This window comes from Mercenaria mercenaria, chromosome 2 (genome assembly GCF_021730395.1).
Source record: "Mercenaria mercenaria strain notata chromosome 2, MADL_Memer_1, whole genome shotgun sequence".
Lineage (NCBI taxonomy): Eukaryota > Metazoa > Mollusca > Bivalvia > Venerida > Veneridae > Mercenaria > Mercenaria mercenaria.
The window spans coordinates 118,249,038-118,393,216 of NC_069362.1; the positions used below are offsets into that span (position 1 = coordinate 118,249,038).

Genomic DNA, 144,179 nt, shown 5'->3' on the forward strand with positions numbered 1-144,179 from the left:
AGGCAGTCCCCATTACAGGAGTGGTTTCCGGATATAACTATTTATGTATACATAGATCCTTGTATGTATCTATAACTAGCATGAATGATGTTTGCTATGCTACTTTCGATGTGAATAAATGTGATGCTTGACTGTAATACTGCCTTGCCTCCTACTTTGCCCTATCCTGACTACAATACCTCCTACAACTACCTACATTGCGTGATAATGAGAAATGGTACAACAAAGAAGAGCTATGTTACTCAACTAAAGTGTACTACTTGTTCCCGGGGACTGGCTGGCACTCCCTGCCGGCGTAACAACTGGTGTCAGAATTGCAGATGACAGTGACTTCAGAGAATACTATCATTTTGAAGAGGTCCTCTATGATGACCTACCCAGATAGTCTCAGTGTAAAGATACATCTCGAGAAACCTTCATATGCTGTATCCCGGAAAATCTCCATATTGACAAATGCATCGGAATCTTATTAGTATTGCATGACCAGAAGTGGATATTTTGATACATAATTCACAGTAGCCCGATATTAAAACAGGCTTGTAATGCGTTTTGCATGCGGTTCCTACCTGCGTCGAGTCGCATACGGATGCCTTTTGTGAAAGCTGAAAAAAAAAACAACACAAAAACAAAAAACAATAGTGAAATATATCTTTAATATGCAACCTGTAGCAAAATTTGCTCTGTAAATATCAGTTTGTTACTTCAAATTGACTTCGCCATCCTCCCCTTAACCCTTAAACCGATTCGGTAGTAAAGCCCTCAAATGGTAGATCCAGATCTTAATACACACATACATGTTTTCACGGCCAGATAAGGACAAAGACTTAGCCCATAGTAGCCCGAATTACTAACGCGTGTAACATCGTTTGAGGTCCTCATTTGCGTTGAGTCCTATACGGATGAGTTCTGTGAAAGCTGGAAGAAATTATCCAGTACCATATATTTTTCCTATGCATGCAACGTATAATAACATTTGCTCTGTAAATATTAAATTTTATTCAAATTAATACCGTCACCCTGCCCTAACCAATGAACCGGATCGATGATGAAACCCCTCAAATTGTAGATCACAATCTTAATTTTAAAGATACATCTTTAATAATGGAAAGGGACAAACACATAAGTCACATCAGCCCGAGATTAAAACAGGCATGTAATGCGATTTGCACGCGGTTTCTACCTGCGTTGAGTCGTATACGGATGCGTATTGTAAAAGCTGAAAGAAAAAATAACAACACTAGTTTAATATAATTTTCATATGCAACCTATAGTAACATTTGCTCTGTAAATATCAATTTGTTACTTCAAATTGATTTCGCCATCCTCTCCTAAACCCTTAAACCGATCGGCAGTAAAGCCCTACAAATGGTAGATCCAAAGCTTAATACACACATATATGTTTTCAAGGCCAGAAAAGGACAAAGACTTAGGTCATTGTAGCCCGAATTACTAATGCTTGTAACACCGTTTGAGGTCCTCGGTTGCGTTGAGTCCTACACGGATGAGTTTTTGAACCTGGAAGAAATAACCCAGTACCATTTATTTTTCCTATGCATGCAACGTATAATAACATTTGTGCTGCAAATATTTCATGTCCTATTGTTTCCCCAAAGGTTACTGAAGTATAACTCTGTATAGAAAACTCAACAACAGATACTGAATTGAATAAAGGATATTTATTATTAAAATATCATACAAGTAAAAGAGACTAAAAATCAGTGATAGTTTTCTATATCCGGGCGACCTTAAACCGCCGACCCGTATGTAAAACACAGTATAATGAAAATTTAGTTATAAAACCAGATTTTACAAATGTAAAAGGCTTCAAATTTCAAGCAATTTAGTAAACGGAACATTACAACGTTTTTAAAATGAAGAGCCAAGGAGAATCTTGAACCAACTTTGGACTGATTGTCTTGACGAATCCAGATGTTCAAGAAATTCTAAACTACTAATTTAACAAAAAAAAAAAGAAAAAAGAAAAAAAGGACGTGGCTGGGGAGGTGGAGGTTTTTACGAAATTAAATCACATCTAGCAGTTTCCGCAACTAAACGAAAACTAACTACTCAGCTAGCGACTGGTTCATATAACCATGTGACATAAAGGAATGATTCTCATTGGCTCTTATTTATGATAAGATTAACATAACCCCTTCGTTGATCTATGAGTCATAGTTGAAACATATATACAGAACAGAATAAGAAGCAAGTACATAAAATATTTTATACATATATAAAATATATTTATGTCCTATTGTTTTTCCTAAGGTTACTGAAGTATCACTCTGTACTGAAAACTCAACAACAGATATTAAATTGAATAAAGGGTATTTATTATTAAAATACCATAAAAGTAAAAGAGACTAAAAATCAGTGATAGTTTTCTATATCCGGGCGGCCAGAAACCGCCAAACAGCGCCCAGGATGACACGAAAGGAATCTATGGGGAAACATTACATGACACAAATTATATACATTGTATAACCTGATGTTCACCTGACTCATGAATAAAAACAACAACAGAAAAACAACAATCAATTCAAGTATTATGTATGCTGCTATTACATTATTGCTTAAAACCTTTGGTAGAATTGACCTAACCGGTCATACAATCACAATTAAATTCAAGTGTAACAAAATGATTTTTTTTCAAAAATCTAATAGCTACTTAAATTCTTATATAATCACGCATTTTGAATTATTCGAAAATAACTGAAACGGGAACTAGATCTTATTGGTTACTGCTGCACAATGCCCTCAGTAAAAGAATGCAAAAACATTTGTTTGCAACTAACATACTTAAGGTAGTTGTGCACGTTTGGATCGAAATTTTTCTACAATGTAGAACTTGATTAAACTCCGATTTTTCAAAACTTCAGAATATATCTAGAAATTCAGCAAATAAAAAAGATAGGGTCGTGTGCTTGAAATTTTGCTTGACTGATTTGAAAAATTTGAACCTCACGCAATATTCCATAATGGGAGTCTATGGGAAAATCATAACTTTCATAACATTTTCGCGAATAGAATTTTTTCTACAATTAGATTTTTATGAAACTTCTCACAGTCATAAATAAACACATGACCTATAATGTGGTGAAATAAAATGTATAGGTCCGTGTGCTTATTTTTGAGATATTTCACCATGATTAAAATGGACCGGATATTTCACGCTAATTTTAAGACATTATTTTGAATTGTTTAATGTGTCATATGTTTTAATATCATATTTTGACTTTAGAAATATAGCAACAGTGCCATTGTAATAAATTTACCCACAGGTTTTGATTAATTCATAAAATGATTTTCATTTCCTAACGCCGAATCCAGACTTTATTCTACGTTTTCCGGATAAATGACGTTACGCCATCACTTCTGGTTTACCAAACGTGCAGAGCTACCTTAACAGCCAATAACAAATTGATTCGTCCTTTAAAAACCAGTGAACCTACATGATACAGATCTCATGTCTTCATAACACAATTTGCTACGAGCTATTATCATGAAGATCAACAGCGCGACAACCATACGAGCCCCGCTACCATTTGTGCGCATTATTTAACTTCTGTGTTTTGATAAGAATAATACGTAAAAATTGCTTCCTTTCCAAGATTTATGAATGAAAATATCTAATAATCTTGTACAGTCATAGGTATAACGTTAGCAATTTTAACTCTGTTCTACGTAATACTCCAACTTTCGAGGAACTCTATTTATAGTTTATTACGTCAAAAATCATACGATCGGGCGATATTGCCTGAAAATAAAACAGTAATGTTTGACATTTTTTTGCTGCATTTTACGGGCCGGTACGATCATATATCATTTTTTTGGTACTTTTATTCAAATTAAATCGTGCAATAAATCTTGTTTGCTTCTATGTCTACGAAGTGTATGCAATATCGGTCATACAGATAACACTTGGTTATAAATATAACCGCGAGCGTGCAGTCTTGAGGTGCATTTCGGGCGGTATAATTTTGTTTGTTCTTTAAATGCATGATTTGTTTTAGATTAAGTATAGATTTGAAATTCTACAGTGTTCTAGCAGCTAAGTTTTCGATCGTTTTTTTTTTCGGAACATAACTCAACAATGAAATTTCTTAATGTACACTTGGCCTGGCCCTTTTATAACTATTTTAATCAAAATGTTAGAACATTGTGAAACTATGTTTGTCTGGCTTTTCTATTCGCACTTTTCAAGTTCACCGTCACTGGCGTATTAATACTTATATGATCATCGATTAAAAAGGGAATAAAAGGAAAGCAACGCTTTTTCCAAAAGCACTACACGGATCCCATTATCCCGCATCTTCCCATTGGTATGTATTTGTTAGTGTCAGGCTACTTCAATAACCTTCATCAATGTCACATCTTATTTCAAATATCATGTCACATTTACCTCGAGTTCTACATTGTAAAAATGGAATCGACTAATGTGTTTTGATGAAAATGTCATACTGGTATTTTGGAACAAATGAACAACAAAATTACATTATAGGCACTAGCCTTCAGATCCTATGACAACAAAAAAAGAGAAAGAAGTAAAGGTATCAGGAAATTAATGTCATGTTTACTATTTTTTACACTGAAAATTGAAAAGCGTTTGTAACGCTTTACTCAAGGTAAACTGCCTTAAATATAAAAGCTTGATTATAGATATTCCTCCATAGTCAGTTTAGTGAAGGCAGCTACCAAGGCGGTCCGGGTTCGATTCCCGACTCGAGCATGTTTTCTTAATTTTGGCATTTTTAAGATAGTTTAGAAACAAAATACTTGTAGCAAATTCTATTGTTCATAATATGACCAAACTTCAATTTTAAAGAAAGATCATATTAGGCAAAATCCGGTGGTCAGTGCCTTTAAATAAAATAATAACTTGATTTTATCCCGCCGTGTTATATTCCATTCCACTATTCTTGTTTCTGTTAAAACACGGTACGCGAAAATGACGTTAACGTGCGATGACGTCAATGTTTTTGTTGCGACCAAGAAAGAGTGCTACTATATTTTATCTGCTGTTTTAGATTAAGGGCATATTAGAATCGAAATAATGTATAGCAAAATCGTGTTTTACCTAAATTAATTCAACATCGGTTATACGTCGTCAGAATAATTCACTCGGGTTATGCCCTCATGAAATTATTCCGCGGAAGTATGACCTCTTTTCGTGTATAATGGTTAAACACGATACCCGATTTTACTATACATTTATTCTTAAGTAACAGACTAAATTAAATTCAGGCGCGTAGCTACCGCCAGTACACCCGTGAATCCACATAATTTTGCCATTGTTTTACATCTTTATCCTAGATCTAGACCGGATGTGTTCCAAATCGTAATTAGTGTATTACATATTATAAAAAGGAGCCTTAATTCAAAGCCCGGATGTTAATTTTAGAACAGGTCTGGTTATTGGTGGTGGTATTATTGTTTTCTTTTTTTAATGTTTTAGGTGTTACTTCCGGATCAAATGTGTCAAGAGTTTAAATAGATGTTACAAAACTTTTTAATACTGTTTAATGCAAGTGATTAATTTACGAATTCAAGGATACCCGCGGCTTCCCTTCCTGACTTGCACACAAAACATCCAAGGGGACAACTGCCACGGCTATAGACTGTCTATACCGCGCTAAAACCCGAGCTTCGTTCGATAACTAAGTATGTATACAATGCAGCTTTATGTTATTTAACAGAAATTTATTATGACAACACTGTTTACTGTTTTAAAAATGCTGCCGTTTTTTTTTTTTAGCTGGTAAAGATTTTTCAATTATGTTTTTGATATCTTTTGACCGAAAGTCTGAATTCTATGCCCGTAGTATTTTACATTTATTTACGATAAAAAAGAAATAGCTATTTACGATCGCGCTGTATGAAATTTTACAGGTAATTATATAAAAAAAATCGGTTGTTTCTATATATTTTCGCTTAACATTCTGTTATTTTATTTTATTGTCGCTTCTGACTATTGACAATAAATAACAAATGCTGATTGAATGGGATAAGGCCTTGACCCTTTTATTATTATAGTATCATTACAGAAAATTAATGAAATATTATGGAATATTGCGTGAGATAGAAGTATCATGAAATGAAGCATGAAATGATATATTTGTAGACAAAATGCATAAAAACAAAATAGACAACGTTATGATGCTAAAGCTCTATTTATGATAAGCACACATGTACTAGACAATGCAAGGAGAATACATTGTGCTAGCAAATTCAGCTTACGAAAATCCGAGGCCAAGATGCCCAACGAATTCTCAAAATAATAATGATAGATTTTGCTCTGATTGCCTAAAGTATGCTAATGAGTATGTTTACAATATGCCATACCGAAATGCACAAAGTGTGTTGAGGCCACCAAATATTTTATGAAATAAAATTTGCCCATAAAATGGTACATGAATTTCATATCTAATTACTTAATAGCCACATGCAAACATTCATTTCTTTAACAATATTAGATTTTCAGGTTTATTTACTTTCAAAGATGACAATATAAGCTATATTCAGCTGTATTTGACCATTATTACCCTTGATTTTACCTCAACACTATGCAGCAGCTACTCTTTCCTAACAAATGTGTTGGATCTAACCCGAAATAGATCGTCAGGCAGTAATCTTGATAAGACACGTACTTAATAATCACGTACTTAATAATCCAGCAATTATTCAAGTATGTAAATACGTTTATTTAAATAGATCAATAGTTTTACTTAATAGTTTTTTTTTTGCTTACCAGGTTAGCAAAGTTTCCACTTGTTTTCACCAGTCTAAGGTGAAAGAACTCTACCGAGGTCATTCCACCCTGCCACTCCCATTGTATATTTAGATTTGACAAAGTCTCTCATGCAATCCGCCGATTGGTTCGACAGTGCTCACATGCCACCCTTCTATTCCCAGTGTACTGTTTGAATCGACAGTGCTTCTTCCTTTGCTCCGGTATAATGGCATATATCAACAGCACACCGCCTATGACAAAAGGATGTAGAAGCTGCATACACAAGCATCTAAATAAAAGTAAACTAAATATCAAATTTATTTATTTTGTTGGGTTTAACATCTAAAGAACAGAAATACATGTACTATACAGTTATAAGTTATTGATGAATGATTTCGTTATAACGATAATGTCACAAATCACAGTCCTAGTTTTGGCACTGTGGACGAAATATTAACTAGATGGCGGGAGTAAGATATCATACTGATGCAATACTCAAAAATTAATGTTACTGCATTTCCTGCGCGACTAAGTCATTGGCAGTTTAATATAGAATATTTTCTTACGTAATGCATGCATGCACAGGAAACACATTCAGAGTCGCAATTCGAAAGCAAATTTTGCATGATATATGCCTTTCAATTCGGTTCGATCAATTTAACATCCGATTTTACAAAGCCACAGCAAAACAGTTTAATAATAAGCGTTAACATAGATATTACGGACATAAACCAATGTATAGTCCGTATCATATATGATAGAACAAAACGGGCCAACAACACGTTTCAATAACACTTAAATTTTATCTTCCGCTTTTACAACAACCACAGCAAAATAGTTTTAATAACAAGCGTTAACATAAATAATGTGGTCACACACCGATATATATGGTAGAACAAAAGGGACCAAAGACAACAGTTTAGTAACATTTAGCTTTTACCTGACTACTTACCTTCAGGTATAGCTACCAAATAACATATTTTAACTACTTTACCCAATATCAGCATAAATTTTATTGTCCACATGCGTGTTTTTCTTTACCCATGGCCCAAAAGAAATTTCCATTCAATACCTGCTTAAAAATTAAACAAAACAAAAAATTGTACTGCTGTATACTGAACAAAGTGTGACACAATCTTATGCTTAATGCATGATTAACTTTTAAACAATTTCCCATTTCGAAATGTGTACATAGTATTGCTGTATGCTGTAATAATCACCCAATGTACAGTAAAATGCATAGTCTAATTATCATTATGATAACCACCACCACCACCACCATCATCATCATCATCATCACCATATTTTACTTTTGCGTTTAAAAGTATGATTAATAGCTCTTCGTTGTCATCACCACCATCATCATGAGGATACTATCAAAATGATGAAATAGAACAATTAGTAAATAGCAACACTATTATATTTCCTAAATAACAACGTTAGTAATAAAAATGATAATCATTGTGATCATTATCAAAATCGTCCTTTCCAACATCATCATAAGAATCGACTTGATTACTAGTCGTGTCTATCAACATCGTCCTTTTCTGTACATAATCTACTAACTCCGCTCTAGCATACTTTGTATCATCACGATCTGCAATGACAGCAACATGATCATAATGGACAGCATGATAAAGTATCACGCTTTCAAAGTATTCAACTGATGGTAACAACAACCATAGAAAGATGCATTCATTCATTCTTGAATTTTCAATCAGTTTTTAATTTTTGCATTTCATTTATTATAGAGTGTATATCTAAGTCAGTAGTGAAACAAATAAAATGCTGTTGATAATGCTGTAATAAAATATGCACGCATTGAGACCTTCGGTACTAAAATGTTCGAAGACAATTCATTTATTCACTTAGGATAATCGTTCAGGTTTGACTGTATAAGCAGTATGAAAATTTGGGTTTTCATCCTAAATTATTAGAATTTTGCGACGTGTCAAAGCTAGGACATGAACAATGGAAAACCGTCATCCAATATCCAGAACACAATGTCTCAACAAAATGGTAGCAAACAAAGAATAACGATTGTTGCTACTTTTCAATAGAAAGGGGGGTTTTCATCGAAAAGAACCCAGTTTTTGATATCATAAATAACCAATGATTTTTAGACATAAATAACGCATGAACTAGTATTTGAAATAACAATGTATTCATGAGTTTTAGTGACCAATAATTGTATCTATGCATTCATCTTTAATTTAAGGAAATACACGATAAAGTAAAAAGACAATTTGTTCGAATCTTATCTGCATTTTGCTTGCATCCTCTCTGTGGCAACAATTCTGGAAAACGTTAGCTCTTCGAACATGTGATGAATATATTTTTGTACATGAAGTGTCGACTTGCCTGTTTAGTTATTTGTGAAAGAATGAACCGGTTTGAAATATAAAACAAGAGCTGTCGGAGGACAGCAACGCTCGACTATTCAACAGCCTTGTCAATTGAATGAATACAAAAGTTGAAAAAGGGGCATACTTTTGTAAAATGCAAAGTAGAGGTATTGAACCTCTGTACTGCATGTCATATGACAGTGAACAAGTGTGTGAAGTTTCAATCCTTTCCAATCAGTGGATACTGAGATACCAGCTTACATACAAAAACTTAACCAAACACTGCTAAGACGAAAAAGGGGCATAATTTTGTAAAAATGCAAAGTAGAGTTATGGGACCTTCACAGTGCATGTTAGATCATGACAGTGAACAAGTGTGTGAAGTTTCAATCCATTCCAATTAGTGGATACTGAGATATCAGATTACATACTAAAATTTAACCAAAACCTGCTAAGTCGAAAAAGGGGAATAATTTTGAAAAAAAAGAGTAAAGTTATTGGACTTGCTTAGTGCATGTCAGATCATGACAATGAACAAGTATGTGAAGTTTCAATCCATTCCCACAAGTGGTTACTGAGATACCAGCTTACATACAAAACCTTAACCAAAAATTTCTTAGTCGAAAAAGGGGCATAATTTTGTAAAAAAGCAAAATAGAGTTATGGAACCTATGCAATGTAAGTCAGTTTATCACAGTGAATAAGTGTGTGAAGTTTCAATCCATTCCCACAAGTGGTTACTGAGATACCAGCTTACATACAAAACCTTAACCAAATCGGGACGCGGACGCAGACGACGACGCGGACGCGGACGCGGACGCCGACGCACGGGCGAGTCCAATAGCTCTACTATTCTATGAATAGTCGAGCTAATGACCAAAATGACCACACCCGTGAACTGCTCGTGCGTGAAAATGATTAATCGAGGCACGTTATATTGTATGGACTGGATTGAAATAACAGAAGCAGAAATTATAGCTCTTGTGTGCCTACTGAAAAATAACATAGATTTATTTCTCAAGAGAATATAAATTCCTCTATAACCTTATCAAAATTGCCATAGAGTTCGAGCTATGTTTATTTTCTAGCGGTGCTGAAAGTTTCAGGTGATAATATCAAATAATAAATGCACTACAGGCGTTTATTGTCACATGATATTGTCACAGTTATGGCTGTTTTTGTACTTAGAAATTCTGAACTGTTACTCTTTTCTTACATACTGTCCAGCACTTGCAGACGAAAGATTGTACCCTTAGGCGGTGCTCTTGTTTAATGATTGTCATGGTGTAAACTTGGTCTTGTTAATGAAGAATATGAAGGAAAAAGCTCTAGCCTTGAAAAGAAGGGTCATAGGTCTGACACGGTCAGCTTTTAACGAGAATTCTCTCCCATAATTATTGACTGTGTTAAAGCAATACCCTTCAAATTGGATTGTCTCCCTTACATTAGCTAAAGTCGTGTCATTCATGACCCGAGTCAATAATTCTTTGTCATGGATTTTGCATTGATCTTAATATTTTGCTTTGGGCAATACACGGAAATTAAGCTCGCATATTACTCCATAGGAAGCAACAAAACATATAGCCAGTTTTTGATATAAACCATGTTGTTTTATAGATTCATATAGAAATATTATTCTTGTAAAGATATAAAACATTTCTGTAAAAACAAAGAGAACAACATTATGTTAGCTTATGATATTGCAAAATTCGGGTTGTTATGTAACAGAAAATGAAAACATCTAAATAAATTTCTTTTCATTGAAACTTTGAATCCCGCCAGAAAATGACGGCTAAACATTGAAATCAGAGAATCATTTTATAAACGAGCTTTCCTACAAAAACATATATAATAATTTTCCTCGAGAAAAACGAGACTTGTGTGAAGATAAATGTATTCCCATTTTGTTTGAATGTCCTTGTCCATATAACAGTACTTTGTTCAAATTTACATGCCTAGAAGTTTGCTCTTTAAAATATGATAAAATAAAGTAATAAACTAAGCAACAGTGTATTTGACAGGCAATGACAAAACAACCGAGCAATGTTACTCCAAATTAAAAACTTAGGTCATAGCATTTCGAATTACTAAGGCTTGTAACATCGTAATATGAAGTCCTCATTTCCGTTGAGTCCTACACGGATGAGTTTTGTGAAAGGTGAAAGAAATCACCATGTACCATATATTTTTCATATGCATGCAACGTACGTGTAATAATATTTGCTCTGTAAATATCAATTATATAGGACTCAACGGAAATGAGGACCTCATATTACGATGTTACAAGCCTTAGTAATTCGAACTACTATGACCTACGTTTCTGTCCTTATCTGGCCTTGAAAACATATCTGTGTGAATTAAGCTTTTGATCTACCATTTGAGGGGCTTTACTGCCGAATCGGTAATAAGTGTTTAGGGGAGGATGGCGCAGTCAATTTCGAGTAACAAGTTGATATTTGCATAGGAAATGTTACTGTAGGTTGCATATGAAATGAATATATCTCTAGTTGTTTGTTTTTTTCATAGGTATACCGGTATGAATCAACGCAGGTAGGAACCGGGTGCAAATCGTATTACAATCCTGTTTTAATATCGGGCTACTGTGACTTATGTGATTGTACCTCTCTATTATCGAATACCTACTTTGAAATAAATATTGTGATCTACAATTTGAGGGTTTTCTCCGCTGATTCGGTTAATTGGTTAGGGCAGGGTGAAGGTTTCAATTTGAGTAAAATTTAATATTTACAGAGCAAAAAGTAGGAAACCGCGTGCAAATCGCATTACAAGACTGTTTTATTCCCGGGCAACTGTGACTTATGTATTTCTCCCTCTCTATTATAGAAGATATATCTTTAAAATTAATATTGCAATCTATAATTTGAGGGGTTTCATCGCTGATTCAGTTCATTGGTCAGGGCAGGGTGATGGTTTTAATTTGAGAACAAATTGATATTTACAGAGCAAATATAATGATACGTACGTTGCATGCATATGAAAAATATATGGTACATGGATATTTCTTTCAGATTTCACATAACTCATCCGTATAGGACTCAACAGAAATGAGGACCATATATTACGATGTTACAAGCCTTAGTTATTCGGACTACTATGACCAAAGTTTTTGTCCTTATCTGGCCTTGAAAACATATCTGTGCGAATTAAGCTTTTGATCTACCATTTGAGGGGTTTTACCGTCGAATCGGTTTAGTGTTTAGGGGAGGATGGCGAAGTCAATTTGGAGTAACAAATTGATATTTGCATAGCAAATGCTACTATAGGTTGCATATGAAATGAATATATCTCTAGTTGTTTTTTCTTTTTCATACGTATATCGGTATGACTCAACGCAGGTAGGAACCGGGTGCAAATCGCATTACAAGCCTGTTTTAATATCAGGCTGCTGTAACTTATGTGATTGTAACTCTCTATTATCGAAGACATATCTTTGAAATAAATATTGTGATTTACAACTTGAGGGTTTTCTGCGCCGTTTCGAATAATTGGTTAGGGCAGGGTGACGGTTTCATTTTGCGTAAAATTTAATATTTACAGAGCAAACAGTAGGAAACCGCGTGCAAATCGCATTACAAGCCTGTTTTAATCCCGGGCTACTGTGACTTACGTGTTTGTCCCTTTCTGTTATTGAAGATATAGCTTTGGAACTAATATTGTGATCTACAATTTGAGGGGTTTAATCGCCGATTCGGTTCATTGGTTAGGGCAGGGTGACGGTTTCAATTTGATGCGTTTTTATGAATTTCAAAGCTGTAAAAATAAAATTAAAAAAAGTTCAAATAGTAGATTAGAATCTTATATTTAAAGTTTCAATAATAGAGAGGGACAATCACATAAGTCACAGTAGCCAGAGATAAACGTTTACCTTGCTAAACTTCTATAATGAACTTGTCCATCTTTTAATTTGGACAGAACCATTAACTTTGAAAAGGGGTGCTTAGCGAAAAGATACTGACTTAATAGTAGAAAGTGCAGATCATGATCAGATTGCAAGGATGTGCAGGCTGATCCTGATCTATATTTGTCGCAACGGCAGAATCAGAATTGTGTGGCATGATAAGGGTTAAAACAGGCTTGTCATGCGATTTGTACGCAGTTCTATATGTCTTTTATATGTACCCTATAGAAATATTCAAAAGTCAATTGTAGTTTTTTGAATTCCTTGGTTTCATTTCATTGATGTCTAGTCTAATAAGAAACGCTACAAAAAGCGGGAAATAGGCAGAAACAAGAGCTGTCACTATTGGTGACAAATGCTTCCGAAGTAGGCCCAAGAATGCCACAGTTGTATGCGCAAAAAATCACATATCATTTTGTGACCTTGACCTTGACCTTAGAGGCCTGGGTCATAAGCGTGGCACATCTTCTCAATATGGTTAACATTTGTATCAAATTATTTTCAAATCCCTTGATAAATGGCAGAGTTATGGACCAGACAACAAACACCTTTGACTTCTAAGTGTGACCTTGACCTTGAATCTAGGGGTCTGGGTCTTGCGGACGACACTTTATCTCATTATAGGGAACATTTATGCCAAGTAATTTCAAAATCCCTTCATCAATGGCAGAGATATGGACCGGACAAGAAACAGACCATGTGAACCTTTGACCTCTAAGTGCGACCTAGACCTCGGAGCTAGGGGTCTGCGTCTTGCTCATGACAAGTCGTCTCATTATGAGGAACATTTATGCCAAGTAATTTCAAAATCTCTAAATGAATGGCAGAGTTATGGACCGGACACGAAACAAACCCTGTTAACCTATGACTTCTAAGTGTGACCTTGACCTTGGAGCTAGGGGTTTGGGTCTTGCGCATGACATATCGTATCATTATAGTGAACATTTATTAAATCTTTTTATGAATGGAAGAGTTACAGCCCGGACAAGAATTTACCGGACGCACACACGGATGTCCGGCCGAAATGAAAGAGGGGGGCTTTTTCTTTTGTTACTTTCTTTTATTTGAATTGGGGGCCCTGCCCCGCTTTATTCTATTGTTAACGGATGGAAGATATTGTTCTCTTTTGTTCTCTTTACTGTTAGATGACCCTCTCTTTCATTTCTTTCGCCCGGACGCACGGACGGACGGACGGACAGTGCGATTTTAATATGCCCACCTTCGGGGGCATAAAAATGCGTTAAAGTGTTACAAATCATATCCAAACCACTACGGGTTTCAGCATTTTCAGTAACTTTATACCTAAAATTGGACTTTCATGTTCAAAATTGGTTTTTATTGAGCTCTCTACCATAAATATTTAAACGTCAGTATTACGTTTTAAGTCGTTTGTTTTAATAATAGAAAGATCTTAAATAGTGGTAAAAAGTCTTAAAATTAAGTGATATTTAGGCACTGAATATATTGAACAGCGGCACAACTCTTGCTGGCCTTGCTTTGCATCGCTGATTGTATTGTCTGCCTTTACAAAGCGAGGAATGAACGGGATCTAATTAAAATATGATAAAACATTATAAAGTTTGACGTTGAAGTTGATCGGTTTTTGCAAATTTAACAAAATACATTTAAGCGAAGAATTCATCATACAGAGAGACATGAGCGATTCTTAGTGTTGTATAAATAGATAGATAGACAACAACAATAATTACAAAAAAAATTTCACAAAATAGTTAGTGGCAAGTGGCAGTATATTTGAAAATTCCGCAAAACTGCGTTGATACCAGTGCAAGGGAAGTCATACAAATCGAATTTTGGGAAATGCCAGGGAGGTGTAGAGCGGATGTATTGCATATATATATATACTTAGTACATCATCATGCAACTTTCCCGTTGTTTGTATGATAAAATAGATCATAGTAAAATAACTCATTTCCCATAGACCCACACTGTAATATTTTGTACATGTGTTATGGGCCTTTCCTAACCTACTCAGGATGGAAGAACTATCCAATACCTATCATAAAACTGCAAGACCAGTTGACCATCACTTTTGGGCACTTTTTCTCTCTGAACTCGGTTACCCTAGTCTGGTGTAGATGTTTTATTATTTTTCATGAAAATGCTCAACCAGAAAACCATGCATATCTATCACCCAAAATGCATCATTCCATACAATTTTAGACAGAAATCTTGGATTATAATTTAATTTATGAAATTAGATATTTTTCAAACACATTCAACACATATAAGACCAATGGGAGACCACTTTGCAACGAAACAAATACTGGGAAATTCCTACATTTCGAACCAGTCAGAAGTCCTGTGACATTACTTCATTCTGACCTACAATGAGTAAAACTTCGGTTTCAGGACACTAAATTTTGAGGTAAAAATAGCCCCAAATGCACATCTTGCCTTACCTGTAACGTATTATCTTCAAGTGACTGACCTAAAACAAGTGTACATTTTTAAAGCATGAGACCAGACAAAAATAATGGTGGGAAGAAGTTTGCCTCATAACCGTTTACCATTTTCACAAATTTGAGCTGAATCTGGATGGATGGAAGACCGTTTCCATATCGTCTGAAATCTGTTATCGTAGGGTAAGGTTTTAGACTCAGCGGTCTACACGGAGCTAGGAAAATTTATTCACGCATATATTTGTTTTAAATAATAATTACTCGTACGCAAGAATCCTTAGTTCTATCAATATCATAAATAACCAGTTGAATATAAATTCCTTTAAAGTACATCTACTTATTTTATTCAAAAAACGTACCCGGCCCAGAATACGAAACTAGCCCGTGCCACTTCAGGATATGCCAGAAAATATTTAGTCTGAATTACCTGCCCCTTAACTGCTACACATAGTACAATTAGTACACGACGGGAACCAGGCTAGAAAAATATTCTGTTTTTGTGGAAAATGTAATTTTCGGATAGGAAATGTAATTTCAGTTTCTGATTAAATGCGTAGCCTGTTGAAATCACAATATATATACGAACGAAAATGAACAAAAACGCAAAAATGTTACCGAGTAAGCATATATAACATTAGTATCAGAAAAACAACTGCTAAATAAATAACTTAATATTGCAAGGTATTCATTGTAAATTGTCCAAAACGCAGCGACAGAATATCCCTTTTTAAACAGCAATGAATACATATCATCGGTACAATTAAGTAAGTGTGACACATGTTTAAATGTTTTTTTTCAAAATGCATTTGTTTTTGCACGATTATTCATTAAATTCATTAGTCTCTTTTTTCTCGTTTCTAGAAGTTTATTTCGTCATTGAGTTGGTCAATTTATTGTTATGAAAATTTTCAAATCTTCAAATATATTCTTGATTCATTTGTTTCTCTTTGAGTATTTGTTTGCTATTATTTCTTAATGCTGATTGTTATAACATTTGTGCATACCTTCAGACAAACTCCATATGCATTGCAAGAACTATAGGTAAAGAAAAATTCTTCTTTAACGTGGATAGACGACGAAAGTCCCCGCCCGAATGGGCGGAACAACTTATTTCCAGGCGAGCTCACGTCAGGCGTAATATTTACCTCCCCAGCATCCAGTTTGGGCCGATACTATTGTAAACAGTCCCAATTTAAGTAAATCATCCAGCATTGAACACTAGTCATGATATCAGACGCGGTCGTAAACTGAACCCGGACCACTGGCGTTGTAGTCCAACCTGCTAACCACTGCGCTAATGACTCCCGTGTTGTTCCTCTTGTAATGACATTAACTGTAGTTTTGGGTAAAAAAAACTCCCAATGATACAATTTGTTCAAACGTTGTATATGAACACAGTGTCATGTAAGAAACATAATTATGAAAATAATTGATGCTTATTCAGGAGTTGTCTGCCTTTGAACATGCAAAATTTGAAGAAAAATCCGGTGTTAAGGGCAGATAACTCCTAAACAAGCACGGTCAACTATGGTTGATTTTGCATTTTTTTCTACCAGGACACTGTTTTCTTAGAAAAAGTTTGAACAAATCATTTTACTGGAAAATTTTTGCCCCCTATATCATACAAGAAACTGCAGCAAGTGTCTTTAAATAGCTGATTTTCTTAAATAGATGAGGAACTTTCCACGGCTGCAGCACAAACCAGAACCTATTTAAATGTCTTTCACTTGCATGATATTTGAGGAACCTTGCAAGTTCTGAATTAAACTCGAAAGAAAAGTGGAACTCCTGTTTGATGCAAGAAAATAATTTTCACTGAAACACCGTGAAATCAGATAAAAGAATGTGACCACAAATTGTAATGGTTGTGTACAACCCAGATTTCCATAACAAATTCTGTTAAGATATCATTTCATGATGAAAATGCTATTTATATGTGAAGCATAAATCTGCAAAATCTAAGGGTAGTGATTTAATCGTCTACTGTACGACTACCTTTCTCATATTTAGTGTCTGTATACCTTAACATTGAATTTGCTTTTATCCTCTCCGCCGTTGTATGAATAGGATAAATTGCTTTGTCCGTCCATCCGTCTGTCGCACGTTTTTCAGTTTTGAGACAGAGTTTGGAGTATTTAAAATAATTATGGTAGAAGTATTTATTGCAAGTAGGAACACTGCAAGTTTCAGTCATTTATCTAATGACTTAGAATATCTATATAAAGTACGAATTAGAGCTTTTATTCCAAATTCGTTACCTAAGATATGGCTTAGACTATTTAAAGATATATGGCAGAAATGTTAACTGTGGTTGGGAAATGTGATCCTCAAGTTTCAGTCTGACAAAGACAAGAGTCAATGCCCCTTGTTCATACTTATGTTTTATTGTCTTATTATTCATCTGGAGTCATGCTTAAGACACTGTTACGAGTATTTTACTAAAACTTGGTAATAATTTTAACTGTAAAAAATGTTGCCCTTAGCACTTGTGTAATGTTTACTACATATGACAATATTAAGATTTCTTAAAGACTGAAGTGCGCGTTGAACGTGTGCCTTGTAAGTTATTCGATGAATCCGAGTGCATTTTAGCTAGCTTGGGTCGAGGTCACTTTCCTAAAGAATATGCCAAGGATTCAGTCAAAAATCAGAAGCCTTGAAATCTACATTTTAAATCCTCAATACTCGATTTTCAATACACCAGTGTTGAGTCGTATGTCTTAGAGTGAATATATATAACACGAGTGAAAAATACGGCAGGGTATATAAAAAATAGCACGCGCATGAAACGTATATTATACATTATATCTGACGTACACGTTGGACCTGGGTTTTCATATAAACACATTTTGTTTAAGTTTGGGGAAGATCGGATGGGAAAGTTCGACTTTGAGTGCGGACAAGATTTGTAATAGATAGAAAGACACAAAGACAGGAGTAAATCAATACGTCTCCCACACCACACCACGTGGACCAAATTTCTTTGCTGTAAATTCAAAAACAAGAAAGTAGGTCAGTAGGTCATGATAAAGACTTAAATCTGCATCAAACATTAACATTAAACCGGTGGTTCAAATTTCTTTGCTGTAACTTCCAAAATAAGAAAGTAGGTCAGAAGGTCAGGGGTTAAGAATATTGAAGGTAAGGATTAAAATCTCTGTCCAAAGTTATAAATATTGTCCAAATTTCCATGCTGTAACTTCAAAAGCAAGAAAGTAGGTCAGTAGGTTATGATAAAAACTATTCAAGATGAACATTCAAAGTTGTATAAAAATATAGATGTGGTCCAAACTTCAAAGCTGAAATTTTAACAAGAGCTGTCGGAGGACAGCAGCGCTCGACTATTCAACAGCCTAGTCAATTGAATGAATATTAAAGTCGAAAAAGGGGTATAAATCTGTAAAATTGCATCACAGGGCTATGAAACTTGTAAAATGCATATCAGCTAATGACAACGGACTATTGTGTTAAGTTTAAAACGTTTTCCTTTAGTGGGTACAGAAATATCAGCTTAAATACAAAAACTTAAAAATGAAACTGCGATAGCTCTGTCCGTAAAGGAGAATAGTTGACCTAAACGCAAAACTTAATCAAGAAATCTGATATTTTCTAAGTCTAAAAGGGGCCATGATTCTTGCAAAAAGCAAGATGGAGTTATGTTTCTTGCTGTATAGAGTCAGCATTTAATGTTGAACAAGTGTTGCAAGTTTCAAAGCAGTAGCTTGAATAGTTTAGGAGAGAAGTTGACCTAAACATAGAACTGAACCAAGAAATCAGATATTTTCTAAGTCCAAAAAGGACAATAATTCTTGCAAAAAAGGATGGAGTTATGCTTCTTGCTGTACAGAGTCAGCTAATGATGATGAACAAGTTTGAAAGCAATAGCTTTGATAGTTTAGGAAAAAAGCTGACCTAAACATAAAATTTATCCAGGCAACGCCGACGTCGACCAAGTGATCACAATAACTCATCAATTTTTTTTCTCCCAAAACACAGATGAGCTAAAAAGAAGAAATTAAATGGGGTAATATTCAAATATTCACCAACTCAAATTACGCCTCCCACTCAGAAAATGTTTCTAAATGCAATTATTAAACATGGATCATTAACCAAAGAAATAAGTAGTGGTAACAGATCTCTAGATCAGGTCTCGCGTCCAGAAGTCTGGTAAACAGATCTCTTGAGGTCCGTGCTGTAACTGATACGTGCACGGGATACTATATACAAGAGATGATTTCAAAAACAATGTCCCATTTACATTTCTTGTCAATCTAAGGACAAAAGGATTAAACAATAACATAATGCCAATTATCCTTGCACTTGCATTGCTCTCATAAATTTCTGAATTTGCCTAACTTCAGAGTAAAGGACGACTCAGAGAAATTAATTTTTATCATTAAATTTCACTTGAACCAGTGTGTGCTGTCAAAATATTTACAAAAATGTAAGCAATAACTGCAACTTTATTAAAACTATTTTTCCCCAGCAATTACAGTATACTCTGTTAATACGGTAATAAAATACTGTATACGATGTATCTTGGTGCATGCTAATAAGGATTGGGCTGGAACTGATATAAATCAATTTCTCTTTCATTTTAAGATTATCTAGTTAAACATAAGTTTTAGATATTCCTTTGTAAGACCCTATTTTTTTTTTCACCAGCTTATACATTTTAATATGTTACATTTTAAATTTACGCTGGCTGGGATTAACAGTACATTGAAATAATACGAACTAATGTGTAAAGTACCAAAACAATTTAAATTACAAAAATACACCCTGTGTATTATGTACTCTTTAGAAATAATGGAAATAACGGCAAGTATATGCTTTAAAAAGAATCATAAAAAATAAACTTCTATAGTCATTCAAATGCAACAACCATTCTGCTCTTAAATATCACTATCAGATCATATTGTATTAAATTCAGTTGTCATTCACACAGCAAATTCTGCTGATAGTGTTCCTGCACAATGGGCAGGTGTTGTTATTAACCTGTAATTGCAGCCCACATGGATAACACAGGGAATGTCTACAGAGAGAGTACGGCATCTTTAGAACGATCCATACAAATCGGGTAGTGGTTTTGTGGAATCTGGAGCTGAACCTGAAAAACAAGTTAAAAAGACATGCATGCAAACACTGATATGATTAAGTCTTTTCCATATTCCAGAATTTTAACCTAAAATTGAGATATTTTTTTTTCAGATTGTCCCGTCACAATTATAAAAAAAAGTCTGAACGTCGATTTATTTTGACTACAGTACCGCCCCCCCACCCTAGCCACTGCCTAAAAGAACGTTTCAGTCTGTTATGTTGCTTCTACTGCATACTTAAATATATCATATTCATCGTTTTCTAGTGCTTCAGAACTTAGACACATTTTAAAACCTATATTTGGACAAGTGTTCAGCCGTCCGGTAACCGGCCGCCTAGCCTGCGTTCTAGCCGTCCGGTTACTGGACGGCTAGCAAGTCCTCAGTGGATTTTCTAGCCGTCCGGTAATTGATTTCCTAATGAATAAATAAGTAATGATACCTGTTATTTACTAAAGATATCGATACTCAAAAACAAAATTCTGTGTGAAAAGATGCTAAAGATTTACTTCTAATCGTCTTGTATTAATTAGTAGATCTATATGCCTACTGTAGGCCGCTTCTTAAGGATCTTGTCAACTCTTTTGAAACCACCCCTCGGGTGAATTTTTGTTTTAGATTTTTACTCCACATATACCTGTATTCCTTGGTTTATCATACGCAATATACCAAACTATTCATAATTAGTAGAAGAAACTTTCAAGACAGGTTTTACTTCATTGAACAGCACATTTTGTCCGATATCACATGTGCTTAGACTGTTCATGTTCTGTTTTGTAGAAGATATCAAGCTTCTTTTTCAAAAGTATTTTGTAATTACTTTTATGATTATTTTGTGTCTAACATATTTCTCCAGGTACTCCGGGACTTAAAGTGTTACAAACAATGTACATTAAAAAAAATACAAAAGTTGCAAAGTGCCAGAATATTTTTGCGAGAAAAAATAAAGATTCAGAGATCTCCCCTTAATTTTCTGCACTTGTGAAAACCTTTTCTCACAACTGAAGGCCCTTTGAAGCTTCTGTAGTTTTTCATGAAAATTTGTCCATTTTCGCGAAACTTATCTGGTTTTCTTATGCAGAAGGGGGCACTAACACAAAATTTTCAACTTAACATTTGCAGTTCTTTTCGTAAAAGCTTTTATATTTTCCGATATTGCAAAGAATATAATTCACTTTCGCTATAAAAAAAAAAATCAAAAAAATCGGTTGTTGGTATCGATAAAAAATAAAATGTCAAACCATGTAATATTAACAATTATTAGAGTGACATGCAATGTCTGAGATATAGTGGTTCTGCACTTTGTTCATGGACTTGGGGAAATGATTTGGTGAAAATGACGTAATAGCTAATGACAGGAGATATTTATCACAATGCATTTGGCAAGAATTTATTGAAACTTATGGATGTTGCGTAAGGATCCAGAATTTTTCAAGAATATACGCAGAATTCTATGAAAGTGCATCGTATATTCTCTATGATCTTTCAGCTGAACTGAGCTTTTAAACAGGGGCACTTTCTTGCAGCAAATACACCGCCATGAATTGATATAGAAATAAGTATAGGTAAAGACGGGCCTTGGCTTACCGTAGTAACTTTTACCAACAGCCAAACAACCGTCCTTGATCACATTGCCTAAAAAGAAAAATTGTGCGTTTTTAAACGCAGGAAATTTAAAGCACGCAGACGCACTTATCTCATCACTGTTAATCATATAGGACTTCTGTTTTCATATTAGAGATGCATTTTTAACAAACAACTTTTAATGTTGAATATAGTTCTATCTGTAGATTATTATTATTCATAACTATTTCTGCGTAATTTGTAACGTTTTTGTCAGAATGAGAATCTTAGACGGACCAACATTGCGGCTAAGTGTCCTTATTTACCAGCTGGCCAGAGTTGCAGGGAAATTTCGGACGATTTGAAAATCTCAATTTTTTTTCAATATTATTTTGACATAATACCATCAAACCTGTCTCATACAGTCGTTTATATGCAAATATTTAAAGAATTTAAAGATTCAAGTTTGATTGGGCTGATGAGAAATATGTCAACTAAAAGATTTCAAATGAGCATTTTGTAAAAATTGTACCATGGTTTTGTTTTCAGATGATATCGCTTCACGCTATGCAGATATTACATTTCATAGTTCCTTGTTAAAAGTGTGACACACAAAATAATTTTACTGCCTGATATCATATTACATATTATCACATTCTTTCTATTATCCGATATCAATTCTATGTGGAGTGTTAGAAAAGTTTGAACTACAATTCTCAAGTGGACGAATTTTAAATATATATGTGTGTAATATAGCATCAAAGTTATCGCTTATCTAATAAATCATCACAATGTGAACTTCGTTCAAAATAGTATGGTAGAATAATAATCATTAAAACAGATAACAAAATATTCATGATTTGAATAATAAACATTAAAACAGATAACAAAATATTCATGATTTGAATAATAATCATTAAAACAGATAACAAAATTTTCATGATTTGGATATTACAGCATATAATTTACATTATAACAACAAACTTCCCTCAAAGTCCGGTAAGCTTTTCCTGACTGCTTTAAACTTGTCAATGAGCATAATGTTTTCTTTAGGCTAAAATATTATGATCCTGTATTATTGTTGCTTGTTTCAAGCTAAACACTAAAATAACAAAAAAGCTTTCACATAATTATGATTAATCGTTCACCTTTAAAATCTCAGTATGAGAAAAATGACAAGCCACATTTGAAACTTAAGCACATTTAACGTATTAATTTCAAATAAAAAACTGGATGTTATTGTTAGTATTATATATGATTATTATTGCTAATACTACATTTGCATGCAACCATGAGTTTGGTCATTTGTGTTAAATTGAGTGGATATCATGAGATTGGCTAATTGCGCCTTTATACACCTGTAAAAAATGTTACTGTTAGTGTCAAGGCGATGTCCTTATGCTCATCCGTTTCGTTTAATGTCTTCGTTGTGTTTTCTCCACCCCCCATCAAACACTTATACATTTGTCTCACTGTAACAATGCACTATATCTATTTTTCCATCACGGTATAAACACGTGGGTGCCTCGATCAAAGGTGTGTGCTCTACTTTTACTTTAACTTTGAAGTATATGAAACTTAATATAAGATGGTTCAATTTCCTTTATGAAATAAAGTTGATATGAACATTTTGATCTACCCTCTAAAACGGTTTATTTTCAAGTATATATAACTTTTGTAGATGTTTTACTACAGTTAGTAATACTTAACGATAAGTTATTCATTTAATTGTTGAAATGTAAGAGTCACAGTAACAGCTGTTAAATTCTGGTATTTTAAGTCGTTTATATTTATTCATGTTTTTAACAAATAATTAAAATTTATTTCCATTTAGAAACAAACTTATGGATTAGATAGTTTTTTTTATATCATTTATACAAATGCTGAAACTTGTTACGTACTTCGTTAATAGAAAATATACTACCTTTAAATACGTTGTTGATACAAAACAAGGACTACATACCATTTCACATGTTGTTACAGAAAATCAGGATACCGCGGCTAGCACTATCTATATGAAGAGATTTTGACAAAGGAAAGCCGGTAAGAACACATAATTTGTTTAAAAAAAAAATTACACAATAATAAGTATTAAAGGCATCATAGAAGAAATTATACAGTCATTACTTTACTAAATATTATAATTTATTTTATGCTTTTCAATAAAATACTGAAATTTATCGGTGAAATAAAATTGATATTTCCACTGTTTCAAGCAGTGAAAATATCATTTTTATTTTTCACTGGTAGGGAACTACACTTGAATGCGAAAGAATATGAATTATAAATAATGGAAAATTTCATGAAAAATATACTTCAGTAAAGACATAGATATACATTAATATTTACAGGATCATTAAGATATACGTTCCATAATTAAACAATCTAAAAGAAGTCAGGAAACGTCATAGGACTATTTGACAGTTATACGCTATAGATATCGTGACGTCATGAAATTATGACGTCATGGTGCGATGCACGTGACGCTACGCGGGTAAAATTGACATAATTTGTTTAAAACCATTGAAAATACATAAAATAAAAAGAAAATTTGTTTGTTTCAATGTAAGATTGAAATATATTTCACTCGTGAACACAATAATTTACATTTTCACTCGTGGCTACGCCACTCGTGAAAATATTTTATTATAGTGTTCACTCGGTGAAATATATTTCGATCTTACACTGAAACAAACAAATATCCTCTATATATTCTGATTTCAAATCTGAGTTAATGTCGTTTGTTGTTTTAAAGTAGTGTTTTAATGTACGTTCACTTCTATTAATTTTTGGCTGAATATTATGAAAAATACAAATCCTCCAACTTAACTATATACAGACAGCTCACTAATCGTAATACATTCTCATTCATCAGATGTTCGACATGGTATCCGAGACGAACTCTACCGTGGAACCATGGTAGACCTCTGGTATGCGAGAATGATTATAATATTACCTCGTATGAATTCACAAATTCCCAGCACGCAAACATACATGGGACCCATGTGGGACCCATATGGTTTCCCATATGGGACCTATATGGGCTACCCACATGGGACCCAGATGGGTTTTGCAAACCATTTTGGCATGGGTCCCATATGGGATATATTATATGGGACCAATGTGGGTCCCTTATGGGTCCCAAATCTTATAACCGATGTGGGACCTTTCTGGGTCCCATGTCGTATATATAGTATCGGCCGTTTAGGGGCGTTCTGGAATTGTAGGGGTCTTATTGATTTATTGGTATTGTCAACTGTCCGAAACACTGTAACTGCCTATGTAGTTTTTTTTTCCGGATCACTATGGACTGTTCTTTTTCTTCTCTAAGACTTGATCTATTGCATTTCCAAATCACTTCCTCACAGATTCTTTGTAAAGGCATCCTGTAAAGTAGAAACAATAATGTCAGTCTGAGCACATGTCCATCAAAGTCATAACTTTTTGCAAAATGTCATGACATATTTGTAAGCCTTTTACATGCTTTTTAAGAAAATAAATGACAAATACAACTATAACCAAGCACGCATCTAGAAGACAGATTTGTACAGAACAAGAAAAAGTGTATTAACATATCATGATGCGTGTTATACTTTGAACATAGATATGTGATCGTATTTTATCTTAGTAAAATATATTGAGTCCAATAAGTAATCCAATAAGTGAGATGTAATGTAACAGCTTTAATAGCTTACTTCTCAAAATCTTCATCACGGCAAAACCACTGGACCTGGTATCACCTGAAATATATTAAATTCGAGTGTTTTATAATTATCATTCATCATTTTCCCGTAAATAAAATAAAAATGCAAAAACACTTTTGATAAATAAAGTACTGATAAAACAGTTAATGGAAGCATTTACACTGATTAAAACTATTATCAACATTCTCTGAGATATCCTCTCAGACTTTGAATTTTATGAGATATTTTTAAGAGAAATGCGGGTTAAAAAAAGCTAATGATGTTAAAATAGGTATTTTATGAATACGTCAGTGATGAATGATTATTATGTTATAATAATGTTTAAAATACTGTACTCACTTTTTCTGCATCACCCTTCTGTATATAATGAATAAACTTGTTCTGTGTTGCAGCTTAAACGCCTATCAAATGAACTGAATGGTGTGTAAACCATTGGCGTAACTAATAGATAACATGTGTAGAGAGAGACGGACCCTTAGTTACCATGGTTACAAACATGTATTATAAATGTTCCCAATGAATTCCAGTATCGCTATCATGAATAATTTAAAATGAATGAATTTTATTATTAAAAGAAATTACACAATTTTGAAAATAGCTTGACAACAGTCCAGTTTTAATAATTATGAATACATTTACTCATTCATTTTAGTCTATTTTCATGCTTTTGTAACCCTAGTAAATACATTTTATTTTCAAAATACAATAAAAATGCTATACCCGTCCGTTCCATTATAAAGTAAGGAAATTATCGAACTTTCGATCCAACATACCGGTATGTCTAAAATCACAGTTTTTTCTATCAGTTTATGTTTTAATGTTATTGCAGCTAAGAAGAACGAAAACTTGCGTTTTCTCATAGACAGAGACGTTTTTATGTCGGCTTTAATTTTGTAGGTAAAACAACATAAAAAGACGTCTTTTTCTGGTCACAGATGTCGCTGGGATGGGACCTATATGGGACCCTTCTGGGAAACATATTTTTGATACCAGAGAAATGTATTAGAATTCAAAGAAATTATAGGAAAAAGGATTGTTGTACTAGTGACAACAATTATAGTCTTAAAATCAAGAAGTTGATGTATCACTTCACTGAGACATTGTACATGGGTCCCATATGGGTCCGATGTGGGCAAATACTTACAATATGGGACCCAGATGGGACCCTTCTTGGAAACATTGATACCTAAAAACTGTACAAATATTAGAAGAAAACTTAAAATATGAATATCTTTACTTGTGACACCACTTATAAACTTAAAATGAATGCATTTGTAATTCACATCGCTGAGACATTGTATATGGGTCCCATATGGGTCCGATGTGGGCCAATATTTACAATAAGGGTCCCATGTGGGACCCATATGGTACATTTGCCCAGATATAGCCCATATGGGCCCCATATAGGCTTGCGTGCTGGGAATTGAACATCTCGGTTTTACTTATGTTAGCTATTGTGAATATTTTCATTGTTTAAGAAACGTATTCGCGACCAGTTTATGCGGGATTGGTCTGCATCTAAATAATCTATACCTAAATTACAGTATAATTGTAAGTTTCAAAAACAGTTTAGCTTTGAAAATTATCTTACTATTGTTGATAATGGTGATCTTAGAAAACACTTAAGCTGTTTAAGATTGAGTTCACATAACTTAGAAATTGAAACCGGTCAGTTAGTCTGGCTACCGACTAGACAATCTTTTCTTTTAGAAAAAATAATTATTTTATATATACTGACTTCATCAATCTTGACTGTGATTATTTATGTATGTTTTGAGAAGAAAAGGGACATAGTTATACAAAATTTGAATAGCCTCAGGAGTTATCTCCTGTGAAAAAATATAGGGTCTGAACACAGACTACCGGCCAGTATAACGGCATGGATAGGTAAATTAACCAAAATGTGGTTGAAACTGAATTTCATTTTATGATGTACTAAATATAGAAGTCTTAGAAATAAACACCGTTGCTATACAAATTGGCCTTGTATGAATATGATATGTAATTGTTTTATGTCAATTCAGAACAAGAAAAGGTTATGCAACTCAGCAAAATATTTTAAAGTTGCCTTTAATTTAAGAAACAATACCCTCGAAAAAATGACTGTTTCTTGAAATTTCCATTATAATGTCATTTTAACTACTTTTGTATTTTTTTATAATTATGTTGATGTTTTATGTATGTATGTCTTTACAATAAATGCTTTGTTTGTACATGACCAAAAGCATATATCATGCTGATTGTCATTAAATGAGCAGTACCATGAGGAAACCAACATAGTGCGTTTGTGACCAGCATGGATCCAGACCAACCTGCCCATCCGCGCAGTCTGGTCAGGATCCGTGCTGTTCTCTAACGGTTTCTCTAATTGCAATAGGCTTTGAAAGCGAACAGCATGGATCCTGACCAGACAACGCGGATGCTGGTCGCAAATGCACTATGTTGGTTTTCTCATGGTGCGGCTCAAATTTGTTACTTGAAACTTGATTAAAACGGTGACTAAATATCTATAAAAATATCTAGTTAATTTGATTCATACGATGAAAAACTAACGACATATTGGGACACAAAGTTAATTTTCGAACTGCAACATATCAAGCAGTTATTTTTTAAGTAATTTATAAATATATTGGATGCTATATATAACATTATCTGTTTACAAAAATTCCAAAGGTTTTAACAAAAAAAAAAAAAAAAAAAAAAAAAAAAAATAAGCAAATCGGATATAACTCAGGTATGGGTATATCAGTACTTCCTATGACCCCAGTAACAGCACAAAACCTCTACGACATTGGGACAACATATATCAACGAGTGTTGAAAAGCACAGAACTTTGCTTCAAGTGTACAAAACATTGGTGACTATGGTAGGAATTTAATTCAATATACGGTATATGCTATGTCGGTGTTCGGGCAACTCAGAAACTTAGAAAACCACAGAATTAACATCGACATGGATATAAATATTATATTTCTCTAGATATCATTAAAACATGTGAAATGCTATTATCTGCATCATTAAAACTGGATCAAAAGTCAGTTGATTGACTAAGCCTTTTGTATCGATAATTATACCATTGGTTAACGCTACTATCAATATCTGTTATACATGTATATGATAAAACTATAAATGAACGTGCCAGATTTTCTATAGCGCCCTTTGCATGAAAAGGCCTAAAAAATAATTCTTTGTTTCCGGTAACATGTTCAAAAAAATTAGGGTGGGTAGGTCAGATTTTTTTTGAACTTTTTTTTTTATTAAGGGAGACTTTTCAGAAATTATTTTTGTGTCAAAAAATGAATACAAGTAAGGGGGTTATGTCTCAAGAGCATCAGTAAGTTGATTTCTAACATCACTGACCATGTTTAAAGCATAAAAATTGCAGTTTTGCATTGAACAAATTTTTCTCTAAGGCCATAAAAACATTTAGGGTCGGGGCAAAAATTAAGGGTAGGTCGGGATACCGGAAACAAACACTTTTTTAAAGCCTAAACACGTAAAAAAGGCGCCCGTGGGTATGCACATTTGGTGAGCCAACGATTGCTTGATGGCATCTGCAGAGCATTCAGCATTTAATACTATTATGAGTTATATTGAAAATTGAAAAATGTTGATTGTCATGTTTTGCTTGCAAAAATACCCTTATTTACATTAACTGATAATGTTATCAAATCAGGAGGAGGTATATTATTTTACACGATAACAATGTTATAACTAAGATCATTGTGTATTTATATATATATATATATATATATATAATGAAAATCAATGTAGGCAAATTATAAACCTGCATACTCACTGACAATTATGACCAGATATGTCGTTCAGTTAATGATTTTTAGTTTTAGACCTCAGACATGTCGGTGTATATTATTGCTGCGGATGATGCTAAAGCACTTGCGAATAAATTGAGAACGTCGTTGCAGTCCACTGCGCAACATATTGAAACGATACCTGTTGCCGGCTTTCTTAAACCAAAGTCAACACGGAAGGAAAAGTCAGTGAATGTGATATTTCTCACAACTCTGACTTGGCAAGAAATACAGAGACAAAGGGGCGATGTTAAAAGGCTATTTTCAAAATCGCTGGATACTGTTGTGCTGTCATCATGCGCAGAATCAGTAACGTCAGCAGCTGTAGAAATGTTCTCTAAGAAAGTCGTCGACTGGGAGTCGGTTAGATTATTTGAAGCTTCCGGGGAAGAGTGGTACAAAGCGGAAGCTAGAATAAAGTATCGACTATCGGAACTCGAGAGCGGGGAATTTCATATACCATGTGCAAGTAGATATATTTTCAAGCCAGATTCAGTTTCAACACTGTCAGAGGTAAGCAGGTATTAATACCACTATTTTTTAAATGTTTACTTTTACAATAAAATATTTAACAATTAGGAAGTTACGACGGAGAAAGTTTTTATTAAAGCTTTTAATTGGCTAATTTTTAAACCTTACGTTGACAACCGTTTAAAAAAGCGATAACACTTCTGTAATTGTATACAAACTAATTATTATTAATTCACCTTCATTGAAATTTAAAAAAAAATGAAATAAACAACAACGCTTTCATACATTTTACTGATCTTTATAAAAGTTATAGTTTTGAAAATTTTCTCATTCTAATTGACCAAAGTTGCGAAATACAGCTTTTGCACTAGCTATACTTGCACAAACAAATATGTTCAGTTAGATACATATATCTGATTACGTTTTGTTATCAGTCGTACACTTTAGCTAAAACTCGGACACTAATTAAGATGTTAACGAAACCAATAAATGAATAGTGATTGATTTCTTTTTTCAGTCGAAGTCGGAAGTACTGATTATTTTGTTCGGTGATGGAACTGCTGAATATCCTACTGATGTGAAAAAAGTCGAGGTCAAAACTGCTGGGGAAAACCTTATTGAAGCGAAGAAGATCCAGTCAAACGTTTGGTCATTCAGTGCATTAGGTAATTTAAATACATTGTAAGGTAGTAGAACATCTTTTGAAGAAAAGACACCATCATCATCAGGAGACGAATCAATGTTGATACGCTAGTTTTCTCATGTATTACCATGACCATTCGTGCTTTAATGCTGTTTCATAAAGGTAAATGTTTAAGTTACTCTACTTACTGAAACCTGGTTTGTACTTTTTTGTAACTAACAACAATCAAACAACTAACAATCAACCTGATGTACGTAGATACTTAAACATTAGCCATACCCATCCAGGGGACAAATACATTCAGTTTTAGTTTAGATACTTCAACATTAGCCATGACCACCCAGAGGACAAGTACATTCAGTTTTAGTATCTAACTTTTTTTCTGAAATAACTTGATTTCTGATGAATTATTTTCGAAACAGATTTAGCACCTGGAGACCACGAGGTCAGAGTATTGGTAGATAGCATAGATATTGGAACAAACATACTACATGTTCAAAATCAGCATCTCATAGTTAGAGAATTACTAGCCAACTTCAAACGGGAGGATCCGGAGGGATTTCTGGCTGAACTTCTTAGGGTTAACAAAGAAGACTTCGACCATGACTTGTTAGATACTATCGGTGGATCAAGCCGCGTCTCTCTTGTAGAAACGCTTCTGAAATATGGAGATGAAAACGGTAATGAATAAATACATTGACGAGTTAAGAATGTAGGACCTTTGTTATGTGAAATTCTTCCTAATCAATTGTCTTACCTTTAGTGGCCTTTGATTATTTTACATAAAGAATTAAAACTATTTTAAGGTATTAGGCCCATAATAGAGTATCTTCTTTTTGAAGAGTATTCAATTTTTATCATAAACCTACTTTGACTGCAATTTTCAGGTTCAAGCCCCACTGGGACCAATTTTTTTTTTCCTTTTTTTTCTTTTTTTTCTTTTTTTCTAGTAAATTTTTACTTCTTTCAAGACTTGTTATTGATTTATTGTAAAAAGGTGGAAACTATTCATTTGATAAGCGATTTCTTGCTGTTTAAAGTGAATATACCTCTGAAATAGAAGGGGTAGAGTTAGACATCTTTAAAAATACTGAGTTACGTGCGGTAAAAGTTCTCTATTTTGTCTTCGTTCTTTAGATTACATATTGTGGAAGAAATGTAGGTAGGTTTTACTTCTGCCCCACAATTATTTTGAATGAAGTAAGCAAAATTCAAAACAGACCCGCAGGATTCGACCTTAATTTTTCAATGTTGGAGATAGAATTCTGTCTCATTAAATCCGTTTACTTGAGGCACCCTAGAAAAAAATGATATTGACACTTCTATTTTTTAGTTTTATAATTGTTTACCAATAGTTTGATGATTCTTTCATTAAAAATAATGGTATAATGAATTCCCTGCAAACGTTTTGGATAAAGGCTGCCACTTTGAAATTTGTCTCTACTTGAGCTTGATGAAATAACATAAATTACACAAAATTTATAAAAAACGGCACGGTAAAAGTTTTTAAAAATTTGCAACAAAGTGCGAAGCACGGTCAACTGTAAGAATATACTAAGCAAATGCCATTTTTTAAACATTACTATTAGGGGCCTAATATCTTAAAGGTAAACTGTTAGTCACAAGTTATAATGGCATGATGCACATTATTAAATTTGTACACGTTTTTAAGTTCAATGGTAAAGTTACGGATTGTTTTTCGTTCCTTTTCAATTTTCGCCGTATCTCATGATTGAATGTGTTATCACTTTACTTTTTATACGACAGTGTATTATTGTTGTTGCGCCATGAACCTTCTCATATTCATAATTCTTTTATATGGATCACTTTATCAAATTTCAACACTCTCCCCCCTCCCACCCCCCTGTTAAGTCGGCATTAAATCTTCCGGATTGAGTGCATGTACGCCTTGAATGTATACTATTAAACCTATGTCAAACCTAAGCCTAACCTTTAGTCTGTAATCCAATATGCGATTTAATGTCACTGTTATCGCATGCGGGTTATGATTATATAACTGTGTTAAGGAAAGGATATATTGTACTTGTATTCTTTTCTGTTCCGATCTATTAGCTTCATGTCCGCTCGTTTAGCTCAGTAGGGAGAGTGCAGATCTACGGATCGAGGAGTCGTGATTAAAAACACTGTGTCTAAAATCATTCAACCTACACCTCTTATTCATGTGAGGAAGTTGGCAGGTATTTGCGGAGAACCGGTTAGTACACATTCAGAATCCAGAAACATTGGTTAGGTGAACTGCTCGCCTTTACATGACTGAAATATTGTTGAAAAACGGCTCTAAGCCTAGGAAAAGCGAAAGGAAGTGAGGAAGAATTTATCATACGTGTATTCTTTTCCATTAGGGTCTATTTTCTTTTTGAGTTCATACTTTAATTTATTACATGATTTCAGTGAATTATCGGAATATTAGAGTGAAATATATCTGGTATTTTCAAAAGATATATTTTTTACTGGTGAGAAACTAAAACATGTGCAAATTTAGTCTAAACATGATATAAAAATAAAATGTGTTTGTTTTACAAGTAAGAACAAAATATCTTTCACTCATGAACATCATATCTCATGAATATATTGCATCTGGTATTCACTCGTGAAAGATATTTCGATCTAACACTGAAACAAATAAATATAACATTAAAGAAGGTATAAATATGTTTTTAGGTTACGAGTATCCAAACTTCCTACATTTCTGTGCCAAGTACGGGTATAAAGCGTGTGTAGACTGGTGCCAAAAACTTCCTGACTTTAAAGAAGCATGCATGGTTCAGAACAGATATGGAAAAACACCTGAACAAGTTGCAACTGAAGCACAACAAAACCAATCGGTAACATATACACTTTGATATACATGTATTAAACAAGAAATAACTGTATAAAAAAAACTAGGACTAGAGTCCAACAGGAAAAGTCACTTTCGTGTAGCGTCAGTATAATGAAAACTTCAGGCGAACAATAACAGCATTGTGCTAAAAACTACTTTTTATACAGTAATTTAAGTAAAATGTGCACATATTGCCAATAGAACCATTTGAATAACTTAATCAAAACTATTGAAATTTAAAACACAATTAAGAAAACATTTTGTTAGTAACACATTTACAGCAGAAAAGAATAACGCAGTCGCATGATTTTATTTATCTTGAAATCTCAAATTATTTTGAAAAATACAAACTTATAATAACGATATTGCATTTATTTAGGTCACTCACAATTTTATGGTAAATTGGAGATATCTAATTATAAATCATTTTTCAAAGTGCATTTTTGAAAGTGTCTCGCGAGCTAATTAGATCTATTCCAACATGAACTTCTGTGATTTGAACACGTTAAGGTCAAAATACTACTTCGGGAGTGGATTTAGGAAGAAGGGTAACCCATCCATAGACACTTTTGAATGGATAAATAAAATGAACATTTGCTTACATTAATGACAAATATATTTATGGCGGGATTTTACATCTTTTATTATTTTTCAATGCAAGATATATACTGCCCGCATAAAAGTACGAATATATGAATATGTATGAACAGTAAGTGTGAGTAGCCATGGTGGACTAAAGTTTATTAAATGAACACAACAGTATAGATACTTAATTTTCTTAAAAAGACATGCTCAATTTGTTCATTTTTCTTTATAGCTTTGACAAAACAGTGGTGTTATTGTGTTTTATGACATTTTTATGACCTTTTGTGCAAAAAAAAAAGACAATTACGAATTTTCTTTAGACTCACAATGTCTTGAATATTTTTTTATTTAAAATTACTTTATGACATATTCATAAATACGCTTCATGTAGCGCTTAAGTAGCTAGTAAAATTTGTTGCGTTAGAAGATATGTAAATATTGGTAAAACTGCATTTTTCCCTTTTAGGAGTCGAGTGGTCTGTTGAAACATGATTTAGTGTTAGATATGACCAGTTTTAGACTGGTCATTTTAACTTTTGGGGTTGGACTAATTCCAACATAAACGTTTTGGTGTGGAATAAGTCGTATGTAAGGAAACAAAACACAGACAATATGAATAAAAATCATATTAACATTTTGTTTAATTGATTTTATTGTAGATAAATTTGCCATACTTTGTGAAATTACAACCTAAAGGAAGCTGCCCTTAAATATCACCTAATTTTCAGAGTTTGGGTTGGGTTTCTTTTGAGGACTTTTTTCCCTGTATTGTATACTTAACTAAAGATTATAAATCAACAATAGAACATCATGCTGGAAATAGTTTGAGGTTCGGACATTTTGTCTAGTAATATAACCGGCCTAAATACAGCTTATCACATTAGTTTCTTACATTGCAGTTGATTCAGACAACTGATTTGCAGTTGATTCAGACAGACAACTGATTGCATCAGTTTCCTAAAATGCTGTTGATTCAGGCAATAATCATATTACTTTCTTAATTCATAACTGATTCAGACGACTGATTACATTATTTCTTTTACATTGCAGTTGATTCAGACTCTGCAAACGAATGATGCAGGAGATGAAGGTGAATGTATGTGTTCTATATTTGTTTGTAAATAAACTATAGATAATAAATTCACTTCAAAGGAAATATCTGTTGACAAATATCATATTTGTTTTGAGGTGGAAATACACATTATTCTTATCCGATACAGTAACCGGTAAGATAAGTAAACAATGAAAATACATCCTAGAAATCATTTCTAACTAGATAAATACTAGCATAGTTTCGGCTTATTAATTACGAAATACTCGTTGTTTGATATCATGTAACTGCAAACATCGCTTTAATCAGCTTGCATATTTAATTCCATTATTCCTATTTCATAACTGCAATCAGCATATTTGTTTCTTCTTCAACATTATTTGTTTGTGAAAATAATTCCATGTCATTCGTATTTGACTCTGAAAATTATTCCAATTCGTCCTATTTTCTGACTGTTACCATGTTTCTGTCATCAGCTGCAAAACTGTAACTAAAAATCGTTTGTTACAGATCTGCCAACAATTGGGTCTCCCTTCAAACCCGGTGAGTGCTAATTTCAGACAGAGTATGCATTTCATATTTTCTGTGTTTTTTTTATTGTTTTAAATAAACAAATAGCAAAGAAATAACGCTATTTAATTAAATTGTTAGATACAAAGGTTTGTGCGTTATACACGCATCGAATGGCTGACTTCATAACATGATAGGAGTACCTCTATGTAAATAAATATTTGATGAGAGAGAACTAAATGTATTGTACGTAGCATCATTTCAGTTGCTAGTGGGAACATTAAAGGATTTGCTAACTGCTGTCCTTAAAAACTCATCTAATAAAGTATTCAAAATGCAGAACGCTTTATTTTTGGAACCACGCGAAGAAATCATTCTTGTCCGGAAATGACAATGCAGAATTGTAAGTATTCAAAATTGTTACCCTGCAACCTTTCTTTAAGAAAGATATCCAGTATTCCCTTGTTGATATGGTATATAATATAGTTAGAGCAACATCCAAGAACGATACTTTGCCATTCAAATGTTACGCAGTATTGTGTCAATATTGCGTTTTTCATCTAGACTTAATTAAAGATTACTAAGGTTTAGTGTAAGTAAAGAATCTAAGATTGTATGTAAAAGTGATCAATTTGTACTGTATATGAGGCTTAATTTTATCTACTAAAGGTTCAAATATATATTCTGTATTTTCAATGATCAAGCCTTGTAAAGAAAACTGAAATTGCGAACCACGTAAAAAAACATATTGTCATTTGATAGACGTACGTGCACTGGTTAATTCATATAATGATACGCACTATGTAGACATTATATATCGCTTGACACATATAATGACAGTACTGCACTATTTATCTATCATATCATTATAAATTAAACAATTATAGATACCAAAGTATATACAGGATATTACATGAGTGTCTTTTCATATTGAATTTATTAAACGAGTTGAATAAAATAATAAAATGCGAGGCTCTGTCGAGCATTTTATCAATTTTATTCAACGAGTTTAATAAATTCAATGAGGAAAGTCACAAATGTAATATTCTTTTTATCACATGTTAGCTTTTCTTGTCGAAACATCAAAAATTCTACCTTTTTTACTATATAAACAAGTCAATTTGACCAACGTCTCCTATACTATAAACGACGTCGACGTCAAAGTTTTATTACACTAGTGTATTATCATTTTTATGTAATGGCTTTATTACACTCCTGCGACGTCAAACATGTAATAAAATATTATATTACAAGAACATTAATATGATGCTTACTAACGTTCGTGTCTTTAGTTGTAATGCTTTTACCATTATGTTTCGTATGCCTATTGCATTAAACGGATATGCAAACATATGACAAAAGCAAAAGCAACGTAAAAAATTTAAAATGCACATTAAAAACGTGACTTACTGAATACAAAAAAGTATACTATTACGCATAGGCGTGTTCTATGCCTCCAAACGAGTTTCATTTAAATTGAATTAACCATCACCACAACAGTCTTAATCAATATTGGCCATTCTCACCTGTAAAACACATATTCAGTCATTCCTTGAATGCATAGAATGTAATCAAGCAAAATGAGGCGGATTTGATTTGACCGAGTTTGTTCATACGCCGTAATGAACTGTGCAACACCCCTCAGCCTCCTAGTATCGGCTTGAGCAAAACCCTATTATACATATACAGTGAACGGATTCCAAAACAAGTCTGATATTAATTTGTTTGGTTGCGTTTGCCATTTCATCTTTTGTGTTTGATTGCTTATATACTAGTGACCATTTCAACTTCACTCTGCTTAAATATGAATACAGCCTAACCATTATTTAGCACCTCTGCATCTTTCCTTGTACATTTATATTTTGAAATCTATATACGTATCGTTTTGCAGAGAAAGAAAAGTGCCTTTTAGATTAACAATTGAACTTGCATTGTGATTTTATATATAAGCATAACAATAATCTTTTACTTTTGAAACAGGCAGAGACAGTGGATGGTCTTCGCAAAGGCAGTTCGGTAAGCTTTTACCAATTTAGAAATAGATTGGAGAAGAAAGAATGGTTTAATTCAGTCACAAACAAAACTCTGTTATTAACAGTATCACATAGACATAGACATAAAATATAAAATAATCACACAGGATAGTGCACTATATAAGTGACTATCTAACATTCTTTTCTTCTGTTTGTTTCTACATTGTACACGAAAACTACCATGTCACCCGTTACATCAACTATTTTCCGCTCAGGTCAAAAAGTAAACATTCAATGATGCATTGTCTCTCTTTTTGCAATAGCTTGTATGTGGATTGTGTTCATGTATGTTATTGTATTGTACAATTCACATAGACGTTGTTTTTATCATTATGTAAGTTACATCGTATAAACTTCTCTTATAAATCAGAAATACGATAACACTACATAAAATGTGTGTGAAAGAACAGTGTTATGGCCAAAATTACTTGAGTTACGAGCAAAAATATTTGCATTTATGTTCGGTCGAGGTCACAAATTAACATATCCCAAGGGCGTCTGCAGATGTTAACACACAAAGCAAACGTGTATTGTCGCTATTCTTGAATATCAAAACATGACACGAAGATTAAATGCATCGTTTTCATATGTGATGTCTTTACGATTCCGGTACAGTTTTTAATTCCCATTCTGTTCTTTTGAGATATCCAGTACCGGACCAAAACATCAACAACACTACCAAAAGCATGTATTGAAGGTTTTCGAGCGAAATGTTTTCATTTCTCGTTATTACAAACATGATATTACCAAATATTTTGCATAGTACTTAAACATTCGGAAAGCAGTGACACTATTTCAAGAATAATAATTTTACATTCGAGTTATTTTGAGTACGAACACTTATTTGGTATGCAGAGGTCTATATGAATTCTGTGAAAAATTGAATAAAAACTTACCGACCGATACTTTAACAAAACCATTGCATTGCTATGATTCCTAAAAACAATCAATCTCACAAGTTACACGCAACTCAATACATTCACGGTTATCTACAAAAATTGAACCGAAGCCGAGTTCAAAAGGAAGTAAGCCAGTAACACATTGGTGACTCTGTAGGCGAAAGGACAGTGAGTTTTTGGTTGGTAACTGATACAGCATAACATACCATAAATTAGATCGCATCATTTATTTTACAAGAAGGTTAGTATGGAAGAAACAAGACGCAGATACCCTCTAAAATATGCAACATATTTTTTTTTTGATATTTCCAAATGATATTTTGGTATGAACTTTCGTTGTTTTCTTTTCATTATACGCGTTTTGTGACACCATAGACATTACTTCTTACTCAACCCTCGTATGTATGACAGAGAATTCAGGCTTCTAAGTTAACCATTGAATTTCGAAAAATTCCAAAAGTTCCTACGCCAAAACTTGGCGATTTTAAGGTGTTTATTCCTTCATAATTATTTTACGTCAGCAAATTTCTGTGGTAAACACGCGATACAAGACATAATTAAAGAACAAGACCACCACCAACAACAATTTTTTTAATGCATACATGTAAAAGAATAGTTTATAATATAGGACACAGACTTCACTGAAAGTGCTGTTTGTACATTCAGCTAGTTGCTTTACCTGTTTTGTGAAGCTGTTAAATCATTAAAGCCCTGATAATTTCAAAAGTTAGCTTTTTATTTTTTTGCAGAATTCTTCAATGACAATTCCAGAACATTCCGCGAGTACTGGTAATAGTCCTCGGTATCAGTATGTTGATTTTATTAACTTACTCATGCATAAACTTGATTGGAAATATATTTAAGCGGGATTTAAAAGTATTCCGGTATTTTCAAGCTAATATTTATAAAATGTTTTTTAAGTCACTTGTTTCAAAGAGCATGAAGCATTATGATAAATAACTTCTACAGATAGTGTTCATGTTTTTACTTTACATTTTACATATAAATAGTACTATTATTTAAAGAATTAGCCGGAAGCCTCGTCCATACAATACAATAGGAGACGAAGATGACAAAAATGATCCATACAATCGTCCGTGGGAAGGTAGAACCATGCTTGCAAATCGTTCCGCTCAGGCACTGTCGGCGGGCACACTGTCGGGGAGTGTACGTGAGGGTGAAAAGGAAAAGAAAAAGGGACTGAGCCGGTCAAATACAGCGGGAAGCAGAGGTACTAAATTGTAAACCAAATGTCGCACATGCACAGAAGACAATATTGTATTATTAGGACAACGATGCACATAGCTGCTCAACATTTGTAAAGACTTTAATTCTATTTACACCACACAGGAGACTTACTTTTAAAAATAGTTTTGTTTTGAAAGGAGCAAATCTACTGCAAACTGTTATGTTGATCTTATTCATCTTTTATTTCTGTATTTGATCTGTTTTGTAAATTATCATAACTGAATGTAAACCTAGCAAATTTTTCAATGTTTATGAACGCTTTGATATATACATGTATATTGCTGTTGTCATATAATTAACAATAATGGTACATCTATTATAAAAGATTTCGTTATGGGCAAGTCACAAAATATCTTACATGAATTTAAAAAAAGAGGCTCACATTGGCAGCAACAAAATCGCTTCATGTTTTAAAATTGCATTTTCTCAAACAGATCTTTGGAATAGAATTTATTTTTTTTCAAAGTACACACACGTGACTAATTACAAATGCCATTTTTTGTCAGATTTGAAAATGCCACAACACCCTTAAATCATAAACAAATTCAACGTTAGATATACATGTATGTATGTTTTACTTTGGGTATTTGCACAAGTTTATTATTTTATTTTCGGTTTTTAGTCCTCTATAACATTTAATGTAATCTTATTTGAGGTTATTACTAGATTATTCTGTTGCCTTTATACCAAGTCAGAGATGAAGGCGGTGGCAGGTTCAAACCAGATGAACACTGCAATGTCATATACTCGCTTTTGTTCATTTAACATGTCACTTAGGAAGTTAAGACATAACGCTAAACGTATCGAAAACATTTTTGACACTGATAAGGTTACTTACTTTAAAGTAAAAATTATATATGTAAGTCCATACGAATAAATAATTTATAGGTAATCTGATATTGACTACTGTATATTCGAAGGAGAATGACGCTAGGTTTTTACTTCTGTGACTCTTAGGCCCACAAATATCACAGGCAAAGTTTTTAAACAGGGTCCATTATACCACAATGTTTTGTCAAAGATGTTATGATGATTTGAAAAAGAAACGGAAGTACTTAGATATTTTCGATCAAACCATTAAACACAGAATAATTTGGCAGTTATAATTTAACACATATGCATGTACCTGAACATATTCACATTACATGGTGTAATATGTTTAGCTAAAATTCTGTCATATTTCATAATTATGTAAACATTATGTTATAACTGTTATTTCTATGATTACAATATAAATATATCTTACATCACATACTTATATGAATACACAAAATCAACAGGAGTTTTTCATTGTCATTTGCCTTAATTATTTGTATCACACAAATCGTAATCAAGCTTTTGTTCCGTCATAATTATTGTTTGTCATTGTTATCAAATTGAACTGCATATTGTGTTATTATCTTGTTTTAATTTTATGATATGATAAATAAGTAATACATTTGTGTATACTGTAATTATGAGTTAACGTTTGAATAAACTGATGATATTCTACATAGATATATCAGACTTATGAGCCAATGACTATGCATATTTTGTGCTTACTACATTTTCTCATTTACCGCTACACGAACCCACTGGCACCAGATCAGAAAGAAAATGCCTCCGTACGTGTTATACCCTACCCCTAGGTATTCTATAAGAACCATGGTCGTGAACGGAAAAATATACTAACCCGTTTCAATCGCGCATTTCATACCTTAAACACGCAGTGGGGTAAATGTGTACTATGGATATCAAACAAGTGGTAATTTATCTTCCATTGTATACCGGTCACATTTTTTCAATACATTTTATCTTAGAAAAACAACGCGTAGTTTATAGTAATTTCAACATTACACAAAAAACCTGCTTGAACTTCCCTGGTGAAGTTCCGTTCTAGATTATAAAACGATTCTGATTGGCTGTTGTAAAAATGTATGTCAATCGTCATTTTACTACACGTGTTCGCTAAAATGTGAAAATGCAGCAAAATGTGCAAAATGAATAAAATCTACAGAGCAGATGCAGACCAATGTACGATTTCAAATTAAAGATCATATACAAGATGAATTTCATTCATCATTTCGAGTTTTAGTGTAAAATTGTGATTTTTGAAAAATCTGTTTTTGTTTGTTTACGTTTCGCCAAACATGTGCGCACAGCCGTGACCTCTAGACCGGATGTTCATTAGGGAAGTTCAAGCAAGTTTTTTCTGTAACGTTGACGAAAGCATAAAATAGTTTTATAATCTCAGCAATATGGAATATTGAGACAATGTGACTGGTGCACGATGGAAGATAAATTATCGCTTGTTCAATATACTAGGTACCCATTCACCGAACTGCGCGTTTAAGTTGAGAAATGTACGATTGAAACGGGTTAGTGCACTTTCCCGTTCATGACCATGGTTCTTATAGAATACCTAGGGGTAGGGTATAACACGTACGGAGGCATTTTCTTTCTGATCTGGTGCCAGTGCACGAACCTAATGTTTTCATGCCTTCACAATAGTGACCACTACACTAACTTATGACACTAACTTAAGCCCGCGCGCTTAGTTCAATGTTATCGTAAATCTATGGATCGCGGGGGCGTATGCTCTCCGTGACGATATGATAAAAAACATTGTACCTGAAAATAATTCTTCTTCCGCCTCTGATTCATGTGAGGAAGTTTTATTTGAAGGATTTATGTAAAAAAATCTGATTTAAAAAGTTAAATTTTTTTTTTATAAAGTGTGGATATTACTTTTGAACTGTGTGAAACATTGTGGAATATAATCTGGCTGGATTTAAATTTGACCTGGACAGGATTTGGACTATTTTACATATGAGATTGGATTTTACGACTCTTTGTCATTTTTAAAGGTATTTGTATTTTTACTTAAATTCATGAATAAAATTTTGTTATTGTTAATAGTTGCTGGTTTGTCTTTCTGTTACTTTTATTTACAGTAACAATTGTTACCCTCTAACGTAACAACACAAAGACAACAATGTCTAAAATAAAGAAACGCAGTGCAGAAAATAACACTCAATCCAGCCAGTATGTTCAAAACGAATGTATATAACAACACTGAAAAAATGCATGCGGAGCTATGTTCAAGAAAACTTTCAGGGCCCTGGTAAAACAGATCAGAAGACAAACATTAAAGCGGCTCAGTCCAAACAGGCAGACGTTCCCCTGAACAAAGAGGCATATAGGTTCCTATATGTTTTACAAAATCTACCAATAGCTAGTTGCTAACAGTTTCCCAACTTACATTCAAAAGCCAGTACGATAAATTTGCCAAATGCATCCATTTAGCTTGAGACAAGTACAAGTCACCTCCTAATGTAATAGAACTTTCCTCAGTTGTATAATGGAAGTACCTGCCCGGCCCTATAGTGATCATCCTTAACCTTGATGCTTTCATTCATTTAGCTTTAGACCAGAAACCAATAGTTTATCATTTAAGATAATTTTTTTTCAATTTTTCTTTCTCTTCACCTTTTAACAAACTAACACGTCCTTATCTTTGTTTTACATTATCACTTTAGCAGACGTTGGACTGATAAGTACTTCAACGCATCAATAATAAATATAAAGAATCGAAACAAATGCAAAGAGAATACTAGATTGATTTCCTACTATATCACATGGAAAGGTCAAATCGCCGCCTTACAATTCTAGTCTAACCAAAATAGAAAGTTTCATCTTGTCACCAAACACACACATAGTTTAACCTACGCAAGTTGGAAATGGTCGAGCGGCGTAGAATTTGATAGATCAAAAATGACTCTTCCCGCTACACTAGTGTTACACAATTATAAAACGTCTTCACGGATTGTAAACGCGCAGTCTAATTTCCGACGGGAATTCGCTTTAAATGGGGCGCGTAAGAAAAGACGAAATCGAGGTAGGTGAATTACGATTCGTCCCTACTTTCAAAAAGGTTTGAAATCAACAAAAGTGTCAATTTCTGATCTCATGTGCCTAGTTTGAGAACATGTGACGATTCTGATTATAAACCAACTGTAATACCGTAACGAATATTAAAATCCATTTCAGATCCTGCTTATGGTGAAAGAATCGACATTACATCATCGGAAATGGAGTTGCGACCCTGGGACAGGAGTTGCTCGTATACATCATATAGTCAATAGTCAAATCGTCCTGTTTTAATCTGAATAGTTTTATCATTTTTCTGCAAAAAACGTTTGAAGCCAGCGTCCTTGATCTGGGATGCTGTATTCGACTCGAGTGGACTTTTGCCAGATCGAAATTAATGAGGGGTGCAAGTGTCGAGTGTAATGCAACCTAGTAAAATACACGAGAGCCCAATACAAACATAAAATCAAACGCAGACACTAGTTTGATGTTCACAGAGAGGTTAAATTATACGTAACATTTGCCACAAGGAATTTGACTTCAGATGGTTTTAATCTACACAAGTACAGAACACATAAAAAAATAGGCAGAGAAACTTTCCTAGCAGCACTGTGTAAACTATGGTCGCTATGTTCATTGCTTAGATCAGATGACGAAATGTATATATGAGCCGCGCAATGAGAAAATCAACATAGTGAGTTTGCGACCGCATGGATCCAGACCCGATTGCGCATCCACGCAGTCTGGTCAGGATCCATGTTGTATGCTTTCAAAACCTATTGCAATAAGAGAAACCGTTAGCGAACAGCATGGACCCTGACCAATGCTGGTCGCAAACCCACTATGTTGGTTTTCCAATGGCGTGGCGCATTGCGGAGATGTATTTTATTACGAAGGCAAACTTTATGTAAAATGCTCAAGAGAGATATCGTATACACAAACGGATGGAATGTATGAGTCAAAGATATATGATTTATTCGGGACTTCTTTTTAATATTTCCTATAATACATGTATAGCATGTGTTTGGAACGTACAGTCCGTAAACTTTAAGAAAACATTCTGGTGTGCTTTCCACACGTCGATTCGAAATTTACTAAACTTTCTATTTTAGAAAAGACATTACACCTTTCTAGAGGCAACGCAATAATCGAAGATAATATAGGACCTTTAATGTCTTACTGATTTTGCAATCGAAAATATTATAACATGTTATGTTCCTATTCTTATTTCAAGTCTGACATCGAAGTTCCGATTTCATGCTGTTTAAGATGACCGCGCGGTTAGCTTACTAGGGGTTTATTTATCACTTTACGTTCAATTCTTAGAAGAAAAGCAAGGCAGTTGTATATCTGCAAAGATTATTAAAAGTATTTCATACTGATATGTTTCTTTGTCCTGTATTGATAATTTTATTACCTAGTGATCATGAATCTGCAGCGGCGCTTTTACAATTGCATTTAAGAAAGCTTAAGTTGTCTTTGTTCTATGTTTCCACGATAAGCTATAATTGCAACTAGGTATTTTCATGATATTTTCCCGACAAGGGTAATACCCTTTAGGATTGATGTTGTGATTTGGCACCTGAGCCACGGACTACAGCACATTTCTTTAGGCGGAAACGTATGCTCCATTTCCTCTCCCACAGTGCCAAAGTAAAGTGAGGTATTCCTGTAAAAGCTGTTGGTTTGACTAGACTTTATTTGACCATACAAGATGCACTTGTGCAAGGGAGCACAATTTGGGCCATAAATTAAATTGATACCATCACCCTGCCCTAACCAATGAACCGAATCGGCGGAAAACCCCTCAAATTGTAGATCAAAATCTTAGTTTTAAAGATATATCTTCAATAATAGAGAGGGACAAACACAAAAGTCACAGCAGCCCGAGATAAAAAAAAAAAGCTTGAAATGCGATTTGCACGCGGTTCCTACCTGCGTTGAGTCGTTCAAGGATGCGGTTCGTGAAAGCTGGAAAAAAAAACAACAACAAGTGAAAAACATGCATACCTTTCATATGCAACACATAGTAACATTTGCTCTGAAAATATCATTTTATTACTCCAAATTGATTTCGCCATCCTACCCGAAACACTTAACCGATTTGGCAGTAAAGCCCCCCAAATGGTAGATCAAAACTTAATACACACAGATATGTTTTCAAGGCCAGATAAGGACAAAAACTTAGGTCAACGCAGCCCGAATTACTAAGGCTTGTAACATTGTATGAGGCATCATTTGCGACGAGTCCTAGACGGATGAGTTTTGTGAAAAGCAAACGAAATCACACAGTACCATATGAATATTATATACATGCAACGTATAATAGTGCTCTGTAAATATTAAATTTTACTCAAATTTATACTGTCACCCAGCCCTAACCAATGAACCGAATCGGCGATAAAACCCCTCAAATTGTAGATCACAATATTAATTTCAAAGATATTTCTTCAGTAATAGAGAGGGACAAACATATAAGTCACAGTAGCCCGGGATTAAAACAGGTTTGTAATGCGATTTTCACGCAGTCTCCTACTATTTGCTCTGTAAATATTAAGTTTTACTCAAATTGAAACCGTCACCCTGCCCTAACCAATGAACCGAATCGGCGATGAAACCCCTCAAATTGTAGATCACAATATTAATTTCAAAGATATTTCTTCAGTAATAGAGAGGGACAAACATATAAATCACAGTAGCCCAGGATTAAAACAGGTTTGTAACGGGATTTGCACGCAGTCTCTTACTATTTGCTCTGTAAATATTAAGTTTTACTCAAATTGAAACCGTCACCCTGTCTAACCAATGAAACGAATCGGCAGTGAAACCCTTCAAATTTTAGATCACAATATTTATTTCAAAGATATGTTTTCAATAATAGAGAGGTACAATGACATAAGTCACAGTAGCCAGGGACTAAAGCAGGCTTGTTATGCGATTTCCACGCGGTTGAGTCGTATACGTATATGCGTCTTGTCAAAGCTGAAAAAAAAACAACTAAAGATATATTCATTTCATACGCAACTTATAGTAACGTTTGCTATGTATCAATTTGTTACACTAAATTGACTTTGCCATCCTCCTCTAAACACTAAACCGATTCGGCAGTAAAGCCCCTCAAATGGTAGATCAAAAGCTTATAATTCACAAAGATATGATTTCAAGGCCAGATAAGGACAAAAACTTAGGTCATAGTAGCCCGAATTACTAATGCTTGCGACATCGTAATATGAGGTCCTCATTTGTGTTGAGTCCTATACGGATGAGTTTTGCGAAAGCTGAAAGAAATCACCACGTACCATATATTTTACAACGTACGTAAAATAATACTTTGCAACGTACGTATAATAATATTTGCTCTGTAAATATTAATTTTTTCTCAAATTGAAACCGGCACCCGGCCAAACCAATGAACCGAAACGGCGATGAAACCCCTCAAATTGTAGATCACAATATTAGTTTTAAAGATATATCTCCAATAATAGAGAGGGACAAACAGATGTCACAGCAGCCCGGGATTAAAACAGGGTTGTTATGCGATTTGCACCCGGTTCCTACCTGCGTTGAGTGAAAGCTGAAAGAAATCACCCTATATAATATGCTTTTCATGTATATGCAACGTAAGTATAATAGTATTTGCTCTGTAAATATTAATTATTTCTCAAATTCAAAACCGTCACGCTGCCCTGAAAAGCCTCAAATTGTAGATCCCAATATTAGTTTCAAAGATATATCCTCAATAATAGAGAGGGTCAAACACATAAGTCACAGTAGCCCGGGATTAAAACAGGCTTGTAATGCGATTTGCAAATGGTTTCCTACTATTTGCTCTGTAAATATTAAGTTTAACTCAAATTGAAACCGTCACCCTGCCCTAACCAATGAACCGAATAGGCGGAGAAAACCCTCATATTGTAGATCAAAATATTTATTTCAAAGGTATGTCTTCAATAATAGATAGGTACAATTACATAAGTCACAGTAGTCCGATATTAAAATAGGCTTGTAATACGATTTGCACCCGGTTCCTACCTGCGTTGAGTCGTACCGGTATACGTATGAAAAAACCCAAACAACTAGAGATATATTCATTTCATGTGCCACCTATAGTAACATTTGCTATGTAAATATCAATTTGTTACTCCAAATTGACTTCGCCAACCTCCTCTAAACACTAAACCGATTCGGGAGAAATGCCCTTCAAATGGCAGATCAAAAGCTTAATTCCCACAGATATGTTTTCAAGGCCAGATAAGGACAAAAACTTAGGTCATAGTAGTCAGGTATACGTGTGAAAAAAACCCAAACAACTAGAGATATATTCATTTCATATGCAACCTACAGTAACATTTGCTATGTAAATATCAATTTGTTACTCTAAATTGACTTCGCAATCCTACCCTAAACACTAAACAGATGATTCGGCAGTAAAGACCCTCAAATAGTAGATCAAAAGCTTAATTCACATAGATATGTTTTCAAGGCCAGATAAGGACAAAAACTTAGGTCATAGTAGTCCAAATTACTAAAAACAAAGACAAATATCAAACAGGGAATGCCACGAAACAAAATCGCAGCCTCCCTCAAACGAAACCTACAGCGTGCAGACGTGCACACCACAAACACAAACACAAAGCCAACACACGAGGACGGCTTGTAACATCGTAATATGAGGTCCTCATTTCCGTTGAGTCCTATACAGATGAAATTTGTGAAAGCTGAAAGAAATCACCATGTACTATATATTTTTCATATGCATGCAACGTACGTATAATAATATTTGCTCTGCAAATATTAATTTTTTTCTCAAATATGAAATGGCACCCTGCCCTAACCAATGAACCGAATCAACAATGAAACTCCTCAAATTGTAGATCACAACACTAGTTTCAAAGATATATCTTCAATAATAGAGAAGGACAAACACATAAGTTACAGTAGCCCATGATTAAAACAGGCTTGTAATGCGATTTGCACGCGGTTTCCTACTGTTTGCTCTGTAAATATTAAATTTTACTCAAATTGAAACCGTCACCCTGCCCTAACCAATGAACCGAATCGGCGGAGAAAACCCTCGAATTGTAGATCACAATATTTATTTCAAAGATATGTCTTCAATAATAGAAAGGTACAATCACGTAAGTCACAGTAGCCCGATATTGAAACAGGCTTGTAATGCGATTTGCACCCTGTTCCTACCTGCGTTGAGTCGTACCGGTATACGTATGAAAAACCCAAACAACTAGAGATATATTCATTTCATATGCAACCTACAGTAACATTTGCTATGTAAATATCAATTTATTACTCCAAATTGACTTCGCCATCCTACCCTAAACACTAAACCGATGATTCGGCAGTAAAGACCCTCACATGGTAGATCAAAAGCTTAATTTACACAGATATGTTTTCAAAGCCAGATAAGGACAAAAACTTAGGTCATAGTAGTCCGAATATCTAAGGCTTGTAACATCGTAATATGAGGTCCTCATTTCCGTTGAGTCCTATACAGATGAAATTTGTGAAAGCTGAAAGAAATCACCATGTACCATATATTTTTCATATGCATGCAATGTACGGATAATAATATTTGCTCTGTAAATATTAAATTTTACTCAAATTGAAACCGTCACCCAGCCCTAACCAATGAACCGAATCGGCGGAGAAACCCCTCAAATTATAGATCATAATATTTATTTCAAAGATATGTCTTCAATAATAGAGAGGTACAATCACGTAAGTCACAGTAGCCCGATATTAAAACAGCCTTGTAATGCGATTTGCTCCCGGTTCCTACCTGCGTTGAGCCGATCCGGTATACGTATGAAAAAACCCAAACAACTAGAGATATATTCATTTCATATGCAACCTATAGTAACATTTGCTATGTAAATATCAACTTATTACTCCAAACTGACTTCGCCATCGTACCCTAAACACTAAACCGTTGATTCGGCAGTAAAGACCCTCAAATGGTAGACCAAAAGCTTTATTCACACAGATATGTTTTCAAGGCCAGATAAGGACAAAAAGTTAGGTCATAGTAGTCCGAATTACAAAGGCTTGTAACATCGTAATATGGGATCCTCATTTCCGTTGAGTCCTATACAGATGAAATTTGTGAAAGATGAAAGAAATCACCATGTACCATATATTTTTCATATGCATGCAATGTACGTATAATAATATTTGCTCTGTAAATATTAATCTTTTTCTCAAATTGAAACCGTCACCCAGCCGTAACCAATGAACCGAATCGGCGATGAAACCCCTCAAATTGTAGATCGCAACACTAGTTTCAAAGTTATATCTTCAATAATAGAGAGGGACAAACACATAAGTCACAGTAGCCCGGGATTAAAACAGGCTTGTAATGCGATTTGAACGCGTTTCCTACTGTTTGCTCTGTAAATTATACTCAAATTAAAATCGTCACCCTGCCCTAACCAATGAACCGAATCGGCGGAGAAAACGCTCAAATTGTAGATCACAATATTTATTTCAAAGATATGTCTTCAATAATAGAGAGGTACAATCCCGTAAGTCACTGTAACCCGATATTAAAACAGGCTTGTAATGCGATTTGCACCCGGTTCCTACCTGCGTTGAGTCGTACCGGTATACGTATGAAAAACCCCAAACAACTAGAGATATATTCATTTCATATGCAACCTACAGTAACATTTGCTATGTAAATATCAATTTGTTACTCCAAATTGACTTCGCCATCCTACCGTAAAGACTAAACCGATGATTCGGCAGTAAAGATCCTCAAATGGTAGATCAAAAGCTTAATTCACACAGATATGTTTTCAAAGCCAGATGAGGACAAAAACTTAGGTCAAAGCAGTCCGAATTACTAAGGCGTGAAACATCGTAATATGAGATCCTCGTTTCCGTTAAGTCCTATACAGATGAAATTTGTGAAAGCTGGAAGAAATCAGCATGTACCATATATTTTTCATATGCATGCAACGTACGTATAATAATATTTGCTCTGTAAGTATTAATTTTTTTCTCAAATTGAAACCGTCACCCTGCCCTAACCAATGAACCAAACCGGCGATAAACCCACTCAAATTGTAGATCACAATATTAGTTTCAAAGATATATCTTCAATAATAGGGAGTGACAAACAAATAAGTCACAGTAGCCCATGATTAAAACAGGCTTGTAATGCGATTTGCACGCGTTTCCTACTGATTGCTCTGTCAATATTAAATTTTACTCAAATTGAAACCGTCACCCTGCTTTAACCAATGAACCGAATCAGCAAAGAAAACCCTCGAATTGTAGATCACAATATTTATTTCAAAGATATGTCTTCAATAATAGAGAGGTACAATCACGTAAGTCACAGTAGCCCGATATTAAAACAGCCTTGTAATGCGATTTGCACCCGGTTCCTACCTGCGTTGAGTCGTACCGGTATACGTATGAAAAAACCCAAACAACTAGAGATATATTCATTTCATATGCAACCTACAGTAACATTTGCTATGTAAATATCAATTTGTTACTCCAAATTGACTTCGCCATCCTACCCTAAACACTAAACCGATGATTCGGCAGTAAAGACCCTTAAATGGTAGATCAAAAGCTTAATTCACACAGATATGTTTTCAAGGCGAGATAAGGACAAAAACTTAGGTCATAGTTGTCCGAATTACTAAGGCGTGAAACATCGTAATATGAGGTCCTCATTTTCGTTGAGTCCTATACAGATGAAATTTGTGGAAGCTGAAAGAAATCACCATGTACCATATATTTTTCATATGCATGCAACGTACGTATAATAATATTTGCTCTGTAAATATTTTTTTTCTCAAATTGAAACCGTCACCCAGCCCTAACCAATGAACCGAATCAGCGATGAAACCCCTCAAATTGTAGATTACAATATTAGTTTCAAAGATAGATCTTCAATAGTAGAGAGGGACAAACATAAGTCACAGTAGCCCGGAATTAAAACAGCCTTGTAATGCGATTTGCACGTGTTTCCTATCTGCGTTGAGTCGTATACGGATGCGTTTTGTGAATTTCAAAACTGTAAAAATAAAAGAAAAAAAACTCAAATAGTAGATTACAATCTTAGTTTTAAAGTATCAGTAATAGAGAGGGACAAACACATAAGTCTCAGTGGCCAGAGATTAACCTTTACCCTGCTAACTTCTATAATGAACTTGTCCATCTTTTAATTTGGACAGTGCCATTAACTTTGAAATGGGATGCTTTCCAAAAAGATACTGACTTAATGGTCGAAAGTGCAGATCATGATTTGATTGCAAGGATGTGGAGGCTGATCCTGATCTACAATTGTCGCAAAGGCAGAATCAGAATTGTGTAACATGATAAGGGCAAAAACAGGCTTGTAATGCGATTTGCACGCGGTTCTATATATCTTTCATATGTACCCTATAGTAAAATTTGATATGCATAGGAAATTGACCCCCAATTTTCAGAAATATTCAAAAGTCAATGGTAGATTTTTAAATGCTTTGGATTCATTTCATTGATGTCTAGTCTAATAACAAACGTTACAAAAAGCGGGAAACAGGCAGAAAAAAATGCGTTAAAGTCTTACAAATCATATCCAAACCACTACGGGTTTCAGCATTTTCAGTAACTTTATACCTAAAATCGGACTTTCATGTTCAAAATTGGTTTTTATTCAGCTCTCCACCATAAAATATTTAAACGTCAGTATTACGCTATAAGTTGTTTGTTTTAATAATAGAAAGATCTTAAGGGGACGCATATTGCTACATTCACAGTTCATACAGAAATGCGGAAGGGGTGCATATTCAAGAAATCGATGGTGGGAAAATAAAAAACATATTCCTAAACTGATATAATACTGATGGACACCTGTAATATTCAGTATTTTGTGGATAAGGATGTGGTACTATGAATGTAATAGGAAAACAGAGGTCTTTGTGAAAGTACATTCAACACAAAATATTAAGCTTTTGTATAAGGAAAAAACAGGTTTTTTACAATAACAATGTTCCAAATAATGTTGAAGGGATGAGATTTTCTTTCTAACACACCAGGTTTGCTTAAACATGTAAAAATTTAACGCCACGTCATTTCAGCTCGGGATGGACGCCATATTTCTCATTGATAAAAATGTAAACAAAAAAATCAAGAGTGGGATTAGCATTGCAAGGGCATAACATGACATTCTACAAAATGAATACCTTAGAACAGATATTTCAGATGCTACACAGGTCAGGCGGGTTAAATGCATAATGGCGATCACTTGAAATTCATCTTGAAAAGGTGGTTAATTTTAGTTTATTTACATGGTTTTTAATTTTCCCACGACTTCTCGGCGATTCACTGCAAATGTATTACTACGCCGGACGAAAGGTAACTCTAATAAACAACGGGAGACAACTTAGGTGTCAGCACGTGTACGATTTTTAAAAAAACATGTCGATGATTATAATTTCTTATCAAATAATGAATCCTATTCAGATATTCGTCTTTAATATTAGAAAATTATTAATTTCTGTGGACATTTGTCAAAAAATATTACTTACATTGGACTACTTTGCGCATCAAACTGGTTTCCGCTTCAGTTGTGAGGCACTTCCGTTATACTTTTTGACAACAATAACAAGACACAAAATGAATCAATAAAGTCACTTATAAACCGACTGCTACTTAAATCAGTGTAAGTAAAGTTGTTGTTACAACATTATACATGTTCGTTATGTTATGAGATAAAGTTTTTCTTGAACTGCATAATCCATTAATTACGTTTAGATGATATTGCATTTACAACTTATTTGACCCCATTTTTTACGTGAATGACAGCATTCTCGTGCAACTCGTGCAAACAGAGTTATGAAAAGTATGGTGGAGAATTCAAGGACAAATTATAAATGACATTAAAGTGAGGATAACTGTATATTCGTCCAGTTTTGATCATTGACATGCCTGCTGTGTATTAGTAACTTTTGTGAACAAGATTAGAATGTTACTTTTGCACATATACACATTGATTGGACCTCTCAACCAAATTTCATACCTTATTTTAGGGATTTTTAAGACAATACATTTTCAAAAGTTTGTTGAATGTGTTTTGATATTTAAGTGCATTGTAGTTCATGAATACCAAGATAAAAATTAATAATGTCAACATTTCTAGGCCCTTATTGTAAGCCACTAGACTTCTGTAACGATAAATGTTTAATGTATTAAGGGGAATATACTCTTTTAGTTTTGGAATGTGGCATTCCTTGACCACCGTATCTTTTCTTATGCACTACTTTGTAAACAAACTAAATAATGTGTTTTAGCTTACATATGCGAAATGAAAAGCAAGACAGTGACCATATTTCACATTCTTTCTTTAAATTAGAATCTGTAGGACATTGATAAATGTTTGGACAAGGTGAAGCACTATTATTTTCGCACCAAAAAGTCTTAATTGTTGACTTTGAATGTACACAATAAGTCTTATGTAATTCAACAATAACTTTCTTGTTTCAGTTTTCTCATTTTTATTTTAGTGAGCAATCCTTTGTGTACTTATAACAGTTGAAACAGTATCCATTTCATGTACCAAAACCTTGTACTTTTTTGCAGGTAAATTTTATCATACCCCACCCACTTTTTTCTAATTTCAAAGTATGCGTCCCCTTAAAGAGTGGTAAGAATTCTTAAAAATAAGTGATTTTTAGGCACTGAATATATTGAACAGCGGCACAACTGTTGCTGGCGTTGCTTTGCATCGCTGATTGTATTGTCTGCCTTTACAAAGCGAGGAAAGAATGGGATCTAATTGAAATATGGTAAAACTTTATAAAGTTTGACGTTGAAGTTGATCGATGTTTGCAAATTTAACAAAATACATTTAAGCAAAGAATTCATCATACAGAGAGACATGAGCGATTCTTAGTGTTGTATAAATAGATAGATAGACAACAACAATAATTACAAAAAATGTCACAAAATAGTGGCAAGTGACAGTATATTTGAAAAATCCACAAAACTGTGTTGATACCAGTGCAAGGGAAATCATACAAATCGAATTTTGGAAATTCCAGGGACGTGTAGAGCGGATGTATTTCATTAATATATTTAGTACTTCATCATGCAACTTTTCCGTTGTTTGTATGATAAAATAGATCATAGTAAAATACATGTGTTACGGGCCTTTCCTAACCTACTCAGGATGGAATAACTATCCAATATCTATCATAAAACTGCAAGACCTGTTGACCATCACTTTTAGGCACTTTTTCTCTTTGAACTCGGTTACCCTAGTCTGGTGTTCATCATCATTAGGTGACTGTTAAATTCAAGAACCATAACTCTGACCTGCATGTTGTCAGAGTTATGGCCGTTTTTGTAACTCTGAACTGTAACTCTTTTTACATACTGTTCTGTACTTGCAGACGAAAGATGGCACCCTTAGGCGGTGCTCTTGTTTAATGATTGTCATGGTATAAACATAGTCATTACAATTATAAAACCGTGATAATCACATCTTGGAATACCAGGCTATTAAAAATCTGTGAAGTTGGCTCGTAAATTGTAGATCGACAAAAATTCTACTTTGTTCACCTGGTTCGTAGCTCGTAAATCGTAGATTGCTAAAAATTCTACTTTGTTCACCTGGTTCGTAGATTGTAAATCAACCATCTAAATTACATTGAAAATAGGAAGACCTGGCTCGTAGATTGTAGATCAACCACCTGAAATTCGTTCAGAATTGGTTGACCTGGGTTGTAGATCGCAGATCAAGCATCTGAACTACGTTATAAATTGGTTGACCTAGCTCAAAGATCGTAGATCAACAATCTGAAATGTGTTCAGAATAGGTTGACCTGTGTCGTAGACCGTAGATCAACCATCTGAAATTCGATCAGAATTGGTTGACCTGGGTCGTAGATCGTAGTTCAACCATCTATAAAACATTGAAAATTTGTTGGCCTAAGTCGTAGATGGTAGATCAACCATCTAAAATGCGTTCACAATTTGTTGACCTGGATCCTAGATTGTAGATCAAGCATCTTAATTACATTGAAAACTAGTCGACCTGATTCGTAGATCTACGATCAACCATATAAATTACATTCAAAATTGGTTTACCTGGTTCGTAAATCAACCATCAGAAATGCGTTCAGCATTAGTTAACCAGTGTCGTAGATCGTAGATCAACCATAACAATTACATTGAACTTTGGTTGACCTGTCTCGTAGATTTTGCGTTCAGCTTTGGTTGACCTGGGGGCTCAACCATAGAAATTACACTAAAAATTGGTTGACTTAGCTCGTAGATCATAGATCAACCTGATATGTGTTCAGCATTGATTGACCTGGGTCGTAGATCGGAGATCAACCATAAAAATTACATTGAAAATTGGATAACCTGGATCATGGATTGCAGATCAATTATATAAATTACATTGAAAACTGGTTACCTTGGCTCGTAGAACATAGATCAACCATATAAATTACACTGAAAATTGGTTGACCTGTGTCGTAGATATTAAAACAACCATCTGAAATGCTTTCAGAATTGGTTGACCTGGGTCGTAGATCCTCGATCAACCATATAAAATTACATTCAAAACTGGTTGACTTGATGCGTAGATCAAACATCTGAAATGCGTTCAGCATTGGTTGGCCTGGGTCGTAGATCGTAGATCAACATGTATAAATTATATTGAAATTTGGTAGACCTGACGCGTAGATTTTGCGTTCAGCTTTGGTTGACCTGGATTGTAGATCACAGATCAACCGTAAAAAATACATTGAAAATTGGTTGACTTGGCTCGTAGATCATTGATCAACCATCTGATATGTGTTTAGCATTGGCTGACTTGGGTCGTACATCGTAGATCAACCATAAAAATAACATTGAAAATTGGATAACCTGGATCGTAGATTGTATATCAGCCATATAAATTACATTGAAAATCTAAATAGCAGGTCAACCAATTCGGAACCCATTTCAGATGGTTGATCTACGATCAACGACCCAGATCAACCAATTTTCAATGTAATTTAACTGGTTGATTTACAACCTACGACCCAGGTCAACCGATTGTGAACGCATTTCATATGGTTGATCTACGATCTACGACCCAGGTCAACCAATTTTTAATGTAATTTAGATGGTTGATGTACGATCTACGACCCAGGTCAACCAATTTTCAAAGTAATTTAGATGTAAGAAAACAATATATTCATTTATTATATCAATCTTCATATAAAGTTTACGATGAACATTATTAATCTTTGATATTTGTACTAACTTTGATATGAATCTTCTGAGTGTAATTCTGATTGATTTCTGCCGTATTTCATAAAAATTTTCGTACTGGCTTAATTTGTTGTACCAGCGTGTTGTTGAGCCTGAACGTGATAGCATAAATCAACCTCCATTTAAGTATTACTTACAGCTAGCAATGCAGTACAAACCACAAACCCGCCCGCTTAGCTCAATAGGGAGAGCGTCGGTCTACGGATCGCGGGGTCGTGAGTTCGATCCTCGGGCGGGGCGTATGTTCTCCGTGACGATTTGATAAAAGACATTGTGTCTGAAATCATTCGTCCCCCACCTCTGATTCATGTGGGGAAGTTGGCAGTTACTTGCGGAGAACAGGTTTGTACTGGTAAAGAATCCAGGAACGTTAAATTGAAAAACGGCGTTAAACCCAAAACAACAAACAAACAAACAAACAAACCACAAACATTTTCATTTTCATCTCCTCTTTCGTCAAAAACGGTTCCTTTCCTTTTGTATTTGCGAACAGCATGGATCCTGACCAGACTGCGATCAGGCTAGAAACTGATAAGAGATTCAATTAATGCATCGGGCTACAAACTGATAGGAGATTCAGTTGATGCCTGGTCATTCATTGTTAGAGAGGAGTGTAGTGGTTGTAGGTATATAAGGCCACTTTTAACAGCCTTGCTGTTGGGTTAACCCGTAAGTAACGCGGTTAGAGTGTCCGCCTACAGATCACGAGGTCCGAGATTCGATCCTCTATAGACTGTGGTATTTTACTACACATTTAATAATGTTAACACTCGTTCACAATAGATTATTTTGCATGTTTGATTAATAAAATCCGTGTCAAGTAGCCTTCGGTTTCAGGTCACCTATGTATGATAAAGAACATGGAGTTAAGTTGACCTGTAATAATCAATTACGTGACCTAATTGCGAAATTCTCTCCGTCCTCTTGGACGACTGCTTAACAAATTAAAGCTCTACTTTAATATGCTGCAATATCTATTTACTTTGGTTCAGTTTCTTCTTTAACTGATACGTGTGTAAAGAAGACCATCTCATCTGTATTGTCAATCAACGGTTAAACCCTATTTGGCATCCGATTCTCACTATTGATATCTTAGGCATTTCGAAGCTCTTTCCCAATGAATCATTCTTTCTTACTACCATTTTCGCCAACTTTTTCAGTGACGGAAACTATCTTTTCTTTGTACTTTTTGTTTGAAATATAGGTCAAATTCGACGTGGGCACTTTTTGGAGCAGCGTTTTTATTTTATTATTTATCTTTGTTTCGTTCAGTGAGCCGAGTCTTATGTAAAACCAGTTTTCATTTTAATTTCATAAACCTCGTTTGGCACTAACAAGTCACAATATAATTTTAACGGCAGATTCTTCTGCGTGACGCCTGATTATATTTTGAAACTAGTTCATTGCCCTCATGACGCATAAAATAATGGACGAACGTCGTCGATAATTGCAAAATGACGTAAAATGAACGATGTCGCGACGTTCGGAAAACGTCACGGAATCTATGATGCCGTGGTTTGTGAAAATATCATTAAATCGCTTAATTCAAGGAATTTGATTGCTTTAGCCAATAGCACGATGAACCCCTTGTTTATCATTTGAGCTGCGCCATGAGAAAACCAACAGAGTGCATTTGCGACCAGCATGGATCCAGACCAGCCTGCGCATCCGGCGGCTCATTTTTGTATTCAAGCGGAAATTTAGTGATTTTGATAGTTAGAGCATTTCCTATCCGATGATTATAGCTTTGATTCAACAATTGATCTGATCATAGTTCTGATTCAACAAATAATTTTCAAAGTTTGGTGCGGACAGCAATATCATTAAAACTAGAAGTCCGAACGGAAACCCGATTATTTGGGATTATAAAGATCTTATTTGTTCTTATATTCATATTTATGCCTTTTAATGCAGACATTTAACATATTAAGCCACTCGCCTTTTTTCCGGTGTATCACTACGAGTCATTTTGATTATATTCCGTGACAGAGAAACTAAAGAGTTTATGCTTATCCAATGTTTTTGTTTTGTTTTGTTGGGTTTAATCACGGGCGGGCATCTGGGTACAACCAACGACCTTCCGAAAGCCAGCTGGATCGCTTTCTCACATGAAGAATTCAATGCCCCGAGTGAGGCTCGAACCCACATCGATGAGGGACAAGTGGTTTGAAGACAACCATAACCACTCGGCCTCGGAGGCCACTTTTCCTATGGTTACATAGATACTTTTTAGTAACAGTAAACATTTTCAAATATGAAATTTGGCCATTAAATGTCATTAACCGAAATTTCGCCATTTTTGGAAGATGAAACCTTTGTTGAAATGTAAGATTTATGCCAACACTAACAAAGCCGAAGATTTAAGTGAATTTTCAAATTATGCTTTGTTTTTAGACTCGAACCTAACCAAAATATGATCACCGTTAAAAATGCGTGCCAATGTGCTGCTAACCAAACGGATGAAAGTTGTTTCATTTCAGTAGCGTCCGTTCCATAACATTTTGTTTCTCACAAGCAGAAGTTCCTAATTTTGGCATAAAATGCATGAAAGGTAAAGATGCGCAACAAAAAAAAACTGTTAGTATTCTTATATATCCATGATGTTAATTATACATGATTTGCATAAAAAATTGAGAAGTACAAGTATCTAGCTAACAAGTATACTGTGACATATATAAGGCCAAGACAATGTGTTTTATGTCTAAACATTGTACATGTATTGGGTGAATGTAGCATTAATTACGAAATAATTCATAGTGTTTTAAAGTTATTAATACACGGAAAGAGGTTATAAGTTGGCGGAATAATTATTCTGGCGACGTATAACCGATTCTGAGTGTATTAATTTAGGTAAATCACGATTTTGCTAACAGTAAATAAAATATAGATACGCTGTTTCTTGGTCGCAACAAAAACATTGACGTCATCGCACGTTAACGTGACGCCATTTTAGGGTAAGCGTGTTTTAACAGAAACAAGCATATTAGAATAATGAATAATGAATAATGAATAGGAAAAGCGACGCCATGGCGTTCCAAAGACGTCGTGATATCGGAGCTGCGACGATAATCAATGCTGAGCCCGTATTCATCAACATTTAAAGTCTACAACTTTAGAATCTAATAGGGGTGTTTATGGACGTTATGGTGTGAAATATGGGCAACAAACTCAAGCTTAGATGCCTGACTAAATGAAGGGTGGACAAGGAGACATTTTTATTATAGATAATATTTCAATACATACAATAGGATCGAGCCTATATACACTCTAAAAACAGAGCAAATTGACCGATCATTTGAACAAAGTAAATGGTCTCGTCTTCTTAAAAAACGCAGACTTTTGTCATAACCTCAAAATAATTTGACACAGACATATCGAGGGGAGATATCGAAAATGTTCTCAGTAGGCCGTATTTCTTTATTTATATTCACTCAGATTACTTTCGCCCTGACCCCTCGCCCTGACCCTTCGAATTAAGATTGTATCATTTTGAATAAAACCGTATTCGCTATGTACCACTGAACCAAAGCAGACACAGGGATGTTTGGAATGTTTATTTTTTTTCCAACCGTTTTTATTTACTTAAACATAATTAGTCTGCAATATTTTCTTATCGAAAACATAACACCTTTGAAAAGTCAGAATTTTAATTTTCAGCAAGAACTGGAAATCGTAAAACAATCATATTTATTGCCTTATCAAATTATCAGAATTTTTGCTTATAAATGTTCACTTTCATGATGATAAGTCTACAATAACCGCGTCGTTGTTTTTCAGTAGTTCGGAAATGTCTATGCATCGTTTAATGGTTTGATCAGATTTCTACATACGTTCTTTGCAGATTTGCAGACTTGTTGCCATGTCCTGTTGCATATATTGATGTTATTTCATTTCAGTCTATTGATTTGTTCAAATTTAAGATTTATGGCTATTAGGTATATAATATAATTTTTAACAACACGAATTTAATGTAGGCCTACTCCTGCTCGCGTTAACACAAAGCCAGATGGTTGACATTACAGCCCAGACGCATGCCTTCGTATGGCGCACAGTCCTGCAAAAAACCCTTGACCACGGAATACATACAAAGACAAAACTGTGACGAATATATTTATATGAAAATCCTGAAACATTTAGACATTTTAACTATGAGTTGCGTGCAACATCCTCCGTTTTAATGATATAGGTTCGTTACTGTAACGAAATAGATACAATGCTTCAGATATGTTAATTGTGCATGCTTTCCAGATTCTAGCCAGATTTTCATTATAGTAAAGGCCTTTTATGAAAATAGGGGAAAAAACTCGCGAAGTATTGATTTTTGGTGTAAGCATTCTAAAAGACGTATGTAACAACATACTAAAAGTATAGAAAAGTATCATGGTGCAAAATGCATTTTTTGGGGTAAAACGTTAGAAAATATAATTGAAACTATGAATTTCTGGAATCGACCCATAATAATTTCATTGTTTTTATTAAGAAAGCGAAATTTTGCATGTTAGTAGAGAATTATAACACAAAAAAAATTAAGCTCAAGATTATTTAAAAAAAATCAAGATGGCCACCAAAATCCAAGATGGCCGCCATTAAATTTTCATTATACGGGAAAACCGTTTTAAGTATTTCAAAAACTTCAAATAGTGTGAAAAATGACTAGCATCATAGAACATACATACATTTTATTTCAAAACGCACAAACTTTAGTCTTAAACAAATTCAAGATGGCTTCCCGATTCCAAAATGGCCTCCAGAGATCATTTAGGAATACATACACTGAATAGGAAAATGGCTCTAAAATGGTTTGACTGAAAATATTTTTCTTGCATCAAACATGATCCCCGCTTTTCTTCCTATTTTTATTCAGGACTGAGGATATTCTTCAAGAAAATGTAAGTTACAGACACTTAAAGTAGGTCCAGATGTGTTCTGCAGCCATTGGAAATATGACAATTTTATCTAGAATAAAGATGAACAGCAGCTATTTAGTGTGCTGTAACATACAAGGGCACATTGGTAAAAAATAAAAAATCTGGCCACATGGGAAAGGTTTTCTTTGACTAGAATTGATAGAAAATGACAGAATTATTGCAATTTTGCTTAAATATTGATACAACTCAAAAAATATCACATTTCTAATGTTTTGATTGTACAGTATTGTTTCTCAAAAACTGCACATTGGTATCCTAAATATTACTGATTTCTAGTAGTCAGAGGTAAAACAACATATTTAACAGTTACTGCTTAAATGTGTAATTTGTATACAGATCCGAGTAGAAAATTACAAAACAGGGCAAAAGTAGGCTACAGTTATGATAACTGATTGAAAATTATGTTGTGACAGCTATTTTTTGCCAAAATTTGACGAGTTGTCATACGTTACTGAAATTACCATAAAACCTTAGACCCTGTTGGTATCAGACTATAACCTTGTGTTTTTATATGCATCTGGGTTGTTTGTACATTTCAAATGAAACTTGCACAATGTTAGAGAAACAAGTTTATCTTATAGGCATAAAGACACTAAATAGGCAAATGGCGCGAAAAATGGTAGTCGCATAATGGCGGATTCATATAGTCCTCGATTTTATTTTTTGCTCTGTAGAACTATTTTCCTTATTTTCTTTTCAATTCTTGCTGAAATCACATGACAAATCTATGCTTGACATGTTGGTAGCATTTTCATAATGTATACTTAGACCATACACCACCCTCTACAATTTAAGGGTCTCATTCTTTAACTGATTTAAAAATTTGTGTTTGACTGAAAATATTTTTTCTGCATCAAACATGACTCATGCTTTTTTCTTTTTCTTTATATTTAGTATTTGACAATATTCTGCAAAACAATGTGAGTTATAAAAATTTAAAATAGGTCCTGATGTGTGCTACAGTCATTGGAAATATATAAATTTTGTAAAGAATAAAGAAGATCGGCTATGAAGTGTGTTATAACCTTTACCAAGAACATAAATTGATAACATTTTACAAAAATATGCTTTGCAAAAGCAGAAGAACCTATATCATAACAACACTTCCACCTAGCATATATATATCAATATTATGTATGTCAAATGTGAGTTATATGACCCAGGAGAGTGCCTATGCCTTTAGTGTCTTAAACATTGTAACAGACTAACTGAAAAACTATGTAGGATGTCCTTTGTTAAAACACGTAGAGCTAGTGAAACCATATACCTCATATATATTTTTTTCTCTTACTATTTCGCCTAAATGATTTGTGTTCCAATATTTCATGAAGAATTGCAGTTATCAGGGATACAAACTAGCTATTTTTATTTAGGGACCCAGACTGTCAAAAATAAATATTTAACATTAGGTATATAGGCATTTTCTCAAACAATTTAGGGGCCCAGCCCAATATCTATATAGCCATGGGCTACTGGGCCCCTGCTAATTTGTATCCCTGGTTATGAGCTAGAATATTTCAGGGATCAGGCAAAAATCACTCAATGTTTCAAACTAACAACCTTCAACTAATGATAGTCAGCTCAAACTTCTATAGGCTGGGGATGCTATATTTGACAGGTCTTTTTGTTGAAGTTCCCGTCAGACAATGTCTTTGAATGGACAACATACAAAAATAGAAAAAAATGGAAACTCCACAGGTTGCTCAACACAACAAACACGAAAATGTTGCAGGCTCGGTTTGATTGAGCCTGTTCATGGACGGTAGTGAAAATGCATGCTACCATCCACGCCCTCTAGCCCCGGGTTGAGCAGAACTCAACATCTGCACATGCTAAAAGTACAAAAAAATAATTCAGAGACATCCATAGACTGATCTGTTTTCACATAGATGTTCAGCCGATGTTCTCTTACTTGAAGTTGCAACTCAGTATGATTGCCCTGACTCTTGGATGCTCAGTGTTTATATGCTATAACATATAGCATTAAACCACCATATTGGTATGAATGTTGAACCCCGTCTGTGAGCTGGAACTCTCTTACTGACTCACCAAACCAAACGTCTCTGTCTCAACTTTCCAATGCTCAGCCTGTATTTGCTATCGTCTATCCCGTAAAGGTTTAATTTCTATGTGCTGGCCCTAAAGCTCGAAACCTAGTTACAATACTGCAACTCTTTTTTTAGTCTCAAATCTTCTTTTATGTAATTTATCTGCCATTTCAGGTTAGCTGCAATTAATAGCTCATTTAAGGTACTTGGATAAATTATAAGTTGAATCCTCAATGTGTTTACATCAATCGCTGGATAGAAAATGATTTCATTGTAATCTGTCTTATTAACTTACCAAGCAGAGGTGTATTTCTAATAAATTGTTGGTTCCCTTATACTATTGTATATAACATCATGTGTGATGATGAAATCAAGTTGTCACTGTAATTAACCACATACAACACACTAAATAGTTGTTTTTCTTTATTCTATATAAAATTCACGTATTTGCAATGGCCGCAGCACACACCAGGACCAATTTAAAATGTAAAATGTCTGCAACTTACATTTTCTTAAAGAATATTGTCAGTTCTGAATTAAGATATATAAAAAGTCGGGGTCATGTTTGATGCAGGAAAATATTTTCAGTCAAACACTCAAACTACAAAATTAGCTAACAATGATCGAGACTCCTGATCAAGCATAGATCTGTCATGTGATTTCAGCAAGAATTGAAAAGAAAATAAAGAAACAAAACCTGAGGACTATTTGAATCCGCCATTATGCAACTATCATCTATTTCGCGCCATTTTTCTATTTAGTGAAAACAGAACTGTAAACAATTTCAATGTAATTTTTCTCAAAAACATGATTATCAGATAGGAAATGATCCTACTAAGAAAGATGGGAAATGATCCTACTAAGAAAACAAATAATTGTACTCATACATGTTTTGTTAATTAATAAGGAAGTTTTGTAACCGCTGCTTAACGACAATTTCTACTGCTGAATGACTCAAAAAGTTTGTCTGTATACTTCACTATTGCCCCGTATTGAATCTTCTGGCAGTATGTTATCCATCTTAAGCTGCATATAACAATAATCAACTTATTGCATGTAAAAGCAATGATATGAGACAATTTGACATAAAATCAATGATAATTCTGGTTTAAATGTCGATTTTTATGGCGGCCTTATTGGATTTAGGACGCCATCTTGCTTTTTACAAAATTTCTAATTAATTTATATTTTGTACAATATAGTAATCTAATGTTGTGCCAAATTTGGATCTCTTAAGATGCATAATTCTGGTGCTATTGGTCGATTCCAGAAATCCACAGTTTCATTTATTTTTTTAACATTTTTACCCCAAAATAGACATTTTGCATCATGATACTTTCCTATACTTTTAATATGTTGTTACATACATCCTGTAAAATCCTTACACAAAAAATCAATTCTTTGCGAGTTTTTTCTTTTATTTGGCATTTCGGCATTTAAATGTTATGGGATGAGATTCCCGATTAATGCAGTGCCTTATTTCAAATTATTGATATAGCGAAAAGTTGTTTCCCCTTAATTATTGCCGCCATTTTTTTGCAGTTTAGTTCGTCGGTTTACAGCGACACGCAAATTGATGAGAAAGGAATTTTCTTCCACAATTAAACTGATACTAGGTACACTGTATACTTTATTTGGTAAGTTAGCTATTAAAGTAAAATTACTGACGGTCCACGAGAGTTAAATTACGGGATTTTTGTGTCAAACTTTTTTTTTCCTGGCGCGGGAATTTTGTTTGAATGTTTGGCGATGTTATGCATGGTAGTTAATCCCTCGTTGTGCGTATCTTGCGGTATCAATGCCGTTTAGCTCACCTGAACACAAAAGCGCTGAACGTGAGCTTAAAGCCTTTCGATCGCACTGTGCCCGTTGTCGATGTTGAGGGGAGATAATTCTTACTGATATTTGTTTTTGTGAATGTGTCACTTTATGTACCAGACACTTTATGTACCAGCACTTTATGTACCACTTTGGACACCTTATGTACCACATATATGATATATATTGGATGATCATTTTTGTTTTGATTTGATGAAAATGTTATATTTTATGTCTACTTGAAATGTTTTTTTTTACTAAATTTAGATGTTAATTGTCATAATTAATAAGGTAAAATTATATGCACATAGAAATGTTTACAACATTCTATGGACTTAAGCTGATTAAATCAGAGTTGTTTTCACAGGTAATTATCACATATTGACAGTGCTACACAATGAGATAAAATTCCTATATAATATATAGGTGGTACACTAAGTGTCAAAGTGGTACATAAAGTGTCTGGTACATAAAGTGACTGGTACATAAGGTGTCGCACCCGTTTTTGTCATAAAATAAAGGTTTTTTTTTTAAAATGTATTTTTTAAGAATGTTTCAGTTCAGTAAAAGTCTTCCACAGGAAATACTTTAGCTCTTATGCTTTATTTATTTATAAATCTATCTATCTATCTATCTATTAAAGCATAAATATCAGAATAGTGTCTAGCGCATGTGTTAGTCCAACTATAATTTGACGCAATCCTGCATGATTTATGTTTGAAAATTTATGTACATTTTGATAGTGTATACGAGTAGAAAAGCACCATCGATGCTTTTCCTAACCTTTCTGGTGAAATTAATTATTATGAAAGAAGTTTGACGATTCATGTGTTTAATTCTTAAGGCTTCTGTTACAGTAAAACAACTCGATACTGTGCTGTCATTTTACATTAAATTAAATTCTTACCTGATAAGCTAGGTGAGCTGGTAACCGGGCAATCAATATCTCAGACAATTTATATACATTGTATATACACGTGTTCTATGTAAGGGATACAACCGTCACTTCGCATAGCACACCACATGTGTACCAGCTACCTCCCTTGAATAAGAAAATTTGGCAGGGGTTCGCTTAAATGTTGACATTTCATTAGTGTTGTAAAATCGGTTTCAAAACAAAATCGATAATCGAATCGAATCTGAACAGCTATTTCGATTCACAATCGATTATATAATCGAAAGTAAAAGCATTCAGACTTACCTATAATTATACTCTTATTATAGATTCCACTTAGGCAATACATTTATAATTTCATAAAACAAAAATATACTATGCTTTTATCATTACTTGGGACTAGGGATGTTCATTAAAATTGTACTCGTAAATACTTTTCTTGATAAGTAAATTAAACCAATAACAAGTGTCAAGTGATCATGATGAATACATTTAATGTATTTAGGGAATGCATTTTTACTTTTAACTATAAATTTCTATAAGTATAAAATTGATTAATTTAATCTCAATCTCGTTGGCTTGATAAGATAAATATAAAACAAGACAGTTCAAGACTATTTCAAAATAAGGTTGACAAATTGACAGACACAGAGAGGTACATTGGGATCATTGTTTAATAATTCACAAAGTCCATACAAATTACGAAGGGTTTGAATAGTTTGGGTACGAAAACATTCCTTTTTTCACATATATGATTTTCGGCAGAGTTTGCAAATAACAGATTGCATGTTGAGGTTTTCTTTAATAGGTGGTCCTTGTTTTGTTTTTTCGAAGCCAAAATAAGCCCACACAGTCCACCGAACTTTTCCTGGACACTTCTTTCTGCCATTTTAATGTGTGAGAGTGACGTTCCTTGTGGTTTAATTAACGAAATGTATGAAAATAACGGATATATGGAATGAATGGAAAGGGATCAATTGCGCTAAAAGCGCTAGCGACATCGATTTCAGAACTCCAACATCGATAGTCGGCGACCTGCGGCTGCCGGCGACGATTATTCGATAAATTTAACTCGATCGTCGTTTCATCACTACATTTCATCAATATTTTTTATAGAGCGGGTTCGGGGTTATTCGGCCGTTTAATTAATTCAATACCATATGGGGAACATTCTAGTTTCGATTTCGTATTCTAGTGAGTCTAAATATAGATCAGACTGTCCCGCACATTTTCAGGGGTTAATTGCGGTAAAACATTGTAAGAATTGATAACCAGCCAATGCAAGAACTGTCTAGTATCGTCGGCTCATGTCGGCCGTTTTCGATGCTGGTCGGCCACACAGTCGGGTTTCATCGGCCGTGACAAAGTTTTTTAAAAAGACAATGCTGTTTTGATAGAAAACGTAATAATTGTTTAATGAATTAATTCAAGCACTCAAAATTCATTTTAAACATATCTACGACATAAATTCGCAGGAACAAACATGTAGAATATGTCACATGCTGTAAATCCTTTAAAAATTAATGCCGAATCAATTTCAGAATTTAAGAATGTAGACAAAGTAACAGAAGTAGCATGGTCAGTAACCTTAATCATTTAAGATAGTGACCATGCTCTATGTGAAACTTCTGTTACTTTGTCTACATTACTAAAATCTGAAAAATCTAATCAACAATTATAGACACACACAAATAATGTTACGTGTTCGTCATCATCAATTTCAACACACCTTCACACAGTAAACTCTGGAACACCGGATTGTTGGGTTAAACGAACGTCACACTGACACAATGGCGACTTGCCTGCTTTTGATAGTGGAAAAGGCCCCCGGGCAACTGGGTGAAGGGCAAGTGGTTCTGTGTCAGCGACCTCAACCACTCGGCCACGGAGGCCCGTGGCCGGCCTTTTGCACACTGAATACTACCTAAATGCCGACTCGTATATAAAAGACAGAAAAATAATGAAATATTTTTTTTATAGAATCAGAGTTGTTCCAAAGATTAATGCGATCGGCCCTCAATGCCCACAAACGTGTTATTAGGCTGAATCTAGGCATCTCATTTGTGTACATTTACAAATTAAAATGCACAAAGTAGAAGTTATAATCTTTTCATATCTGGACAAATATGTAGATCTATATTAGATCTAGTCATAAGAAAAAAAATGCAGCAGTTTGGGGTTCGCAACAAGATCGCCAAAATAACAAACAACACTGCTCTTGAAAAGCATGTGAATCCAGTCTGAAAATTTCTAGCTTTTTTTCTACCTGCAAATTGACAAGTTGATAATCGACAAATGAATTATAAATTCGATGGATGCCAATTAAAACTAATTAGAGCAAATTAAGTGGGATCTTTAATGCGTGATTTCTTCTTATTAAAACAATTATTTATACATGTATATCGGTATATAACAATTTATTATAGATATCATAATAATATTTAAAGTACTTTTTTTCTCTTAAATGATTTTTTGTGCAAGTGTCCGAGTTGACAAGAATTGTAAAAATTTTGTTGGCCTTCCTCGGCCACTCTAAAAATAGATTTGAAACATCTTCAACCTCCACCAAGCGTTTACGAACATAGATTATACGATATTGATTGATAAGATTGTAAACTCGATTCCTCGAAACTACATTTTGTTTGACCTTGAAATTTTAACAAATTATAATAATACATGTCAAATGTTAAATATAGATAAGTTACTGCTGCTAAAATTAAATCTGTCCCTAAAATACTGAAAACGTACTGAATATCATTGATTTTCAAATTTTAAAAAATGGCGGACTGAAAACTTCCGTATTTGCGCAAATTGACTCAACAACGGCATAAATAAAGAGTGTTTCTGCCCAGTGGCCGGTTACTGCCGACGGCCAGCCAGACCCGAACCCGCTCATATTTGTTTTTGCTTTCTATGTGAAAAAAATCAAAATTTATTGCCGATGCACATAAATGTCTCATTTTTGACATTATTATGTATTTTTGATAAGTGATCTGGTTTTGACCGCCAAGGGGAGAAACTTAATTGGGGAAGAAGTAGTTCTCCTTTGCGTATTAGCTGCATGTGAAATCCCCCATGTACGGAATTATGTAAACAATTAAACAATTGTGGAATGAACAATTCAAGTTTTCTCGGGAAGTTTTTACCTTTTGTTGCAAAAACTTCACAAAGCTCTGTTTTGCAGGAAAGCGTTACGAAAACAATCGAGACTTCATAAAGTGACGCGTTATCAGATACTACTAGCTGACGGATACTGCTTCGATACCAGTGTATCTAAATAAATTCTGTAAAGAATTTGGCTGGTATTTCACAAGTGAATATGAACAGGCAGAAAAAAATTCCATATAAAATTCTGTATTGTACCTTTTGAGCTCACCAGAGCATGAAGTGCTCAAGGTGAGCTAATGTGACAGGTCATTGTCCGGTGTTCGTCATCCGTTGTCCGTAGTGTGCATCCGTCGTCCATCAACATTAATTTGCCTTGCAAACACTCTAGAGGCCACATTTGTGACCCAATCTTTATGAAACTTGGTCAGAATGTTAGTCTTGATGATTTCTAGGTCAAGTTTGAAACTGGGTCATGTGGGGTCAAAAAACTAGGTCAGTAGGCCAGATAAAAGGAAAAGCTTGTGAACACTAGAGCCCACAGTTGTGACCCAATATTTATGAAACTTGGTCAGAATGTTTGTCTTGATGATTTCTAGGTCAGTTTGAACCTGGGTCAGGTGGGGTCAAAAACTAGGTCACCTGGGCAAATCAAAGGGAAAAACTTGTGAACACTTTAGAGGTCACAGTTGTGACTCAATCTTATGAAACTTTGTCAGAATGTTTGTCTTGATGATTTCTAGGTTTGAAACTGAGTCATGTGGGGTCAAAAACTAGGTCGCTCAGTCAAATCAAAGGAAAAGCTTGTGAACACTCTAGAGGCCACAGTTGTGACCCAATATTTATGAAACTTGGCCTTATGTTTGTCTTGATGATATCTAGGTCAAGGTCGAAACTGGGTTATGTGGGGTCAAAAACTAGGTCAGTAGGCCAGATCAAAGGAAAAACATGTGAACACTAAAGAGGCCACAGTTATGGCTCAATCTTCATGAAACTGGGTCAGAATGTTTGTCTTGATGACTTTCAGGTCAAGTTTGAATCTGGGTCATGTGGGGTCAAAAACTAGGTCAGTACGCCAGATCAAAGGAAAAGCTTGTGAACACTCTAGAGGCCACAGTTGTGACCCAATATTTATGAAACTTTGTCAGAATGTTTGCCTTGATGATCTCTAGGTCAATTTTGAAACTGGGTCATGTGGGGTCAAAAACTAGGTCAGTAGGCCAGATCAAAGGAAAAGCTTGTGAACACTCCAGAGGCCACAGTTGTGAACCAATATTTATGAATCTTGGTCAGAATATTTTTCTTGATGATCAAGTTTGAATCTTGGTCATGTGTGCATGTGTCTTTATCATGATATCAGCTTGCACACCTGCTATTATTCGTCTGGCTCCACCCCCTATTTCCAAAGTGATGGCCCCTGTAATAGTCAAAAATGCACATTTTTACCTAATGACGAGCCTAGCTCAAAAACTATTTGTTGTAAATTCATAAAACCTTGCATGACCCTTTATCATGATATGACTATGCACACTTGGCATTCTTCTTGAGATTTTAATGCTAATTACAAAATTATGGCCCTTGAAATAGCCAAAATAGTGGATTTTTGGTTTGTGATGCTAATACATGTAGCTCAAAAGGTATATGGCCTAGAATAATGAATCTTTGTTTATATAAAATATTTGTTGAGGCTGTACCACCTTATGACTGCAAACATTTGAATTATTGCCCTTTATTTGTAACAAATGTATGAGTGGGGCACCCCCTGTGTCCTACAGACACATTCTAGTTCTTTTTCTAGGTCAATTACCAACCTCACTGGGTCAAGTCCTATAACTCTGAAATGTATTTTGGCCAAATTATGCCCCCTTTTGGACTTTGAAAGTCCTGGTTAAAGTTTTGCATGCAATTAAGTTACTATTTCCAAAACTAAACCAGATACTGAATTGAAACTTCACATGTGTCTTTAGAGTTATAAAACTAGTTGATAGCATGAAGTCCCATAACTCTGAGATGCATTTTGGCCAAGTTATGCCCCCCTTTTGAAATTAAAAAGTCCTGGTTAAAGTTTTGCATGCAAGTACATATAGCTATTACTTAAAGACATAGCTTTGAAACTTAGTTTTTCTTTTTCTAGGTCAATTACCATTTTCACTGGGTCAAGTCCCATAACTCTTGACATGTATTTTTTGCCAAATTATGCCCCCTTTTGGACTTATAAAATCCTGGTTAAAGTTTTGCGTGTAAGTTACTATCTCCAGTAAATACAGATATTGCATTGAAACTTCAATTGTGTCTTTGGGGTTATAAAACTAGGTGATAGCATCAAGTCCCAATACTCTGACATGCATTTTGACCAAGTTATGCCCCTTTTGGACTTCGAAAGTTCTGTTTTGTTCATATGGGGTGTTTGCCACTTTTAAGGGCCACTTAGAGGTAAAAGTAGAAATACCTTTAAACAACTTCTTTTCATGAATGGTTTGATGGATTTTCACCAAACTTGTTCTGTAGAATCACTGTAAGGTCCTCATCAGAACTTGTTTAAATAGGGGCAACTGGCCATCATTAGGGGTCACTAGAGCTAAATGTAGAAATACCATTTAACAACTTCTTTATACAGATTACAGCCATTATAAAGAGATCTTCCAAAACACCCTCTGCTTTTTAAGCATCCTTGAATATACACTGACTATGATCATACCAGTTATATAATTTGGGGATAGTTCTTGATAAGTATTTATATTTAAAAAAAGCCTGTTTATAACTTTATATTGGCGAAATATTACATCCAAAAAGAACCATATTTGCTTATTGTTATCTATTGGATGCATATATATGAGCTTAGACTGGCATCAGTCATTAGAGTCATTAAATGTAAAGCACTTGGCCATAAAATCAATCCTCTCTAATAGCACTTTCTGAAAAAAAATCTCTTACTCTATCTTTTACCTCTGTTGAGATGAGCCTAGAGAGAAAATGGTTTTCTGAGAAAATATCAGTGTCAGAAAGAAGAAAGAAATTAATATTATTACAGATTATTTGATCTCAACAGACTTTGTAAGTCTAATATGATCTTAAACCTGTTTTTCCACCAAAGTGTCCCTAATTGTAGCTTTTAAAGCTACGATGTATGAATTTCTTTCCAGTTTATCACGATTTTGCTTAAGGTAGTTCTGCACGTTTGGATCAATTTTTTTTCTACAATGTAGAATTTGATTAAACCTTGATTTTTTTGAGACTTCAGAATGTACTTAGAAAATTAGGCAAATAAAAAAGCTAGGGTCTTGTGCTCAATTTCTTTGCTAAATTGAACTGAAAAACTTGGACTTCACACAAGTTTTCTTAATTGGCCAGTCTATGTGAAAATCACAATTTTGATGACATTTTCGCGAACAGAAACTTTTCTACAATGCAGATTCTAATGAAACTTCTCACAGTTATAAAGTAACATATGATTTTTAATATGGTGAAATAAAATGTATAGGTACATGTGTTTGGTTTTACGATATTTGCCCATGATACAAGATATCCTCACATTTCAAGCTGATTTTGAGACTTCATTTGGAATTATTTAACGTGTAAAACTATTGAATATTGTATTTTTCCTCTAGACATGCTAGAAGGAAAGTAATTTTGCCGTTTAAACAATTTTACTCACAGATTGCCATTGATTCATAAAATTATTTTTGTTTCCGTATGTTGAGTCCAGGCTTTATTCTAAGTTACCTGGATAAATGATGTTGAGCCATTACTTCCGGTTTATCAGACATGCAGTCAATTACCTTAACAGTAGAAACTGCTAATGACTGCAACAGCTGAGCTATAAGCGTGACAAGCAGGTGTAATGAAGCTAGTGTAAAAAGCTTAAGCTGTCAAAGAAAAAATCACACAGGTTAAAATTGTTTGTGAAAATTAAAAACATGAAACATTGACAGTATTTTTTTACGAAAATAATTTATAAAGCAATTAATAGAAGAAAAGACCATTTTTTTTGATAGATTTAAGAATGTATTGGAGTCTTTAGTTAGAAATAAATAGTAAATATGGGATATAATAATATAAAATGTATACTGGAATGAGTGTCTCTATTATAAAAATGTCATCCGTCTTTCAGGATGACCATAATTTGGGTGGTAGACAGTTATGCAATATTGCCAGAATGGAATGATTCAGACCTGTGAATTGTGTTCAAAAGTTAGGGTTACTCATTTTAATTATGTCTCCCACACCACTGTGTAGTGGGAGACATAATTATTGATTTACTCCTGTGTGTGTGTTTGTGTTTCCATCTGTCACAAATCTTCGTTGTCCGCACTCTAAGTCGAACATTTCTCATCCGATCAAACTTGAACAAAATGTGTTTGCCAATAAGTCCTCGGCCATGTTCGATAACTAGCCAAATCAGCTCAGGCACTTCGGAATTATGGCCCTTGAATTACCGATAGGCCGCTTACTCCAACACTTATCCGATAGGCCGCTTACTTCAACACTTACTCCAAAACTATTAAAGGTATATTTTCTGTGAGTAAACAGTATATAAAGACAGACTTCCTTTTAGGCATTTGTGGGAGACATGCGCTTTTCTCAAAAACAGCCCTAGTTCCACAGCATCATTTTGAAAGTATTTAAGGTAGTTGGCTGGTAATGACAATATGCAAATTATGTATAATTACCTACTCTCGTTTAAGGCATTTTGGCATTATTAGGATGTAAATAAGGTATATTGTGCACTTGGCTTTCCATAAAAACTGGAGAATGCTAAAATTGCATATGGAGAATGCATAATTAGCGGATTCCTATTAGTGGTCTACTACCTTAAGGTTAAAGGGCAAGTAATAAATGATACAGTTAGCATATATACAGATCACAGTCCTTTTAGATATGATTACCTTTCCTACTAAACCCTATATAAAAGGTTTTCAAAACAAAATACTGATAAACTGCTTTTATTTACAGATCATGCCGAGGTCGTACGTTGATAACGCAATGAACAGGTCTCTTGGCCGTGTTGGTATGACAGTAGGGAGTATGCCAGTGTCAAAAGGTTCCAGTTCAAGTTACAGTAGTGGTGGAAATGGCTATAGAAGTTCTAGCAGAAACGACTACGGCTGTTCCAAATCATCGTATAGTTCCAACACATACGTTGACAATGCCATGAACAGGTCACTTGGTCGTGTTGGTATGGCAGTAGGAAGTATGCCGGTCTCTAAAGGTTCCGGTTACAGTTATAGCAGAGAAAGTTATAGCAGTTCAAGCAGGAATGACTCATCTTCATACAGTTCTGACACATACTCAAACAAATCAAGATATTCCGGTGGAAGTGGAGGGGGTGATAGAAATGACAGTGTAAATGACTCTGTCTTCTCAAGCACAAGGCACGAACATGATTCTTACGTTGACAATGCAATGAACAGAAAGCTAGATCGGGTTGGGAAGCCATTAGGAAGTATGAAGGTATCACGAAAATCTGGTCATTATAGTCACAGTGGAGATGATGGTTTCAATTTGGACGACTCTGTTTTCACCAGCAACTCGCCAGGTACTTCAGATACATATGTGGACAATGCTATGAATAGGAAGTACGGTCGAGTCGGGATACCGTTAGGGAGTATGCCTGTGTCGAGAGGTTCTAGCTATGGTAGTGGAAATGGAGATGAACGGGTCAGCAGGAAAGACTCTGGATTCTCATCATGCAGTTCAGATACATACTATGACAAAGATTATAACAGAAAGATAGGAAGAGAAGACCTACAAAGAAGGTCAACAACATCGGTTGATGATATAAAGTCAAAGGCTCTTGATACACCCTCTAAGGTTAAAGCATATGTTGATAATACTTACAACAGAAAGTATGAGAGAGTTGGTTTGCCAGTTGGATCAAAAGTAATATCAAAACAGTCTGAGAGTACTACTCCAAGATCAGACACTCATCTTTCGTCAGATTCTGACACTAAAGTATGTAAAGACAACCCTATGAACAGAAAAGTCGGTCGCGTTGGTAAACCACTGGGAAGCGCTGTGTTTTCACCTAAGGAAAAAAGTACAGAAGAAAAGGTATATATGGATACAAAGATGAACAGGAACCTCGGACGTGTTGGAAAACCCCTTGGCAGCATGCCTATAGGAAAAAAGAGTTACACAACTAAGAAAGCAAGAGATGTGATTGGAAAGATGAACAGAAAAGAGGTAAGATACTTGATTGTTTTTAGCTTGACTATGTGAAGTATATTGAGCGATATCCTACTTGACCTGGGGTAGGCATCCATTCAGCGTCCACTCCTTGTTTTAAAGTTTTAACGCAGCTCTGCTATTACTCGATAGATTTGCTTAAAACTTAAAATAGTTATTTCTTATCATTTCCCATACCATATGACAGAAAAGCTATTACTCTTGCACGATATTTCATGAATTATCCTCTTATTAGCTCGACTTTTTGAAGAAAATGTAGAGCTATTGCACTCGCCCCAGCGTCCACGTTGGTTAAAGTTTTTGATAATGTCAAATATCTCGGTTACTATCAGAGATATTGACTTGAACCTTGAAATAGTTGTTTAATATCACAGTCTACACCAGGAGAAACAATCCCCATAACTCTGATTTGAATTTTGACAGATTTATGCCCCTTTTAACTCAGAATGTTTTGGTTAAAGTTTTTGATAGTCAAGTATCTCTGTTACTATCAAAGCTTTTGTCTTGAAACTTAAAATAGTTATTTACTATCACAGTCTACACCAGAAGAAACAATCCCCTTAACTCTGATTGAATTTTGACAGATTTATGCCCCTTTTTAACTTAGAATATTTTGGTTAAAGTTTTTGATAAAGTCAAATATCTCTGTTACTTTCGAAGCTTTTGACTTGAAACTTAAAATATTTATTTACTGTCACAGTCTACACCAGAAGAAACAATCCTCTTAACTCTGATTTGAATTTTGACAGAGTTATGCCCCTTTTTAACTTAGATTTTTATGCCCCCACTTTTGAGATGGAGAGTCTTATGTTAACCCCAGGTTCCTATCTTAAAGGTCAAGGTCACAAGTAGGGGTCAAAAGTCATTTTAGAGCTTGTCTGGGCCATAACTTAAATGAGTATGGAGCAATCTGTTTAGCTCACATGTCACAAAGTGACAGTGTGAGCTTTTGTGATCGCGCAGCGTCCGTCGTCCGTGCGTAAACTTTTGCTTGTGACCACCCTAGAGGTCACATTTTTCATGGGATCTTTATGAAAGTTGGTCAGAATATTCATCTTGATGATATCTAGGACAGTTAAGGTCAAGTTCGAAACTGGGTCAACTGCGGTCAAAAACTAGGTCAGTAGGTCTAAAAATAGAAAAACCTTGTGACCTCTCTAGAGGTCATATTTTTCAATGGATCTTCATGAAAGTTAGAATGTTCACCTTGATGATATCTAGGACAAGTTTGAAACTGGGTCACGTGCCATCAAAAACTATGTCAGTAGGTCAAATAATAGAAAAGCTTGTGACCTCTCTAGAGGCCATATTTTTCATGGGATCTGTATGAAAGTTGGTGTGAATGTTCGTCTTGATGATATCTAGGTCAAGTTCGAAACTGGGTTACGTGCTGTTTAAAACTAGGTCAGTAGGTCTTAAAATAGAAAAACCTTGTGACCTCTCTAGAGGCCATATTTTTCAACGGATCTTCATGAAAATTGGTCAGAATGTTCATCTTGATAATATCTAGGACATTTTCGAAAGTGGGTCACGTGCGGTCAAAAACTAGGTCAGTAGGTCTAAAAATAGGAAAACCTTGTGACCTCCCTAGAGGCCATATTTTTCAATGGATCTTAATGAAAATTGGTCAGAATGTTCATCTTGATGATATCTAGGCTATGTTCGAAAGTGGGTCACGTGCGGACAAAAACTAGGTCAGTAGGTCTAAAAATAGGAAAACCTTGTGACCTCCCTAGAGGCCATATTTTTAAATGGATATTCATGAAAATTAGTCAGAATGTTCATCTTGATGATATCTAGATCAAGTTCGAAACTGGGTTACGTGCTTTCAAAAACTAGGTCAGTAGGTCTAAAAATAGAAAAACATTGTGACCTCTCTAGAGGCCTTATTTTTTCATGGATCTTCATGAAAATTGATCAGAATGTTCATCTTGATGATATCTAGGTCAAGTTCGAAACTGGGTCACGTGCGGTCAAAAACTAGGTCAGTAGGTATAAAAATAGAAAAACCTTGTGACCTCTCTAGAGGCCATATTTCTCAATGGATCTTCATGAAAATTAGTGAGAGTGTTCAGCTTGATGATATCTAGATCAAGTTCGAAACTGGGTCATGTGCGGTCAAAAACTAGGTCAGTAGGTCGAAAAATAGAAAAACCTTGTGACCACTCGAGAGGCCATATTTTTCATGAGATCTTCATGAAAATTGTTGAGAATGTTCACCTTGATGATATCTAGGTCAGGTTCAAAAGTTGGTCACGTGCCTTCAAAAACTAGGTCATTAGGTCAAATAATAGAAAAACCTTGTGACCTCTAGAGGTCATATTTTTCAATGGATCTTCATGAAAATTGGTCAGAATTTTTAATCTTGATGATATCTGGGTCACCTGTGCTCAAATACTAGGTCACTATGTCAAATAATAGAAATAACGACGTCATACTCAGTTGAACACTGGGTCATGTGGGGATAGGTGAGCGATTCAGGACCATCATGGTCCTCTTGTTTCTTTTGTCTGAATATCTGTGTTAATATTTTGACCCCATTCTTCAATCAATTGTTCGAATAGTCGAGCGTGCTGTCATCAGACAGCTTTTGTTTTTATGCCATATGACACAGAAACCAATCACCCTAGCATTCATGGAGGGAAATATTCTGACCAAGTTTCATGAAGAGTGAGCTAAAATTGTGATCTTTAGAGTGTTAACAGTCTAAACACGACATACCACGACGCAAGATAGACACAGGTGATCACAGTACCTCACCTTGAGCTTTTGTGCTCAGGTGAGCTAAAAGTCTTTAAACAATTCCTTGACATGATCCGCTTGATATATCGTCACTGAACTTGTGGGAAATGATTGAAACTTCACACACTTGTTTTCTTCGACAATATGCTATGCAGTGTACATATTTCGTATTTTTTTTTACTTTTTAATCCCCCGCCACGAGTGATAGTGGTTAGAGGAATGGTCTCCGTCTGTAACATTTCGTGTCTGCATTGTATCTCTTAAACCCCTTGAAGGATTTTCGTGAAACCAAGGTCAAATGATCACCTCATCAAGACGATGTGCAGAACCCACGAGTCAGCCATGTCGGCTCAGGGTCAAGGTCACAACTCAAGGTCAAAGGTTTGAGCCTTCCATTTTGTGTCCGCTTTGTATCTCCTTAACCCCTTAAAGGATAATCATGAACCTTGGGTCAAATGATTACCTCATAAAGACGATGTGCTAGACTCATGAGTCAGCCATTTGGCTAAAGGTCAAGGTCACAACTCAAGGTCAGAGTTTGAGCCTTCAGTTTTGTGTCTACTTTATAACTCCTTGACCCATCGAAGGATTTTCATGAAACTTGGGTCAAATGATCACGTCATCAAGATGATTTGCATGAGTGAGCCATGTTGGCTCAAAGTCAATGTCACATATCTGGGTCAAATGTTTGAGCCTTCAGTTTTGTGTCAGCTCTGTATCTCGTAAACCCCTTGAAGGAATTTAAAGAAACTTGGGTTAAATGATCACCTCATCAAGACAATGTGCAGAACTTACGAGTCAGCCATGTCGGCTTAAGGTCAAGGTCACAGCTCGGGATCAAATGTTTGAGCCTTCCATTATGTGTCCGCTCTGTATTTCCTAAACCCCTGGAAGGAATTTCAATAAACTTTGGTCAGTTGATCACCTCATCAAGACGATTCGCAGAACTAGTGAGTCAGCCATATTGGCTCAAGGTCAAAGTCACTCGAGGTCAGGTTTGAGCCTTCCATTTTATGTCTGCTCTGCATCTCCTAAACCCCTTTAAGGATTCTAATATGACATGGCTATAATATTACCCTTATCAAGACAATGTGCAAAATTCAAAATTCACCCATGTCAGCTTAAGGTCAAGGTCACAACTCGAATGTTTAATAGTTGCACCCAGTCCATAAACCCCTTCACTATCCATAATAGATGCGGAGGATGAAGCTGTCTTTCAGACTAACTTGTTCAAAAAGTGAGAACTTTTCTAGTGACAAAGCTTTTGAATATTTAGGCGTTTACGTGCTCTGGGAGCTCTTGTTATTTAAACAGCTTTGGATGTGCAACTGCTTGTCAGAATTACATCATGAGATGGACCTCTCTAAAGTTATTAGTTCCTGACAGGTTGAAAACCAGTTTACGGGACTGTAGGATTGCGCTTTTCCGTCCGTCATTGTCTGCAATTTCATGTCAGTTTCTTAACTCATGTCATTCATTAAAGGATTTTAATATTACTTGGCACAATTTTTCCCCATGATGAGACGAAATTTCATGGACCCATAGCACAAAGGTCAAGGTCACACTTGGAGGTCAAAGGTCATCAGGTTTTTTTTCCTGTCTGGTCGATAATAAGGCGATGTGTTATGCACAACTTTCAGTCCCTTGGCTTAAAGGTGAATGTCACACTTGGCAGTCAAATGTAAACATGGCACGAACAAGGTCTGTCTCCTGTCCGGTACAGAATATTACTTAAAATTAATGTTCCACGTAATCGCAAAACCCAGAATCCTAGCTCGGTGGTCAAGGTCACACTTGGAGACCAAAGGTCTGAATAGGACTATTTTCCTGTCCGGTCCATAATTCGTCATACAAAATAGGATTTAAATTTTAGTTGGCACAAATAATCTCTTTGATAAGACAACTTGTCATGCGCAAAACCCGGTCATCTTGCTCAAAGGTCAGAGTCACACTTGGAGGTCAAAGGTCAACAGGTTTTTTTCCCTGTCCTGTCTGTAATTCGACAATCCGTAAATGGTTTTCAATATTACTTGGCACCAATGTTTCCCATAATAAGATGATGTGTTATGCACAAATTCCAGACCCCTATCTCAAAGGTCAAGTTCACACTTAAAAGTTAAAGGTCTATAGGCTTTTTTTCATCACCAAACTGTCAATGACTAACATATTTTTCGTTCGTCGCAGCAAAACATAGGGAAAAAACGTTAAAAAAATAGCATTTATTAATGGTTTAGAAAGGCCCCAGATGCCCGTCCGTATTCCCCGTGTTACTGCATCCAGAAGTCACTTGGGTTAGCCACCACGTTCATTGAATTTAATGAAATATGCAAATCTCTAGAACCCTGGACTCAAAACAAATGAAGACAGAAATCTAATTGGAGGAACGCAGCTGAAAATGAATGCAAGTCTACAGTACTCTGTATATGGACACTTACACAGTCTATTTGAACAGGAATATATTTAGACATGTGAAACAAATAAACGGGACAAAACAAACACACAAACATAATTGTGCATCATCTTGGTATTATCAGTTGCCAAAACTTTACTTGGTAGTTTAAACAGGCTAATGATTTACCACAGTTCACTTCTTGCAAGACAAGGTTTGTTTGGGTGAGGAGTATGTACATGTGTATCAGCCTCACTCATTTGTCCATCTTCCCAGATATTTTCATATCTGATATCTTTTGTCGTTATGATTAATCATTTTCTAATTATATAATTGATTTAATTTGTATTTCTACATTGTAGGTACAAGATTGGGTTTATGACAACCAGTACACAGACTATGATGTATACAAACAGCAAGGAGATGATTTGAGAGACGCAATGCTAGAAGCATTGTATCATTTTAATCGCTTCTTTGAAGAAATGACTTGGAAAATACAGACAAGCTCTACGGAGCCACCAAAGACATCGTCACAAGTGCACGAAGATTACAGGGGTAGAAAGATTCCTTATGTAGAGTTGAAGTTAGCTTCTAAAATAGGATGTGGAGGCTTTGGCGAAGTGTATTTTGCAAAGTGGAAAGAAACTGTTGTCGCTGTTAAAAAACTGAAAGCAGAGTCGGTTTCAAAAAGAAGGCTGGATGATTTTGCACGAGAGATGATGTTGTACTGCCAGCTTGACCATACAAATATAGTCAGATTCATCGGAGCTTGTGTCGAGAGGCCAAATCTTTGCATCGTCATGGAGTATATGCAGATGAGCTTATTTGAAGCCATTCATATTAGGGAAGATATAGATTTCTCCGAGATTGATCGACTAAACATCATTCGAAGCACCTGCAGCGGTTTGAAATATCTTCACTCTCTGGACATTGCCCATAGAGACTTGAAAACAACAAATGTTCTGGTGAATTACTTGGACGGAGAGTTGGAAGTGAAGATTACAGACTTCGGTCTGAGCAGCATGAAAGGCAATACACAAACGTCATCTTCATACAAAGGAGAAATAATCGGAACTCCTCGGTATTCTGCACCTGAGATTCTTCTTGGTACCAGAAGGCTCACTGTTGAAGATTATAAGAAAGCTGACATCTATTCTCTTTCACTCATTATATTTGAAGTCGTTTTTGAGGAAGAGCCATTTTATGATTTTGACATTCAACAACTGGTCAGATATGTTGGGAGGTTCGGTATATCACCAGAGATACCCAAGGATATCAAACCGACAAAATGTGTTCATAGAATAATGGAATTTGCTTGGTGTAGTAAGCCTGAGGACCGACCTGATATCAACTATGTATATGACGTGTTCCTTCTTCAAAAGAAAATATATGAAGTTTGAACTGGTAACAATGCTACTGGATTGATGTGTACAGAAATTAGTTTGCAATCTTACAGATAGTTTTTGACGTTTGAAAGGATTTGGATGACGAATAGCATTAAATATTTAGTAATTGTTGAAAGATCTGTATATGAGAAGGACAAGAAACATCTTTCGTTCATGCAAGTAATGCAGTGGTCTTTAGTATTAAGTAGTATCATAGAAATTTGTTAAATGCTCAGGACAAAGGAACGTTAAATTTGTGTTCAAACAGCTAGTGTGCGTACATTACCGTAAAATGTGTTTACTGACCAAAAAGATAAAATCATGGACACAATACCGGTCGGAGATAATATATATTTGTTCCTTTTACTTGAAACAGTTTACAGTTCTAAATGTAAGCGGAGATTGTTTTTCACTATCAAAGAACACTAAAGGTTGAAATATAGTAGATATCATGTACCCATTTGTGTGCATTTTGACATACAACTTACATTTTGCTGATTTTGCTGAAGCTCCGTTGGTACTTAATGTAGATGTAATATACTCAGCATATATGTACAACGGCCATGTTTCCTATTTTGAACCAACAGATTCATGTAACTCTTAGTGGTCTGCAGTCAATCAAATACAGCCATCCTACTTTACAGTTAAGACATTTTCCTAACTTCCGTTAGCGAAAACAAATTTATAAGCAATTTCATACATTTCCATTTACTATTTACAGGTATCATCTTACGTTTTGTTTACAGTTTGATTATTTTTTGTTCCTTATTTCAATTATTTAGTTTGTTGTTTGCAGTTCATGCACTAGAAAACTTCACATTTTGCACATGTTGAGAATAAAGTTTTTTGGTAAAGCTCGATATAATTATTATTTCTGATTTTCTTTCACGAAATATGCACTGAAGCTTTTTTATATTATAAAGTTCCAAAATTGATTCGAATTATGACATAACTTAAGATGTGCACCGCTCAGATGGATGATGATTTACATTTACAAGTCTAACAGAACGCTACTAAGGATCGATTTTACTAGAGCAATTATCTCCCAGATGTTTAAAAAGCATTTTGTGAACGTGACGTTTGGTTTAAGTTTCTAGTAAATGCATGTTTCAAATTATTCCTGTAAATTTCAAATCCATGCATCAGCGATTTTGAATTACTGTCAGTGCTGATCAGGAATCAAACCTTGGACCTCTCTCACTTAAGACAGACACTCGCGTCGTCACAAAAGCAAGTGAAATGGAGCACACTTATACTCTACCCTTCTACAAGTATCATGCTTAACCTTTAGCCTGCTGTTGGCAAGTGATTTTGCCTTTGCGACCAGTGCAGACCAAGATCAGCCTGCACATCCGTGCAGTCTGATCAGGGTCTGCACTTTTCGCTATTCAGTCAGTTAATTTTCAGTAAACACTCCTTCGAAGAATAAATGGTATTGCCCAAATTGAATGATGGACCAATCCATTTTAGAAATTTAGCAGGCTAACGGTTAAGATTTGGTTATGTCTTGTCATTAGAGTACAAACTGTGAAAGAGATTGATAGTCAGAAAAATAAGATATATAGACTTAGTGAAATTTCAAGCCAGACTTACTGTTCGTTATAAATATGGTCTAAACTGTATAAAGTATCCTTGTAATCGAGCATTTTGCGATTTGTTCAGACATAAGTAACACAACAGCAGGTGTATGTCAATGTAAGAATGAAAATTTGTAAACGAAAATTCCAATAGATATATGATTGTAACCAGTGACATTTTTTTCTTATGTCACAGACTACACAGTAGTGTATGTATAATGTCCATGCTATTAAGAGAAGGGGATAAAGTGCAGTCTGCCCAGTATGTAGGTTCGTTTGTAGAATATCGTGCCCAGAACCTGCCGTGCACGGTTGGATTTCGGAATAAATTACACAAATTACCAACTTAACAAGACCTGTATCTCAAAATCTAGACCCGTACCGCAAGGGTTACTGTAAAAGCACATATTTTCGCGAGGTCAAAATTTGGAATTTTGACTATGTACGCGGGGTTTAATATTCGCAAAATTGTAAAAATGGTATCCTACTTGAATTAGCATTATATACTAATGGTAAATATTTACGCGAGGATTAATTTTCGCGAATATAGCGAAAATTAAACTCTCGAAAATTTCTGCTTTTACAGTATAGTCGCACTGGTCAAAGATGTTCAAAGACAAAGCTATTAAGTACCTGTTAAAGCTAAATTATAACGTATCACTTATCACGCTAAAATGTCAATAAAATCTATATTGCTGCACTTGAAAAATTCCCGTCGCAGCAAAACTTTTGCGTGTACCTTAGCAACGACCTGGGGCCTGTTTCACAAAACGTCTTTGTACGAAGCTCGCAAGATACTTCGTACGCAAAACGTACGGAAATTTGCGAAGTTCGTAGGTCTGTTTCACAAAATTGGCGTAGGAGGTTTGCGCGAATGTTTTAGTACAAACGTTTCTACAGAAGGAACTTAATGGTAATAGACTGATAACGAATAAATATGATCAATTTAAAGGATTTTGCAATAATGAAAAAAATCATAGCAAAACATATTTAGCATTTTTCATGTTTTGCTATATATACGAAGTCCGTGCCATAGCTATTTTAACTTCACAAATATTCTCTTAAGGACGTTATTTCGTACGATTATCGCAAATTTAAGAACTTTCGTGAAACGCTTTTTTGGATTGCTAATTAGTAACCAAAGGGGCTGCCCACCACAGGCGTACAACGCACTAGACGATCTGTCTCGTCAGTGTGAGATACTCGCCAAAAGCTTAAAATGGTCCAACGCAAAGCAGGTTACATTATTCCAGAGACTCTGGTATTGGCACATGTATGATACGTAGACTGAACTCGATACTTTTTAGCATGTAAGAGGTTAAAACAGAATGCTGATTTTCTTTGAAATAATTCAGCAACTTATTAAATTTCGAGTTCATCAGTCACTGAGGCCGGTAAGACAAGGGGCTCCGTAGCCAACCAGGTGACATACAACAAAAGAGCACCAACATCCAGCAAATCAGAACTAGGGTAAATGTGAACAATTTTCATTAACCGTAGCAACCATTGTGACTTGGACCTTTATCTAGTCACCCGTGCGTAATGACACCTAGCATCTCACGCCGTGTCATTATAAACTTCTGTACAGAATCAAAAGGTGTTTTTATCAGTTTGGAAGATGGTTAATCGTATTTCAGTCGTCGGTAAATGGATTTAATGTTAATCTTTACCAACTGATACTTTACATATATCTGTGTTTACCCAGTTCTTAATACACATTAGATTTTTACTGGGTGTATTTTAAAATTTGATTTTCATATGCTGGTAGCGTTATTTAAGTATAAATATAAATTAAAAAAAAACACACAACATATTAAACCTAAGCAATGATATGAAAACCAGAATGGTTGTATAATATTTTCAGAAGATTTGCATTGACAAGATTTCAGTATATATTTTGCGAAAAATTTACAAAATTATTATTACCTCCCTTCCCTTATTTGGTTGATTCAAAATAGATAAATTCCGAGGCAAAACACTGTTTTAATACTGGCCTTCCGTTTCAGTTCGTTGAAATATCCTAATACCTATCCACTACAAATCATATTGAAATAAAAAGAAATAGTCCGTTTTTATATCAAAATTACACAAAAATGATAAAACATACATCATACAGGGTTTCAGAAATCCCATGTCCGGAGCCCGGGGGCTACTAAATTTTTTTCAGAGCGCGCCCGCCGGGCTACCTTGAAACTTCGTATCGAGTAGCCCGGAAATCAATAATTTAGTCTTCAAATATAATTTTGATAGTTGTCTATAATCCCCTTGTTTATCAAGAGATACACGCCAAGGGCTTTAATTATTATCACCTACTGTCATAATCGGCAAACAATTAACCGTTAAGGCAAATGTTTACAAAAACATGTGCACCTGTGATTTTAGACTGATCCAATGACACCAAGGTCGCTGATCGGTATTGTTTAAACAATATGCAAACCAGTCTTACAATTACGTCATTTTAGCGCCACCTGCCAAAGTGTACTTTCGGTTTCGCTGACCTCAATATTTATCGAGCGATCAGAAAGTTGAGGCAGTTGAGACACTGATTGTTTATGCTTTTCGATTTAAAAACTTGCTTAACATGCAAAAAAATCGAGCATGATTTAGCAAAATATCAGAAAGTATACAGAATTTTGGACAAACATAAATTCGGACAAGTTAAAGCATAGTAAAAGTTCCTTTTAGGGCACATCTATATAAATATATAATGATCATCTTGTAAATTTTGGTTGCAATTTCTTCTTTAAGTATTGGTCATCAGTGTGTGGAACACTAGGATTGGACGCAATGACAAGACCATTCTACCTTATTGGCATTCCATAACCCCCGTTTAAGCGCCCCGGGGGCGTTACATTTGCACCAAGGGGGCGTTTATATCTGCACCAAAATACCAAAAAACCCTAAAACTTTGAAAAAAAGATCTATGTTGTTTTCTACTGTCTGAAAAATGTCAAGTCCGTTATTTCCACAGTAATTACGCTAAAAGAAGTTGCTAAATCCAACAACAAAGTAAATCCGTTACGACTTTTAGTTGAGTAAATATGGCAATTAAGAAACACTGGCTGTACACGTTGACCCGATTTAAACTCGTAATGTCCACGTGTTATTGGAAAATCGTACACGCGTGTAGATTTTTTGAGAAGTTTATAGAGATGATATAGCGGACAATTGAAAATGAATAGTGGATATTTTACGGAACTTGGTGGGTTTTTTTCTAACATGTAAAATGGATATTATACGCAAGTGTTGGGTTTTAATCAGTTACTTTTTGAAAAATGTTCATCCCTTCAATAGCTGGTGATGGGATCCTAATTTACTAGTGATTTGGGCCACCGTGATTTGATGCGCTAACAGTCTTCGACCTCGCACACAACAAATTTAGCGGTCATTAATCAAGTAATTCATGGCTGTAATTAGTAGTATCTGTCCTAAACATTCGGGCATTCGATTCATGAATTTGTTGTGCACAATGAGAGGGTCGCAATGGGGTTTGTTTTCACATTATTAAACATGCATTCGAAGGTAACGACGTATGTTAACCTTTGTGACAAATGAGATGTTTGGCCTGTTTCAACAACTCCACTTTTCCATCCCCAGGTTTAGTAATGTGTAATCTGCAGAGCGCGTTCAGCCAGAGAGTCGCTTCAATTAGGAAACAATAATTTAAACGTCAGAGGTTATTTCTAAGGTCACGGAGTATGATTGGCCAGCTTGTAATGACAACAGCTTTCAAGGTCAATACTCAGTCAAGTGTGACTTACCCATTCTAAGTGTTCCAAGAGATGGAACAATAAGTGAATACACAGTGCCAAGAATCTGAGTGACGTTATAGTCCGTTTATTAAACCAGACAGATGTTTAGAATCAGACAGAATTATTATGTCACTTTAAAAACATTTGAGATAAATTACAATTCATACAGCTCTAAGGAATTTGCAAGTTTATAAAAATTGATCTGCGTTCCCTTTATATTGCCATGTTGCAATAACTATTAGGAGTACTCCTGATAATATTTCTCAGTTTAAATACATGTACCGGTTTTATCTTTTAAAAGGAGAAAAAGGAGTAATGATAATTGCTATTTAAGAGAACAAAAGTTATAACAATGCATATGGCTAAAATTATGAAACCTCTAATAACTTATTCAGTCCATCCACTGTAGTATAGAAGCACATAGTAAATAAACCGAAATGGCCATTGCCAAATAAACTTAAATGTCCGGGCTACCAGATTAAAATTTTGGTAGAAGTACATTGTAATATGCTGTTAATGTATCGTTATGATACCTCCATGTTAACTATGAGAACTGCCATTTATCACGTTTATCTCTTTTTGAGAATAAAAGGTAGCAAAATGCCTAAAGGTAAACGTACACAATTCTTATGCATGTTCATATGCGTGAAGTTTTTTCTTTTGGCTTTTATGATAAAATTAAAATAAGGGACGATTGTATTACATTCCAACCATATTACATTTGTGAAGCTTGTTGATGAATCTGGTTTATTACAGACAGCCAAGGAGACAGGCTAATGTCGTAAGTCCACATTCAAGAGAAACTTTACTCTTTAAATTATTAAGTAAAACTTTACAACCCGTACTTTGTACCGTATGAATGATCCTTTTTTAGCTTTTGATGAATGCAATAATCTACATATTGTCTCTTACTACATTGCCTGACTTTTTATTCATGGCTGATGTTAATGGATTTGACAATTTTTATAGAAATAAGAAATAAGTGTAAACAAAATAACCAGTATTTATCTAAATCTTCAATTTACTTTTACGTGAAACAGTGTCCCCTTGAAGTGTTTCAATTAATTAGAAACAGTCAACAATTAAACGAAGCAATTATTCCATCGACATTATGTCAAAACGCATACTGATCTATACCTCTATGCTATTCACTCAAATGATGTGAGCTATGAAAAGAAAAGACATACACTTTTCAAATGATTGAATTTATTTTCCATATCAAATAAAAAAATTTCTTCACAGTACAACTACGATTGTCATGCTTATCCGATATAGAATTCTTCATACGAAGACTGTTGATCCAACATACTCCACAACATGGCATTAACTTGACACTTGCAGTCGTCAGTAGCTTGGAATTTTTAAAGAGAAATCAATTATATTTCAAACAAAATGGAATAATACTTACCATAACATTGTTTTTCGGAACGTCGAAATCAAAATGTTAGTTTTCTTGGTATATTTTATAACTTACGGCAATGAATAAACGTATATTAATACATGAAATTATAATGTTAACGTTATTTCGATTGTTCACACGAAAATATTCAAAACAAAGGTACACGGTAGTGATAATATATATAAATAAATCCATAATGCATTAATAGTATGTCTTCAAAATAACTAAATAAATTAAACATTTGCTAAAGAAATTCATGATTAAGTATACAACTTCAGACCCGTTCAAATGTGTTGTGGTTGGCCTTTGTAATGTGATTTCAAAGCAACAAATATACTAGCTGTCATATAATTAAAAACACCTAGGCAAGTGAGTCATTTTATCTCTTCAGAATAGGCATCTTAGCAAAACATTGATCCATAAATAATTCAAGAAAGAAAGGTTGCATTAGAAAATATGTTCAAATTTATTTTCAAATAAAAGGATTTCAACACTGATGATAAGACTGAAAATAACTTACGTTCTGGCCTTGGATCATGTACTGCCCTTCGATGTGTAGATTGTTGTCCGTGGGACTCCAGCAACATATGTGGTACATAATCATCACAGAAGGATGCAATTTTCGCTCCGGCAGTTGCGACTATTTCTGACCTCGTCATTGGCATTGGAGTAATCGTTTGGTTTACTATAGGTGGGTATTTCACAAGCTGACAAAACATACGCATATGGCATTAAAACTAAATTGATTTAAAGTTGAGAAATGCTGGCCTCAGCTTTGAGTTTCCATAAACTTGATTCATATATTGGATAATATTGATTTATAACCATCAATTAAATGTAAATTCATATGTCTTCTTGAAATGTCCATTGTTTACATTTGGTAGTGAATCATTGAAAGTAAGATTTTTTAGCTGACGGGCAACCTAGAGTAGTCTTGTCATTTGATAGGCTTCTCCTACAAATAATACTGCCAGGGTAGTAAAGGCTGGAACTTGCAAAAATGAATTAACATTTAAAAGAGAATGTTTTTAATTGCATCAAAACTATTTTAACCAAATTCACACATGTAAATTCTGGATAATTTGTCGTGTTTTATTGTCACTAAATGCCTTTCAGTAAAATACTTCAGAACATCTTGGTTGTGAGAAATTTTGTATTATTTTATGATTAGTTAATGTCCACCTGTCAGATGGCTTCGTGTAAAGGTAATTAGAAATGCCTTAAAAATTCAAAATTGGGACATGGTCTGTCTACTAAATATCACGTACATAATCACACGACTACTTACCATACTTATGTATCACAGCATATCATTTTCAGGGAATACGTTCTAATTAAGAAAACATTAAAACGATAAATACATCATATAACATATGTTTTGGTATAGCTGATACATTTTATTGTATGAAATCAATGTTTGCTTTATCCATTCTACAATCTGTTGTGGGATTATGATCGTCATACGGAAATGAAAATATATGGTTATTTTTATTACTACTGTTTTTTTTTTTAAAAAGTCTTTCAAGACTTTACAATTTTTTGTCAGTTGAGGTGCGTATTAAACATCTTCAACATTCTTAGCAATCTATAACCAAAGAAAACAAATTCAAGGCAGTAAACACAGTTTGTTTTCAAAGCCTCATTTTCATTATTCATGAACGTTTAAACTTACCCTCTGATTAATATATGTTGGTTTCCAGTGTTTTATCGCAGAGATAAGGCATATACCATGGTCAACTAGTTTGGATGCAATATACCCCTGTTTAAACAGAAAAAAAATACAATTCACTTCTATAACCACGGATTTCTTGTTACCACTCACCTATGTCGTAATGCTTTATATCGGAGAAAGCAATAAAAGAACGAAACAATACATGTAAGAATGAAAATGCATACGGTTATAATTGTGTGGTAAAGTTTTTTTCATTTGTAAAATATATTGCACATTTCCATATTTCTGAAAAAAGAACTTTCGTTTTATGGGAATTCTAAATTGATGAAAGTAAAAACAAAACTGTTCGTGAAAATAACATACGGTATTGAAGTCATGTAACTTGATTCCATTCAAATGACCAGGTATATTCCTGGCGCCAAACGTAAGAATTTCCGTGTTGTCCTCCAGATTTTTGACCGACTCGAAATGAAGGATGTTCCCATCTGGCATTAAAATTCCGCCTCTCTGTAACGTATTTAAATAAGAGATGTCAGACATTTGTGTTTTATTATTTTGTTATAAATACCCGCAAGTTAAGTTGCTGATAAAGAACACATCCTCTGCATATTTTATCTAAAATAGTACATAAATTTCTTATACGTCTTATTCATGGTTTTTAAGTGATAGTGGTCTTTTGATTTTCTTTTTTCTCAGAAGCAACTTCATCTGATTGATATATATATAACGTTGTTCAAGTGTAACTTCAGGAGATTTTTTTTTGTTATTTCAACCCTGGTTTAGCATCAAAGGATATCCACAGACTTCGATAAAAATCAATAAAAATAAGATTTGGATATTTTACGTTTTGGTTGTGAAGCGGCAATATTCCTATCTAATATCTGGGTTTAAAGTTAAGAGGTCTTGTAAAAGAACACCCAACATAAAGTGTAATGAAAATTAACTTATGATAATACTTCACTTTTGCTTTGTTTTTTGTTTGAGTGAAACTCAGCTCTCAAGTTTGGAACATCCTAGTATTACAGATCAACCTAACACTTCTCTATTGAGTTAAATTCCATAACCCTATTGAAAATATCGAAAAAGGTTGTTAAAAAGTATTTAATATTTAAGAAAGTAGCCGTAACATTAAAATATATGCTGACATAGCGCGATGCCAATCCCGCTATCTAAGACCAAAAATAACCTTCTGTTTTAGATTTATGCAGACATTATCCACATATATCATGTACACTGAAACTGTTTTTAATTATATACCTCAGCCATTGCAAACGTCACACACAACAGCAGCGACACAAATTTCATCTTGAAGTATGGTTTATATTTCTCCTGTTGAAAATAAAAAAACAAAACAAATGTCAAATCATTACGTAAAACTAGATGCTCCAAACAGTTCATTTTATGTTTTCTGAGAAGTATGTCAACTTTTCGTTTGTTAAGATAAACAAATTCCCAAGCAATGGCTTACATTGTATCTTATATGTATAGTGCAATACATCTCATAGAAGTACTAATAATAGAAACCGGAATTATTGAAATATTTACTTATAATAGTTCCTGTTTCAGTAGAAACAAATCATCAGTAAACAATAACATGACTAGTACAAACGAATAATGACACACCACACTATAATAAGCTTGTAGATCTACATTATTTGCATTTTGGTCAAAATATTACAGCAGACGTAGTAGATGGTTAATGTGAATGACAAACCTTACCTATCTGCACACCGTTTTGCCTTTACAATTGCACAGATCTTTCCGGATTAAATATATTTCTAAAATGAGGTTAAGCCAATCATTACGTTTCAGGTTCATTCTGCTATCAGCAGAAAATACTTAATGTCTGCAATAATGACAGACGTTCAGAACTCAACTGTCAAAACATGTCCGTTAAAGGTCAAGGCAATACTGTAAGTGGCTTTCTTTTGGTGGCAGGGGAGCGGTGTTTTGCTAGATTTTAAGCAAGTCCACGTTCTTCGTAGGTTATAAGAACAAACAAGCAGCACGTCTGCTTTACATTGTGATATGGCACTATAAGGTAAGCTTCAAAATGAAAGCATTAATTTTTACCTACGTTGTCACCTTTAAAATGAGTAGACATTACAGCCTACCCCTAACCCCTCTCAAAATCAAGAAAATTTGAGCATTTTTTCCTTACTTCCAACACATGCCATACACTCGTTTGCACCATGTACTTTCATACAATTACACCGAGTTTTCATATAAATCAAAGCCCTGCTAAGCAAAGTGTCTGCCAACCACCATGTTTCAGGAGAAAAAACAGGTCAAATACACTTACTGTCAATTTTGCTGTAGAAAACACATGATTCGTTCAAATCTGCCTCCAAAATAATGATTCACAAAAGTTTTGGTGTAGCCAAATATTCGCATCTGTTATTTATAGCTACATGCATGTACACATTGATTTCTTTAGAAATTTTTGAACAAAGCTACCTACCCTAAATATTTAAAAAATCGATACCGATGTATCCTTCCATTTAAATAAAGTAGTATGTGACAGGCTCGTTTTAAAAAAGCATCTTTAAAACTGAGATAGTACAGTTGACAAAATAACCAATTTTTGTACACAAGAGCAGACGTCTTGCGAAGGTTTCTTAGCTCAAAGGATGCAAATGTTTACACAAAGATATAGAACATGCTCACATTTCTAATATATCCTACATTTCTTGACTTTTTTCCATTTACTAAATGCCAGACAAAATATCGATATATTCCGGCACAACGGCTTCTTATTTCTATAACTATTTCAAAATATTAGGGGAGTGTGGATTAGAAAAAGTAAAGCTGTTTAATATCAAAACAGATGTTGTGAGACTTTACAAAAGGATGCAAATAACTATGAAGTAATAAGCAAAAGACATGTTTTAATTTGAGTTTATGGGAAAACACAGCAAGACAACAGTATTTGCATAGCTGGTAGGAATACAACTTAATATTATTCATTTTTGAAAGTTTCATCAAACATTTATATTCATCAAAACTTACTTATCAGTTACTTAGTATGAAAATAAAGGACAAAAGGAGAGTAAGATAAAGTTCAGTTGATTTTGGTGAGAGCGAAGTCATGCATTTACAGATTAAGTGTACATCAGCTGTCTCTTCATACGTTTCTTCCCATGGCCGAGTATCGGCTAGTCACGAAAGGTTAAACTGCGTATTAGGTTTCTATAATTGAATTTCGTATGACGTAATTCAAGTTTTATAGAATAGTAATTTTTCTGAACCAAAAACCAATACTTTTGTTCGTTGAAAATACGATTAACAATAAGGATTTCAGTTCAACTTTCACTGCTTCAGATTTATATTTTTTCTGTCGTATGGTTAAATAACATTTTTAGGTGTTTATGCCTTATATTCGAGAAACAAACGTATTTTGCATTTATCAAAGATATGCTGATTTTATGGCATTATTTGAAATTAATTTCTCGTGTCAACATTTTTGTTATCCTTATTTAGATAATAATTGTTTGAAAGAAAGACCCTTTGCCCATTTTATCAATTAGCAATTAACAGAAAAGTATTCCGATTTCAGGATTTATACAATTACTGCCTTTTAGGTCGATCGATATAAGGGTTAATGTTAGTCTAGGGCATGTATGCCCTTCAATTTTAGTTTACATCTGAAGGTATTACGGATGTTTGACATTCAGCAGAGACGTCATAACAATGCGACACCGAACGTTTGTGTAATACAATATTTTTTTACGAATTATATATGTGACTGCATATATATATCTGATCATAATAAGTTTTTTTTTAAAAAAAAATACTTCAGTTCTAACCCATAATGTATACTAGTAATAAACAAGAGTGAGCTCTAAATAATAATTGAACTAGCTCATTTCATAATATTTATTGGCTTTTTTATATCCATATTGTTTTGTTAGTTTTATTTGTTACAACTGAGATCATTTGCCATTTATTTTGGTCATATTCCTTGCTATTCAACTATCACATCACTGGCTAATGATCGCAAAAATGTAAAGCTATAAAGGACCCTGGCCAAGTATAAACTTATTTGCAGATAGCATCATGATCATGCAAGTAAAGTTTGAAGGTTCCGTTTAGGTTGGTGACCTATATTTCGGAAAGGTATTTAAACTGGAAAGACTTGCCTATTAAAAAACGCACTGCGCAAGGTAAGATTTATTATTCATGTTAATGTCGCATATGTATATTTCATGAATGATATACAGACATTTTTGTATCCTTTGGTATGACACCTGTAAGATCGTGATTTACCTTCCATTCACCTTCATCATTCTCAATATGTTGACACTGCAATAACATATGATTTTACGAAACTTTGTACATAGAGGGTAATATAAAGAATATGCAGTAACAAATATATCAAAGGAACCGCTTTCTGAGATAAATACAAGACATTTTTCATTAAAGAATGTTTTGATAGAAATTACTATTAAGAATATGCACGTGCTACATATTAAATAAATTTGGTACATAAGACATGTTTTAAAGAGAGTTCATCAATAACATTAAAAGTGCATTTTTTCACAGACAGAGGGAAATAGAGAATATGTAGGTTATTTTATTGTGCTGTTATAAGTGCATATATCTTAAGGGGAGTTAATTGTTTAGTAACAGCTTCGTACTTCATGCAGAAGCATGTTGTCCTAGTCATATTCGTACATATTAAGGTCATTTGTAGGTCTATGTATATTTACACCGGTAGTTCACTTAAATAACACTAAGTGTATTGCATGCAAGAACGATGGCTTTACTAATTGATAGCAAAACTCTTATCCAGAAGCGGAAAATGTTAATAGATTTTCGAACAAATTTCAAATAAAGCGTTTAACAGAAATAAGAAAAGTACTGTTTCCGACACTTGTTACTAACGATTGTAAGAATATAGTTATGTTTTTATTTTAACAGAACGGAATTTTCACAAGAATTCAAGATGAACTTTGTGTTGCTGTTTTTGTTTGTGGCGTTTGCAAGTGCTGAGGTACATATGATGAACTTAAATTCAGTCTGAATTCTTACCAGTCTTCTTTTCATACTATTTTGGATAAATATTTTGTTCTGAATATATGTGATTAAACCTAATCATGATAAGAAACTTAAATTCCGTTTCTACATTTATGGAGATGGGTGAGAAAGGTACCAAATCGTGCATTATTTCGTACATTAATCATTAGATATCTACACTCCAGTTTCCATGTCTGTATTGTTAGTGCACAAAAATAGATATTATATTGTAATCCTAAAATATTAACATTTTGTAAAATTGACATGTGCTGTCCAAAACTTTCTAAAATATGGCTTTTAAGCGTGATCATGTTCCTGATTGTCCCTTTTTCCGAATGATACCATTTTCTTTTAAACGCGTAAGTATATTTCAATTATACAAAAAGACAATCCAGATTTATTATTGTCTTTATAAGCAAAATGAAATAATAGCACTATTGCAAAATGACCGCTTTTACTATCTCAATTTCAATAATCAAGTACCAAAACAGATTCACCTCTTCTGCGGCTACCAAAGATATTGTTATGCATTTTTCTTGTCTTTACACAATGCAAGTTATTTGCAACGAAATTGTCTCCTAGATAATAATAATAATAATAACATTTATTTATTTAAGGGGGATCTGTGGGTCTGAAACTTGTAATATTATAGTGTAAAGCTTATGAAATTTATAAAATATTACCATTTACAGAGAGGTGGAATATTATTGCCAGATGGAAACATTCTTTATTTTGAGTCGGTAAAGAATTTGACGGACAACACAGAAATCCTTACATTTGGTGCAAAGAGGCTGCCTGGTCATTTGAATGGAATCAAATTTCATGACTTCAACACCGTATGTTACCTTTATGAAAAAAAACCCTATCTAGCATCAACTTAAATCTTAAGCAGGTGTAGGACTTTGAAAACGGGAAGTGTGTAATATATTAACCAATTGCTTAAAAACGACCATTAATTATTTACATCGAAAGTTTACATTCATTCTTTCTAATATCTTTGTTCCTTCTTTTAATACATATGTTTTCTTATATAGTAGAGAGAATTTCAATATAGAAAATGGCAAAAGACGTTGCAAAATGGATTTATGCTGATTTCTTGTCATATTTGACCAGGGTTATATTGCATCCAAACTGATTGACCACGGCGTATGCCTTATTTCTGCGATAAAATACTGGAAGCCAACATATATTACCCAGAGGGTAAGCTTAAACGTTCATAACACTTTGTTAATATACAGCAAGTGAATCGTGCAAATGAAGCTATAAACAAAATTTACTTCTTAGTAGGCTTCTTAGTAGAAGTTTGGGTTTAATGTTTAGAATGATTTTGTAAATCTGACTAGAATGTAATATCTAAAAAGTTCCCTTAAGTTGAATCTTCAAAATCTTTGAAAAATATCGTCTCTATTTCAAAAACAGATTAATTTGTATTGATTGAAATAAGAGGCCTTCATGGTCAATGGGTAAAGGGCCCGTAAAGCATACGGTTGAGATTTTGATACCCAACTGCGCCAGGAAGTTATTTAGCTAGTTTGGGGAAGGTTTATGGTATTACCAAAGTGCATGCATGTATTTATTTCCTAATTCGCTACGCTCAAACGTAAATAAATCGTTTATCTCATAATCAAAATAAATCGAGGGAAGAAAGGAGAACAAGTACATTAATTCATATTTAGGATTTGTTATCTGCATTGTCATGTATCTACATTGTTAACACATTTTCTAGCTTTAACACCAACACATCATGCATGTACTTTAATACTATTTTTTCAAACTAAACGAAAACTGCACATATTTATACTGTAAAGCAAAAAACTGCAAAAAAATCTGCAAAAACTTTATTTATAATTATATCCTGTTCACCTGAACTTCAATCATATAAAATATCAATTTTCTCTAATTCCTACACGGAAAACTTACATATATGAATATACTTCCCCAGTCAGTGTGCTGCGTGGCGGCTTCTCAACCCTACTCCGTCGTGGGAGGGAGAAGTAGAAAGATACCAAGTCTCAAGACCAGCTTCCATCTTCTGGTGGCCTGACACCCACTTCCCACAATTTATTGCCGAAAAATATTATCCTCAGTAGTCCATAGAAGTTCAATTGCTAGCATAAAACATGTACATTTATTAAAATTTAAATGTAGGTCTTCCAAACATATCATTTCATTAAACTTATGAGTACATATAAATTCATTTGAATTTTTACAAAGCATTTTTATCTTAATGAGACTGATAAAAATCAGTTTTGCACTTTTTGGTAAAATACTGTCATCTATCTTTCTATCTTACAAGAAAATGTAACTTTCTATTTTTAAAGGATCTTTATACGAGGCAAATGTATCGTTCGTGGTACTTCACTCCATTATAGAACAGTTCTCTATATGCATCAATCTAAAATTCTTATCCATTCCGAGAAATCTAGGCGACAATGTGTCCAGAAGAACTCCTCAATTCTTGGAATAATCTGTAAAATATAAACTAAATTGTATTATTATCAACATCGTTTTAAAAAATGTCGGATTATAATTAAATCAGCTCTTACAATTAAGCGGATCAAGCAAGTTAAGCAAACATATAAAATACATGGGGGAAAAATCCATTCCGTGCTATGTACTGTTAATATTCGAAATAACGTTAAAACTCGTAATACATGTGTTTATGATGTGGCTGTCACACTTTTATGAACATAAACATATAATTTTTGTAGTTCCTAATTTCTTTTTTTGATAATTGTTTTCTCCAATATTTGAATATTTGTCAGGAGTTTGATGACTGATTGATATACAAATTCATATTATTGAATTTACTAGTTCTGATAATCTCACTTTATGGTTATTGTATAATTTTGTTTTAAATATTGAAATAAACGCAACTCCAACCATGTACCAAATGCACAACATGTATATCAACCAGTTTTTCTTTTAAATCTTTTCAAGACTTTAAAGGTCCATTACTAAGGGAAAGTGAGTTGGCAATTTTTTTTCATAGCCAGTGCATAGACTTCTGCAAGACACTAAATAATGAAGATTGGCAGGTCAAAATTTACAGAAGGTCTATGGAACTCAAAGAAATGTATGTGTACTATGTTGAAATTTCAATGAATCAACAGAATGACCCCCCAGATCTTTTTAACTTTCTTCATACTTCATAGAAAAATAATTGTTCATGTGCTGCGATTTATTTCGAATTTCTACATACCAACTTTCATTTCCCAATAAAATGAAATAGTTTCTGTGCTTTTTAAAAGAAATTAAAATGTTCACTTTCCTTAGTATTGGACCTTTAATATTTTACTGAAATTTAAAAAAATGATGCAATGTTTAGACTTGCAATGGGTGGGCGGGATGTTTTCTAGTTTGGATACATGTAAGTAGTGTGTGTGTTGTGTTAAGCAATGCAGACAACCTCGAATGACTTACTTGACTATTCACTCAGCTATATACCAACTGAAATTAGCACGAAATAATCGTGCAACAAATACTTCAATAACTTTTCAATACAGTAAAATCTCGATTTAAACCTAGGATAAATACATTAATTAGCGAAACAACGAAACCACGATGTTAAAAAGTCGAAACAAACGATGATGAAAAGTCGAAATCACGATGTTGAAAAGTCGAAACCACGATGGTGAAAAGTCGAAACTACGATGATGAAAAGTCGAAACAACGATGATGGAAAGTCGAAACTACGATGTGAAAAGTCGAAGCAACGATGGTGAAAAGTCGAAACAACGATGATGAAAAGTCGGAAGTACGATGGTGAAAAGTCGAAAGCACGATGTTGAAAAGTCGAAACAACGAAACCACGATGGTGAAAAGTCGAAACAACGATGACAAAAACACGAAATATTATCGTGTTTTCAACATCATAGTTTCGTTGTTTGGAGTTTTCACCATCGCAGTTTCGAGTTTTCACCATCGTTGTTTCGACTTTTCAACATCGTGGTTCTGTTGTTTCGACATTTCATCATCGTAGTATCGTGCTTTCGTACTTTGGGTGTAATTTTACGCGGCGATGACCTTAACAGGACCGTGCCGTTATGCCTCTGAAAAGAATACAGAAATCAGTTTCATTACACTCTATTGCGGCCTTCGATCAGTTTAGTAACATATATTGTTTAAATACTGTTGTACTTTTATTGACCTTAACTTATTTTCATTATTGCTAAATTCGTAAAATTATCATGATATAATTGTAAAATAATACCAAATTATGAAACTTGTCAAAACAAGGACAAGAACGCAACCACCTACAACGAGACCTACAGCAGTATACATAACTAATCCCCATCCTGCGCAAAAGTCACAGGAAATTAAAAGTGGATTCATAATGCATGGTGGGTAACAAAAGACACGACATGTAGAAATGTACCACGCTGCTTTATAAAATGCTTTTTGAAAGTGTTTTATAATATAACACATATATACGCGTACAAATAATTTAAAGAACTGATACTAATATTTTGTTTCAATTATTTTGTTTAAGGTAAGTATGCGATACTTTCTTGCATTAAAATTAAAAGGAGTTTCTAATGTAATATTTTTTTTCTTAGATTGCACCAGTATCAAAAGATTATATTAAAACAAAGATAAAGCTTTATATTGAATTTAGTGTAAGGTCTTGATATCATTTCAAAGTAATATAACCTACCTGAGAATGCAATCTAATGTAAAGTGTCAATGCATTACAAATAACGAAAATCCGTCCGAAAGAGATGTTTCTGTTTAAATTTTGTCAGCTTGTGAAAAACCCACCAGTAGTGTACCACACTGTAACTCAAATGCCAATGACGAAGTCAGAAATAGTCGCAACTGCTGGAGCGAAAATTGCGTCCTTCTGTGTGTCACAAATTGACATACGGGCCTTATTTTATCTGTAGTGTAAATGCAGGTATTGCATCATCTTTTTGTAAATTTTTGAGTTATTGAGGTAAATGTCAGATTTCACGCATGAAATACCTCTCATATTTTTCTATATTTCATAACATAAATTTCCATGTAAATTTCATTAAATTCTGTTCAGTAATAAGAAAGTTGATATTTTATAAACTTCAGTAATTTATGTTTTTATCCCCAAAACCACTATAATGGGCCTCAAATTGTCAATTTAAATTCGCGCCAAAGTAGTTAGATTCCCCGGCTATATCGTGAATCCCGTGAAAATGACAATAGTCATAGCTCACGGCTTAGCCGTGAATCCCATGAAATTTAGTATTTGGCGGGACATTATCCTTTAAATAGACTGGACTAGATATGCCTTGCGCACACCACCTTACGACTTTATAGACGAATCTATGTCTGAATTATTTTCTTGCTAGAAATTTATGCTCGATCGAGGTAAGAAATTTATTTGTTAGATTTTTGTATGATTTTGCATTACGATTTTTTTTGGATAAATTTTTGTTCATTCTACAGAATTCTGTAACATTTACTTTTCGGCATATGATTTTTGCTAGTTTCGGTATGTCAGGATGATTTATTAAATTTTTCAGACTTTTGTAAATTATTTCGAAAGAGGAATCTAAAATGTTTCATTTATATAAGATGTAAAATTTGTACTGAAATTTGTAACATGATATTTATAAAGTACTTCGTTTCAAAAACTTATGTCAAACATTTTGTTAATTATGGAACGCCATTACTGCATTGTATGGTTATGTATAAATCTATATGGCAAGTCTAGTGCCATGTTTGTAATATATTATTGTAATATGAAATTGTGTGCCAGTCTATTGCATACACATACAATGTCCGTTTTAGTGTATGGCATTTGATATTATATGGATGCCAACTATCATATAACGTTTGATTTACATTGAATTTTGTTAATTTGTAGTTGTAAATAATGGCTGCAGTTTATCATTTCCATTACTATAATGTTTCATCATATACTTTTCATATCTTTTTCATACTTTAACTTTAGTCTTTTAAGTAAGGAATCTTTGTAATACTGGAAGTAATTAGTGACGTATTTTTAATCATGTGACGTCTGAACTTAGTAGCACATATGTTTTGTATAAGTAGCACGTATTATTTATGGGAGCCTACGGAGGTATGGTGTACCCAAAGGAGCAGTTTTATGCCCTGACTTATTTGTTTTGCTATGGTGCTTACCGTATGTTATATATTTTAGCTTCTTCCGCCAGACGATTTTTCCTGGTGATGTCATAACCCGGAAGTACAATGCCCGAGGTTCACTTGTCTTCACTCGCCTGGATGTGATATTCCCAGCGCAGAGCTTTCGTCCCATGGTTGTGCCGTAAACCGCAAAGACGATGATTTTTGTTATCCTCTGAAGTCAGCTCAGGGATGCAATCACCTACCACCATAGGGAGCCAATACGGAATCAACGTATTCACGGTTTAAAGGGACTGTATTTTGAATTTAGAAGCTGTTTTGTTTGTGCTACTTAAAGTTCACAATTACATTAAAGACCTGTGTCACGTCAGATTAGAATGGACTATAAGAACTTTTGTATCTAGAGATACTGAACTTTTTTTTTCTTTCTTATAATCAGTTTTTTTTTCTTTTCATATCTATTCATTGTTAATAATCATCTTATGTAAATAAATTTGTAAATATTGTAAAGGGTGTTGATTTGTTCTGATGGTTACTGTCGCCGGTACGGCCTTTCCTGTCACACTGTGATGATTACGTATCACATATGTTGCTGGAGTCCAACGGACATCATGCAAAGACAAGGGCACAAATACAAGGTTAGTTTTTCAAGAAACATAAATTCCTGTGTTATTGCTAAATTTATACAAACGTATGTGTTAACGTGTATGACCATAAGACCAAAAAATAAGCGTTTTTTTTCTTCAGTTTTTGATCATCTAAGTTTTTTCTTTGAAATGTTAAACCAGGAGATGAATTAAATTTCATAACGTAAGCGTAAACTGACTGGTAAAATACAATGATACTCTCATCTAACACAAACATCTGAGATGATATCTAGTTTAATTGGCTGACCAGATGGATGTGGTTCTAGACATTGAAATAACATATTTTTGTTGACATAGAATAACTAGGAGTTATAATGAAGAGATGTGTTCCTTATGGCGAAAATAATATGCTAGGAGATGTTTTGGCTCGAGGACCAATACAGGTCTAGTATACCAAAATTGACTTGAGGCACACCAGTCCCGTTTTATAACATTTTTATTGCATATGTTCGACTCTTCTGGGTTTTTTAAACAAGGTAAAGATATTTGTTCAGCCTCATTTAATTAATATCTAATGACGGGGACGAAATTTTCATCCAAATATTTGTTATGGATTCATTTATGTATGCATAATTATTTTTTTTGTGGCGGCCATATTTAATCACTCTTGTGATATAATATTACTTCACCAGATTTTGTTTCGTGAAAGATATACTTTTTAATAATTTGTTGACATGTCACTGGAAGTATGATTTTTTTTGCGCACCTCTTGCTGCTCATATACGTTTAAAATCAGTGCACCCAGCATTAGCTCGTAGATCATTTTGAAACTAGGCTTGTCATTATGTCTAGAATGCACACACAAGCCTAATATTGACCTTTTTCTTTTATTCTCTCTTCATTTATATTTTGGTATTTCATTTTTCGTATTTTCCACAACATTATATATATCAGTTGTATTGCTGTTTACATCTAAGAATCGATCTAAAAAGGATTCACTACCTATATGACCTCGACGTCAGAACGTGCCGACGTCCCGGTTATACAGGATCTTTATGATAATTGCTACTACCAAAAAATACTATGTAACTACAATGCACTATATAATGCACTGTAATAGCCATGTACATTGGAAATTTCAACACAATTTGTTATAGCTGAGCTACATGCGTTTTAACACAATGTCACCACATTGGTGTTACTTTATGGCAAGCATGGAGGCTCCAGGACAGGGACAATTAGGTCCTACATAAAGATGCGCCGCTGTTCTCTGAATAAACCAGTCAAGCAGATTTTGCAATTATTTTCCAATCCAAAGTCACTGTTTAAAGGTCGGTAATGATATTTGATTAGAGAGAATCTAGGCCAAGATCAACCTTGTGTGGGGCACCCTAAAACGTCAGCATCCTCTCATAGCATTGCAGTGTAGCAGAATACTTGAGATATACAGTTTCACAAATAGCTGCATCAGTGGGCATTTCATCAGAAAGTGTTCATGAAATTCATACTTAACTCTGAAATATCACCAAAGGTGCGAGCAATGTGTGTACCCTATCTTTTTACCAAATAGTAAAAAGACTACAGGGTGCAATGTTGCAAAAAATCTATAAATCTATAAATATGCAGATGACATTCTAACAGGGGATGAGGCATAGGTCTATCATTTTGAACCTCAAAGGCGGGATAGATAACAAACAGGGGCTTAATAATGAGGGGGAACGACCTGCTCTCGCAAAAAAGAACTCAAAAATTGCAAACGGGTTCTTTACACAATTTTCTTTAAATTCAAAGTCCCTGTTGTGCACAAGAGCAATATTTACAGCGGTTTTTACAGGACCAGTAGGTCAAGCAATTGCCGCACCCTCCATATTCGCCCGACCTAAGTCCCTGTGAGGTTTTCTCTTTCCTTAGCTGAAAAAATGCTGGCTGGGCATCGCTTCAATTTCAGAAGCGCCCTTGGTCAGTGTATCAGTGTCTGCATAGTATATCAAGGGCAGATTACTCTGAGGCTTTCATGTCATGAATAGTCCGGAATGAAAATTGCGTTTCTTTTAAGGGTGAATATTTGACTGGTGTAAGCAGTATGCTTAAATACAGGTTTTCTATATGTTATATGGACAGTCTCAAATTTTTTTGAATCCCGTCATATTGTCTTGAAGCATTATTGCAATTCCATTATCTGAAAATTTGCTGAATTCTAGCGTAAGAACTTACAGTGTTCTAGCCAAAGAGATTCTCATTTGTATTGCAGTAAAATATCATTTGTAATAAGATTATACCACCTTATTTTGGACCTCAACTTTGGACTGATATGAAGAAATGGAACGGGATCAAAGAACATAAAACATGTATTTGTGAGTTAAAAAATGTCACCCGCGAGAATTTCAAGGATTTTTGCAACAATCGTCTGGTTTTCCCGTGCGACTAAATTTCAATTTCTGTATGGGGATTCGCTTTTGTTCATTTCTGGTCGCCATTGCCAAATATTCTCTATTTTGGAGATTTTCGGGAAATTTCACGTGTTATTCCTCGGTGATGTTCCACACTTATTTCTTTACACTTAGCTATTTTTCCTTTCGTAAAAACAGCTGGAGTTTGAAAAAGAATCTACAATTTAGTAGTCTATAAACGAAATTTGGAAAAAATGCAAAAATGAAAATTAGAAAAAGAACTTAGATCTACTTTGCACGAAAGAATCCTGCCATTAAGTATTCACTGTTATAAATTTCTTTAATGATAGAGTAAACTGCCCTATTATCGACACTTTAAGCACGAACGAACATAGTGGATGTCAGGGCAATTTATTTTGCAATTGAAATTTATCTTTTAATAAAACCAGATTTCTTTGGTTAAAAAAGTGATATGCAACTTCAGTATTTTTGCAAATTGACCAATGAGAACTATTTTAACAAATGTAGTCAAGTTCTTTAAAATTTTCAATTTGCCTTAATATCGACACCCCCTCTCCTATTACCGACACCTTTAAGAAAGTGTAAATTGAGTTTTTACTGGTAAGTTTATTGATTAGTTGCCTTAGTTTTTTAAATATAATATCAAAAATGTGTCTTGCAATTATTACTAAAGCTAATATGTTCTGGTTGTAAATAGAAAAATAATAAATATAAACCGGACCATAGGCAGTTTTCCTGTATGTCCATTAATATAGTAACTTCACTTATTTTTTTTTGTTTCTAGATACACAAATAAGGACAATTTGTATACTTTATTGTCAAAACTTTCATATTACATTGATTTCACTACAATTGACTCACGCAAAGCACTATTAAACCCAGCTACATTTGTAACCACCCCAGTATATTTCATTACTATAATCTAAGCTCGAAAGAATAAGATTTTCCATTAACACTATTACTGAGCTGAATGACATTAAAGGTACATATAGAATTTGTTTTGTTATTAAAAACTAAGCTTTCATAATTGTACTCTGTCAAAGGGAAGAATTCTAAAATATTTTACCGGACCATTAAAGTGTCGGTATAAGGAAGAATAAATAAATTGATTTTTTTCGGGGAAACTGAAAAAGCTTTGTAGATTTCAGAAAAAGGCATTTTTTTGACAGAAAGTGACAATACAAAAGAATCGAACGAAAAAGCAACCCATGTTTGAAGTGAATTGGCTCAGAAATTAAGTAATAAAGGAAAAACGCAAAGGTGTCGGTATTTTGAAGGTGTCGGATTTACCCAATCTTACTCTAATTCCTTTTATCCGTAAATCTATCCAACTGATGTCAAGTTCACAACTGTTTACACAGAAAATCCATCATCCGAGAATTGACCCAGTCCGTCAGCAGCAGTGTTTGGAAGAATTTCAGATGAATAACATACAAAACAAGCACTACATGACACAATAACTTTTCAAACGCTGAATTTCAATGATGTCATACAATATATGACGTCACTAAATATCTCGAGCGAGCAAGTGCATAGGCGGCACGATATGTGGGCTCTCTTACGCATAGCTACCCCAATGATAATTAATTTAGTTATTATTGAAGCTAACTGAGTCCCGAATTAAAGATGGTAAAGTAAATTAGCTGTCGACTTTGCCAATCTGACTACGTGGATAAAATTTAAGTCAAAGGTGGGGATGATTCGGGTTGCTTTAAGTTTGTGCCCAGACCTAAATCTGAGACCAAATAAATTGTTTCCTTTATTACATATCGATACTGCTAATTTAAACGAAACCGTGAAAAGGGGGATTTTTCTGTCACCGACAAAAACAAACAACCTTGTTACGGAAGGTGCGTTAGATGTACATTTATTAATTCGATATTTTGACAGTGTAGATGAATGTTGGTTAGAATACCCGAAATTATTAAGTACTGTCAAAGATCATCAAAGGATATACGGATATACGTTGGCTCACAATTAATTCATGTTTACACCGACTCACGTAATACAATTGGACAAATAAATGTCACATAGAAGTTCAAGAATACTACAAAATGTTCTGTATTAATAGCTGTATCTCACAAAAATTATACTTTAAATTTCATCAAATATTTCAAACGACGCGTTTAGTCGCATTAAATAAAAAAATTGATGTCTTATAAATAAAACGACAAAATAAATTAATATTTGTAATTTTTGCGTTGAACATTAATATATAATTAATTAATAAGTGAATTGGTCATATTCATATAACTTGTCACTGAAACTGAAACTGAAACTGAAACTGGTTTATTTGCTTAAACGCCTATTTCTACATTTAAAACATATTCAATGGCGTTGTACAATACAAGTTGAAATAAAATATTAAATATAAAATATTTTAAATAGGATTAATTAAAACGAATTAAAATAGCAATTATTAATTTAAAGTTAATGATAATACTATATTTTAAAATATTACTAACATATAATTATCACAGACAAACATTAAATTTCTATCACTGTCACTAGCATCACTGTTTTAAAACTCAGTCAAAACTTAGAATAATGCAAAGTAGTCTCTGAAGAAATGCGTTTTCAATTTTTTCTTAAAGCAGTCAATTGAAGAACTTTGTCTGATGTTCAGCGGTAAATTGTTCCACAACTTTGGCCCTATAGTACTAAAGCTTCTATCACTAAAAGTTTTTCGCTTGTTGAAAGGGACGGTGTAACAGTCAACTGATGACTCCGAGGATCTGAGGGAGCGCTGGGGGATTTTCGGTGTTAAGAGTTCAATCAAATATACAGGCGCATTTCCAACATGGCAATTGAACATGAACAAGATCTTAAAGTTTATTCTGGCTTTGATCGGCAGCCAGTGCAAGTCGTAGAGTGCCTGCTTAGAACTGTCTCTTCTTCTACGATTCAGAACTAACTTCGTACACATATTTTGAATGCGTTGCAGTTTTGCGATGTCACAATCAGAAATACCGTTTAAAATAACATTACAGTAGTCTAAATGCGAAATAACCAGCGATAGCACTAAGGTTTCAGTTGCATTCTGAGTCAAATATTTGCGAATGTTTTTGATTCGGAAAAAGTTCAACATTGCCGTTCTACACTTTATTTTTATATGCTCTTTGAAAGTTAAAGTTTCGTCCAAATAGGCCCCCAAATATCTGATGTTACTCTGTCTCTTGATTTTATCACCACAAATATCTATCTCATGAATATTTAACTTATTCAACTGAGGGGCACTTCCAAAGGCAATTTGTTAAATATGTCAACACAAGATCAGTGTCAAATCTAATGGGAAGTTTAAGTTCTAATCTATTTGTTACTTCAGTTGTATTTAGCGTATTCAAAGGTGAGATTTATTTGCCTTTAAAATAAAATATTAACAGTTTTGGGGTATTTGGAGTGTACATTGTATTTCAATTGACCGCCGTTGAGAGGGATTCTCGGCCATGTGGTTGAGGCAGCTTACTTCGAATCACTTGCCCCTAAACGGCGTAGGTTCGAAACGTCCCTTAGGGTGTAGAATTCTATCATGTAAAGAGGTCATCCAGCTGGCTTTCGGACGGTCTGTAGATCCACTTTGGTTTTCGTCCGTGATGAAATAATGTCCGGTCTAGGGTCTTATTCCCCCATCAAAAGCTGGAAAGTCGCCATCATGACCTAAATTGTGTCCCTGTGCCGTAAAACCAAGCGTAAAAACAACAACACTAAAACCAACAAATGTGTTTCTGTTAAAAGCATTAGGTCAACATAAGTTCTGAAGCTTCATGAGCTTCCGTATAATATATATACAATGAAAATTTATTTGGCATGTTACTATATCGTGGCGCATACACGACAATTTTGTGTATGTTTGACCTAATGCAATGTCATTTCATATCATGTAAATAAATGCATAAAATTCTTTTTCAGCGCTGGCGGACAATTGCAAGTGTCAATCGAGTTCGATACCGACAAGAGAACTTTCTGCAGGTCAGGTGCTTCCGTAGCTAGGAGGGTTGGAACCTATTGATCCTGAAACAATCCTTGTTTGAGATGACAATAAAATTCATCATTGAAGTACATGTGTCACTTGTTTATTTGCTCGAAAATAATAACAACAAAAGCAGAAATGTCGTTAAGCTGGCTCCTGAAAATAAAATAATCCCAATAATCTAAATTTGGGAGGAATGAAAATAAATTGTATCGTTGTGACATTGGCACGCACGTGGCAAATCAGAGTAGCAATTAGCATACACTTAGAGCACAGCATAGAGCATATCATTGGCTCATATGAAAATAAAAATAGAATCATGTGAACCATGTTCCTAAATACATAAAAGTTTTCCGCTAGCAAACCTTCAAAAAATACGGTTGATGGCGTAGCCGTTTTAATTACATAGACTGTGTTTAGTTGAGACGTATATGCTATCTCTGTTTATCGGTCGTTTTATGCCAGATAGTAACGACAAAAAGGAAATGCATGTACAGCAGTATAGAAAACACAAATTATGTTGCACACTAAATGCCAATAACAATATATGTGTAACTTCAGAAAAGTGTATTTTAAAATGTATATGGAAGTATAAAGCTAAAACCTAGAAACACAACTGTATTCGGAGGCATACTGGTAGGGTTTCTTAGTTTGACATTCACATTTTTTCGGCGAATGCCGTTAAAAGAACGAATTCATGACCTTGACCGACCCATGCCACGTGACTTCAGTTTGCAAATCAAACTACTTGATAACGCATTATAGATAATTTATCAAAATGAAAGATTTATGCAACACTCTGTCTGATTGGACGAGAATGTCAATTTGTTTCACTCTGCTGATTGTGCTACGCTGAGTGAAATGTAGACAAAGCGTTTATCCTAAACGACGCTGTTCACAGTTTTAAAGCTAACTTTCGCTCAGTATATTTAGCAAGAATATTGATATATCTCCAAATGATAAGTAAGTTTAATAAATATGATAAAAACCTGTTCAAATACCAACATATATCAAATTAAAGAAAAAGCTAAATACGGTCTGCGTATCACATGAATAAGGGTGTGATAAAAGACTTCTATGTAGAGAAGTGCTTTTTAAAAGATTTTCCTTGTTACAATTGTCGTCTGTATATGAAAAGGTTTCTTGCTTTTGTGACTTATTCAGATTGCATATTAAAATGAGTACTTGTTTGCTTTGATATATTTGTTATAAATTATTTAACTGATTTATTATATATGAATATTTTTCTTTAGTATGGTATGCAAATATTGAACTCAGTTGAAATCTGTTTTATTATGTATATGCTATATAATGACTGAATCTCATTACATTGAAATGAAGGTACGCTGCATACAGTTTATCTACGTGATATGACTACGGTCAAACTTTGCTTATGAAACAGAAATATTGAAATAATTACAGTTGTACGTGTCCCTTGACCTTCACTTTTTATAGGTGTGACGTCATTGTCCGAAGATTCATGAATAGCGAATATGCATTTGTTAAAGCGGGATCAGTTGGTCTATTTTAGGGGCCGCTAAAGCTAAAAATAAAAAATCCTTTAATTGATTTTTTCTCATGTATTCTCATCAAACTTGATTTATATCATCTTTATTAGGCCCCCAGCCAACTTTGTTCAGTTGGGACATTTGACCCCTTTTAGGGGCTGCTAGAGCTAAAACTATAAATGCCTTTAGACAGCGTCTCATGAACAGCTTGATGGATCTTTGTCATACTTGGTCTGGAGCATCATTATAAGGTCCTCTTCCAAATTTATTTATATAGGAACTTGGGCCCTATTAGGGACCACTATAGCTAAAAGTAGATATGCCTTTCTTCGCATTAACCACTAAAATGTAATGGATTTTTATCAAACTTGGTGTGTATCAATATCGTAAGGTCTCCTGCTATTTTGTTACAAATGGGGATAGGGAACAATTTAGCTAAAAATATAAACACTTTTAATGACCTTTTCTCATGAACCGCCTGATGAATCTTCATCAAACTACTGCTGTAATTATTCGTCTAAGGATACACGAAACAAAATTGCAACCCTTCGAAACCTTTGTGAAAAATTAAAAGAGAACCATTTAAATTGTTAAAGTGCGGTGTTTAGTTTTGCAATTTGAAAAATGTTAGATGAAAGATGAATGTTAGATGAAAATTTCATAAACTTCTTTCATTATTACAATTCACCGACCATCTTTTTTTCGGCGACGCCGTCTAAATTCGTTTTCGTTACCTATGCCACGTGACTTCAGTTAGCAAATCAAACTACTTGATAATGCATTATAGATAATTTATCAAAATGGAAGATTTATGCAACACTCTGCCTGACTGGACGAGAGTGTCAATTTCTTTCACTCTGTTGATTGTGCTACGCTGAGTGAAATGTAGACAAAGCGTTTATCCTAAACGACGCTGTTCACAGTTTTAAAGCTAACTTTCGCTCAGTATATTTAGCAAGAATATTGATATATCTCAAAATGATAAGTTAGTTTAAAAATATGATAAAAACCTGTTCAAATACCAACATATATCAATTTAAAGAAAGAGCTGAATACGGTCTGCGTATCACATGAATAAGGGTGTGATAAGAGTCTTTTATGTAGAGAAGTGCTTTTTAAAAGATTTTCCTTGTTACAATTGTCGTCTGTATATGAAAAGGTTTCTTGCTTTTGTGACTTATTCAGATTGCATATTAAAATGAGTACTTGTTTGCTTTGATATATTTGTTATAAATTATTTAACTGATTTATTATATTTGAATATCTTTCTTTAGTATGGTATGCAAATATTGAACTCATTTGAAATCTGTTTTATCATATATATGCTATATAATGACTGAATCTCATTACACTGAAATCGAGGTACGCTGCATACAGTTTATCTATGTGATATAACTACGGTCAAACTTTGCTTATGAAACAGAAATATTGAAATGATTGCAATTGTATGTTTTGCTTGACCTTCACTTTTTTATAGGTGTGACGTCATTGTCCAAAGATTCATGAATAGCGAATATGCATTTGTTAAAGTGGGATCAGTTGGCCTATTTTAGAAATAAATAAAAATAATAAATAAAAAAATCCTTTCATTGATTTTTTCTCATGTATTCTAATCAAACTTGATTTGTAGCATCTTTATTAGGCCCGCAGCCAACTTTGTTCAGCTGGGACATTTAACCCCTTTTAGGGGCTGCTAGAGCTAAAACTAGAAATGCCTTTATACAGCGTCTCATGAACAGCTTGGTGGATCTTTGTCATAATTGGTCTGGAGCATCATTATAAGGTCCTCTCCCAAATGTATTTATATAGGAACTTGGGCCCTATTAGGGACCACTATAGCTAAAAGTAAATATGCCTTTCTTCGCATTAACCACTAAAATGTAATGAATTTTTATCAAACTCGATTTGTAACAATATCGTAAGGTCTCTTGCTATTTTGTTACAAATGGGGATAGGGACTAATTTAGCTAAAAATATAAACACGTTTAATAACCTCTTCTCATGAACCGCTTCATGAATCTTCATCAAACTACTACTGTAATTATTCGTCTAAGGATAAACGAAACAAAATTGCAACCCTACGAAACCTTTGCGAAAAGTTAAAAGAGAACCATTTAAATTGTTAAAGTGCGGTGTTTAGTTTTGCAAAATGTTAGATGAAAGATGAATGTTAGATGAAAAATTCATAAACTTTTTTCCTTATTACAATTCGCCGACCATCATTTTTAAAGATATTTCTTGTTAAAGATATTTCTTGTTTAAAGTGTTGTATGCGAACTTTATCCTTAAACTTTTTTCTGTATGTTTTGCATATTTTGCAATGTTGTATCGAGATACGAGATACAATGTTAGTTCTATTATCTTTCATAGTCTGTAAAGTTTTTATTTAGTATCCCTCATCTAAACTAAACAATTTGTACGTCCCTGTTATTAACTTTATTTGCTCCCCTATTTTGCAACAAAAAGATGAATATGAACAAAACTTAAACTGTAATGAAATGTTATGGTTTAAGCTTAAAATATAATCACACGGGTGGTGTGAATTTAAGATATATATACCTGTAAAGCACATAGATATTGACAAATGAATTCTGCATCTACTGGAGTGCACCTTTAGGTACCATATTGAAGACAACCTAACTAAGAAGTATATTCAAAAAAGATACACGGCCGCATTAGTCAATGCACTCTTTAAGCTGCGAAACAAGCATGTGCTCTGCACTTTTACATACTGGTATTTATATATATAAGCAAAACATAAAGAAGTTTTTAAATAAAATTTTCATGTTTTTATGTAGAACAAATTTTACAAAACGAACACATATTTTACATCATAATTATATTAATCATAATCTAGGAAACTTTGACAAAAAAAAAAAAGACTAAAAAGGAGGGCCGAAAAGTGGGGGACGAAATGACCATTTGTGAATTTTTCAAGGAATACGAAATGACCAAAATGGGGACGAGATGACTGGGGGATGAGTTGACTAGGGGACCAGTTGACTGTAAATCGTTTACGGGAGACCACTCCGTATCAGAGTGGCAGAGTTTGTAGTTTCAATGCCGAGATGATAAAGGTTTATGACGTAAGTGTCACGGTACAGACTTGGTCACGTAAGGGGAGAATATGTGTCAGGCAGCCGGTTAGCTCAGTCGGTAGAGCACTCGCCCTGTAAGCGAGGGGTCCCGTGTTCGAGCCCCCGATTGACTGCACATTTTCTCACCCTGTGATATTTGGCGCCCAACATGGGAACGTGGCATGCTTGCTTGGTCAGTCTTACGACGCATGCAGTATTATGTACCTTCGGATTTCGAGGACAAGTTTCCACTTTGTGGGGTGTATGTCACGGTATGGACTTGGTCACGCTAGGGGAGAAGATGTGTCAGACAGCCGGGTAGCTCAGTTGGTAGAGCACTCGCCCTGTAAGGGAGGGGTCCCGGATTCGAGCCCCGGACTGTATGCACATTTTTCTCACCCTTTGACATTTGGCGCCGTAACGGTATTACACTGATTAGTCTCCGACGCCTGTAATTGCTTTTATATAAAGTACCCGCTGAAATTCGAGGATGAATTTCAAAATGGTGGGGAAATATGTCACGGTATAGAACTTGAATATTTAAACGGGGAGAAAGTGTGTAGGCGGCCGGGTAGCTCAGCCGGTAGAGTAGACTTACAAAGTCTGTTGAGATCAAATAGTCTGTAATAATATTAATTTCTTCACACTGACACTAAATTATTTTCTCAGAAAAACATTTTCTCTCTAGGCCCATAGAGACAGAGGCAAGAGATATTGTAAATTTTTTTAGAAAGTGGTATCAGAGAGGATTGATTTTATGGCCAGGTGCTTTACATTCAATGACTCTAACGACTGATGCCAGTCTATCGGTAGAGCATCGGAACGGTATTCCGAGATCCCGGGTTCGAGCCCCGGACTGACTGCATATTTTTCTCCCCGCTTAAATATTCAAGTTCTATACCGTGACATATTTCCCCACCATTTTGAAATTCGTCATCGAATTTCAGCGGGTACTTACTATATAAGCAATTACAGGCGTCGGAGACTAACCAGTGTAATGCCGTCACTTTCCAGCGTCTGATGGAGCGCTGCATGGGTGAGTTGCACCTCAAAGACTGTCTGATCTATCTCGATAATATCATCATCTTTTCTGACACTATCGACTCTCATTTTCGCCGCCTTGAAGCTGTATTCCAACGTTTTGAAAAGGCTGGTTGGAAGCTGAAAGGTATAAGCTGAAATGGAGTCGAGACAGATCCAGAGTATGTCACGGTATAGGACTTATAATAAAAGAGGAGAAAATGTATAGGCGGCCGGGTAGCTTAGTCGGTAGAGCACTCGCCCTGTAAACGAGGGGTCCCGGGTTCAAGCCCCGGACTGACTGCACATAAATTTTCTCACCCTGTGACATTTGGCGCCCAACGTGGGACCGTGGCATGCTTGCTTGGCCAGTCTTACGACGCATACAAAAGTATGTAACTCCGGAACTCGAGGACGAGTTTCAAATTTGTGGGGGTGTATGTCACGGTACGGACTTGGTCACGTTAGGGGAGAAGATGTGTCAGGCAGCCGGTTAGCTCAATCGGTAGAACATTCGCCCTGTAAGCGAAGGGTCCCGGGTTCGAGCCCCGGACTGACTGCACATTTTTCTCACCAGTGACATAAGCTATTTCCACAGAAGTCTTGTAATGGATTATACTGTCTAACAGAGCACCTGCACACCCCTTAAGAAAATATTATCTATTCCATTCGAAAACCTGTGGAATTTTTCATCCACCAAACAAAATGTACAGTTTTAATCAGCTATTAAATGACTTCACCCCAGATATTTACAGGAAGTAATACCGGTATAAAGTACACGATCTTATTAAGGTATGTGTAGCGTTTAATGAGATGATTTTATTAGACTACAATACAAAATCATTTACTATATCAAGAGTAACACGTTGATATACTTTCTGTTTAGATGAAATATTTTATGATTAGTTGACATTGAATTTATGAATTCAAATGCGGGTAAACGTTTTAAAACAGTTTAGGTTGTGGCCGTTTTAACCATACAGGCGTTGTAAAGCTGTGTTGTACATGCCGAAAGGTCAAAGGTCACTAATTCAAATCCTTCTTTGTTAAATTTGAAAACAGCAACTTCAGTCTTATTTAATATCATTTTTTTTCTACACCAACTTGAAATTTCTATCATAACGAAAGATGGAAATGAAATAAGGGGTTGAATAGGTCATAGTGAAATGCTAGTCATTGGTGGTCTGCTACCCTGAACAGATGCACATTTTCTCTTGTTCGCACAGTTCATTCTTCAACACTTGCCATCACTGGAGTATAAATATTTAAACGTCTTATATCTAGCAGTGAATGTATCATATTAAAGCACCTTCTCTACACGACATTGCGCAAAAAATGGAAAAATTAGAATCTATTTACTATGGACTTGTTTCGACTATACAACGGAAGTACGTGTTTTTAGCGAAGTAGTGGCCTTATTTCTTAGTTGTATAGGAGGCAGTAAACAGTTTTCTGAGCTTCTCGGCCTAGAGTCGCCTACCTAACTTTCAAAACCTCACACAAAAGTCTGTAACCACACACCTGAAATAAAGATATTGCAACATTAACATCACTGTATGTCTATCGTTACAAACCATCTGCAATACATCTCTAATATCTAGTTTTCTGTTTACAAGACCTGAATTTTGTGCTCTCCCGGTCGCGGAAACTGATGACGAAAAAAGCTAAATTTGCCAATTTTTAAATCGCTGCAGAAAATTCCCTGCAAATGATAGCCCCAATTGCTACACTGTTCCCTGGCCAATTCGACACTAACAGCTGAAAACTGTTTACTGCCTCCATATCTTCAATAACAGAAAAAATATATAGTTTAGATAAGTCAGAATATAAATGAAGAGTTAGTGGTGTTATTTCTAGAGCGACGCAGCGGGGTGCCCCGCCCTGCTCTTTTGATCAGCAACTTAAGTCACGGCGAGTGCACACAGTCGATAAGAATCAGGGAAGTGCTCAAATTAATACATAAAGAGTACTGATCCTTTGTACTGTCAAAATGGCGCCAATTAATGAATTGTCCATAAGCGGATTGCTGATTACCGAGCACATGAAAATCGCCCTGTACGATTTCTTCATGCAAGCCTTAAATTAGACCATTGTTTAATATAATAATAAGTGTATATCAAAGCAGTCTGATCCTACCGTAATTTCAACTGGAAAATGCACAAATTTGATGAATTTCAAAAGCAAAAATAAGATTAGAATGTCCGTTCACGATTATCATTACACCCGATGTCATATGCAATTTTTCCATAATTCCTTCAAAAAAAGCTGACAATCAGCGTATTTCTTATGATAAGTAACATCAGAATTTAAGGAACTATCTCTGGTTTACTCTAATGCATCAAGTAAACCAAGTAAAAAACACTTTCAGACGACATTCCGAAAGTGTACCAGTATCCGGACAGTTCATTTTGGATATATATTTTTTTGCAGTGTTCTATAGCACTTTTCTTTTAATGAAATATTGACAAAATACTTAGTCAATATAAAATGAATTTTGATAAATATAAGTTTACAATGTTATCTGAAAGTTTGAAACTGACCTTTTCATTATGTTGTAACATGTTGCATGATTTCAAGCTTATATACATATAAAGACCTCCACTATTTCACATTTACATGAATAAGTTGACATCCGTGGTGACATTTTTAAGAAAAAGGCTTGAATGTTATAACCAGGGCTCGTATTCATAAAGAATCTAAGAATCAACTCTAAGATATTTCTTATCTTATTTTTTTAGACTTAGCTAAGAGAAATTCTTAAGTTCTTATTCATAAAGCGACTTAGAAAAATCTTAGCGAAAAAAGTATAAGAAAATGTTTTTCTTAGTTTCATTTCTATGTCTATATTTAATATGAAATTAGGTGCTACCTATGACGCGGAAAGCCCGTCACAAGTTAAATTAAGCTTAATAAAGTCTATACAGTAAAGATGCAATTCATGAAAAAATGTTAACTGCGGTCTTTGGCGTCCATTTTATTTTTACTTTTCTAAGATAATTCTTAAAAGTTAAGATAAGAGGCTACCTGTCTTAAATTTTAAGAGAAAAATCACCTACTTAAGATAATTTCTAAGCCAGATTTCGTTTTTAGAACAATTCTTAGGCAAAACTGTTTCTAAGACACATTTTAAGTAAAAAATGAGAAATACTTAGAAAATGATGACTTCTAAGATATATTTCTATCTAAGATTCTTTATGAATACGGGCCCAGAAGTACAAAATAATGTAAAAACCCATTTGTAAACTCCGTTACTGGTTTTGGGAAGATATCATTTACCACTTTATTCTTTGATAAGTGTGCAATAATCATACATGTTATGAATACAAAACTACAGACATCTAGAAACGCAACTACAATAACTTTCCTGTTAAAAACAGCACCCTGCTCGTTTTTGGCAGCCCCCTGCCCCTTTTTGACAGCACCCTGCCCTTTTTGAGCTCTAGAAATAACACTAGTTAGAGTATGACCGTTACAATCACACCGGCGTTGTAATAGTTAGACATGTATATCTGTAACGAACACATAAGTAATCAGAAATCTACCTATGTAAAATATTTGAGTATTCAGGCGTAAGAACGGAGGTTGTAGCTAAAAACAACATAATATTTTCATATTTCGAGGAAAATCAAAGTCCGTTGTATTATATGTACATTGAACACCAAGGCCGAAACAATCAAAGAAATCCGCCAGCCCGATCATTAGTTTTCGATGCTGCTTGATATGTCTCACAAACCAGTAGTGACATTTAAGTCTTTTATCTAATCAGGACCAGAAGCTATGTACTCTTTCTGTGAAGATTAATTATATGAGGATACAAGGAATTTATAGAAATAGAGTGCATAAAGGGAAATGATGAAACTCAGAACAGTCAGCTTTCCTGTATGCGAGATTGCATTATAAAACGCATTAGAAATTATAATAAAAGTTATATTAGTTGGAGAGAATTTAATATAAAAGCCAATCGACACGCACGCATACACGTACACACGCACGTACCGAATAATTCATTACCTTTACTTGATTAAGACAACGAAAAATAACGAGTACTGGTGGCAATACACAAAAAAGCTCTGGAGTTGTATCCCTTATGCTGTTTACAAAGGTTTTGTCTCGTGTTACGGCCTAGAAATAGATATCGTATTATTTTTGGTTTAACGTATATTTATATTTCGTGTGTGTTAGTAGGTTTTTATACAACGTTCATCTACATCCATTCTCCTAAGTTCAGACTTAGAGGTATATACTGTTTCATTTCATATTGTAAATAGTTAGAAGTAAATTAAGTCGTTTTGTTATGTATGTACCAATGCGTAATTATGCTTTGTTTTTATTTAACTTTGAAAGATGTCAGAAGTGGTGCTACATGCTATTTATTCTTGTAAAATCCAAACCTTAGTATCCATCAGTATACTTATGAGTATAATTTTAAAATTCTTTTACCGTTTCCTCAACCATCATTCTAATGTTTTTTCAGTTCTTTTTTGTGTTTCTTGTTATTTTGTCTTGGTATCCCGTCGCCCATTTCCCATATACAGACACTTGCCTTTCTAAAAGGTATGCTGAAAAACTGTTTTTTCTACACTGATGATTGTGTTTGACAGCGACATTGCATATATTTCAATGGCATAACTGTCAGGCTAAAGAAAAAAAAACAGATGTTCCAGCAACGCAGTCTCCCTAAATCGTATACAGCCCGCAGACGTGCACACACAGACAGATACACAGAGGAAATCATACGTACAAAGTCAACGCAAACACACGAGGACAAAAAAGTGTACAAATAAAGGAACACAGTTGGGCACAGCCTTAGAACGGTTTGTGGCAAAACCTCCACTGGGGAGCTAAAACCGGTTTATGGTGCGCAATTAACCTCACTCTTATCCAAACCATGTTCCAAAGTCACGAGACAGGGTAAATAAAAAGTTATCCCTGCAATGTAAATCCCTAACACATGCAATGGTAACAGAAGGCATGACAAGTAAAACAAAAACATTCTCTTGTATATTTATTTCGGGAGTCTGCGTTTGGGGAACGTGATTATTTCTTCTGTATATCTGTCCTTGTTCTATAAATTGTGAAACATGATTTACAACATGAACTACTAAAGGTACTTGTCAAGTGAGAGCATAGACTTTCTTTCCTGATTCTTGATCATTTATACAAAAATGTTTGCACAATCAAGAATAACAAGCAAAAATAATCCATTTCCCTTATTTTGTTGGATCTTCATTAGACTGCGATCGAATAAAGGTCATTATGATTTCAAGTGAATAAAAAGCAAATATAATACAAATAGATTGTGTTTTTCTTAATTTGAGATATTCATCACAGTATTTAAAGTAATTTGTATCATAGACAATTACAAGGACTTACATAATTACTATTTTCTTCGAATTAAGGAAAGTTTATTCAAGCAATTGGCAAAGATCAGACCAGTTTCTGATCGAATGAAAATTGTCATTTTCAAGAAGATGAAAAAATGAAGAGCAGATTATATAGTGTATTACGTGCTGGAACTCGTGCTCAACTATAAAAATTTCTGTCAGTACGGCTAAAGTTTTATTTTTGTCTTTAGTCATAAACAGCCATTATTTATTTTTGAGATTATTTTATATACATGCACAATTGATGATGAAATTACAACCTTGGATTCTTAATGGCATGCTAGACCCAAATTTGATAGAAGATCTGAACATTATTTAGGCATAACTGGTGAAAAACATGATCTGAACTGAGTATCTAGGCTGTTTGTCAGAGAATACAATATCTTGCACAGGAAATCAAAGGCTTTTAGAAAAGTATGTGCTTTTTATCACTGTGATCTTAGTTGAGAGCCTAGGATCTCACTTGAGAACACAGGTTATTGGAATTATCGTACTGATGACTTACCATACATACTTTCTATCTTGAGGTTAAAGTCGGATAACATATATTTCACTTTCTTGTCCGGACCATACAGTTGTTACCCTTATTCTAATTCTTTTAAAAAGTGCTGTGAGGCGATTAAAAGTATCCTTGTACTTGAGTTCCGTGTTATCATATTTTCTTGGCATTTCAAAGAGTCCATTCTATATTATTAGATAACAGGATTCCGTTAAAGCCGGTACTAGGGGGCGTAAGGTAGTCTTGAACAGACTCAGTCAAACTGAGTCTGCTATTATGTTTGCTGGTTTCGTTCTATGCTTCAAAAAGATCTTCCTATCAACATTATTTGTATTTATTTAGTACATATCACAAACTTGTTATGTGCAGTGAACATCATCTGTTGTACTGTTATGAAACATCAAGAACAAAATTCCAACTAAAAAAAACAAATTCTCGCAGCCGCCCGTACAGCACTCAACATAGAAATATGGTTATTATGTAAATGCGTACACGTTAACAGAGGCTGATAGCACAGAAGTAACAAACAAACACAAACATACACGAAGAACGAGCACAGCAGGGCATTCCGTTGGAATGATCAATGACAAAACATCACTGCCGAGTTTAATCTACCTACTGGAACCAAACCTCACAATTTAACCCCTGCCATGACCCAGTATTACAAGACAATATGAATTAAATTCATCCCTGCCAGGTGCCTCCCTTACACACGCAACTATATCAACAGGAACACACTGTAATGTTTATGGAAAGATATGGAAATTAACACACATGGAACCATGTAGCCGATGACTTCTAAGAAGCCAGAGCACCAAAGGAAACATTTTAATGGCATGACAAAGCAGAACACGGAAAAAATATATAAAACCAGTCCGTCACAAAAGCTAGTTGCCACTGAGCGAGTCCCCAATCTGCCGTCCTCGCACACTCAGAGAAAAACGTAGTGACAAACTGTAAAAGGGCCGAACATTTAACATGAAGTGTGTCTTAGATCAATATGACCATAGCCTCTTGTAATAAAACATTTGAACTGTGGTTTGAAATGGCTAATTCCGAGAATTTTACGAAGTTTGTAAATCACATAGAAGACAGGCTGTGAATTAACTTGTCGATGCAGAGCCGATAGATGACTTTCATTAAAACCAAAGGACGGTGATAAAATTTAGAAGGTTGAAGCTTTCATAGTTTCGAAAAGCACTGGCAAATCGTTTAAGCTTTGAAATATAAACACCATAAGATGTGGCATAGAGTAAAACTTAACTGAATCACACATGCAATTAATTTATAGAGATAGTGTGCGCAGAGGGAAATAATTATATTCAGAACGTTTAGTATTCCCATGTGCGAGATTCACGATGATACAAGTTTGCAATATAATTTTGTACGGGCTTAGGTAATGTTTACAAACAAATCATCACCAATAATAAATCAAAGCCTTACAATGTCTGATGGTTGCCGGTTTTTGGTAGATTTATTTTCTGTTTAAATGCCAGTTTATGAATAAACATGAATGAGAAAGAAATACAAATTTAATGTGCCTCATATCTAAGATGAACTCTGCCTGACCCAGCTTGTGATGTAACCATGGGCTGGAATACCTTATCATTGATAGATCTTATAATTATAATCTCAATGGTCAGTGTGAATGGATACAGGTTGAATAAGTACTGCCTGTTCATTGATAATTCATCCGCATTATTCATGAATGGGACTATTTTATGTAGCACATGAACATCCTTTGGGTGTAATTCGGAATAAAATAAAGATGCTATGATTGTCAGAAATACACTTTAACTTTGGTAGCGGGATAAACCCGCAGCCAAAAATTGCGACTTGTTTTCTAAAATTCTACTTACTGTTTCGATGGGCATTTGTGACCGAGTAGTAAGGTCGCCGTGTGGCGGCTGTAAAAAGACTTCCCGTACTTGGATTCAGTGATGCTATATTGTCTGGTCCTTTGGGATAATGGAGTCCATTCAGTAAATGTGAGTTCCGCTTAAGCCGGTGCTAGGGGGCGTGAGAGGTGTTGCACATTTCATTACCTCTCATGAGCAGACTCAGTCAAACCGAGTCTGCTATTATTCTTCTTGGTTGCATTCTTTGATTCCAAAGGATCTTTTTATAGATTTTATTAGTACAGAACTTTTTTGGGTGAGTATATATATACATTACCTGTTTAAAAACATTTTGGAAGACATTCTATGATCCATATATATATATATATATATATACACACACATTAACGGTAAAACAGAAAAAGTGGAAACTCTATAGGTATCCAAACACATCAAAATGTAATTGTTGCAGGCTCGGTTTGACCGAGTCTGTTCATGGACTACATGCTACACGGTCCAACGCCCTCTAGCCCCGTATTGAGCAGAACTCAACATTTGCGCAAGTTACGAGTGTTAAAAAATCAACACAAAACAATATAGAGACATCCACAGATATGCCTGAAATAACGCACGGAGTGGCACATTGGGCCATTCACTAGCTAAAAACTACGACTCATTATCTTCCTTTCTTTCCCCCCGAAAAATGAGCTTACGTTATATGTCAAAAATGTTAATAAGTTGTTATGGATACTGAGCTTTAAAGCCATTTAACTGACTGTATAAAGTTGATACTTCTACCTACACACCCATTTATGGTGTAAAAGGTAGACGGCATGTAGACACCAAAACAAGAGTTAAAAGTATTTCTGGTTCAAATTTCCGTACTATATATCTACATATAACCTACCATGGCATCAAGAGCTTCTCCAAATAATGGTTATACCTATATGTCCATGTACATGTATAGGATAGGTATATTTCTTGTAGTAAGGGCTCGGACAAGGCCCGAGACCTTCCACATATTGTCAAAATAATGAAAAATTTCCAAGTTCGAGCACTACTCGATCACTCTCAATGAACTACCCTCACCTGCAGAGCTACCTCAGGCCCCAATTTCACGAAAAAAACTTCAGTAATTACTTAATTAAGTCTGTTATTTGACACCAATCTTCATAGATGATTGTATTTAGTCAGTAAATGATCCCTGTGGTTTTCTTGGCAAGTAGATCAAAGGGAAGGTCACTCTGAGCTCTAGTCTGAAAACTGTTTCTGCTCAATGATGAAAGAACACTTTAACGTACTGTCGTCAAATGTCATAGGACAATTAGGCATTGTGTTTGCATAATAGGGGATTTCATGATTAAACATCTCCCTTCCATTGAAGGTGTTACAGTATATGCGTTTCCGGGGGCAACGATCGGGAAATTGTCATTTTTGGTTACCTCAAAGGCAGTTCCACTTGCAGACTTCAATTTTGTGATTATTCACGTTGGTACAAATAACATTGCAAATGGTCATTCATTAGAAAATATGTCATCAGATTTTGCAAATCTGATAGCTGCCATTCGTAAAATTAATAGGGATATATCCATTATTGTCTCTTCGGTGTTACCCAGGCCCGTTGATAATATGCATACACAATCTCCGGTACGTCAATTCAGTTTTTATTGGTGGCTGCTGCCTCCAGTGTCAAAAAGAGTACTCCGTTTGAGAAATCTTGTCAGTTCTTAAGACCATCCCAACAACACAACCAAAAATAGTTCCAAGCTTTCCAGGTAAACAATTATCTACACAAGGTGCAGAATATGCAAAGCTACAATATATGCCTTAATACCATTTTAAATGTAAATTCGGCGACTAAAATCAATACAAACTGATGTAAACGTTTTGGTTAAAACAACCACGTGTATGAATACAAATATGCAAATTTATAGTCACGTGAATAAACGATGACCTCATGTCACCTGAACTGGAGCGATGATATTGATTAGCTGTTGCATGCATAGTACTGCTCCAGAGGTCACATAGCTTATAACGAAGAAAAGGTAGCTTATATATATAGAAACCTAGCCTGGGAATCCAGACTGACAATTCAAAAATGTTTCCTTACCGCAGTGTCACATGTATAACTCCCGAAATTTAAGTTTTTATTTGATAAAGAACAATGCTGCTAGCAGTAATCCGCGGCTAAAAATAGAAACGGAATTTCAACGGAAAAGTTTCCAAACATTTCCGGTCCATAGACAATACCAGTTTGTACCTCTGATAGCTTTTCCAGCAAGTTGTAACACTTTTCAAATATGTCAGAACAAACTTAAATGTTCCTAATAGCTATCAAGATATTATATTAATGCAACCTTAGTGATATAAGAATGTTACTGAATTTTCGACTGCATTTCAAACACGCAAAAATATGACCACATGTTAATTAGGCTATTTATAGAAAATCGATAATCAGCAGTGATATGGATTTCCTCAGGCTTTGATACTGCCAATTAACACTAATTAGCGCAAATTTAGTGAGATGATTTATGAACAGGACAGTACTTTATTGATATAACTTGAACATGTATAGTTTATCGTTATATCAAGAACAAAAAATACTAAAACATGCTTAGCAATACGAGAGTGAACAAAAATAAAAGAACATTCAGTAAAAATTCATTCGATATTATTTGCAATGTGACCTGCCGTGAGAATCAAAGACATGTATGTTTTCTAAATTATATTCCCTCACGAATAATCTTCCTTCAGCAAATGTACAATATAAGATACTATATGTATGCATAGATACACATGTATTCGGTATAATTTCGTCTGACAAAACACGAATTTATCAACGTGGAAACCCACAGGTCGCCAAAGCTGAGAAGTGTTGCAAGCTCGCTTTGACTAAGTGGTGCTACTGTATCACGATTTCATCAACTTGTAAGCCCATGAAAGTGGGCGCAGCGATGATACTTATACTCGCCTTTTTGAAACGGCAATCTGTCAGACTGTAGCAAGTCGTCGGATAACAGATTTGACCAACTTAAAAATTAAATTGTTTCAAGACCGATTCTGCTCCCTTCAGCTAATTTCATTCGAGTCGCACCATGAGAAAAACAACATAGTACATTTGTGACCAGCATGGACCCAGATCAAACTGCGGATCTGCACACCACTCTGGTCAGGATCCTTGCTGTTCGTTAACGGTTTCTCTAGTTGCAATAGGCTTTGAAAGCTAACAGCATGGATTCTGACCAGACTGCACGGATGCACAGGCTGGTCTGGATCCATGCTGGTCGCAAACGCACTATGCTGGTTTTCTCATGGTGCGTCTCAATATATCTGGATACAGATATATGTATAAAAATTAAAACGGTTTCGTTTCGCCAGTTACATATTTTCGACTTTTTTCTCGGTCTGACTAAAGTTGTAAGTTTGTCTGACTTAATGTCCAGCATTTTTGCGAAGCCTGCTGTTATGTCTAGCGAACTTTTGAGTGTAACAGATGGAGTGATAATTAATGCACCTCTAAAATACACTGGCTGCAGAACTGACATTCTGAGGTGCATTTGTGGTGCATGTTTGTGTTGTTTTCTTTCACAAAAGTTTCATGAAAACCACAGCTATCTGATATGGACTAAATCAGTGTGTATAATTCATGACAGACACTGCCCAAAAGCTTTAAAAGGAAATCTTAATAGCTGAATGATTTGGAGAAAAAGCTTATATTATTATTTCATAGTAAAACATCTTCGATGTAATTTATGTTGTAGTTTTCGTCACAAATAATCAAAAAGGATCAAAACTATTCGTTAAAGACTGAATCAGTGTGTATGTAAACAATGACTGGCAGTGAAAAAGGATTAATTCTGAAACCAAAGCCGAATATTTAAAAACGAAAAGAAAAAAAAATGTTCTTATGGTTTATATTAACAATTCCTCAGTTGTCGCTTTCTTTGTAATATTTTAAACATTGATTAGCAGCCACCATCAGCGCTTTGAGCGCTTTAATCTGGAGGATGGTTTGGCTGCTGTTTGTACGTTCTTATAGACCATTTTGTTTCAAAGGTGGAATCAAAAGATATTTATTTGCCAAGCTTGACGGTGGTCTTTATCTGAATTCTGAAGGATATAATCGTTTAAGATTCTTTTTCTTAAGAGTGATTTCAACTTTACCGTGAGCAGTTGTTTTTTGAATTGGCACTATGAGTGTATACAAATAGACTTATTTAAGTCAGCAGTCATTACTCACATGCTGTTAATTTATAGCTGCAATGTTATTACTCGTCTTTGTTTAATTACAGAGTATTAAAGTTGTTGCTTCTGTAAGGTAGGAAATATTAATGTTGTATTATGCATATATTTATTTTCTCGTTAGCTTTACGCTTTTTTAAATTTATTTAATGCTTAGTTTGGCTGTGGATTGGTGGGTAATTCAGTTGTCAACAGGATTTATAGTTAGTTTCTACCCCATATTTAAAGTTGATTTTGTTTGATGTGATTACATGCATTACGTGACATATATGCTGACATTAAATCAGTCGTTTATTCATTCATTTCTTTAAGTCTAAATATTGGGCTTTAATTAAGAACAAAAAACGCGAACAAACCAGGCCAATAACAGCAGCGCGGCTATAAGTACAGACGAACGTGCATATTCGTCAATAATTTGCATGTACACCCAACCCGGACTAAACGTTGGTACTGGTTCAGCATTTGCATACATACTAAAAGCTTTGTTATCATATCTCACGTATCAGGAGTGTCATTTTAATTTTTTTTAACCGATTGGAACTAGAGAAGCTATACAGTATCTATTCTCTCTCTGACTTTAAACAGGATCACAAAGATGCAATAAATATATATATAGAGATACGAGTAGTGTGCATAAAAGGAAATCTATAATTTCTGATTCAAAACGGTATACCGTTTGATCTTGGTTAAATGTAAAACTTAAAGGAATACATCATTAAAGATCGTTATTATGTAAAGTTCACATTACATAATACTAACATTAAATAATACTACTTATTTTTGTAATATTATCTATGAAGGGGAAATTTGAAATGAAAAACATGTGGCGTTTTCTCTTTAGTTAGCCATTTTATCCACGTAGAATAATTTATGGTTTTCAATATTAGATAATTAATCATGCTGAAATACAAGTGCAAATTCATGACAAAGTAATATCCGGAACTGACTGAACAGGCTCTTTAGGCATTGAAGACATTTTGTTTGCATCGTTATGAAAACTGTTGTAAACGAACGGATATTGACTTCTGTCAGTGCGACATGTTAAGCAGACATAATACCTAAATGTTGCTTTAGTGATATCAGATACTTATCAGTTTAAGATGCCGCGTAAACTTTCAGATCGCATTTACAAATAACTTTGATATTACTGGAATTACTTATATGATTATCTTAAATAAGCAGAGACAGACATTCTTACACAATTGCACATCCTGGCGCTATTCTGACAAGAGATGAGTTTTGTTGCAGATGATCCTTTTATACATTTTTACGATATGATGGTAAAACGGTTTTACTTTAAAACACTTTAATTCCTAATTACTTCCATTATCTATTGATACGTGCCATCATCATTAAATTGTAACGTTTCAATAAAGTTTTTCAGAATATTCACGAAATCATTTCAACTCTCAATAACTATTTCTTTCTGTTTCATAGTAAATATAAAGCTGTTGATAATTATCTTAACGTAAATTCAAATTCAAAAATAATTTACCTTATAAGGGATGTAATTTATCACAAAGTAAAACAATACATGGGATAAAACAAATATTTAAGATCCTAAAAATCAAGTGTGTTGAAACCTACAAGAAACATAATGAGATTCATGAGGTATGTATGTTTATCAACAAAAATGAATCATTGCATCTTGGTTATAGAGTCATTGCGGCTTGAACATTTCAATCAGCAAGAAAAGACAAAAAACTGCCTTGAAATATCTTTTAAATCTGATTTATTTAACGGCATTTTCACTTAGAAACTCCTTAGATACCCATTTTGTCAGCATTGATATATTTTGTTCATTTGCGTATATAACGCAAGACAGGATTTCTAGGCTGATGACATTCTAATTCATATCGTTTGTTATATATTGACCTGTTTTCTGAATTCATCCCGCCATCAGGTAATGACAATAAAGGCTGTTACTGTCAACGATTTTTTCATGGAGTCCATCATCAATGAAAACAAACGGAAGTGCGCGAATGAAATATTAGATTAACAGTAATGGTAAATAGAAAACACCCACACAAACAGATAACATACAAGTACAAACAAGAAAGATATCATTGAAATGTTTCACGTACTTACCTTGGCCCATTACAAGTAATAATATTCTATCTCGTTATCTATAATTATATATTTTACAGGTCATTGTTTTGTCATATGCCCCAACAGGTAAACACGTTGTGTAGGTGTAACATGCAGTATTAAATTAATTTAAAATACCTTTTTGCACCAATTCTTAATCACAGTTCGGACTAAATAAACTTAATACTGATCTGCAGCCGTAATGATATTTTAAACTATTTCAAATTTAATACCTGAAGAATCTAATTTTGTGGGGAAAAAAATTGAAGAAAAAACTGTACAACAACTATTTAATGTTGTACAATCATAAAATGTTTACAATAAGCCTGTTGAATATTCCAGAACATGAACTCTAGTTATCCCGAGTTATATAAGAAATCCCAGAAAATGTGGTTAATTTTACTCTCAATGCGAGATTTCTAGTTGCATAGACATGTGGAATAAAGGAAACTACAAGTTAAAGGATAGCAAAAGTTCCTTCTAGGGCACATCTACATAAATATATAACGATCATCTTGTAAAATTTTGGTTGCAATGTCTGTTTTAAATATTGATCATCAGTGAGTGGAACCCCAGGATCGGACACAAGGACAAGACCATTCTACTTTATTGACATTCCGTATCCCTCCGTTTAAGCGCCCCCATGTGCGTTACATTTTGCACCAAGGATGTGTTTATTTCTGTACCAAAGTACAAAAAACTAAAATTTTGAAAAAGAACTATGTTGTTTTCTACTGCCTAAAAATGTCAAGTCCGCTATTTCCAAAGTATTTTCGCTAACATAAGTTGTTAAATCCAACAACAAAGTTAATTCGTTACCACTTTCAGTTGAGTAAATACGGCAATTAAGAAAACACTGGCTATACACATTGACCCGGTCAGTCCATGTAGTGTACCATTCGATGCGTGAATTTGTTGCGCACAATTAGAGGGTCGCAATGGGGTTTGTTTTCACATATTGACCATGAATTCGAAGGTAACGACGCATGTTAACCTTTGTGACAAATAAGATTACTGGCATGTTTCAACAAAGCCACTTTTCCATCCTTTGGTTTAGTAATATGTAATCCGCAGAGCGTGTTTAGCCAGAAAGGCGCCTCAATTAGGAAAGAATAATTTTAACGTCAGAGGTTATTTCTAAGGTCACGGAGTTTGATTGGCCAGCCTGTAATGACAACGGCTTTCGAGGTCAGTTGCTCAATCAAGTGTGACTTCCGATTCAAGAGAAGGAACAATTATACATGTGCTAGATCTAGATTAACAACTCGGTCTCTTCTGAAAGCATTCGAGAGCACTAGCTATAAACTGTTAATAGAACTTTTTGAATATTTTTGATAAAGTTGTGGAATCTTATAACAAATTTCTTTTTATAGCTTGAATGCATATAGTATCCATGTGACTTGAACACATGTTGAATACTTTTATCTAAAACTGGCGGATGGCACTAGTGTTGAGTATTTAATTCTGTAAATAAAAGAACTCATATTCTCGTTAATTTTTAACATATTTTTCTCGGTTAAATACAGACAAAAATAAATTTCATACATTTTACGCAAGTTTATGTCCAAGGGTTTATGCATCTGTATAGTTATTCTTATCAATTGGATGTAGATAGTTTAATCAACATTATGATTTTCGATCTTTTTACAGGGTGCTGTTCAAAGGAGAAATAACGGAGCGCCCAGCACTGTAGTGCACAGAAAAAAAGAAAAGTTAGAAAGCTGCAACTTCAGCGAGAAAAGAAAACAATCAGATAGAACTTGGATATAAAATGAGTTAAAAATACAGACAGTAATTCATTTTGATAGGAAAAATGGCAGAATGTTTTTTTTTTTCGTTAGATTTATAAAAGGCTGGAATCATTGACTGACATGTTGTAGTGATGAAATATTCGGTTATATTTCTTCAGTAAACTTGCAAACAAAATTTAAATAAACGTTAGATTTCTTATTGTTAAATGTTAAACAATTATTTGAAAATAAAATATGTACTAAATATTATTAGTTTTAGTTTATTTTTTCAAATTCGTAATCTTTGGGATATCGTTGGCATCATACTTTGGCCAACAAAGAAATGGAGTTGGCCCAACGTTGCACCAACCATGATAGACGAAATAAATGCTGTTGGCCCAATGTAGGGCCAACGATAAGTGTAGGATACCAGTCGTTGGGCCAACGGTGTACCAACCGTTGGGCCAACGTTGCGCCAATTAGCAAAATGGCGTTGGGCCAACGTTGGCAATCTTCGTTGGGCCAATGAAGAGTCTGCAGTTGGCCCAACGTTGGGCCAACGTCTATCTGCTATCTGGCTAGACTTTTCAGCTAATCTTCAGATAAAAACAAAATACAGGTGTGTATAAGGGCATACACCTATAAGCCTGAACATACAATTCAAATTCGATACCGCGAAAATGAAAAAGCTCATTTTCAAAATTTTCAAGAGTATGCCTCACAATCCCCGTCCGCCAGGAGACCCCCTGCATCGCTGCTTGATTCATAGCTATGCCTCTCATATCTGGCGTACAGTTCAAAATCATCCAGGTACGTCCCTGCAATAAAACATATAAAACCTTTCTCAAAATAATATGAAACATGACCAGATTTATTTCAAATTGATGAATTAATCCAAGTTTGTCAAAAAGCAAGCAATGCAATTTAGTTATAAGACACTTTATATAACAATATTTCTAACGAAATACATTACATTCCCTTTTTAATTGTTAACACTTTTTAGCTAGACCATTCGAAAACTAAATAGACCAATCCTACTCATCATGCAATATTTCGACATTTTGTACATTCTTCGTAATTAATTCACATATTGCATTGATAGTTGGAGCAATAAGGATGGATGTTCTATTCACGCAGTGTTGAAGTGACCACTGACATTCACTTCAGAACTACAATGCTTCTTTCCATGAGTAGCACCAGCAAATTTGTGTTATATGAATGCTGTAACAGCTTTACTACAGACATATAGGTAGGTTCTTTTCGCTGTGTTGGAAAATTTGAGTTATTTCCATACAGAATAAAATAGCTTCCTATACAGTCATTGTACCATTATACTGATGGTATTCTGTTTATATTCATTCACAAATCTATTGCACTGTCCTTGTGTGAATTCAAGCGGCCGTAATAAAAATAGCAAATCATATTTGTGTTCACCTTATCACCGTACATGTTGAAATCCTCCACAAGCAATATATGCTTTAGTGCTTTGCAAGATAACTACAATATCATTACACAGTTCCACAACAATGTATTTTTCCTTTTTGTCTGAAAATCTCTGGTAATATTTTAATCCGATACTTACATCAATTCTTCGAATAGTCGAACGCGCTATCACAGACAGCTCTAGTTGTAGGAAACAACGGATTTTGAACGTTATTTTATATTGTAGACTAAATCAGATAAATGCAACATGTTCTTGCATGATTTACGAATATGAAGTATACATCGTTATTTTAAACAACGCTGAAACAATGGCTAGTCATGCCTTGAACATTGACACAAATCAATGAATAATTGGGTATTACTTTAATTCCATATTTTGTGTTCGCGTAACATGCAAAGTCGCGGTATTTCTCTTCAGAAACGCGATGTTGAGAAAGCATAACTACCTTCAATGTGAAGGTTCGTATAATGGTCACTGATTCATAAATGTTGCTCCTCCCTCCTGCATTGCACTATCGTTTATCGTACCAATGCTAAGTATATATACATGCCTGTATCAAACTGTAAAGCAGTTAACTTGTATCTTCAGTAGTGAATAAACTTAGTATCAAAAAATCCAATCTTGGGTAAGTCATTTAAAACACAAATCTATTTAAAGGTCCGAAATGGTCATATATAAAAAGAACATTATATTGGTGACGACGGTAAAGCATGTTTTTCGAAAGAATTATGTAGTACGACTCATTTAAAATCAGCGCATCAAAACCGCGGATATTTATGACAAATAAATAATGGCTAGCATACCAAAACTTGAAGTAATGACAATAATGAACAGTCTGCACGTGTCAGATGGAACAAATATATCGCGAAATTAGCGAATTTATTTGTGAGAATGAACATTGTCAAAAATAAAAGAAAACAGGCATTTTATTACACTACTCCAGAGATGAGGTATTTGAAATACATGAGACGCTTAACGTTGGCAATACTGACGACAATTATTCAGAAACAAAATCTGCACTTCCTGACTGTTTCATATCAAAAAAGAACATAGAATTTGAAAGATTTGAAATTCGAAATCTCAGACAACTTAAAGGTGAAACAATAGTTGTGTACGTTTCAAAATTGCGACAGAAGGCGGAACACTCCGAATTCAGTGACGAGGACGGCCAAATTAAAAGCCAGACGATTCATGGATGGATTTTCAAACAATTAAGAATAAAATGTTAAGAAGAGGTCATTGAATTCGAAGATACATTGATATTAGCAAGAAGTATGGAAATGGCGGGAAAAAAACAAGCTAACGCAATGGACAAACTTGACAGTAGTCCAGTGTATAAAATTAAGAAACATCCTGCCCAGGGACGAAAACCAGAAAAGCCTGCATATCAGAAAACAAAACAGAAGTGTAGAAACTGAGGAGGAAATTATCCACATGCGAGAAAATGTGCAGCCCTTGGCGTTAAATGCAAGTACTGTCTAGAAACCATTTAATTTCAGTATGTCGGAAACGACTGAATCCAAACAGACAAGGACAGCTACACGAGACATCCGAGAATAACTGGCTATGTAAGCAGAAGTAAAAATGGATCAAGTTCTGAAACGTGTGTTACTTTTGGACTAAGTGCAGTAAAGAAACTCAAACAAAAAAGTGTAAAAAGTAAGCTTGAGATGGGATGGCATTGATGTACTTTTCCTTGTTGACACATGAAGCAGTTTGAATATTCTCAACGAGAATGAAACTAAAGTCGAAATTCTAGAAAATACAATCGTATGCATTCGGTAAACACAAACCATTGTCTATAATAAGGAAGTATGTATGTGTCACAGAATCGGGTCCTAAATTCACAACAACGGACTATCATGTCGTTAATAGGACATAGGAAAATTTAAAACGGCCTTGGAGCTTGAAATCGTACCAGTCATACAGAAAATATTGAGTAAACATGAGAAGTATATATAGAGTTATATGCAAATACAAACCAGTGTTTAATGGGCTTGGAAAAATAAAGGATAAACACATTAATTTTCATATAGACGAAACTGCATACTTAGACGGATTCCATTTCATGTTTGTAATCTTGGGTCAGTCATTTAGAATAGAAATCCCTTTAAGGATCCTAAATGTTCATATATAATTAAAACATTGCAATTCAAATCTGTGTTTTTAAGTATTCATGTTTTGGGGATAAAGTATATAAGTTATGCTACCGTTATAATCATTAGCAGTGTGCAAAGCTCTCTTATACCTTTATTTCTGGTCCTATCTTGCTGCAGTTAGAAAATATATATTATCTGTTATATGTCCAAAGAAGGTAAGATTTTGAAATATTAGCTAAAAATTCCATTATCTACAATATATAACAACTGATTTTTGATGACGAGTTAAGAAATGAGACCATTTTTGCAGGTATTTCTTGACCGCACGTATAATTACGCATGGTGTTCGTTGTGCAACTTCAATGGTAATTTTATTCGTAGAATCATACACGAGCATTTTAACCGTATTCTTCCGTTTTGAAGTCATAATTTTTTATCTAATATTTATTTCGGAAGTGCTCTTACCAAGCTATTTCATTTGGTATAACACACAACTCTCAATCATACGATCGTAGATTCGAGGCTCGAGCGAAACGTATGTTATTCGTGATCGTTGGCTGAAAACGTTAGTCTTAGGTAATTCGTCACCATCCTCTGTGATACATGAAAGGTGATATTAATTAATTTGCTTGCTCATTATGTAGTATTTAGGTAACCAGGAAATCTGTTTAGACTACCTCACCGCCGTATAAAACTGAAATTCAGTTAAAACTGGCGCAATGCCAAATCAAAAGGAATATATATTTGTTCAATGCATAAAACTACGTCTGTCCCAAAGGTCAAAGCTTGTGGACATCTCGCAAATGATAAGAGTCAAATAAAAGTGAAAATAAAAGAACAGTTTTAAATTGCATTGTCACTTGCAATCAAAGAAAACTTATTTATTACTGTGATATAAGGACAGCCTAACAACATAATCAGAGCTATCTTTATCTTATGTAAATGTGTTTTTGGCATTTTCATTAATTTCAACAAACAAATACGGTGATACTGAAAGAACGTAAAGTCTTGATAAATCTTTTCAATTAATTTTGTGACCGCCAATCCCTTCAAACAATTCTTATTATCCGTCTATGTTAGCACAAATATGTTTTATTCATATGTATTCTTCATGCGAAAAATGATTTTGAGGTCGAAGGCATTACATGTGAAAGGTTTTCCCGCCTGTTATAGGTTATATATTGACCCTTTTGTAATGAATTGTTCTCGGTAGTGACAAGTGAAGACTGTTGCGGTCAACGATTTGTTTAAAAGAGTCCTCAAGTAACGGAAATTAGCAACTGTGCGTGAATGATATATTTTATGGACAATAAATGGAAAATAGCAACTCTATTCACAATACGCCATCCAAATCAGATAACATTTACATATGAAAATATTAAAGAATATACACTTCAATTGTTTTATGGAAGTATAAACACGCACGCAATTCGTACTGAAGCACCCGTCAAAATCAAACAAAATCCGTACGAATCTATATGTAAGTCAACAAACGTTATTGTCAAAAGAGAAAGAAATATTAAGTGAGTGTTTAACTCAAAGCAAACAAATCAAGTCGTAACTTTTCAGTCCATGATACAGATAACAAACATTTGACTTGCAAACGAACTTGCATTTATGGTACAACGTCCAAATAGAAAGTACGTAAGAAGAAAATTTATCTAGAATTAAACTAATTAAAATAGATATACTACAAAATAAAACAAAAGGAAATAATATTTGCAATTAGTTCATTAATACATGTACTTTAGAGTTGCATTTAAACAAAGATGTTTAAAATACACAGAATGGCAACAGGAGATAATCTCGCCTAAGCGCATGTCACCGCGTTATCTTATTGAAGCGTTTGCTGACTTGATCACTCGTGATCAAATCAACAGACGCTTATTAAAGTATTACACTGGCGATACGACCGGCACGTAATAAACCGAATCGGGTCCATTTTTCAAACGACAACTGCTGATTTCTCAGACTTCCAATCATAAAGTCATTCCTTCCCCATGTAGAAAATACTAGTAACATTAGAACAACACCATTATCATTACAAACAAACGATATGATAGAAAGTTTTTCACGACACAAATTTTTATCCTTCTGGCGTCTGTTTCATACACCGATAAAATGAGTTCTCATTCAGTTCCCACGTGATATTGGCGAGATTTGCTCTATATGTCTTTCAAGTTGCCGATCTATTTCTATAGCTCTTTGATTTAAACTATGCTGTAAACAACGTGTTCATCAAAACACACGCATTTTCTCATCGCATACTGCTTTGTAACCATCATGACCTATCGGTTTGGTAATGTCAAATTTATTTGTAAGAAAGCATAACAATAAACACGTTTTTTTTTGTTTTGTTTTTGTTGCTTTTAACGTCACACCTACACAGGCGACTTTCCAGCTTTTTATGGAGGAGGAAGACCCCAAGTGCCCCTCCGGGATTTATTTCATCACGTAGAACCACGGACCTTTCGTTAGCCAGCTGGATGGCAAAACCACTTACGTTGCATGGATAAATGCAATACATTGTTGGCTGAATATTTTATAAGACGATTTATGTTTCTGAAAAAAAAATACAGTAGCGTATTCGTTTTGTTTGTTTTCATTGGGTTAAAGCTCTTGGCTAGTCTTGTAAAATCACCGACACAAAATATCACTATTTTAGAACACTATTCTAGTGATAGTATTTCGGACAGTTTACAGTCCTGTCACTAGGAAGAAAGCGACAAATACAGGATCCTATAGGTGGCTAGGAAGAAATCAGGACACGTTCAGACTCTTCAACTGACTGCGTTTAAATATTTTTTCATTGCCTTTATCACTGAAAATTCTGTAATCGGTATTTCTTGGAGTATGACATGGTCTCGTATAAGTAAACAAGGTCCGTTTTTGCATATAAGAATATGTTTTGCGCATCTGAAAAGCCTATGCCCTATACATTATTTCGCGTCGATAAATCTATGTTTTCAAGATCACTAGCGATGCCTCAAATTGAGTAAAGATCATCAAGATTGACTCTCAATACTCTGAGTTGTTAATTTGTCTAAATTGCTTATTTGTTTTATTTTGTCTATGAAATTTTGTGCATAGTTTCAAGATATGCACATCCATACATACAACACTATAGGGTTGCGTTCTTTGAACTTGACTGATTCGGTTTGATCTTTGATCTGATCTTGCTTTAAGACAAAGATTATCATCTCTGATTCACCTAAGAAAATTTAAAACCTTCACTTGAAATGTAAATGAGCCGCGCCATGAGAAAATCAACATAGTGGCTTTGCGACCAGCATTGATCCAGACCAGCCTGCGCATCCGCGCAGTCTGGTCAGGATCCATGATGTACGCTTTCAAAGACTATTGTAATTAGAGAAACCATTAGCGATCAGTATGGATCCTGACCAGACTGCGCGGATGCGCAGGCTGGTCTGGATCCATGCTGGTCGCAAACCCACTATGTTGGTTTTCCCATGGCACGGCTCAAATGAATTACATTTTACGTAAAGTGCTGTTTTCTAAACATTGCAGTTCATAGTCTCTACTGAAATCAGTCTACGTTTGATACTTGCTTTGTAGCATTTTACCTTAAGTTTATGAAAATTGCATTAGCTGTAGGAATAAATGCAAAGATCTTATCTGCCATGCCTATCCATCTTTACATGATTTGATTGCTTTTTTTTATCACTATACAACATATGTCTATTGAGGGCATATTTCTGTTTGTCATCACTAATATAGTAATTATAATAGTATCACCATCATCTCAAATATCCCAGTAAGGCCTCGGAATACGATATATAAGATTACAAACAGGATAAGGTCTCTGGCTTCTTTTTGCGAAAAAAAAAATCACTATGTATGATAATAATCATCAATATCATAAATGGAAGGGCATTCATTCAGTAATACAACAAGGACTTCGGACACTATCATATGCTTGTAGCCTACATTTTGAAGGCAAAATTCCCATTAAGTATTTAAACAATACCCAAATCATTTCGAGTCAATGATAAACCAATGTATTAGTTAACTTATTATAGCAGAAACTGATTTGTATCTGTTCCTATCAAGATGTTTTTCTTATTTTATCTCGGCCAGGGTATATTTTCTTGAAAAAATAAAATGTTTAATTTCCCTAGAAATATAATGACATCACTTTACGGAAGTTTTAGATATATGAATTCCAGTCGAAAAAAGTGACAAAATCATTTTATTTGAGGAAAAAATAACATTTTAAGATTAAAATTCTATAAATAAATAAAAAATAGAACGATATTTTTGCAAACAACCTGTACTTGATTTATCTATACACTGCTCGTAATGTAAAGTTATTGATGCATTACATGCGTGAATAGGTATACATGTATAAGTGACCGGTCAGTTTTATTACAATGGTTCAGGTTGTTATTTAAGTACATGTACATGTCTGTATAGTTCTGTTATAAGTGATGGCAGATAGTTGTGTGCTGCATAACATTAATACTAAGAAAAGGCAGTCATATTATCAAGGCCGTAGGGTTGGTTCTTGTTTGGGATATTAAAGTACCAGTGGCACAGATAATATTTGAGCCGCGCCATGAGAAAACCAACAGATGGCATATATAAATACGGCTAGATGCGAAAACGAACTAAATGGTCCAGACGAGTTTTAGGTGGATGTTTTATGCAGCGACCTGGATGCATTTTTGTTACATGTTCAAGCCAAATGAGCCGTGCCATGAGAAAACCAACATAGTGCAACTGCGACCAGCATGGATCCGGACCAGCCTGCGCATCTGCACAGACTAGTCAGAATCCATGCTGTTCGCTAACGGGTGGTCTAATTCCGATAGGCTTTAAAAGGGAACAGCATGGATCCTGACCAGACTGCGCAGATGCGCAGGCTAGTCTGGAACCATGCTGGTCGAAAAGCCACTATGTTGGTTTTCTCATGGTACAGCTCATTTGGCTTGAACATGTAATAAAAATGTATCCAGGTCACTGCATAAAAAATCCACCTGAAACTTGACTGGATCTTTTAGTTCGTTTTCGCATCTAGCCGTATTTATATATGCCATCTGCATGGAAAGCGACTAGACACATCATTTTCGTGGCATCACACTAAATGTGAAACCGTCACTGATATGACCTGCCATGAAGCTTCTGTTCTTGACTTATGCATCAGGGGCATATCAATGCCAAGCGTTATTTCTGTTGGATAGACTATAGTCAGGATCAGATTAACTGCTGTGCACATATTGCCTCTTTTTTGTGGTGTTTAGGCCTATTCCGCCGCAAAGAACAGTCTTCAATTCAGTTTCCACAGAAGGAAGAACATGAAGTGATGAATGCCTGTGACATTTGGTGTCTAAAAGAAATAAATATAAACGCAGAGAAGAAGATGAAAAAATAAAGAAATGAAAATTATATAAGAAATACAAAAATAATAAAAACAAAATGGAAAACAAATTACATCCTCATTGCTTGTGGCAGTATTTGCTTCTTTCACTACTTTACATGTATAACATGCCTATGTGTACCCTTTCAAACATTTGTATAGTATTTGAGTTATAAACAGGTGTAAAAATATGTGACTATCAATTTATCAAAAATGAATATGAAAAGTATTGGTTACTTTACATTTGGGAACACCCTGTAGTTATATTTTTTGTTTAAAAGTACCGTTCCACCCCTTGCATCAACACAATAGTCACAGAAAATGTGTATAATTAATATCTACATATGCTAGCCAAATATGGTTTTGATGCACGGGTGGGAACAATGTTGTATAAAGCAAAACACTTTTTATATCTATATAACAGGGTACGTAATTCTTTTTAGAACAAAGATCACTGTTCTATGAAATAAATATTGAAAATTTGACATTAAGAAATAATCTCAAGTATGTATTTTGATGGCATATGTAATTAAGTACTTATTTCTTAGCAGTTTATTTTTTACTCTTGGAGTAGGCAATTTCATATAGAAAGTGTCCGAAGTCCTTTATTGCAAACAAGCTGTGCGGAATGTAGTTATAAAGCAAAGCAATCTATTAGGACAATTCTGAACATTTGGTCAAAATGTGTGTAAATCGCACAGACCTGTTTCATTTGGATGATGATTGCGTGCTTTGCTTTATGTATAAATGAAGTTGGCGGAGAAAGAATTAAAAAATGTACCCATGATTTGTTTTCTTTAAAATATATGAAACGTTAATGAAATATTTCAGCATAGATGATGCACAGACGAAATTAAAATAAATGCCCTTTCAATGGAAAACATTTGTAAATGGACAAAAATATAGTGAGACCCGACTCGTGTTTTCTGTGATCAAGAGAAATAACTTCAAAACCTTCAGACTGGCAAACTGTCTTGTACGGGTCTTCGTTATATACTAGGCCATAAGTTGGAAAGAATCTAGCAATCAAAATTATTTAAAGATAAATTAGATCCAGATTTCATACTTAAAACATGAACAGTTACTTCGAATAGTTTATGTAAACATTAAACAAACAAGTCTATGTGTATTTACAGTACTATACATTATGTTTAAAATAGTACACACTGTATATAGTAGTTGCAACTTGACCGCGATGGTTGACCTTCGGCTGATTATTCATATCGAATATTTCACTGTAGAAATAAAGGGTGATGAGGGTAGCCATGTATATTTATATGGAATATGTTTGTATCCAGTGCGGTATCAAAGTATGTATACTTGCATTTGATCAATTAAAACTTTCCAATACACTAATTTATAATTGCACAAATTTATATTTCCACTTTCTCATGCAGCTCGTGTTTTACGTACACTCCTTTTCAATAATAGGTTGTGCCTCATTATGTATTATAATACAAAGGTCAACCATCGGGATCAAGTTGCGTCCACTATACATATGTATAGATAAACACGGTATAAATGTGTAATACGACTAAAAACTGGCTGATTTTTTAACAATCGACTGTTACAGCATGATATTTATTATGAGTGTAGCTCAACATACAAACTTAATTTATATATAAATGTATCAGGTAAAGTTAAATTAATTTGGTGAGGAATTTATACACCCGAAGTAAGTATCTAAAGATAAAATATCTTATTGAAAGATGGCCATTGGGTATCTTTAACAGTGAAAAAGACAAGAGGGCTATTATAACCTACAGCAACGATCGGAGTTTGGAAAATTCCAATGTCTTTACCTTTGCTTCCGTTCGCATCCTATTTTTAAATACTAGGCATCATCAGTAAACTTTCTTTAGCAAGTTTGCAGCTCACAAGCCGACCCCTTTTGATTGCTTCCAATGGGATTTGAACATTCAATTTTCTGTTCCCTAGCCGGATGCCTTAACCGCTTAGCCTCTTTGATATCCATTTTTATCCCGCATCGACTTGTCATTAAACGAGACTGTTAGTTTCGTAATTTATACTAACAGTTTATGATTGTATTTAATTCTTGAATGAACTCTATTATGTCTGCACGCACGTCTTTATCAAGAAAAATCTTTATTTATTCCCAAAAGGGAATTGCATATTAGATCTGGCGTAATCGCAGAGATAATTGAATTTTGGCTTAAAGTTGAATTGATGATCATCAATTACGGCTTCCTTCTTTTTGTTGGATTCTTAAAATTACAAAATAAAAACATAAAAAGCTCAGTACATTGTTTATTCAACGATATGTACTATAAAAATATATCTCTTCTTTATACTTCGTGTCCAACTGCTATAAAACGACGTGCAGGGGTATTGCTCTGGTATACGAGAAATCGTAAATTTGTTAGGGTTCGCCGAGAATTCGGCGATGTTATCAGAAGGCTATTAAAGAAGCGGTACACATGTTCGATTAAAAAACTTACACTTTATACTAATTTACTATGCAATCTCATAACCGAGAAAATATCTGCAAGATTAAATGCTTATTATTTGCAACAAGAGCATTTTAATAAAATTTCTAACAGTAAATTTACCAAAAACACATAGTGGACCTCTGATCAGATATGTAAAGCGTTGCGGTGTCTGTCACATATCATAGGCTTAAATAATAAGCCAGTAACTAGTATCCCAGCAGGGGCTTATACCCCGGTCATAAGAATGCTACGAGCTCCGTACGAGTATGTTTTTGAACTCGTAGAGTACTCGGGAAGGTGTAAAAATATATAAATTTGCAGAAGATTAGATATAAATAAATGTTTGCATAATATCCACTTTTTTCTATTTTATTCTAATCAAATATTAGTAAATCATTAAGAAGATATTTTGGAAACATCGTTAAGCTTCGTTTAAAAGCCTTACGCATGCATTCTATCTTTGAATACAATGTGCGAAATGGGTTGTTGCATTTGGCGGTGTTATAACCCTAAAATATCTATTTTTTGTGAACTGATTTATAAGCCAGGAAAAGAAATTTGAAATAAAAAACACAGTACCGCATCAAAAGCGACTGCAAGCTATTAGGCAATCGTTCACATTTTCTAAACATTTAAACTTTTGATGTTTCCTACTCAGGATGGAAGAATTACCCAAGACCTATCATAAAACAGAAAGAAATATACATTTTGACTGTCACCTTTTGACACTCTTTGTGCGATTTATTTTGTTTCATTAAAATACTCCTTTATTAAAACATGTATTTCTTTCTTTCGGATCTGCACCCTTTGATGCTGTGTGAAGTTCTACCTCTGTCAAATTAATGAAAGTTTTGAGGTAAAAAATTGTTCTGCTCTCTAAGTGGAAAGATATTGCCAAATATAATATAGCATTTAAATTATCACCCCCAACTTTTAAACAATGTAATTTTATTCTTTATATGTATGGGTCATACAACTGGTAAATTGTGGAAGTGTAGAACCAAAATAAAGCAGCAAGATGGCATGATCAATTTGACAAAAGAAAATTCAAATTTAAATGTAATACTATAATTGCAGATCAATCGTCCTATCCAGTTTGTTATTACCCTCAATAAATCAAACTGCATTCTAATGTGTTTAATATGAACATAGTGCTATTTACATACATTATAGATCAAACGTCATCTTAGGCTTGTTATTTTCCAAATTGATGCGTACATGTAGTATACCTTAATATACCCATTGTGCAAAATTTAATTTAAATTTTGTATGCAACAGGTATACTTTGTAAAATTTTCCATAACTCCATTATACCAGTCATAGTTTACTGAGCTCAATTGATATAAAATCTTCGAGATGAAGCTGCATAAAGATCAGCTTTATTGAAGCTAGATGATTTAATATTCACATTAAGGGTACTAAAATGATCACAGCCTCAATTTTATTCTAACGAGATCGTTTACGACAAAATTCATCGATCGTAGACAGATACGGCAATTTACTTTTGATTATGTCAGTATTTTGTTTCTGTTAAACAGACTCAATATTTCAAAAATATTTGTATCTTTATTTTTATTTTATTCTTCACTGGATTATGGTTAGAGGCGGCAATAAGTTAGCAAGTTTATTAGATATTTGTCTAGTCTTTCGAACAAAAAATCGTATAATGGATAGTCAGAAAATGTTCACTTTTTTCTGTTTAACGACAAACTGATTTCTGTAATCGTTGCATGTATATGTCATTATGGGTGCTAAGCTTAGGTGGAATGTTTAGGACTTACACTAAGATGTCGAGCGCTCAATATAAAAGGCCGAGCGTTCGAGATAATTTAAGCCTAAACAATTTAGCCATTGATGGTTTTAGATCGATCACATTGGTTTTAAACCTAAACGAGATATACTAAGACATCTAGAAAGAAGGAAGCCCATTAGCGGTCATGTTTTCTTTTACAAATAGGATAAAGTTATCAATTTCAGATTCCTGCTCTTTACTGAAATAATGCCCGGGCGTCTGGTGTCATCCTCCACCAGCAAAAGCTGCATTGTCGCCGCTATAAGACCTTAAACTGTTTGGCGGCAACAAAAAACAAAAAAGAAGTTGTAATAAGAAAACATTTCTTCTTCATGTTGGCTTCCTTTGTTTTGAGTAGTGTTTTCTAAATTACTGGTATAGGTTTTGAAATCAGAAAATGTATTATTATACTGATATGTATAGAGTCCCTTTGAAATGATAATTCATTACGAATAACGGATGTTGAATCTGGTACGGTTGGTTTGCACGTGTGATGTGTGCATATGGGTTTTGTATCAGAGACTTCAGAATGCCACGACTATTGACACAGATCAATTCAGACATTGCAATTATGGGAGTTACGTGCATAAATATGAAACATGCGAAATCAGCTTAACCATTATAAGTCTACAAACTCGTGCTACGTTTAAGGTTAGGAGAATT

At 34.4% G+C, this 144,179-nt stretch overlaps 4 protein-coding genes across 16 annotated transcripts; 3 read left to right on the top strand and 1 right to left on the bottom strand.

The window, feature by feature from the left end:
* Window positions 1-23,780: 23,780 nt before the first annotated feature.
* On the top strand, window positions 23,781-41,365 carry LOC123565039 (uncharacterized). Of its 12 annotated transcripts, none has more exons than XM_053537655.1 (11): window positions 24,060-24,119; window positions 28,515-28,646; window positions 29,629-30,105; window positions 30,581-30,728; window positions 31,129-31,386; window positions 33,389-33,552; window positions 35,184-35,229; window positions 35,695-35,727; window positions 36,035-36,097; window positions 37,675-39,434; window positions 39,652-41,365. In XM_053537655.1, the coding sequence occupies exons 2-10, from the start codon at window positions 28,644-28,646 to the stop codon at window positions 37,728-37,730; spliced, it is 1,248 nt and encodes a 415-aa protein (XP_053393630.1). In that variant the 5' UTR covers window positions 24,060-24,119; window positions 28,515-28,643; the 3' UTR covers window positions 37,731-39,434; window positions 39,652-41,365. The 12 variants fall into 12 exon arrangements, with proteins under 12 accessions (XP_053393627.1, XP_053393629.1, XP_053393630.1 ...); XM_053537656.1 differs by having other exon boundaries at window positions 37,675-39,428; XM_053537657.1 differs by having other exon boundaries at window positions 35,184-35,223.
* A 24,112-nt stretch (window positions 41,366-65,477) lies between these two features.
* LOC128555395 (uncharacterized) lies at window positions 65,478-84,136 on the top strand. 2 transcript variants are annotated; one of them, XM_053537663.1, is made up of 3 exons: window positions 65,478-65,617; window positions 74,752-75,981; window positions 81,478-84,136. In XM_053537663.1, exons 2-3 carry the CDS (start codon window positions 74,755-74,757, stop codon window positions 82,513-82,515), a joined length of 2,265 nt encoding a protein of 754 aa, XP_053393638.1. In that variant the 5' UTR covers window positions 65,478-65,617; window positions 74,752-74,754; the 3' UTR covers window positions 82,516-84,136. The 2 variants fall into 2 exon arrangements, with proteins under 2 accessions (XP_053393638.1, XP_053393639.1); XM_053537664.1 differs by having other exon boundaries at window positions 65,485-65,596.
* A 4,905-nt stretch (window positions 84,137-89,041) lies between these two features.
* On the bottom strand, window positions 89,042-92,225 carry LOC128548787 (uncharacterized). The gene is made up of 5 exons (XM_053524255.1): window positions 92,158-92,225; window positions 91,264-91,407; window positions 90,901-90,987; window positions 89,749-89,935; window positions 89,042-89,180 (listed from the first exon to the last, which is right to left on the bottom strand). Exons 1-5 carry the CDS (start codon window positions 92,203-92,205, stop codon window positions 89,092-89,094), a joined length of 555 nt encoding a protein of 184 aa, XP_053380230.1. The 5' UTR covers window positions 92,206-92,225; the 3' UTR covers window positions 89,042-89,091.
* Window positions 92,226-94,978: 2,753 nt separating this feature from the next.
* LOC128555396 (uncharacterized) lies at window positions 94,979-109,054 on the top strand. The gene is made up of 7 exons (XM_053537665.1): window positions 94,979-95,063; window positions 95,821-95,893; window positions 96,609-96,752; window positions 97,030-97,116; window positions 100,662-100,759; window positions 102,565-102,638; window positions 108,908-109,054. Exons 2-7 carry the CDS (start codon window positions 95,846-95,848, stop codon window positions 108,982-108,984), a joined length of 528 nt encoding a protein of 175 aa, XP_053393640.1. The 5' UTR covers window positions 94,979-95,063; window positions 95,821-95,845; the 3' UTR covers window positions 108,985-109,054.
* The last annotated feature ends 35,125 nt before the right edge of the window (window positions 109,055-144,179 follow it).

Excerpts from the sequence above, each read along its gene's own strand:
- LOC123565039 (XM_053537650.1), top strand. Across the intron at positions 30,106-30,580 it reads CAGTTTCAACACTGTCAGAG|TCGAAGTCGGAAGTACTGAT; the intron begins GTAAGCAGGTAT and ends TTCTTTTTTCAG. Across the intron at positions 35,230-35,694 it reads TGCAGGAGATGAAGGTGAAT|ATCTGCCAACAATTGGGTCT; the intron begins GTATGTGTTCTA and ends CGTTTGTTACAG.
- LOC128555395 (XM_053537663.1), top strand. The coding sequence starts at position 74,755 with ATGCCGAGGTCGTACGTTGATAACGCAATGAACAGGTCTCTTGGCCGT. Across the intron at positions 75,982-81,477 it reads GAAAGATGAACAGAAAAGAG|GTACAAGATTGGGTTTATGA; the intron begins GTAAGATACTTG and ends TCTACATTGTAG.
- LOC128548787 (XM_053524255.1), bottom strand. The coding sequence starts at position 92,205 with ATGAAATTTGTGTCGCTGCTGTTGTGTGTGACGTTTGCAATGGCTGAG. Across the intron at positions 90,988-91,263 it reads AGTTACATGACTTCAATACC|GGGTATATTGCATCCAAACT; the intron begins GTATGTTATTTT and ends CTGTTTAAACAG. Across the intron at positions 89,936-90,900 it reads CAACATATATTAATCAGAGG|CTTGTGAAATACCCACCTAT; the intron begins GTAAGTTTAAAC and ends ATGTTTTGTCAG.
- LOC128555396 (XM_053537665.1), top strand. The coding sequence starts at position 95,846 with ATGAACTTTGTGTTGCTGTTTTTGTTTGTGGCGTTTGCAAGTGCTGAG. Across the intron at positions 96,753-97,029 it reads AATTTCATGACTTCAACACC|GGTTATATTGCATCCAAACT; the intron begins GTATGTTACCTT and ends ATATTTGACCAG. Across the intron at positions 102,639-108,907 it reads GACAAGGGCACAAATACAAG|CGCTGGCGGACAATTGCAAG; the intron begins GTTAGTTTTTCA and ends ATTCTTTTTCAG.